The 135,517-nt window shown below is 38.3% G+C and overlaps 2 protein-coding genes across 2 annotated transcripts; both read right to left on the minus strand.

The window, feature by feature from the left end:
- Nucleotides 1–13,115: 13,115 nt before the first annotated feature.
- On the minus strand, nt 13,116–45,932 carry PPP2CB (protein phosphatase 2 catalytic subunit beta). The gene is made up of 7 exons (XM_059909257.1): nt 45,800–45,932; nt 25,901–26,110; nt 23,122–23,295; nt 21,286–21,375; nt 21,012–21,173; nt 18,734–18,852; nt 13,116–13,815 (listed from the first exon to the last, which is right to left on the minus strand). Exons 1-7 carry the CDS (start codon nt 45,899–45,901, stop codon nt 13,743–13,745), a joined length of 930 nt encoding a protein of 309 aa, XP_059765240.1. The 5' UTR covers nt 45,902–45,932; the 3' UTR covers nt 13,116–13,742.
- A 13,457-nt stretch (nt 45,933–59,389) lies between these two features.
- TEX15 (testis expressed 15, meiosis and synapsis associated) lies at nt 59,390–108,404 on the minus strand. Its single transcript, XM_059909371.1, is given in 11 exon segments — nt 59,390–59,540; nt 61,864–62,476; nt 62,479–62,820; nt 62,823–63,109; nt 65,585–65,643; nt 67,483–74,858; nt 78,913–79,075; nt 79,941–80,087; nt 82,971–83,208; nt 100,179–100,344; nt 108,261–108,404. Coding segments are annotated over 10 exon segments (9,528 nt in total). The 5' UTR covers nt 108,400–108,404; the 3' UTR covers nt 59,390–59,540; nt 61,864–61,865.
- Between the last annotated feature and the right edge of the window lie 27,113 nt (nt 108,405–135,517).

Genomic DNA, 135,517 nt, shown 5'->3' on the forward strand with positions numbered 1-135,517 from the left:
ATGATCCCTGCCCCCTGGCTGCCACATCTTAGTGTGGTCTTCTCCCTCATTGTACCAGGGTTGGTCTGTGCAGCCAATTAAAGTGAACAGAAATGGTGTGTGTCACTCTGAGATTAGGTTATACAAGACTGTGGCTTCTGTCTTGGTGTCTGTCCGGTCACTCACATGGGGGAAGAAGTCATGTTGCGGGCAGCCTCATGGAGAAGGCCTGTGTGGCACGGAACTGAAGCTTGCCAACAGCAACGGGGCTTGTGCAGTTATGTGGGAAGTGGAAAATGGAGCTAACGAATTAAGGGATCTAGCTAAATATATTCCCAACCAGATTATTGAAAATACCAGTGGTTTCTTCTTGCTGCTTATAGTAAAATGTGAGAGCAAAGAGAGAAGTTAAAGAAGGGACTTAAAGAGGAACCAGGCCCACTGGTTTGCAAGATGCCAAATAACGCAAAATGCCTTCAGAGTGAAGGTTAAGTCAAGAGCACTCTTAGGAAAGCACGGTCTAAAGATGAAGCCAAGAGTGTAAATGTAAAATCCTTTGTTAAGATCTGAGACAGATCAAAGGTGATGCCTCAGAGTAAGACTCACAGATGATTCAAAGTTTAAAAAAATATATCAGCAGTAACCTGGTCAGCTTGGACTGACAGAAGTGAAAATGAAGAGAGGCCTTTGGACCCCCCAAATTCTACTGCTGGGAAGCAAGCTGATGAGAAAACGGCTTGGCTCTGTTGTAAACCTGTCAAGTAAAAGAATGACTCAGAAGGTGAGGCCAAGGCCTCCGAAGGCCAAGTCAAGAGCCGTTGGAAAGTCATTTCCTGGCAGGAGGATTGAATTCTAGTCAAGGAATTTCTAACGCCCAGCTGGATTTCAGAACGGCTCACCAACCGGTAACTTCTGTGTGCCGTTCATTTTCTGTCTTTCTGAGCAGGAATCATGCTGTCTGATCAGCATTTATACTGGGCAAGGGGAGGGGGAATCACGTTTCTATTCACAGGCCTACAGATCTGGAGGAACTGCCTGAGAGCTGCGCTTACGAGCTACATATACTCCTGTAGTCCCATCGTCGCCTGGACCTGATTTAGGTAAGAGTCTGGACTTGGAGCTGGTGCCGTAGTGGGTTGAGACTTTTGTGTCCCTTGGGAGGGGGTGGGCTGCGGAGTCAGCCTCCGAGATGGCCCCAATGATCCCTCTGTCCTGGTATTCACGCTGTTGTTCCTGCTGTTCCCTCGTGCGATGTACCAGGGTTGATCATAGGAGCAACAGAATTAATCGGAAATAATGATATGTCCTTTCTTAGATTAGATTACAAAGGACAGCTGCTTCTCCCGTGGTTCTCTCTGTCTCTGTCTCATCAGTTACTCTGACGGAATCATGCTGTTCGCAGCCCGGTGGAGAGGACCCCATGTCAAGCAATGGGAGCCTCCTGCCAACAGCTCTGCAAGTGAGCTTGGAGAGGATCCGCCAGCCCCAGTCATATCCAGAGGCTGCAGGCCTGGGTGACACCTTGACTGCATGCAGCCTAATGAGAGACCTAAGCTGCTCCTGGATTCCGGACCCTCAGAAATTGTGGGAGAGGTAATACGCGTTGTGTAAAGCTACACGGTTTTGGGGAAATTTGTTATGTGGCCATAAATAACTAGTACAAGAAATATTCAGGGCATTTCCCCCAACAATATGAAGACGTCCTTAGGAATGACTTTTACTTTTCTGGATAGATTCTTTGGTTCCTCTAGGTGTTGATATCTCTTTATCAGGGTTCCTTTCAAAGACTTCTTTGAAATAGACTCAAATGCAAATAGAAATGCAAAAGAAAAAAATCCAAACATTTCCGTATTTACCTGTTCTGATTACAGGCTCTATTTTCAGTTGTCCATCCACATCCATTTCCAAGGGTATTGACTACAGGAAAGAATTATTGCCATTTTTTAAAGATCTCTGTTATCTTTTAAAAAGCTAAAATTTCAGTCATTAACAAATAGGTCCTAAAATTTGTGGAATAAAGGTTCCTCCAGCCCCCCACTCCCCAATTTCTAACACAAAAACATTAGGGCCATTTCTTTGCCTGGCAATATGTTTTTCTTTAACACAAAGAAAAAACACTATCAGTCATGTGTACAGGTAAAGGGCTAAAAATAGATGGTTAATTGTTTCCTTGGTGACAAAAGCTAATTCTTGCTCTGAATTTAGGGAAACTACAGGTGCCTTAAATCTTTAGATTCTTGGTTAATAATACTATTCTTTTATACTGTAGTCCTCGTGCAATGAGTTGGAAAAATTAGAAACATGATTAAGGAATTATTTTTTACAGGTGTGATAATGGTATTGTGGTTGGGTAAGAGAGAGGACAGTATGTGGGGATATAGATGAATAACTATTAAAGCTAAGTAAAAGGTACATTGAGGTAACTTATACTCTTATTTCTGCTTTTGTATAATTTTCCACGATAAGATGTTTAAAGATATCAACAGCTTAAGATAAAAAAGGGGACAGACTTGTAATTTGTCAAGTGATATATGAGAGAGGTGTGACTTAAAATAGCTTTAGATTTTTTAAAAGAATAGCCCCAGGGAAAAGTAACTTGAATCCTATTTCAGCTTAGCCTGTTTATTATTGTTTTTAATAATATCCTTCAGTGAAGGAGTAATACTGAAAAATTTAGAAGACCTACATCTTAAGTATACTAAAGAATATTCCGAGTGTCGACTGAAAAAAAAAAAAAGCACAACGTTTGAGAGTTGTGAGTTAAGTTTTATTGGGGGCAAAATGCGGACTGTCGCCCAGGAGGGAGAGACAGCATTTCAGGGAGCTCTGAGAAACTGTAATGGCAGAGGGGCGGGCGGAGGTCGGTGTTGTACGTGCCTTTAGTGACGGGGTGTGCACAGTGAAGCACGCGTTTTGGCAGAAGCTTGTCACGAGGAGCAGACGTCACCATGAGGGATTTCAGTGCTTTTCTAGATACGAGGAGACGCAAGAATTGGGCTCATAAACTCGTCTCCTAAAAATATCGAACTCTGAAGACCTGTTCTGCCAGTTTTTCCCAGAGCGCAGAGGGCCTCATTCCTCCTCTCCACCCTGAACTCCTTTCAGGGGGTGTTGAAGGTCAGCCGCTGCAGCAGCTCCTGATTTCATCCTTGTCGAGGTGGATGGCGAGTGCCGATTTGTAGTTGGCACGGGTATTTAAAAATAGTGTGCAGTCAACATGATCAGGAGTGCACTCTATAACCTGTTTATCTCTAGCACACAAGCCACATACCCTTATTTAGAGAATTTCCCCTACTTTTATTACTCTTCCTCTCTGTTCCTGCCTCACTTCGTAACTTTCTCCCTCACTGTCATGGACTGATGTGGGAGATCAATTGAGTAATTGGGTTTAATGATACAATGGATGCCTGTTATCGAAACAACCTATAAATGTCATTTCAGGCTGTTCTACTATTGACAGTGACACTAAGGTGTATTTTGTAGTGGGGAGAAAAGAAAGTAAAAAGCATAAAGCCATCTTTTTTTGAAGGAAATTTTAAAAGAAATGTGACATTCCTCTTTAAAGGGGCGGGGAGTGGGGTGTAGGGGAAGAGACTAGCCTTAATGAGTTCATCGCTCTGCTAGCTGAAATTGAGATCCTGAAAATGGCAAGTTCTAAACCATACAGCAGTTTTGGACTTCCACTTAGGATCTGAAGAAATCCGCTTAGAAAGCTGCAAAAAATGTTTCTCCCACCCTGACAAGAAACGGCTGGATGACAGACAAAAGCGTAACATTTTTGAGCCCTCAGGTGACTGAGGCTGCGACGTAGACACAGAAACTGAATTCCAAAGAGGGAAAACCCACTGAGAGGAGAGACGGGGCACACAGACTCTCTCCTGTCTCACATCAATGGGAGAAAAGGTAGCTGCTATATAAGCAGGTAAGAAAAATTTAGCTAAGATTTTAACATTTGTAAAAGCCGAGCGTGGGCTGTTGTATCACTTTGGAACAGGACTGGCTACTTAATTTGTGGGTCTTAGTGCAAAATGAAAATACGAGAACCCTTGCTCAGAAATGAAGAATTCAGGATGGTGACAGCAGAGCGTGAAACCAGACGCAAGGACCTTCTAAGCGTGGGCTGTTTGTGAGCGCACAGGTCGTGTGCCTCGAAGCCAGTGCTCAGACGCAAAGGCGGTTCCCACTCACCTGAAAGCTGTTCGCCTTCATCAGGTGTCCGCGAGAAGGAGAGAGAGCACTGCCGGCCTCCGTACAAACGAGGAGGTGATTGGTGTCTGTGCAGGAGCAAGCTCAAAGCCCCACTAGCTTCCCGGGCTCCTTCTCCCCTGCAGAGCCCGAGTCTTAAGGTGCTGGGGGTGGTACGCCAGGTACTATGGCCACAGGACACTGGCAGAGATTTACTGTTTCTAGAGAAACAGTAAAAGCAAAACCCACCCTCCTCTTCCAGGACGCAGGCGAAGACTTGTTGCTGCTGGGGGAGGGGTGGAAGCAAAAAGTCCCTGCTGCTGGGGGAGGGGCAGATACAGGTACCAGATGATGGCTGGCCTGCTGCGGGTGGTGCAAAGAACCACCACCCCAGACCCACCGCAGTTGCCAGCCCGGGTTTGGAGGCCACAGGTAGGAGGGACGGGAGTGCCAAGAAATCCTCACCCCTGAAGCCAAAGTACAAAGAGCCTGCCTGAGATTTGAGGCCGAACTGGGACAAACAGCGTCTCACCTGCTCCTACCACGAGTTTAGCACCAGCCACGAGCAACAGCTGTCTACACCGGGGACGGGGTCAGAGCCTGGAGGAGGACCCGCTGTCTGATACAGGTATGTGGGGGCCATGGAAAGCCGAGGGGGGCACGGGGACACAAGGAAGCCTGGCACCCAGCCCACCGTTAGTGGGATGTGAGGCCTCCATAGGCCTGAGGCTCTGACACTGTGAGTGATGCTGAATTCTGTACCTAGTGAAGGTATCTTTCAGAAAATGAATCATGAGGGAATGCCCTGGCGGTCCAGTGGTTAGCACCCGGCGCTCTCACTGCCGTGGGCCCGGGTTCAATCCCTGGATGGGGAGCTAAGAGCCCACAAGCCGTGTGGCGTGGCCAAAAAAAAAAATCATGAAGTTTTTTTTTTTTGGCAGAACAAAAAGAAGAAAAAAAATCAGATTTCAGTTGCCAGGTGCAGTATTGGACATCCAAAAAGGCTATCAGGCAGGAGAAATATTTTTTAAGACATACAAAAGCTGAAGGAATTCATCACCAGCAGACTTGCACTACAAGTAAGTCTTTAAGGCAGAAGAATAATTATACCAGAGTGAAATATGAATCTAAACAAAGGCATGAGGAGCCCTGGAAATAGTCTATATTTAAATGACTAAATACATAAAAGTCTTAAAGATTTTTATTATTTATATCCCTTTAAATAATAATCTACTGTTTAAACAAAAGCAGTGATTTTTCTTTCTCATTAAAAAAATGTTTCTTGTCTCTCTTCCCCCCATTCCCCACCCCCAGCACCACGCAGCACTGCACCACATGTGAGGTCTTAGTTCCCCGACCAGGGATCAAACCTGTGCCCCCTGCATTGGAAGCGTGGAGTCTTAACCACTGGACCGCCAGGGAAAGTCCCTGTGATTTTTAATATGTGCAAAAGCAACAAGTATGACAATAGCACAAAGTTGGGGCAGGGATAAACAGAAATATTATAAGGTTCTTATACGGTATGTGGCATGGTATAATATTACTTGAAGATAGACTGTATTACGTTAAAGGTATACCACAAATCCTAAAGCTACCACTTAGAGTAACAAAACGGTAAGCTAATAAGCCACTAAAAAGATAAATGGAATACAAAATATTTAATCTAGAAGAGTTAAGAAAAAAAGAATGTATGGGACAAATAGAAAACGAAGAGCAAGATGATAGACTTAAACCTAACCGTACTGATAATCACATTAATTGTAAATAGTCTAAGTACCCCCAGGTAAAGACAGAGTGTTAAATTGGATTTATTTTTTAAAATATTTATTTATTTATTTATTTAGGCTGCCCCGGGTCTTAGTTGAGGCATGCGGGATCTTTAGTTGAGGCATGCGAACTCTTAGTTGCGGCATGCATGTGGAATCTAGTTCCCTGACCAGGGATTGAACCCGGGCCCCCTGCATTGGGAACGTGGAGTCTTACCCACTGGACCACCAGGGAAGTCCCTAAATTGGATTTAAAGAATAGCACTCAACTGTATGTTGCCTTAAAAAAACAGTGGTAATGGATAAACACCTCCAAAGAAAAACTACAGCTAATATGAAATATTGGTTGTCTTAGCTAATACATGTAAGAAAAGTCACAAAGATTAGGAAGGAAGAAAAGAGCTTTGTATTCACAGACAACATGATTTTGTAATTTAAAAAAATTCTAAGTATAAGAATTAAGTGTCTTTAATATGGCTACTGGATACAAGCACGATACTTTAAAAATCACTTATTTTTATTTATCATCAGTAAACAATTAGAAATTAAAATAGAATGGTATCATGTTTTACAACAGCATTTTAAAATCAAATAGGAGAGATAGGCAGAGAAACATTTCTGATACAGTGAATCCCGGAAACAGCAGAGAACATGTTAATCTCAGGAAGGGGTGGAGGGACTGGGGAGGGATCCCAGAGGAGATATTCTTGAAGCTGAGTCTTAAAAGCCCCCTGCGAGGAGAAAGAGTGGGGCTTGGGGGAGGAGCCGTGGGCTACGTGCCCTGAGTCCGGGGTGAGACTGGACAAGTACACAGGACTGAGCTAGATAGAGTTTGGGCACACAGGAGTTTGGGCACAAAGATTTTGAGAACTTTTCCATGTTTCTGTTGACTTGGTCTAGGGACCACCTGCTCTGCCAACCCCGCCTGCCTCGTTCCTCCCAGGTGCTCCCCACCTGGAGTCAAGGTACCAGGTGTCTAAGCCAGAAACGTGGGAGTCACTCTTGACCCCTCCCTCGTCCTCACCTCCATCCAGTTAATTATCAGGGCCTGCCCTGTCTTCCTCCTAAACCCTCCCCAGGTTCACTGTCTGCTCTCCATCCCCACGGCCACTCCCCTCCTCCAGACAACCCTCTTCACTCCTGAATCCAGTGGCTGGCAGTGACTGGGTCTCACCACCTCCGAACTTTCACATTAGAGAACTCCTTCTAAAGCACATCTGACCACATTCCCCCTCTGATTGAAAACCCTTTTCATCCATCCATTTAACATATACTGAGCAAGCGTTTGTTACATGTCGAATACTGTGGACACAGCGAAGAGTAAAACAGAGAATTTAAAGCCGATTGGGGTGGCAGACATCAATCCAGTGATCCTCCACCACCAAAACAATATATAATTACAAACTGGGATGTGTGTCATAGGAGGGCCTGACCTAGTGAGGGAGGTCCTCGAATGCTCCCCAAGGTATCCATCTGAAGTTTGAATAGCAGTCATCCAGATCAAAGAGTCAAGGATGGGGCAAGAGCTGATACAAAAGCCTTAGAGGTGCCTCTCTGAGCCTCAGTTTCCTCATCTGTATAATGGGGATATTTAGAGTTGTGAGGATGAACTGAGTTACTATGTATAAAGTCCTTAGAACAGGTCCTAGGACGTAATAAATTTTCAGTAAGTGTTAACTATAATAATAATAACTTAATTTTTTTTAAAGTAGAGCTGTTGGAAGCCTATCAGCAAAGGAGTTAAATGAGAAAGTAGCATTTTTTTAAAGGTCATTCTGGCTTCAGGGAGCATGGATTGGAACAAGGAAAGAACAGATTTGGGGGGCTTAATGAGGATTCTTTTGCAGGGGTCCACTGAGAGCCATGGGACATTTAAACTTAAGGAAGCAGAGGGGACTTGGAGAGATTTTGTGATTTAGGCAGAAGAAACTACTAACCTTGATGTCTGATTGGCTGTGGGATGCCATAAGAGGTGGCAAGGGGCCTCCCGAAACTGTGGCCCTGGCAGCAGGGGGTGGTGGTGATGTTCTTCATGCAGGTCAGGGGAGCCTGGAGGAGGACCAGGTCGGGAGGTGCTGAGCCCAGTTCTGGACATATTCAGATTCAGGTACCAGGGGGCTTCCAGGGTGAGGGGCTGCAGAAGCAGCGAACTAGGTCTGGAGTTCAGAGGAGAAATGGTGGCTGGAGACGTAAGATTGAAATTGTTGGCAAATACGTGAAAATTGGACCACAATCAACCCTTCTGGAAAAGGTGGGAGGAAGGCAATAGCTACATGATTTTTAAGGTTTCTCCTGGTTCCAACATGTGTAGGATTCCAAGTGTTGAGGTTGGTAGGACCCCAGAGACAAAAACCCCGCAAAAATAAATAAATAAATAAATAAATAAATAAATAAATAAATAAATAAATAAAATGAAATATGGTTAGATGGCAAGATTTATACACCAAATATAATACCCCAAATAGTATAATACAATGTTGAGAGAAATTAAGGAAGACTTAAAGGAGGTATATGCCATCTCCATGGAGTGGAAGACTCCATGTGAAAACATCTATTCTCCCCAAAGTGATAGATACTACAATCCTGGTCAAAAGCCCAGCAGGTTTTTGGTTGTTTTTTCTCCTATGTGTGTGACTATAACAAGCTAATTCTAAAAAGAAAAAAAAAATTTTTATTGTGGTAAAATATACAGAATTTACCATTTTAACCATTTTAAAGTGTATAATTCAGTGGCATTAAGTACATTCACAATGGTGTGCAACCATCATCACCAACGATTTCCAGAACTTTTTCATCATCCCAAACATACTACACATTAAATAGTAACTCCCCCTTCCCTCCTTCCCCAGCCCCTGGTAATCTCTATTCTACTTTCTGTATCTGTGAATTTGCCTATTCTAGGTACCTCATGTAAGTGGAATTAAACAATATTTGTCTTTTTGTGCCTGGTTTGTTGCACTTAGCATGTCTTTGAGGGTCATCCATGTTGTAGCATATATCAGAATCTTTCCTTTTTATGGTTGAATAATATTCCATTGTACGTATATACCATATTTTCTTTATCTACTTGCCGGCTGATGGACATCTGGGTTGTTTCCACCTTTTGGCTATTGTGAATAACACTACTATGACCACTGGTACCTAGTGTATTCTTTGTGAGATTTAAATGAGTGATTCAATTTCTTTAACAGTAACAGTAGTTAGACCCCATTTTTTTTTCCTTTTCCATTATCGTTTTTTTTTTTTAAACATCTTTATTGAAGTATAATTGCTTTACAATGGTGTGTTAGTTTCTGCTTTATAACAAAGTGAATCAGTTATACATATACATATGTTCCCATATCTCTTCCCTCTTGCATCTCCCTCCCTCCCACCCTCCCTATCCATTATCGTTTATTACAGGATGTTGCATATGCAATAGGACGTTGTTGTTTATCCATTCTATATATAATAGTTTGCATCTGCTAGTCCCAAACTCGCCATCCATCCCTCCCCTCCCCCCCACCCGTTGGCAACCACAGGTCTGTTCTCTATGTCTGTGTAGACTCCATTTATTCTTGAGTCAGTTTGATAAGGTCAAAATACCCTAGTAATTTGCTCAGTACTTCTTTTTTGCTCAGTTTTCAAATTTATTGGCAAATATTATTCATAGTACCCTCTAGACTTTTAAATCACTTCTCTTTTATTCTGCAAATTCATGCTTTTGTTTGTGCCCCTGAATGTTTTCCTTCATTTTATTAATCTTTTCAAGTACCAACTTTGGTTCTGTTGATATTTTCTTTTGAATCTTTTCTTTCTTTTGATATTTGCTCTTAACCTGTTAACTTTTATGGAATAGTAAACATTTACCTCAGTTAATTTTCAGCTTTTCCTCTGTTACAATACAAGCATTTAGATATAAATTTCCCTGTAAAGCCTGGTTTGGTTGCACTGCACAAGTTTTGTTTCTGTAAACAGCTTCATTGAGGTATATTTTACATATGAAATATTCCCATTTCAAGGGTACAGTAAAGATTTTTGGTAAATTTACCAAAAGGCGCAATCATGACCATAAACCAGTCTTAGAACATTTTCATCATTCTAACAAGAACCCTCATGCCCATTTACAGTTAATTCCCATTCCCATTGGCCAGGCAACGACATTCATTCATTCATTCATTCATTCAGCTAGCTGCACCAGGTCTTTAGTTGCCGCATGCAGGATCTTTTAGTTGTGGCATTTGGGATCTAGTTCCTTGACCAGGGATCGGACCTGGGCCCCCTACGTTGGGAGCGTGGAGTCTAAACCACGGGACCACCAGGGAAGTCCCAGGACTAATCTTCTGTCTCCATAAATTTGCCTTTTCTGGGCATCTCATAGAAATGGAATATGTGTAGTTTCTCATGTCTGGCTTCTTTCATTAGCATGTTTTGAAGTTCATCCATGTTGTATTATGTTTCAGTTCACTCCTTTTTATTAATGCTGGTTTACTATTGTATAACATTTTTGTCTATCCACTGAACAGTTGACGGACATTTAGAATGTTTCCAGCTTCCAGCTATTATAATTAATGTTGCTGTGAACATTTGCGTGCATGTCTTTGTGTGAACATGTATTTTAACCATCTACGTGGGTAGCTATGAACGAGTGGAATTGCTGGGTCATAGTTACTTTACGTTTAAGAAGCTGTCAAGTTTCCCAAAGTGGCTGCACCATTTTACATTTATCAATAGCAATGTGTGAGGGCTCCAACTTTTCCACATTCTCACCAATATTTGTTATTTGTTCATAAATAAGAAAGGCTTATTTATTATACCCTTTCTGATGGGTGTGAAGTGATATCTCAATTGTGCTTTTAGTTTACATTTCCCTAATGACTAATGATGTTGATCTTTTCATGTATTTATTAGCTATTTGCATATCTTCTTTGGTGAAATGTCTTTTCACATCTTCTGCCCATGTTCTGATTGTCTTATTGAGTGGTAAGAATTCTTTAAAAATCTGGATACAAGTCTTTTATCAGATGTGTGATGCAAAAATTTTCTTTCAGTGTATGTCTTTTAATTCTGTCCTTTGAAGCACAGAAGTTTTGAATTATTTCATGGTCCAGTTTATCAACTTAAAAATTTTGTGTACCATTCTTTTGGTGTTATTTAAGAAATCTTTGTTTAACCCACGTTGTCAAAGGGGTTCTGTGTTTTCTTGTTAAAGTTTGATCCATTTTTAGTGAATTTTTGTGTATGATGGGAGGTAAGCATCTAAGTTCATCCTTTTGCATTTGCATATAACAATTTTCCAACACCATTTGTTGAACAGACAATCCTTCCCTTAATGAACTGCCTAGCTATTTTTGCTGAAAATTATTTGACTATAAATGTAAGGATTTATTTCTGGACTTTCAATTCTGTTCATTGATCTGTATGTCCATCCTTACATCCTATACGACACTTCTTTTTTTAAGGGATTTTAATTAATTAATTAATTAATTTTTGACTGCGTTGGGTCTTTGTTGCTGCGTGCGGGCTTTCTCTAGTTGCGGTGAGCAGGGGCTACTCTTCATTGCAGTGCACGGGCTTCTCACTGCAGTGGCTTCAAAATTGTTCTGGCTATTCTATTTTATCCACGTAATTTTATATATTTTCATAACCAGTTTTTCTAAATTCTGTTTTATGGAAGTTTAAATTTCCTTTACTTCCTCTTTGACCCTTATTTTTGAAGTTTCAAAATATATAGGTATTTCTATAAATAATATTTTTGCTATTAACCTCTAAGTTAATTGCACCATAGAGAATGTCAATGTTTTGAAAGTTTTTGAGACTTGCTTTATGGCCTAATAATTGCCAATTATTATAAACGTTCCATATAAACTTGACAAGAATGTGTATTCTGTTAGGATACAGAGATGTATATATGTTTATTATATCAATCTTATTCAAATGTGTTGTTCAAACCTTCCACAGTTTTTGTATTTTACTTTATAATAACAGAGAAGAGTTGAAATCTGCCACTGTAATGAAAACTTGTCAAGCTTTCTCTGCATTTGTAAGGCTTTTTGTTTTTAACATATTTGAGGCTATTTTGGTATAAGCATTCAGGTTTAGAATTATGAGATAACTATTTGTATTGATCCTATGCTCTTAAATTTTGTTTCAAAGTCTTTTTTAATATTTATATAGATACTCCAGTTTTCCTTTGTTTAGTATCTTTTCTTGGTCTATCCCATCTTCTAATTTCAACCTATCCAAGTCACTTTGCATCCGGTGTGTGTCTTTTTTTTAAAAATTAATTATTTATATATTTTTTGGCTGTGTTGGGTCTTCGTTTCTGTGCGAGGGCTTTCTCTAGTTGCGGCGAGCAGGGGCCACTCTTCATTGCAGTGCGTGGGCCTCTCACTGTCGCGGCCTCTCTTGTTGTGGAGCACAGGCTCCAGACGCGCAGGCTCAGTAATTGTGTCTCATGGGCCTAGTTGCTCCGCGGCATGTGGGATCTTCTCAGACCAGGGCTTGAACCCATGTCCCCTGCATTGGCAGGCAGACTCTCAACCACTGCGCCACCACGGAAGCCCCCGGTGTGTGTCTTGTAATCAGGTATATAGCTGGATTTTCTAAAACACCAACTCTTACCCTTTGTCTTTTAACTAGAGAATACAGTTCATTTACGTTGATTATAATTTTGAGATGTTTATACCTATTTTTACCATCTTGTTTTCTTATATAAAGACAAAAGACTTTAGTTTTCCTCTGTGTCTTCCATCTCCACCCCGCAGACTTGGCATGTTCCCTTCTACCATCTGGAATTCATGCTGTACATTTAAACAGCACTACTACTTGTACTAAAAACTTTATCTGGAGATTAATTTATTCTCATTTCTAGATCAAAAGGTAAAGATAAAATAACATTTTGGTTTTTAAAATATTCTACCCAGCCATATGATATCCTACAGTTTTTAGCATATCATCCATAGTTTAAAATGTGAATAATACAAATTACCTAATGAAATGATGTTTAGAAATAAGAATGTCTTTTATGGCCTAAAAGTCATCAGGTACTCTTAAAAATTTTTTTCTTCTGAAAATAAGTCCTAAACAAAGAACACTACATTTAAAGTACCTCAACACAACTGTTTATTACAGGTCAAGAGATCTCATATGAAGTTACAAAAGAGTAAAACTTTCATTTAAAGTGTACCACAGTAAATCAACATGTTTTTGTTTAAAATGGAAAGTTTATTTGCTCAGTACACCAAATAGAATGCAAGCACTGTCATGACAAATATACAGAAATATGCAGATCAACATAAAATAGTAATTTAGTTTAAAGGAAGGGAAATCTCTTTAAATGTTATGACAACGTACTCCCAAGAATCTTTTTTTCAGTTAATTATACATTTCAATAAAATACACGGTAATGAATTAAGTGGAAGTTAGCTTGTGAATTTTTCTTAAAAATAAAAATCCAACCCTATTAATCCATGCCAGTTAAACATTCTAACTAAAATTTCCAAGTAAGTGCAAAAGGAGATGGAGTTAGTTACCTTTTTTGCTTGAACAGTCCCAAGGAAAATGGTTAACTACAAACACAGCAGGCAAACTGTTAAGACCGACTGATCTAGAACATAGCGTTGAACTAATTTCAGTCTCAAGTTGTGCTAAATGCTCATCATTAGTATGGCACAGTTTGGTCCATGATATGGTTTAATGCCAAGACAGATCCCAATTTGTTACAGAAACACAGAGATTACTGTTGCTTTTTTTTGTTTTGTTTCTAAATATATATATTTTTAAAAGCCAGGTATACTTCCACATACAAAGGCAGGTTTTCCCAGGACGAATTTACAGAAAGTAGTCTGGGGTGCGCCGGGTCACATGAGGCTCTCCACGACGAGGTGCTGGGTCAAACTGAAGGCTATAAATGGCAAAAAAGAAAGCAAATGGTTAAAGGATTTGACGCTGCAGGCAAACGAATCAATAAAGAACAAGACACCGAGGTAGAAAGAGCAGTCCTCGTCTCCCACCTTTTCTGTGTTGTTTATGGCTGGAATGACCCTGGGTAGGTCAGTGCAGGTGTTCTCTTTCATAGAACTATCTCACAGAGCTACGGTGAAGATTCAGGCAGACAAGATGTCTGGTTCATGTCTGGCATAAATGGTTTGTAGTATTACTATCAGTTGAATAGAAGTAAAGAGAGCAGACATGCTTGTTTTAGATTTTAGAGGAAAAGCCTTCAGTCTTTCACTATTAAGAATGATGTAATTAGCTGTGGGGTTTCTGTAGATGACATTTATCAGGATGAGAAAGTTCCCTTCTTTGACTAGTTGAGTACAGCTGACCCTTGAACGACACGGGGTCGGGGTCCCGACCCTCTGCAGTTAAAAATCCGAGTATAACTTATAGCCAAGCCCTCCGTATACGCGGTTCCTCCCTACCTGTGGTTCCAAAGCCCCTGTAGTGCTGTAGTGTTTAGAGTACTAAAAAAAAATCCACATACAAGTGGACTCACGCAGTTCAAACCCATGTTGTTCAAGGGTCAACTGTACTTTTATTGTGAAAGGGTGCTGGATTCTGACAAATACTTTTTCTGGCCTTAATGAGATCATGTGGTTTTTGTCCTTTATTAATATGGTTTATTACAAGAACTGATTTTCATATTTTGAACCAACTTCGCATTCCTAGGCGAAATCCCACTTGGTCCGTGTATAATTCTTTTTATATACTGCTGGATTTGGTTAATATTTTGTTGCAGATTTTTGCGTCTATATACATAAAGAGTATTGATCTGTAGTTTTCTTAAAATGTCTTTGATTTTGGTATTAGGGTAATATAATCTTTAAAGAATTGGTTGGGAAGTAATCCCTCCTCTTCTGTTTTTTTGTAGGTCTTTGTGAAGGACTGGTGTTAATTCCTTTTTAAACATTTGGTCAATTCACCAGCGAAGCCAACTGGGCCTGGGCTTTTCTTTGTAGGAAGTTTTAAAATTATTAATTTAATTTCTTCATTTGTTACAGGTTTATTCAGATTTTCTATTTCTAACTGAGTCAGTTTTGGTAGTTTTTCTTTTTGTCCTTCTAGGAATTTGTCCAGTTTATCCAAGTTACCTAATTTTTTTTTTTTTTTTTTAATTGTTTTTAATTTAACAATGTCAGGTAATACAGAAAACACATCTATGGAGTGACTTCAGAGTTTGGAAAGAGGTCCATTTACCTATAAATTATTATATGGGGGCTTCCCTGGTGGCACAGTGGTTGAGTCTGCTTGCCAATGCAGGTGACACGGGTTCGAGCCCTGGCCTGGGAAGATCCCACGTGCCGCGGAGCAACCGGGCCCGTGAGCCACAACTACTGAGCCTGCGCGCCCGGAGCCCGCGCTCCACAACAAGAGAGGCTGTGATAGTGAGAGGCCCGTGCACCGCGCAAGTTACCTAATTTGCTGCCATATAGTTATTGTATTCTCTTATAATTCTTCTTCTTTCAGTAAGGCTGAAGTAAGTCGGGATTTTGGTAATGTGAGTCTTCACTCTTTTTTTTCCTTGGCCAGTCTAGTTAAGGCTTTTCAGTTTTGTCAAAAAGAGACAACTTTTGGTTCCGTTGGTTTTCTCTAATATTTTTCTACTATTTCATTTTATTTCCACTGCTAATTTTATTTCCTTCCCTATGCTTGCACTGAGTTTAGTTTGCTCTTCTTTTTCTAGGTCCTTAAGGTGTACAGTTAGGTTATGGAGGCTGGAAGTTGGAGACCAGGGTGCCAGCATGGGTGAGTACTGGTGCGAGCCCTCTTCTGGGTTACAGATTGTCAACTTCTAATTCTATCTGATTTTTAATACAGGCATTTACAGCTATAAATTTCCCTGCAAACACTGCTTTCACTGTATCCCACAGGTTTTGGTACACTGTGTTTTCATTTTCACTCATCTCGAAGTATTTTCTCATTTCCCTGGTGATTTCTTCTTTGACCCCCCCCCCCCCAAAGGTTATTTAGGAGTGTCTTAATTTGTACCTATTTATACATTTTCCAGTTTTTCTTTTGTTATTGATTTCTGATTTCATCCCACAGTGTCTGGAGAATATACTTTGCATGACTCCAATCTTCTTAAATTTTCTAAGGCTTGGGGTTTATATCCAAGCACATGGTCAGTGTTGGAGAATGTTCCATGTGCGATTGAGAAGACTCTGTGCCCTGCTGTTGCCGAGTGGAGTGTTCTGCAGATGTCGGGTAAAGTTGTAGTGTTTTTCAAGCCTTCTATTTCCTTGCTGATCTTCTGTCTAGTTCTGTTATTGCAAGTGGCATAATAAAGTCTCCAACTATTTTTGTTTGTCCGTTTCTTCCTTCAATTCTGTTCATTTCTGCTCCATATATTCTAGGGCTCCACTGTTAAGTGCATATGTTTATGACATATTTTCCTAATAGTCTGACTCTTTATCATTGTGAAGTGTTCTTCTTTATTTCTAGTTACAGTTTTTGTTTTGATATCTGTTTGGTCTGGTATTAGTATATCCAGTCCAGCACTATTATGGTTACTATTTGCATGATGTATCTTTTCTCACCATTTTTAACCTATTTGTGTTTTTGAATCTAAATTATGTTTCCTGTAGACATTATAAAGCTAGCTATTTAAAAACAAAAACACCAACTTGATAATTTCTGCCCTTTGATTGCATTGTGTTGATGACTCATTCAGTGTTATTGATATGACTGGATTTATACCTGCCATTTTCTTTTTTTTTAAATATGCCTTTCTTTGTTTATTGGTTCCTGCTTTAACTGCTTTCTTTTTAGTAAAATATTATTTTCTAACATAGTATTTAAATTCCTTTAATAACTTTACAATTATTTTTCTTTTTTAGTGGTTGCTCTGGAACTTAGAATACACAACTTATGAAATTCTACTTCAGATTTATAAATTCTGGTGATTTAAGAGGTATTTACTCCTAGATAGCATATAGCTCCTTTCCATTTCCATTCCCCGTTTTTGGTATTGATGTTATACACAGTATATGTTACAAACCCCCAAAATTATTATATAATACTTTTTAATATAATTACTATTTTATATACTCTTATGACCCTAAAGAAGCTGAGAGAGAAGGAGAGTGAGTGTATATTTATAGATTTTTGTTAAATAACCTTCTCATTTTTATTTTCTTCATATTCTTCCTTTAATTCAAATTACCATCTGGTGTCACTTCCTTGCTTTAGTACAGCTTTGTTCCCACCCACCTCCTCTGTGCTGTTACTATCAAATCTACGACTGCATTTCTATATATTGTTTCTTTTAAGTTCAATTATACTACAAATATATCCTTATTGTGTCATGCAACTGGTTTTTAAATCACTTAAGAAGGTGCAATTCTACCATCTTCTACTATTACTACCTTGTGTGTGCAGTTGACTTACTGTCTGGTATCATCTGCTTTCAGCCTGAAGTGCTCCCTCTAGTATATCTTGTACGGCAGGTCTGCCAGCACTGAATTCCCTCAGTTTTTGTTTATCTGGCTATGCCCTTCTTTTGCGTTCATTCTGAAGTTGTGCTGGATATGACCTTGATTTTTTATTTTCAGCACTTTGAGTATGTTTCATTGCCTTTCTGAGGAAATGTCAGCTGATTATTCAATGAGGTTCCCTTTTGTAAGTCATTTTTCTCTTACTGCCTTCAAGATTATTTCTTTTAGACTCTCAACATTTTGACCATGATGTGTCTGACTGCTCCTGTGTGGGTACAGCCTAATATACATGCACAGCCGTCTTGTCTCCCAGAGTTGACTGTGATGATCTCAGGAAAGCTCTTCTTCACTATCTCTTTCCCTGGTTTTACCTGTTAAAAGTTCTCCTTGCTCTCCTCTTTTGCTTGTTGCTACTAGTATCATGGGAGCTATGAGAGCCTTCTTCATTGGTCTCCACCATAATACCCACTGTCTTCAACAAAATACTTAGGCTTGCAATTCTCGACCCTCTGTTCTAAGTAAGGTCAGCCCCCTCAGGCAGAGGTAAGGAACTTTTTGTTCTGCATCTCTCTCTGAACAGAACTTCTATGCCACTGTTCCAGAGTTGCAGGCAGGTATGATGGCCCACTTCTTAGTGACCACCCCTGTTCTAGAGTAGGCACTGAGGCAAGAACTGGGGATACAGCACTCCCTGCCTGCCACACATGACTGGAACAGAGCCTCCACCCTAGGAGCCAGGGAGGGGAGGGAGTCTCAGCCTGACCGACTGCACCCACTGGGAGCAGAGCTTCTGTAACCCTGAACGGGGACAGGTGAGACACGCTGGCACCTGCCCCCCCAGGGGGAGAGACCACAGCCCTGGACGGGGACAGGTGAGATACGCTGGCACCTGCCCCCCAGGGGGAGAGACCACAGCCCTGGATGGGGACAGGTGAGATACGCTGGCACCTGCCCCCCCAGGGGGAGAGACCACAGCCCTGGACTGGAGACTGGGGACTGGGGGAGGGGAGAAGCCCCATCTTCTTGACCATACCCACCCAGGACAGAATGACTGCAGTGTCGTTTCTGTACAGGGGACCTGGAAACAGGAAGGAACACTTGTGACTCAAATTCCACAGACTCTGGTGTTATACTGAGAGTTAGCAGATCCAGAATAAGTGTTTCTGTATTTGCTGTATACATTTAGGACAAATTCCAAACACTTGAAACAATTATTTAAAGTAACGTTTTCCAGTCCAGTGTTTGTTCCTACTGGGGAGAGGGTTTGCCATGTTCCTCACTCCGCTATTCCAGAAGCAAAACTCCTCTACCTCTAACTTTAATAATCCACATTGCAATTTTCCTTCTGAAAGTGATTACATACAATTAAAATTTAAAGCTACTTACAAGGAATACTTCAAAGTGTCATCTAATTCCATGATAGCAGCCTGGTTCCCACAACGGTAACAGTAATTCGGTGCACTGAAAATGGTAACCACATTCCGATCGTGACACCAATTGTATCCCTGCAGCATTTAAAAAAAAAAAAAATCAGTATTTCACCATAAAATCATAATGTTGACATAGCCAAGTTTAGAAAACTAAACTCAAAAGTTACGAGTATTCTCTGTGGAAATGCAGTCTTCTGTGTTACCTTATGTGGTGTCCATCTTTAATATGTACATCTGCACTGAGATTCAGCTATGGAGCTCAGTAACTGTTTTTCTGCTTAAGATCGTGGCTAGGATGTATATTCAGATTTCTCCCACAATGATGGAAGATGTCTCAATTCTTCCTCATAAATTATGTCAATTTTTGCTTTATGTACTTTGACTCTATTACTAGGTAAATAAAAATTTAGAATTATTCTCTCCTATATAACTGGGCCACTTTTCATCAGCAAAGACCTCTTTTTATTTCTAAATATACTACTGTCTTACAGCCTTTTCTGACTCATATTATTAACTATATTTTGGATAATTATCTAATTGATATACTAATACACCATTTTCCATCCCTCTATTTCTAGTCTGGGGTATCATTATGTTTTAGATAAATCCAAAATAATGGGTGAATTTTTTGATTATTTATCCAATGTGAGACTCTCAGTATTTTAGGGAAGTAAAAATTTTTATCCATTCACATTCCTTATGATTATAATGAGGTTTATCTTTACTGTACAAATCTATGTTCTTTATTACCATGCTGTTACCCCTTCTGCCTCTGTTGGGTTAGTGAAATTTTCTCTAACATCTTGAAGCTACTCCCTACTGGTTTGGAAGGATTATATTCTATTTATATTCCTTTAATGTTTAAAAAATAGTAACATCATGGTAGAGAAATGTGGCAGGCACCACCTTAACTAAGTGATCCAAATTAGTTAATAGCACTAGCACTGGGAAAGATCTCATGACCTGATACGATGTGCTGAGAAGGACACATCATCATACTGTGATATGCCCGCCAAAAGTGCATATCCTGAATCATAAGGAAACATCAGCCAAACCACAAATGAAGGCTATTTCTACAAAATAAAATTGCTTGTAGTCTTCAAAAATGCCAAGATTATGCAAAACAAAGGAAATCTGAGGAATTTCCACATCCAGGGGGACTGAATACAGCATGATACTGGATGAGATTATAGGTGCACACACAATTAAATTTTGCTCTAAAAAAAATTTTGCTATAAAGGACATTGGTGAGATAATAAAAATTTGACAAAAGCGTTTATAGACTTAAAATTTTTTTTTATTATTTTATTTTTTTGGCCGTGCTGCGAGGCTTGTGGGATCTTAGTTCCCTGACCAGGGATCAAACTTGTGCCCCCTGCAGTGGAAGCGCGGAGTCTTAACCACTGGACCGCCAGGGAAGTCCCTGAATAAAGCACTTAGATAATGGTACTATATCAATGAAGATTTCCTGACCCTGATAACTATACTATGGTTATTTAGGAGAAAGTCCTTATTTTTATAAAACACACATGGAAATTTGGATGTAAAGGAGGATCTCACCTGCAACTGACATTCAAACAGTTAAAGAAAAAAAGTAATGTGTGAGGGGAAAGGGGAATAGGAAGGGAGAAAGAATGGTAAAGCAAATATTAAAATATTTATATTTGAGGAATCTGAGTGTAGGACAGAAAGGAATTTTTTGTTACCATTTTTTTGCAATTTTTCTTGAAGTCTAAATTAATTTCAAAAGAGATATAGGGCTTCCCTGGTGGCGCAGTGGTTGAGAATCCGCCTGCCAGTGCAGGGGACATGGGTTCGAGCCCTGGTCTGGGAGGATCCCACATGCCGCGGAGCAACTAAGCCCGTGAGCCACAATTACTGAGCCTGCGCGTCTGGAGCCTGTGCTGCGCAACAGGAGAGGCCGCGATAGTGAGAGGCCCGCACACCACGATGAAGAGTGGCCCCCACTTGCCACAACTGGAGAAGGCCCTCGCACAGAAATGAAGACCCAACACAGACATAAATAAAATAATTAATTAATTAAAAAAAAAAAAGTGAGATATAATTTTGCCCTGGCCAACTAGTACTTTCCCTACTTGCTAAAATCAGCCAAGTTTTTTCTCCTTTCATTTAGTTAATGGGGAGGAATGTTTCTGACATTCTAAGTCATGAAGCTTTATTAGAGAGACATTTATTTGAAACAGAGATCATTATCCTATAGGAAGAGGACATACCTCCATTACAAGTTGGTGAGCACGAGAAACCAGTGTGAGACCATTGGCATGGTTAAATGTTTCAGAAATATCTTGTCCAAATGTGTAGCCAGCGCCGCGTGGTGAAATACCCCACCCACCACGATCATCTGGATCTGACCATAACAGATCACACATTGGGCCCTGGCAAAGAAAATGAAGTATGCGATGTCAGTTATGAGTGCTCATATTTAACTAATCTAGGGTTACCACAATGTGGTTATATTTCTTTCTTTTTCATTAAAACTAAGTTTACCTCATGTGGGACTTCTTGTAAGCGATCCAGGGCTCTTATATGATCCAGTGTGTCTATGGATGGGGAGAGGCCACCATGGAGGCAGAATATCTGTTGATGAATTTAAAAAGAAAATGGATTTGTTTTATTAAATGCTAAAAGTTAATGTAGAGTAAATAATGGTTACCAATGTCAATCCTAGTCGCTTTTCTTTTCAAAATAGCATTTAATAATAGTCACAGTGGAAAATGTATAATACACAATGGAAAAAAACAAAAAATGCACGACCAGAGAGCTGTTAACATTTAAATATACTACTTCTTTTTTCTTTATAATCCTAGGTATTTTATATAGTGTATTTCCACTTTCCCTAGAATGCGATTTCCGTGCTTGTGACCCACGATTAACTTTTTCTGTTGGTTACTGCTGACAATATAAAAATTTAAAATTTCTCTTACTGCAAAGACCCTACTGATTCCTGTTATTGGTTGTAATAGTTTTTCAGTTTTCTAAGAGTTTTCTGCGTACATAATCATGTTGTTTGCAAAAATATTTTTGTTATTTTGTTCTCAATGTTTATACCTTTTAATTATTTTTATTGCTCAGTGCACTGGCTAGGACTTCCAAAAACAAAATTGAATAATAAGATTTCTTTGGGGGAGGAGGGGAGGGGAGAGATACTACTCCCAGGTCCATTCTCCAGGGATTCTAAGTCAGAGATAATAAAGTTTTAGAGGGCATTTTTCTCCTGATTTTGAGGAGAAGGTTTCTGATGTTTTGCTGATAAGTATAGTCAGTGTAAGTTTCTTCATCCAATTAGTGTCATTTTACTCCTTAATTGAGTTTTAAATAAAGATACAGGACTTTGTTCAAATGGTTTTGGTCTGATTTCATTCTACTGTGCTTGCCATGTCTGGTTTGGCATTGGGGTTATACTGGCCTTACAGAGTGAGTTTTGAAGCTCTCCACCTCTTCCTAAGCTTTCAAACTCAGAAATGTTATGTTCCTTAAAGGTTTGGTAGAATTCTCTATAAAATACCTAGACCTGATTACTCTCCAATTTCTTCTTAGTCTGATGGTCTGTATTTACATTGGTCTGATTTCTTCACAACAATTTAATAATTAATATTCTGCTATAATAAATTTCATCTATGTTTTCAAGTTTATTGGAATAAAGCTGTAACTGTTTTTGTGATTTGTTAAGTACCTCCATACTTAAGAGTAATGCCTTATTTCTCATTCCCAGTGTTTTATGTGACCTCCCTCTCTTTTTCTAGATCAGTTTTGACTATTATATTTCTTTAATAGACTTCTCAAAAACTGCTTTGGGCCATATTGATCAACTATGTATTTTTGGTATCTATTTCTGGTTTTATTTTTAATTAACCCAAGTTTATTTTACTGTTTCATTCTTTGAATTAAATGTAATTTATAAATAAATGCATTTCCTTGCATTTCATCCCTTACTTACATCTAAAAGTTTTGGTTTACACTATACTTCCACTTGGTCATTTAGAAATGACTTCTATTTTATGAGTGTTAGCAGAAGACTGTGAAAGTTCCCAAGGAGGTAGATTTGTCCTACTACTCAGAATCAGAAACTGTCACTTAACACATGGTGTATAAATAGATGTATCAATAGATGGAAAGGGAAGCAGGAAGATGGAGAGGATGAAAGGAAGAACTTGCCGATCTCAACGTGTATAAAACTTACCCAGTTCCCTGTTCTGAAACTTTAAGTATAAGGGAAAGAGGCAGAAAAGGCCAAGGAGATGCAGAAAGAATGTCATGTCAATCTAGACCCTAAATTACTAATAGAAAATCTTTTCCTACTTTTATCTGTCCCCACATACATACCTGTCCATCTACTAAAGCTGTAAGTGGCAGATAGTCAAACAGATCTGTAAAGTATTTCCAAACGTTGGCATTCCCATACTTTCGCAGACATTCATCATAAAAGCCATATACTTGGGTAATTTGTCGGCTTTCGTGGTTTCCTCTCAATATTGTAATACGTTCTGGATAACGCACCTGAAGGAAAAGGAAAAGGAAAAGAAACCCATGGAAGTATTTTTACTAGTGTTATGCTAAGCACATTAACCTCTGACCCATTTCTTTAAATGGGCCTCAGTCTGCTAGTACATTAAATGTAAATTCTTTTTCAGAATAAAAAATTTTCTCATTCATCACCAGGTCCTCTTGATTAACCTTTGAAATATTTTCTTATGGCCATCCTTCTTCTTACTATGTATCCATACTTCCCTCACTGGAATCCTTCTTAACTGGTAACTATTTTATTATAATAAAATCATATCTGACTCTTTGTCTCTAATATCTTTTTCATACTCAAATTATCACTAGTCTTCTTAGTCTTTATAGAACACTATGACTTTTTAATGCTCCACGGACCCAGAAGAGATCTGGACCCAAGACAAACTCTCTACAGACTAACTTCTCCCTCCCTTTTATTTCCCACAGAAGAATGTATTTGTAAACAGAACACAAAAACAGGTCCTGCCTGGCTAGAGGTGAAGATGGTGAGGTGTAGGAAGGGAATGAATAACTTTTTTTTATATATCTTTGTTATGCTTTAGTTCACTTCCTAGAACCTGTATATTTTACAGTATTATGTTGAAAACCAACTTTTTATGATGTACATGTATTGTTAAAAATTCATAAATAATTAAATATTTGACAATTTTGGGGAAAACAAGAAATTTTAGACATGTCAAAAAAAAAAAAAAAAAAAAACCAGGCCCTGCCAAATGTGGGCAAGATTTCAAATGTATTTATATAGTTTCCTTTCCATAACAGAACATAGAGACATACTTTATGGCATACTTTTTGGTTAGCAATGTGTCTGATAAGTATAAAAAAGCATCAGACTCTGCAAACCAAAAAGCTGCAAATGCATACTTCACACGTATTCACTAAGCATCCATTATGTGTCCAGCACTAAGCACAGCGTTCAAATCTAGTACCAGGTCCACACAAATATAATACATGAATTCTGCTGGTTAGGGACTAACTTCACTTAAGGAAGTATGAGAAACAAGGCAATAAACCACTATGTAACATAAATAAGGGATGGGAGAATACATTTTATGATAATTTAGAGTAGAAGGAGTAAAGCTAAGGTGATTGAAGGCTTCATGGAAGAAGTAGGACTTGAGCTGAGTCTTGGCAGAAGGGGTAAGAAATCAGAGACAGAGTAATCGTTTGGGGAAATCAGGTAAATATTTGGAGATAGCCAGAGCACTGAAATACTCTGATTTGAGGCAAAGAGTTTATGCTACCAACTACTAGCAGCAGATTCAGGCTAGACAGTAGAGGACCAGCCAAGGAGTGTGAGCTCGATTCTGCAGGTAACACAGAATCATTGAAGAGTTGGGAACAGTGAAGTAACAAGATGAATGTTAAAAAGAGAGATTTAATCTGGCAGCATATGCCAGGTAGATCTGGAGGGGTCAGATCCTGGAGGCAGAAATATTAGCTACCACACTACTGCACTAATTAAAGTGTGAAGTGATTAAGATATGCATTGTATGATAGTAAAAATAAAAAGACAGGGCTTCCCTGATGGCGCAGTGGTTGAGAATCTGCCTGCCAATGCAGGGGACACGGGTTCGAGCCCTGGTCTGGGAAGATCCCACATGCCACGGAGCAGCTGGGCCCGTGAGCCACAACTACTGAGCCTGCGCGTCTGGAGCCTGTGCCCCGCAACGGGAGGGGCCGCTATAGTGAAAGGCCCGCGCACCGCGATGAAGAGTGGCCCCCACTTGCCGCAACTAGAGAAAGCCCTCGCACGAACCGAAGACCCAACACAGCCAAAAATAAATAATAAATTAATAAATAAAGTAGCTATAAAATTAAAAAAAAAAAAAAAAAAAAAGATCAAGGTGACCAGCTAGCTGTGTGACCTTGGCCACAACACTTTAAAAAAATAAAAAATAAAAAAAATAAAAAATGGGCTTCCCTGGCGGCGCAGTGGTTGAGAATCTGCCTGCCAATGCAGGGGACACGGGTTCGAGCCCTGGTCTGGGAAGATCCCACATGCCACGGAGCAACTGGGCCCGTGAGCCACAATTACTGAGCCTGCGCGTCTGGAGCCTGTGCTCCACAACAAGAGAGGCTGCGATGGTGAGAGGCCCGCGCACCGCGATGAAGAGTGGTCCCCACTTGCCGCAACTAGAGAAAGCCCTCGCACAGAAACGAAGACTCAACACAGTCATAAATAAATAAATAAATAAATAAAAGAACGTGAATTTCTAAAAAAAAAAAAAAATAAAATAAAATAAAAAATAAAAAATAAAAAGACACAGGAATAACAGATTTTGCAAGGCAAGAATTTTTTAAAAACTTACTAGTTGACTATACATGAGGGATAAGTTGACTAAAAATGATTCCAAGACTTCAGCTATGGATTACCTACAACAATAATTTACCAGAAGTAGGCAGGAGAGGTTTAACGTATCGTGTTCGTGTCTCTCTCTCAAAAGATGTAAAATGAACTATTATTTTAAGGGGCTATAAAGTGAATGGATCATAAACTAGAACATCTGATATGCAATGCCGCCACTCTTGCCTTTTGCTGATCAAAGCTTGAAAAAAAAAAAAAAAACTTCATTAACCATACCTTTAATGCCACAAGAAGAGTCACAGTCTCCACAGAATAATAACCTCTGTCTACATAGTCACCCATGAATAGATAGTTTGTATCTGGTGATTTCCCACCGATTCTAAAGAGTTCCATAAGATCATGGAATTGACCATGCACATCTCCACAGACGGTAACAGGACAGCGGACCTCTTGCACATTTGATTCTTTTGTTAAAATTTCCTTAGCCTGTTAAAAAAAATGAAATCAACAATTAAAAAAAATTCTATCACAAATTTGAAGGCATCGTTTCTTGTCCATTAAAACAAAATCTGCAGGAAAAAACCACCTGAAATGTGTATTATAAAATCATAAAACTAAAACCACAACAAGATACCACTTTACACCTACTAGGATGGCTAAATAAAAAAGAATTACAAGTGCTTTTGAGGATGTAGAGAAACTGGAACTTTCACACAGTGTTGGTGAAAATCTAAAATGGTACAACTGCTGTGGAAAACAGTCTGACAGTTCCTCAAGGTGTTAAACATAGAATTACCATGTGATTCAGCAATTCCATCCCTAGATATATACTTAAGAGAAATGAAAACTTAAGTTTACACATGTTCATGGCAGCATTACAATAGCCAAAAAGTGGAAACCACCTAAATGTCCATTAACTAATGAACAGACAAATATGGTATTATTCAATGGACTATTATTTAATAATAAAAAGAAAAAAATGACGTACTGACACATGCTATAACTTTGAAAACATATTAAGTGAAAGAAGACAGTCACAAATGGTCATATATTGTATGACTCCATTTACGTGAATTGTTTAGAACAGACAAATCTACAGAGACAGAAGATTAGAGTTGCCTAGGGCCGAGGGGTAATAACTAAGGGGCATGGGATTTCTATGCCTATTCTCATACCCTATAGGCAGGAATGCACATCTTTGGAAAGCTAACAAAATGTAAACTGATCTGAGGCAAAGACTGCCTAACCTCAATATCCACTATCCCTTTCCTTCTCAATAATTAAACTAATTGTATTCAATCAGATAGCCATGCTCTGAGCTGAAAAACTACATTTCCCAGCTGTCTTAGTTCAGGCTGCCGTAACAAATAACAGACTAGGTGGCTTAAACAACAGAAATTTATTCCTCACAGTTCTGAAGATTGAGAAGCCCAAGATCAAGGTGCCGGTTGATTTGACTCCTGGTGAGGACCCTCATCCTGGTTTGCAGAGGGACACCTTCTTGCTGTGGACGCCTTCTTCACATGGTATTGAGAGAGAGAGGTCATCTCTCTAGCGTCTCTTCTGATAAAGGGCACTAATACCATTCATGAGGGCTCTACCCTCATGACCTAATTACCTACCAAAGGCCCCACCTCCAAGTACCATCACACTGGGGATCAGGCATCACCTATGAATTTTGAGAAGATACAAATATTCAGTCCATAGCGCCAGACTCTCATGCAACTACAAATGGCTGTAAGACTAAGTTCCGGTCAGTGTGATGTAAGGAGTGTTATGTGGGAACCAGAAAGTTTCCTTAAAGAGGGGGTGTGCCCTTCATCACTCTCCATCCTGTTTCCTAGAATGTATATGTGATGGCTGGACTCCAGCAGCCACCTCTACCATGAAGAGGGGCTGCTCCCTAGTACGAGCAAGCCGAGTGTTGGAAGACGTGGCAGGCTGACAAAGCACACTGCAAAGGGATACGCCCTTCCTGATCACCAGAACCTGTGTATATTACCTCGTATGAAAAAGATGTGATTAAGCATCTTGGGGGAGGCACTTATCCTAGATTATCCCAATAGGCCCTAAATGTAATTACATATACCCTTGTTAGAGAGGGAGAGGGAGTTTTGAGACAGACACACAGACAGAGAAGTCCATGTGAAGAGAGAGGCAGATTGAAGTGATGTGGCCAAGGAATGCCAGCAGTCACCAGACGCTGGAAGAGGCAAGGAACGGATTCTCTCTTAGAGCCTCCAGAGGGTCTGTGGCCCTGCTGACACCTAGGTTTTGGACTTCCAGCCCCCAGAGCTGTGAGGGATAAATGTCTGTTGTTTTAAGCTGCCCAGTTAGTGGTAATTTGTTACGGCAGACCCAGGAAACTAACACAGCAAGATGTCTGGTTTCCTGATACCTCAGTGGACTTATCACCCCTGGACTGCTTATCTCCAGATTTTCCTGTACATGGAGAAATACGAACTGCAACCTTGGTTAAGCCTTTATTATTTTGGATTTTCTGTTACACAAACCAAACCTAACACTAACTGCTACATGGCTACACTACTGGACCAAGCAACTCCACTTCTAGGCATCTACACTATGAATAAAATCAGCTAAATATGTACGGATATAAGTAAAGGAATGTTTGCTTTTAAGAAAAAAAACCGAAACTATAAATGTACACTAGATAGTTAAGAAAACAAATATGAAACATCCATAGAATGGAATACTAAGTAGACATTAAGAATGTTATAGAAGTATATTTGATATAATGAGTATTTGGTATATAAATGAAAAAGGCAAGTCACAAAACTACAAGATCACCTGTTTAACAAGAAAAACTGTCTAGGAGTTCCACACCAAGAAAACTGCTCTAACAATTTTTAGGTATGATCATGTTAGGTTCTTCAAATAGCTGGTTCAGATCACAGGACCAAACTTTCACAGCAGAGTCATTCAAGTCAAGCCCAAAGCATTAATGCACTGGGGTTAAAGACAAAAAGTCCTTAATATAAGAACCAATTTATAGGGACTTCCCTGGCAGTCCAGTGGTTAAAGACTTCGCCTTCCAATGCAGGGGGTGCGGGTTCAATCCCTGGTTGGGGAGCTAGGATCCCACGTGCCTTGTGGCCAAAACACCATAAAAAACATAAAACAGAAGCAATACTGTAACAAATTCAATAAAGACTTTAGAAATGGTCCACATTAAAAAAAGAAAAAAATCTTTAAATAAAAAACAAACCAATTTATAGAAGCCAAATCCCAAAGTTAAAAGGATCCTAGTATAACGGCTGAAGATTGAGAAAACAAGTAGCAGAGGTCTTTCAAGAGCAACAATACCTCCTGCAATAGAACTAACAACTGGAAAAAAGTCATGACAACAAGCTTAAAGTGAGTAAAATCATTATGTCATCTGCTTAGCAAGCATCAAGTAATTTGTTTTTCAAGTCAAATGGGAGCAAATAACCAACATTTTCCAGAAATATTTAAAACAGAATCCTCTAGTCATGTAACATTAAGAATTTTTAACAAGCTAACCCTACTTAAAGAACCTACTAAAGGAAGTATTACCAAAAACAGAGGAAAGATTACTTAATATATAGTTCCCACACAGGACAAGTTAGGAGGCTGATAAACCATTCACTCTGATGTACACCATCCACCGCAATCACATGACATATCAAAATATTCCTGAAGAGTAAGGTTCATGTATCCATGTCACATCTGTCAAGTGTCTGTTATAGGCCAGGCACCAGAGAGAAAAAGAGGAACAGGTAAACTCTCCACCTCAAACACGCTGGCTTTGATGAGCTCAAACCAAACAAAATAAAAACTTCTGTATACAGAAAGAGATAAAAGAAAAAGCCTGAGGAAATATTTACAGCACACAGGATAACAGAATAATACTGACATCTGTAGTATAAAGGTATTTGTAGAATAAGTTACAATATGCCTCAAAAATAATTGATTCAGTCAATCCTAATTAAGAGGTCACATTTTTGAGAGGCCCAAGAAAACTATTTATATGAAAGCATTTGAGAATATAAAGCTCTGAATTAGCCTTCAGTGTTTAAAGTGTTAAACAGAAGAAGGTTTTAAACTATTTTTATAACAGTTGACTTAAAATTTAAAGTTATATTTTCTGTATTTTAAATCAAAAAGTTAATTTTTAAGTCTAGGTAGGGAGATTTTCTACATTGATGGCTTTATTAGTTCCCAAACTTGTAATAGTGACACTATGAAGTTTTGTTGAAAAACTTTTATTCACTTACTATACTGATCTCAAGTTTTAAGAGTAAAAAGGGGTCATGAGACTAAAAAGCTTGGAAATCATTATATTAATGCATCTGTTCTGTGGACTTACATGTAAGATGAAAGATAAGGGTAAGTCGGCTCACATTACTACAAAGACATGTATCATTCACCTCAACTTGCTTTCTGTGACTATTTCGTCCTATGACACCAATCCAAAACACTGATGTTAGAATACATAAAACAAAATCCCAACGAAAGTCTGTATACCCACTGTTAGAATCACAAAGAAAGTCAGTCTACCTCCAGGTTCATCTATGCCAACTGGATGCACCTAGCCCAGACTTTTAATCTGAAGTGACTCTAAGCAGTGGGGACAATGGCAAGTTCTACTCCCACACAGGTGTTCTCTCCAGCGTTCTAAATCGTTGCTATGGTATGATTTTGACTGTGGCTCCAATCTCTCTTTAATTTCTGCAAAACTTCCAAGCTTGGTTCTCCAGCTTGCCTTCTGATTCTAGGCTACTAAACATTCTTCTGGCAAATGACATTTCTGCTTAAGTTAGCCTGGTAAACTTCCCAAGAGTTATGAACAGTGCAGTCCATATTTTTCTTCTCTTTGCCTATAGTTAGTTAGAATGAGATTATACATGCAGAAATCTTCCAGAAAAATGAGTTCTCCACCCATTTGAAATCTAATTGTGTAACCCTAAGACCTATATACCCTTCAGTTTCTTCACTGAGACTAGTCTGTATCTCTCTAAAATGTGAAGTCTTACCTTCCACGTGTGTAATGTGGAAATAGCTATGCTTTTCCAAATTCAAATTATCTAAGGGTTGATTCTTAGCTGTGTGGCAAAATACAATATTCTATTATCATCATGTTACTGAAGTATCTTTTTTTCAGGGGGAAGAGAAGACCTAAACTGTGGGTTTATTTTTCTCATGTAACAAGAAGCCTGGACGTAGGCAGCGCTGGGTTGGTGCAGCTTCTCAAGGGCCATTGGGGCAGCAGACCCTTTCCCTTCACCTTCTCTGCCATCCTTAGTAAACGGAATCACCATCTCATGGTCATAAAATGATGATGCATCTGTAGGCACTGCATCTGATATCTTACTCAGCAAGAAGGGGCAAAAGGCCAAAGGGCACATGCCAATCTAGTCTATCCATCTCACAAAGCTTTCCCAGAATTTTTACTGGCCAGCTGGGACACATGCTCCCTGCTGCCCAATCAGTCACTGGGATGGGGCGAGAATGAGGGCAGAGGTATTACAAGGTGTAATTCCAATTAGAACTGAAGGAAATTTTAGAGATTATCAAGCATCTCCTTAAAGGTCTGGCAAACGGCCAGAAATGTCTGAGATCACAAATGAAACAGCATTTTTACCAAGTTTATTCATAAAACAGCTTCCCAATTTTGTTCAGAAAAAAAATCAAACTGAAGAGCATAAGTCATTAGAGAGTTCAACTGGACCCGATGTCTATTTTTGTGATTATTAATTAAAAAAAAAAAACTCAGCCAATGGTTCCAACTCTAAAAAGGAAACCTGCTTCATATATGAACATTATCATTACTGTCTCACTTTAAATATAGAAATAAAAAGCCCCAAAATGTAAATATTATCCAATTCAATTAAAAAAAAAGATTTATTTAATTTTGGCTGTGTTGGGTCTTCGTTGCTGCAGGCGGGCTCTCTCTAGTTGCGGCGATGGGGGGCTACTCTTCGTTGCTGTGCGCGGGCTTCAGTAGTTGTGGCACGTGGGCTCGGCAGTTGTGGCTCACAGGCTGTAGAGCACAAGCTCAGTAGTTGTGGCGCACGGGCTTAGTTGCTCCGCGGCATGTGGGACCTTCCCGGACCAGGGCTCGAACCCGTGTCCCCTGCATTGACAGGTGGATTCTTAACCACTGTGCCATGAGGGAAGTCCCTCAATTGTTCTTTTAAGGACATACGGTTATCTTAACCCAGCACAGGTTTTATAAAACTATGAGGATGGGTTAAGATACGTGATTTACAGTGTGTGTGTGTGTTTGCTTTACCATAAGACTTCCTGACCTTTTATCTACATAACACTGAAGTACTTTGTCAGGCCAGAGCCAGCCCCCCTCCAATATTTTTATCTTTACTGTACAGATTCCTGATGTTTTTAAACACTTGATTTTATAGCTCACACCCTTTATTGTAAAGTGGTCTTACTGTGAGATCACTCTGGCTTGCCTTCAAGGAAAGAATGTGCTGGACTGGCAGAAGTAAGTATACAGTTCACCTGATACTTGGAATTCTCAGTGTAAAAACCCTTGTGTGTCAGGGGTCCCCAAGACCAGCCCCAGGTTTGGTGGTGATTCACAAAAGAAGGTCCACACAACTCAGCACGTAGTTGTACTCATGGCTATGATTTATTACAGCAAAAGGATAGAAAGCAAAATCAGCAAAAAAAGGCGCATGGGGCACAGCCCTGAGTAAATCAAGCGCAAGCTTCAAGAGTCCTCTCCCAGTGGAGCCGCAGAGAGTGCGCCTAACACCTGCAGCAACAAGCTGAAACGACACGTGTGAAATCTGTCAGTCACGGGGAAGCTCACTAGAGGCTCTGGGCCCAGGATCTGTAACAGGGAGCTGGTCACGTGGATACCCACTGCCTAGCATGTACCAAAATTCCAGACTTCAAAAGAAAAGCACGTGTTCCACATAAATCACATTGTTTGCATAAACAGTTTAGGCACAGTGAGCCACGCTTAACAGGGAATGGTGGGAAGCCTCCCCAAATCCAAGTTTCCAGACACCAAAGACAACCTTGAAATGAGGCCTTTCTACATACAGTGGTCTTAGGACCGCTACACTAACTCTTTTCTGTACACTGCGTAATTCTATATATAATTCTCACGAGTGCTTTTTAATGTGACTTAGCACCCAAAGTTTAATTATCTCTAAGACTCTGACAAGACCAAGTTTAAACTGTGAAGTGAAGGTCTGTGGTGATGGTAAATGCCACCCGGCACAGGCACATCCAGGCATAAAACTTAACAGTTATACCAGCAAGTTTAACGCATCGCTGTATACCTATCTATTCAAACTTGCTTCCTTTCTCACCCATTTAAAACATATTCTTTCTTGTTGCTATAAAGTCAAATCTATCTTAGGAAGAGAACTGTGAAAAATAAAACTTTGGGAATGACATTCACATATAATACTTTATTTTTCCTCTACCCACATTTTAAGAATGCAGAATATGAAAATGTCAAGTCTCCCCAGCTTCTCAACAGGTGACATTCTATTTTTATTTTTGTGTTGGTGCCCACTGCCAGAGCCATAATCCCAAAAGGCTACCGTATTTGGTTCTGGCAGAGCCAGTACACAAATTCTTTTCTTTCCCCTCTATTTACACATAAATAATCTGCTATAAACCGTCAGAGGCTACCTCTTACTCCTATAGGCAAATTCATCTGAAGAAAGCCACAGAACAGAGTGATCTCCAAAACAGATGAGATTAAATGAAGCTCCAAATCCCACAGGGCTAGATTAATATAAGTAGGGTGGCCTGTGCTCCTACCGTTACAAGGTTCTTCCATAAATGAGAATTGACCTCTTTTTTTTTTTTTTTTTTCAATACAAAGAAACAAACCTTTTCTTTCAGTTCAACCACAGTCAAGAGTCTGTATGCCAAGCAATGTCAAGCTTGGAAACACAAGAATGAATCATATAGTCTGTCGACATTCAGAAAGAATGAACTATATGTATGTACACAGGCCAAGACAGATGGTTTGGTTAAAAAAAAAGATTTTAGTATAACTGTGATCCCATTTTAATGAAAACAATACACCACAAACATCCTCCCTAGCCCCCAAAACCCATGTTTTTTGCACACAGAGAACAAGGCCTGGAAAGCTACCTAATGTCTGCCTCTGAGGCAGGATGGTAATGGACAGGGAAGGTGGGTGCGACAGTGGAGAGCGTTTGCTTTTCCCCTACATTTCTGAGATGTTCAAATTTTTAAAAAACAAATATGTATTACTTTTTCAATCTGAAAAAAATAACTTTTTAAACTTCACAACAAATTCCAGATGGCAATAACTTAATTATAAAAACAACCACAGTGCTATATTCATATAAGGGAATTTTATTCAGCCACAAAAAGGAATGAAGTACTGACACATGCTCAGCACGGAAGAATTGCCAGCCAGACACAAAACATTACATATTACATGATTCCATTCATATACAATGTCTAGAACAGGCAAATCCATAGGGACAGAAAGTAAATCAGTGGCTGCCAGTGGATGGGGGGAAGGGAGAATGAGGAGTGACTGCTAGTGGGCAGAGGGTTTCTTTTCTGGGGTGATGAAAATGTTCTGGAATTATATGGTGGAGATGGTGGCAAAACTTTATGAATATACTAAAACCACTGAATTGTACACTTTATAGGGCGACTTTTATAGTATGTGAATTACATCTCAATTTAAGAATATGAGGAGGGACTTCCCTGGTGGTCCAGTGGTTAAGAATCCGGGCTCCCAACGCAGGGGGCCCGAGTTCGAGCCCTGGTCAGGGAACTAGATCCCGCATGCCGCAACTAAAGATCCTGTGTGCTGCAACTAAGACCCAGCGCAGCCAAATAAATAAATAAACATTAAAAATATATATATATATGCGGAAAAACCCCAAAACTAAATGTGAAATGTTGTTGCAGCTCTCACTTAGCCTTCTTTGAAGATGACAGTGATTTTAATGCCATTTTTCTTAGAAAATCTAAGTTCAGAAATATAGTTTACATAGTCTAAAGTGCAGTGATTGTTTTGGCATTAATTTTATCTTCAATTTCTGGTATTTTGGTTTCCTTTCATCAAAGAGGACTTCATTCACCAAGTCCTTCAGAGCATTTGTCCTGAAAAAAACACTGAAGGAAAAATTTCTGCACGATCTTCAAAGTAGAATAAAAGGCATATGTTGCAAATAAAACTACTCCATGTGAAACGTTTATAATGTATCTTCATTTTTTCTATCTACGAACATGATTTTACACATCATATGTAAAGTCGAGAAATGATGAATTGATTTTAAAAGGTCTGTTTTCTAGTCATTAGCAGTAGTTCATGTTAGTCTAGTTTGGTTTAGTTTCTTTACCTGTCTGCTAGGAAAGGTTGGCTTAGATAAGCACGGAAAATGATGATTTGTTCAGTCAGTAAAATTGGGTTTTAACCTCATATTCCACTGTAATCATGTCATTCTTTGTTATAGTAGAAACGAGCTACTTTCTATCTATGTCACTGCATTTTGAACTATATCAATGGCCACTAGAGCTGGCACTAACCCTTGCTCAAGAGAAGTTAAAATGAAAGTAATAGTTAAGCTTTTTGGCTGTTAAGACCACCACTTTTAGCTACGAACTATTAAAGAAAAGTAATCGAGAGGTTTTTCTCGACTCAGAAAAATCATTGATTTTTACTAGGATCTTTTTTCTTTTTTCAGTATTTATTTATTTGACTGTGCCTGGTCTTAGTTACAGCATGTGGTATCTTCGTTGCGGCATGCGGGATGTTTTAGTTGCGGCATTTGAACTCTTAGTTGCAGCATGTGGCATCTAGTTCCCTGACCAGGGATCAAACCCAGGCCCCCTGCATTGGGAGCGCAGAGTCTCACCCACTGGACCACCAGGGAAGTCCCCATTTTTACCAGGATCTATCAATAATTTTCATTAAGATAGTTTTAGGCGTTCAAGAATTTAAGCATGCTATTTCACATTAATGAAGTAAAGTAATATCCTAAAGATATTTGCTTATTTCAACGTTGAGGCCAGGACCCAGGAACATATTCATTAGTCCAATGTAAAATTTACATATATATCTACACAAACCTCAAAATTTTTCTAAGTAGGCACTGTATAATCATCAGCATAAAGATCTGCTAGCACACAATTAGGCTAAATTTCCCTCCCTACTTAGAATATCATCACCAAGGTTCTTCAGTATAAAATAAAGTTTATCAGGTCGAAGAGCCTAAAAAATTTATCTTCCTGAGACTACCAAACAAATGTTAAACATAGTTCTTGTCACAGAATGTCCTCGACAGTGCCAGACTGGCTCTCCAGGCACACCATCTTTCTAAATCACTGTGCATACTGCTATTGCAGAAACAAATGGCAGAAGCAATCTCTCTACACATGTAAGACGGGTCAAATGTACAAGCAGCTCCAAAGCTGGACTGCTAATTTAAGTTCATGTTAAGAGCTAGTCATCTTCTTGGAAGACATGCCTTAACTATTTTATGCAAACAGTTCTTCTCTAGACAGAAATTAACCTTGAAGGCCAGACATACCATATCATTCATACCCATATTTTTGTAGCTGTTCTCCAACTGGCATTAGGATGGGTTTTATTTTTGCCACTACCTCAAAACAGGGCTTTTTCCAGTACCACTTTGGTCTTAATTTCAGCTGACTCCTTCACGTTTTAGGCAATCTGAGTTAGAATAGGAATTTAATTTTGAGGGAGAAATCACCCTCACAATGATGTAACTTTCTATAGAATAATATTTCTAACAGACTCCAAAAAAATCATGTTACTTAAAAAAAAAACCCTAAAATCTAGCCACAAAGAATTAAACAAAAAGATGATATTTACAATTAGGTTTGACTTTTTATTGTCTCTTATATTCTTTCTATATGCCTGCCCCCAATGCAGGGGACACGGGTTCGAGCCCTGGTCCGGGAAGATCTCACATGTCGCATAGCAACTAAGCCCGTGCACCACAACTACTGAGCCTGCGCTCTAGAGCCCTCGAGCCACAACTACTGAGGCCACACGCCACAACTACTGAAGCCCGCGTGCTCTAGGGCCCGTGCTCCGCAACAAGAGAAGCCACGGTAATGAGAAGCCCGTGCACCGCGACAAAGAGTAGCCTCCGCTCACCGCAACTAGAGAAAGCCCGCGCGCAGCAACGAGGACCCAACGCAGCCAAAAAAATAAAAAAATAAAAATAAAATTTAAAAAAGATATAATGAAACTGCATTTTTCAGAGTTCTAGAACCACTATATAGGAAACCTCTTTTGAAGTACATTCTCCACAGAGAAGTCATATCAACACATCTACTTATTTTGCATCTTTTTCCAAAAGAAAATAGGATGACATTTAAAACAAGATAAAATAGCTACTTTTATTTTTAGCTTTTCTTCATGTAATACTCATTGCTAATTTCTGGTCAGGACTTTACACCAGTAGTATCTTAATGCAACCGCCCCAGGAGATCAGCAAGTACTATCATCCCTGTCTTAGATAAGGAGGTGCAGAGACTGGCAGCCATCAAGCTGTGGAGCCAGGGTTTGAACTCAGGCTGCCTACTAGAGTTTGTTATAAACAAACACTGCACTTGGCAGGAAAAAGGCGGGCAGAGGTAGGGAAATAAAATGGAACTTTAGACTAAGGTTAAAAGACAGAAAATACACACCACAAAGGTTCACCACAGCTGCTAGAAGGGGGCTGCCGCACTAAGCACTGCTCAGGGGGTAGCGAGGAAGGACTACCGTCACTCTCCTCCAGCCCATCAGCAACCCCATCAAAGGGGTGGAGGACAAAGATGAATGACAGAGGATTTTCACTTAAAAAAATCATGCTTAATGGAAAAGTACAAGTATACAAAGAAAGAAGTGGGTAAGATACCAGCTTAAATATACCTCAGAGGTCCTGGAGATGGGTAGTCCAATTTATTTAGGAGCTGAAGTTAAAATAATCTCTCTGGGCAAATTCAGAAAGCTTGCTCAAGTGATTAAGGCTCAAGTGTGACTGAGTAGGGGTACAACATTCTTCTCCAGGAAGACATCTCAAAATTATTAGAGAGTCAAAGGTAAAACCAATTGAACTACCAACTTTGCCCATAACTTCAAGTCTACATCTACTGTTCACAGTGAGGTCAACTGACTCAGCTAATTTCAGAACTGGATATTTCACCTGACGCTACAGCCTGAGAGATCAATTTAAAACATATATTCTAAGACATGAAATTATAGTTTATCACACAAGAAAACTGAATGTCGAACTTGAAGCGGTAAGTAAACAATTTGTTTCAGAAACACAAAAATACCCTTTGCTTGGCAGTTCTATTTACAGAACTAAATCCTCTTGAGTCAACATATAGTTATTTACCAGACTCACAGACACAGAAAACAAACTTACGGTTACCAAAGTGGATGGGGGGGGGGATAAATTAGGAGTTTGGGATTAACATATACACACTACTATATATAAAATAGATGAACAACAAGGACCTACTGTACAGCACAGGGAACTATACTCAATATCTTGTAATAACCTTTAATACAAGAGAGAATCTGAAAAAGAACATATATATATATATATATATATATATATATATATATATATATATGTAAAACTGAATCACCTGACCCTGAAACAAGATGGAGGAGTAGAAAGACATGCTCTCACTCCCTCTTGTGAGAACACCAGAATCACAACTAGCTGCTGGACAATCATCGACAGGAAGACACTGGAACTCACCAAAAAAGATACCCCACATCCAAAGACAAAGGAGAAGCCACAATGAGACGGTAGGAGGGGCGTAATCACAGTAGAATCAAATCCCGTAACTGCTGGGTGGGTGACTCACAGACTGGAGAGCACTTATACCACAGAAGTCCACCCACTGGAGTGAAGGTTCTGAGTCCCACGTCAGGCTTCCGAAGCTGGGGGTCCAACAACGGGAGGAGGAATTCCTAGAGAATCAGACTTTGAAGGCTAGCGCGATTTGATTGCAGGACTTTCACGGGACTGGGGGAAACAGAGACTCCACTCTTAGCGGGCACACACAAAGTGGTGTGTGCATCGGGACCCGGGGGAAGGAGCAGTGACCCCAGGGTAGACTGAACCCAGACCCACCTGCTAGTGTTGGAGGGTCTCCTGCAGACACAGGGGGTTGCTGTGGCTGTGAGGACAAGGAAACTGGCAGCAGAGATTCTGGGAAGTGCTCCTTGGCAGGAGCCCTCCCAGAGTCCACCATTAGCCCCACAAAAGAGCCCAGGTAGGCTCCAGTGTTGGGTTGCCTCAGGCCAAACAACCAACAGGGAGGGAACACAGCCCCACCCATCAGCAGTCAAGCGGATTAAAGTTTTACTGAGCTCTGCCCACCAGAGCAACAGCCAGCTCTACCCACCACCAGTCCCTCCCATCAGGAAACTTGCACAAGCCTCTTAGATAGCTTCATCCACCAGAGGGCAGACAGCAGAAGCAAGAAAAACTACAATCCTGCAGCCTCTGGAACAAAAACCACATTCACAGAAAGACAGACAAGATGAAAAGGCAGAGGACTATGTACCAGATGAAAGAACAAGATAAAACCCCAGAAGAACAGCTAAATGAAGGGAGATAAGCAACCTTCCAGAAAAAGAATTCAGAATAATGATAGTGAAGATGATCCAGGACCTTGGAAAAAGAATGGAGGCAAAGATCGAGAAGATGAAAGAAATGTTTAACAAAGACCTAGAAGAATTAAAAAACAAACAAACAGAGATGAACAATACAATAACTGAAATGAAAACTACACTAGAAGGAATCAATAGCAGAATAACTGAGACAGAAGAACGGATAAGTGACCTGGAAGACAGAATGGTGGAATTCACTGCTGCGGAACAGACTAAAGAAAAAAGAATGAAAAGAAATGAAGACAGCCTAAGAGACCACTGGGACAACATTAAACGCAACAACATTCGCATTATAGTGGTTCCAAAAGGAGAAGAGAGAGAGAAAGAACCTGAGAAAATATTTGAAGAGATTACAGTCGAAAACTTCCCTAACATGGGAAAGGAAATAGCCACCCAAGTCCAGGAAGCGCAGAGAGTCCCATACAGGATAAACCCAAGGAGAAACACGCCAAGACACATAGTAATCAAAGTGGCAAAAATTAAAGACAAAGAAAAAGTATTGAAAGCAGCAAGGGAAAAACACGACAAGTAACATACAAGGGAACTCCCATAAGGTTAACAGCTGATTTCTCAGCAGAAACTCTGCAAGCCAGAAGGGAGTGGCATGATATACTTAGAGTGATGAAAGGGAAGAAACTACAACCAAGATTACTCTACCTGGCAAGGATCTCATTCAGGTTTGATGGAAAAATCAAAAGCTTTACAGACAGGCAAAAGCTAAGAGAATTCAGCACCACCAAACCAGCTCTACAACAAATGCTAAAGGAACTTCTCTAAGTGGGAAACACAAGAGAAGAAAAGGACCTACAGAAATAAACCCAAAACAATTAAGAAAATGGTCATAGGAACATGCATATCAATAATTACCTTAAACGTGAATGGATTAAATGCTCCAAAACACACAGGCTTGCTGAATGGATACAAAAACAAGACCCATCTATATGCTGTCTACAAGAGACCCACTTCAGACCTAGGGACACATACAAACTGAAAGTGAGGGGATGGAAAAAGATATTCCATGCAAATGGAAATCAATGGAAAGCTGGAGTAGCAATACTCATATCAGATAAAACAGACTTTAAAATAAAGAATGTTACAGGAGACAAGGAAGGACACCACATAAAGATCAAAGGATCAATCCAAGAAGACGATATAACAATTATAAATATATATACATCCAACATAGAAAGCACCTCAATACAGAAGGCAAATGCTAACAGCCATAAAAGAGGAAATCGACAGTAACACAATAATAGTGGGGGACTTTAACACCTCACTTACACCAATGGACAGATCATCCAAAATGAAAATAAATAAGGAAACAGAAGCTTTAAATCACACAATAGACCAGATAGATTTAATTGATATTTATAGGACATTCCATCCAAAAACAGCAGATTACACTTTCTTCTCAAGTACGCATTGAACATTCTCCAGGATAGATCAAACCTTGGGTCACAAATAAAGCCTCAGTAAATTTAAGAAAATTGAAATCATATCAAGCATCTTTTCTGACCACAACGCTATGAGATTAGAAATGAATTACAGGGAAAAAAACGTAAAAACCACAAACACATGGAGGCTAAACAATACGTTACTAAATAACCAAGAGATCACTGAAGAAATCAAAGAGGAAATCAAAAAATACCTAGAGACAAATGACAATGAAAACACAATGATCCAAAACTTATGGCATGCAGCAAAAGCAGTTCTAAGAGGGAAGTTTATAGCTATACAAGCCTACCTCAAGAAACAAGAAAAATCTCAAGTAAGCAATCTAACCTTACACCTAAAGGAACTAGAGAAAAAAGAACAAACAAAACCCAAAGTTAGGGCTTCCCTGGTGGCACAGTGGTTGAGAATCTGCCTGCCAATGCAGGGGACACGGGTTCCAGCCCTGGTCTGGGAAGATCCCACATGCCGTGGAGCAACTGGGCCTGTGAGCCACAACTACTGAGCCTGCATGTCTGGAGCCTGTGCTCCGCAACAAGAGAGGCCGCGATAGTGAGAGGCCCACGCACCGCGATGAAGAGTGGCCCCCGCTCGTCGCAACTAGAGAAAGCCCTCGCACAGAAACGAAGACCCGACACAGCCATAAATAAATAAATAAATCAATAAACAAAAAAACAAAAAACCCCAAAGTTAGCAGAAGGAAAGAAATCATAAAGATCAGAGTAGAAATAAATGAAATAGAAACAAAGGAAACAATAGCAAAGATCAATAAAACTAAAAGCTGGTTCTTTGAGAAGATAAACAAAATTGATAAACCATTAGCCAGACTCATCAAGAAAAAGAGGGAGAGTACTCAAATCAATAAAATTAGAAATGAAAAAGGAGAAGTTACAACAGACACTGCAGAAATACAAAGCATCCTAAGAGACTACTACAAGCAACTGTATGCCAATAAAATGGACAACCTGGAAGAAATGGACAAATTCTTAGAAAGGTATAATCTTCCAAGACTGAACCAGGAAGAAACAGAAAATATGAACAGACCAATCACAAGTAATGAAATTGACACTGTGGTTAAAAATCTTCCAACAAATAAAAGTCCAGGACTAGATGGCTTCACAGGTGAATTCTATCAAACATTTAGAGAAGAGCTAACACCCATCCTTCTCAAACTCTTCCAAAAAATTGCAGAGGAAGGAACACTCCCAAACTCATTCTATGAGGCCACCCTCACCCTGATACCAAAACCAGACAAAGATACTACAAAAAAAGAAAATTACAGACCAATATCACTGATGAATATAGATGCAAAAATCCTCAACAAAATACCAGCAAACAGAATCCAACAACAGATTAAAAGGATCATACACCATGATCAAGTGGGATTTATCCCAGGGATGCAAGAGTTCTTCAATATACACAAATCAATCAATGTGATACACCATATTAACAAATTAAAGAATAAAAACCATGTGATCATCTCAATAGATGCAGAAAAAGCTTTTGACAAAATTCAACACCCATTTATGATAAAAACTCTCCAGAAAGTGGGCATAGAGGGAACCTACCTCAACATAATAAAAGCCAGATATGACAAACCCACAGCAAACATCATTCTCAATTGTGAAAAACTGAAAGCACTTCCTCTAAGATCAGGAAAAAGCAAGGATGTCCACTATAATCACTATTATTCAACATAGTCTTGGAAGTCCTAGCCACGGCAATCAGAGAAGATAAAGAAATAAAAGGAATCCAAATTGGAAAAGAAGAAGTAAAACTGTCACTGTTTGCAGATGACATGATACTAGAGAATACACAGAGAATCCTAAAGATGCCACCGGAAAACTACTAGAGCTAATCAATGAATTTGGTAAAGGTGCAGGATACAAAATTAATACACAGAAATCTCTTGCATTCCTATACACTAATGATGAAAAATCTGAAAGAGAAATTAAGGAAACACTCCCATTTACCATTGCAACAAAAAGAATAAAACACCTAGGAATAAACCTACCTAGGGAGACAAAACACCTGTAATGCAGAAAACTATAAGACACTGATGAAAGAAATTAAAGATGATACCAACAGATGGAGAGATATACCATGTTCTTGGATTGGAAGGATCAATATTGTTGGTATTTGTCCCAAAGCAATCTACAGATTCAATGCAATCTCTATCAAATTACCAATGGCATTTTTTACAGAACTAGAACAAAAAAATCTTAAAGTTTGTATGGAGACACAAAAGACCCTGAATAGCCAAAGCAGTCGTGAGGGAAAAAAATGGAGCTGGAGGATTCAGACTCCCTGACTTCAGACTATATATACTACAAAGGTACAGTAATCAAGACAATATGGTACTGGCACAAAAACAGAAACATAGATCAATGGAACAAGATAGAAAGACCAGGGATAAACCCACACACCTATGGTCAACTAATCTATGACAAAGGAGGCAAGAATATACAGTGGAGAAAAGACAGTCTCTTCAATAAGTGGTGCCGGGAAAACTGGACAGCTACATGTAAAAGAATGAAGTTAGAACACTCCCTAACACCATACACAAAAATAAACTCAAAATGGATTAGAGACCTAAATGTAAGACCGGACACTATAAAACTCTTAGAGGAAAACATAGGAAGAACACTCTTTGACATAAATCACAGCAAGATCTTTTTTGATCCACCTCCTAGAGTAATGGAAATAAAAACCAAAATAAACAAATGGGACCTAATGAAACTTAAGAGCTTTTGCACAGCAAAGGAAACCATAAACAAGACGAAAAGACAACCCTCAGAATCGGAGAAAATATTTGGAAACGAATCAACAGACAAAGGATTAATCTCCAAAATATATAAACAGCTCATACAGCTCAATGTTAAAAAAATAAACAACCCAATCCAAAAATGGGCAGAAGACCTGAATAAACATTTCTCCAAAGAAGACATACAGATGGCCAAGAAGCACATGAAAAGCTGCTCAACATCACTAATTAGTAGAGAAATGCAAATCAAACTACAGTGAGGTATCACCTCACACCAGTTAGAATGGGCATCATCAGAAAATCTACAAACAACAAATGCTGGAGAGGGTGTGGAGAAAAGGGAACCCTCTTGCACTGTTGGTGGCAATGTAAATTGATACAGCTACTATGGAGAACAATATGGAGGTTCCTTAAAAAAACTAAAAATAGAATTACCATATGACCCAGCACGCCCACTACTGGGCATATACCCAGAGAAAACCATAATTCAAAAAGACACATGCACCCCAATGTTCATTGCAGCACTATTTACAATAGCCAGGTCATGGAAGCAACCTAAATGCCCATCAACAGACGAATGGATAAAGAAGATGTGGTACATATATACAATGGAATATTACTCAGCCATAAAAAGGAACGAAATTGGGTCATTTGTAGAGACGTGGATGCATCCAGAGACTGTCATACAGAGTGAAGTAAGTCAGAAAAACAAATATCGTATATTAACGCATATATGTGGAATCTAGAAAAATGGTACAGATGAACTGGTTTGCAGAGCAGAAATTGAGACACAGATGTAGAGAACAAATGTATGGACACCACGGGCGGAAAGCGGTGGGGGGGGGGGCGGGGGATGGGGGTGGTGGTGTGATGAATTGGGCGATTGGGATTAATATGTATACAGTGATATGTATAAAATGGATGACTAATAAGAACCTGCTGTATAAAAAAATAAAATAAAATTCAAAAATTCAAAAATAAACTGAATCACTTTGCTGTACACTTGAAACTAACACATTGTAAATTAACTATACTTCAAAAAAAGTTATTTAATACATAAAGACCCTAAGCAACATTACACTTAGTTAAAAAACACTATTCTAACTACTTAGTATTAGCTATTACTCCTCCATTCCTAAGATGCTTAATTTTAAGGGTACCCTATAAATAATAATGACAAAATCTTTCTTTCTTTAGTGCTTTTCTGAGGCATCCTGACTTCCAAACACAATCATGAAGAAAGTCTTACGGATTCTGGCTTAAAAAAAACCCCAAAAAACCCCAAAACATTAAAGAATAAATAACTTCGTTACTTCTTCACATGGGACCTTTTTACATAAAAATTTAGTCCAAACTACATAAAAGATGAATGAGAAAAGTAAGATGTAAAGTCCGAAATAATTACAGTGGTTAAAAAAACAATGCACACAGAATTCAGAAAGTTGTCTCAGATCACACAATCAAGAGCAACTGTAAACAGTAAACCACCTGCATATTTTATTACTTTCTAGAAATGAAAAAAACCTTACATATAATAGAAATAACTTTCTGAAAAGCGCTAGCCTGCACGAAAAACACATACCCCATTAATCATTTCAGGCAAGCACTGTTACCAAACTTAAGACTTGCCGTCTTGTTTCTGAAAATCAACAATTTTTTGCTTCCAAAGAGCCTCTCAACGTGAAGACCAGTCACCATCTGTCTCAACTAAAGTCAACTTCTATTTTAAAAATCACAGTCTGTCATCACACCCACCTCTCTACAAACAAATGCTTGACGCATACCAATTTACTGATTCTTGATGGGCCCGAGTCACCTGAGAAAAAGCCTGGGTATATTACCGAGCGCGTTGATAGTCACAACACCCAGGTTCGTTTTCGGTGCATTTTCAATTTCGAGACCGCACGAGATTCATCTGCCGGCCAGCTAAAGCGCCGGGATTGCTAGTCCGCACGGGAAATGCTGAAGTGTCAGCAATCTCCCCAGAAGAGCGTCGGCGACCCCAGTCACACTCAGGGCGTGGATTCCGGGTGCCACAATGCCCCCGCCCACCTACCCGGGACCCCACAGGCCAGGACCGGGAGAGTCCGGTCCGGACCGTGGGCTAGGTCCCCGGGGGTCCTGGAAGGGCCCGACCCGAACCGGGGGAGAATGCCCAAGCCGGAGACGCAGCCCTGCGGGTCCCCGGACCGGCGCGCCGGGCACAGGGGTGGCATCCCGGGAGGGAAGGGGAGGGGGGGAGGGGGAGGAGGAGGAGGAACGGGGTCCCCGCCCGCATCTCGCCCCTTTTCTCTCTTACCTTTTCGCACAGCGTCCGCACCTGGTTCTCGTTCAGTTGTTTACACTCGTTCAGCTGCTCGACCCACTGGTCCAGCTCCTTGGTGAACGCCTTGTCGTCCATAGTGGCCCGAGCCCCTCCCCCGCTGCCTCCCGCCCCCCTCCCCGCCCCCGCGCGCCCCAGCCCCGGGCGCCGCTCCCCTCGCCCGGCGCCGCCGCCGCCGCCAGCTCCCAGCGGGAGGGGAAGGAGCCGGGGAGCGCGACCCCGCGCCCCGCCCAAGCCCCGCGGGCGGCTCCGGGCACACGGTCTCCGGGAGACCCCTGCCCGCCCTGGCCCGTCAGGCCGCGCGCCCCAGGAGTCGGTGAAGGGCGCGGGGAGGTGCGGGGCTTCCTTGGAGCTCCCGCCGGACGATGGGCACCTGCCGCCGCCGCCTCCCGCCCGCCGGCCGCTCCTGGTTCCCTTGCCCCTTCTCTCTAGCTCTTTCTCTCCCCTCCCTCCGGGTGTCCGTCATCGCCCGGGCATTTCCGCCGGGAAAAGTAGAGCAGGCGGCGCCGCCGGGGCCCGGGACGCGGGGAGGGGTGCAGCGCCCCCGTGTGGCTCGGCGGAGAAACGGGCCGAGGGCCCGAGGGTCGCGCCGCTTTCTCGCTCTTCCTTTTTGTATCATCCTTTTCCACTTCGGGTCCGGACCAAGCGCTCCAGGTTCTTCCTTCACATCCTTTTCTCTGGGAATTCTGTCCCCACCTTACTCTCCTGCAGTGCTTTCTCTTTTGTCTCTCTCTCTCTCTCTTTTTTTTTTTTTTAGCGCTCTGAGGAGGGAATTGGTAAGCTTGTGTCTCTCCTCGACCACATAGACCCCAGAGGCTAGCACTCTCCTATAGCAGGCATTCCGTATCTATTAAATAAATAAATAAATAAATAAATTCTTTCCGGTCTTAGCTCTGTCATTAGTTACCTGTGGGGCACTGACATCTCGAATCCTCCCTTTCAGCATCAGAAAGACGAGCCGATTGCTCTGTGGTATCAATGTGTCCCTTCCAACTCCAGCATTCTTCACCGCGTTTATGCAGTGTTTACTGAATTCTGATGATTTGTTCATTCAACGAACATTTATCGGGCAACTGCTAACTGCCAGATCCCCTGGAGCGCAGGTGCTAACCAAGCATACTTCCTCTATCAGGATGTTGCCTGAACCCAAGTGGCAAGCAACGTCCTGTATCAGAAGGCAAGGGCTCCCTCTTGGCATTGCCAGCCTCCTAGCCGTGTCCTTGGACAATCACCGGATCGCCCCCAGCCTCAGATTCCTCATTTGTTAAAAGGGCGCGGTAAGGCCTATCTTTTAAGTTGTGATGATTAAATTCTACAAGTGCTTATCCAATAGTACAGTATGGGAGCCGTGTTCGTTGCCTAATCCTTCCTAGGCAACAGCTACCAAAAGCTTTAGAAAGGTGACATTCGAACTGAATTTTGAACCTTCTCCCCAGGCAAAACCTTGAAGTTGCCTGGAGAAGAGGAAAGAAACTTTTTTTTGGAGGGTGGCAGAGGACAAATGTGTGAAAGACCGTGGTCAGTTTGGAAAGCTATAAATACTCCTAGCAACAGAAATAAGTCATATGGTGGGAAACAAGGTTGGAAGAGCTCCTGTTCTCAAATGACCTGTAAATAGCAGCAAACCAACTGAAGGACAGCACATGAAAAGATGGTGAAACAGTACTGAACAGAAGGGGTATGTGCATGATTGCAACAGATTTGCAGTCTCTGAGGAGGTTAGTCTGTAAATGTTGAAAGGAGGCTGCATCTCAGCTAAACCTGGAAAGCTCAGAATGAGAATGAGAGGATGAATGGTATTTCTGGAGTTCCTACAGAGGATGGACTGAGAACAGAAAGTATACCTTGAGGAGAAATAGGAACTACGAATAGTGTTTAGGGAGGGAGGTCCTTGACATAGAAGCAAATGTGTTTGGGATTAATGTGCAAGAACGCTCTTAGAGCTGGGAGTAGAGACGTGAGTTTGCGAGAATAGGGCTTCTGAAATGTTTAGTCAGGTTATGCTGTAGAGCAAATAAGAATGCTCTTTTGAGTGCTTCTTAGCTGCTAAGTGTTTCGAATGTATTTAGTACTTCAATAATCCTATGATCCAGGGGCTGTTGTTACCCTCCATTTTACAGATGAGGAAACAGAAACGTAGAGGTTTAAAAATGCGTTCGCGTCACACAGATAGTAACTGGTGGACTAAGGATTAATGCCCAAGTCTGTCTGACTTCCACTCTTGTCATTTGTGTTATGTGACCTCTGCAGTCTGGACGGCAGTAAGGAAAGCTGGAGGTTTCTTGGTGATTATAATACCAGTTTTCACTATTTTGGTTATGAAGCCATCTTAATTAAAAATAAAAACTATAATTCTTAAAATCTTTCTTTCTTCACTCTTTGCTTCTGTTGTGTATGTATGTATATGTGGTGTGTTTTCTCCTGTGGAACATAACCATTATTCTCCAATCCCTGCTAATCGCCTGTCATGCAACGCTGCATTTAATCTTAGGTTTGCAGACCAGATCTAAATTTCTTTGTTTTCAAAGAAACAACCAGAAGTGTTTGTATTTTTGTTTTGTTTACCTCTTCCCTTCTGGTCACAGAATTCTTAAATCATTAATTCCAGCAAACCCTTTGCCTTAAAATTACATTTTAGATTTTGTTCCTACAAAATTGTCTGGGTTATTTTAAAATATGTAAACACTGAGGGACTTCCCTGGTGGCGCAGTGGTTAAGAATCCGCCTGCCAATGCAGGGGACACGGGTTTGAGCCCTGGTCTGGGAAGTTCTCACATGCCGCGGAGCAACTAAGCCCGTGCACCACAACTACTGAGCCTGTGCTCTAGAGCCCACGAGCCACAACTACTGAGCCCACGTGCCACAACTACTGAAGCCCACGCGCCTAGAGCCCTTGCTCCCCAACAAGAGAAGCCACTGCAATGAGAAGCCCATGCACCACAACGAAGAGTAGCCCCCGCTCGCCACAACTAGAGAAAGCCTGCACACAGCAACGAAGACCCAACGCAGCCAGAAATAAATAAATAAATTTATTTTTTTAAAAAAGCGCCTATTTACCTAAAAAAAAAAAAAGAAAAAAAAAAGAAATTGATATATGGAACTCTACATCAGAACCTCAATCAATAATGATGAGATTTAAAAAGACAAAGTCAATTTGGAAATGCTTTCTTTGAATTTAAAAACTACAAATCACTGTTAATAAAAAGATCATAGTAGGTGTTCTCACCCTACTGCTCAAGAAACGTGGTTCTAAAAAAACCTTTTCAAAAGTATCAAAAAAAACATTTTTTTTTTTTTTCTTTTGGCTGCACCGAGCGGCTTGCAGGATTTTAGTTCCAGACCAGAGATTGAACCCGGGCCCCGGCAGTGAGAGCAAGGAGTCCTAACCACTGGACCGCCAGGGAATTCCGAGATGGAATTATCTGAAGATAAAGGAATCAGTGCAGATGTGATGTTCAATATTTTGTCCTTTTTTGTGGTTGCCCTCAAGAGGCTTGGTTCAAATTCCCTAGCACAGTGGAGTTCTTTATCTTTACACGTTTTATACCTGGCTATTTTTTTTTTTAATTAAGGTATAATTAGCATAGAACATTATATTGTTTCAGGTGTACAACATGATTTGATACTTGTATATATTGTGGAATGATCACTACAAGTCTGTTACCTAACCAAATTTGGGTCCTCTCACCCATACGCTATAAAGCCAACCTACCGACACCGGGTTGTGGTAAAGGAAGGTGTGTGCAGTGTTTACTGCAGGGCCAAGCAAGGAGTCCAGGCAGCTAGTGCTCAGAACACGTAAACTCTCTGATCGGTTTCAGGGAGGCTTTTTTTTTTTTTTTTTTTTTGCCATGTGGGATCTTAGTTCCTGACCAGGGATCAAACCCATGCCCCTTGCAGTGGAAGCACAGAGTCCTAACCACTGGACCACCAGGGAATTCGCCAGGGCGGCATTTTTTAAAGGCCAGGTGAGGGAGGGGAGTTGCAGGGTACGTGATCAGCTCGTGCACAGTACTCTGGTTGATGGTGAGGTAACAGGGTGGTCTCACAGGGGTTAAGATTATCAATCAATACTCAGACTCCAATAGGTTTGGGGCTATGTTCTCATGGTCATCAAGTAGTTAACTTCTTCCATGTGGTGGGGTTTTAGCATCTGTAAAACAACTTGGGAAATGTGCATCAGATACTGCTATCCAGGTACTTCAGAGAGGAGGTAAAGCAGAAGACAAGGGGGAGGGGTCTGTCCCAGGAAGGCCCCAGAGGGTCCTGCTTGATTACAAGTCTAGTTAACATCTATCACCACATGAAGCTACAAATTTTTTTTCTTGTAACGATAACTTTCAAGAACTACCCTTAGCAACTTTCAAATACGCAGTATAGTGTAAGTAACTATAGTCACTATGCTATATATTATATCCCCAGGATTTAATTATTTTATAACTGGAAGTTTGTATCTTTTGACCCTCTTCACCCCTTTCGTTCACCCAATACCTAGCTATTCTATATTGCGTGTCTGACAACGCCAACACTGCCAATTCTTAAGTGACTAAAGATGTTTCTCTTGCTTCTGCTGACCTTACTCATAGTGGCTTGAACAGATTTGGTGGAAGTACCGTTTGCCTTCCTTGGGAGGCTTTCCTCTAGAAAGTTTGCTTCTATATCTCTGGTAGCCTTAACCCAGTACCACTTCAGCAAGAGTTTTGGCTCAGAATGAGAGTGTCAGTTCCCCCACCTCACTGCTGTTTCAAGGTTCAGAGTCCCTCTAGCAGCATGTCTTTAGGAATCCAGCCTCAGCCAGCTCACTCATCTGGCAGCCATCCTGTTCAGTCAGGCTCCCTGCTGGTTCACCTCAGGCCTTGGCTCTTGGCCTCGTGGCCTCAGTTTCCAGCTGTTTTGTCCTTAGCATCCAGTTCTTCTCAAACCTTCAGATGGCTCAAGCCCCAGATTCTTTCCACTCTGGCCCCAGGTTTTCTCATTCTGGACTAAATTCACACTAGTTTATTTTTTTGGAAATCTATGGAGACCTATCCTACTTTTGCAAGACCATTGAAGCCTCAGAAAAATGTGTACTGTCCTGGGTCTGGTTCTTTTGGAGCAGAAGTTCCCTTAGACATTTATAAAACTGGAACTGAAAGACCTGTTTTATCTTTTTTTTAAAATAAATTAATTAATTTTTGGCTGTGTTGGGTCTTCGTTGCTGTCGTGGGCTTTCTCTAGTTGCAGCGAGTGGGGGCTACTCTTCATTGTGGTGCACGGGCTTCTCACCGCGGTGGCTTCTCTTGTTTTGGAGCACAGGCTCTAGGTGCACAGGCTTCAGTAGTTGCAGCACACGGGCTCAGTAGTTGCAGCATGTGGGCCCTACCTAGGGCATGCAGGCTTCAGTAGGTGTGGCGCAGGCTTAGTTGCTCCACAGCATGTGGGATCTTCCTGGACCAGGGCTCGAACTCACGTCCCCTGCATTGGCAGGCAGATCCTTAACCACTGCGCCACCAGGGAAGCCCTGAAAGACCTGTTTTTGTTTATTTTTGGCTGCGTTGGGTCTTCGTTGCTGCGTGCAGGCTTTCTCTAGTTGTGGCAAGCAGGGGCTACTCTTTGTTGCTGTGCGCGGGCTTCTCATTGCGGTGGCTTCTCTTGTTGTGGAGCACAGGCTCTAGGCTCATGGGCTCAGTAGTTGTGGCGCGTGGGTTCAGTAGTTGTGGCACGTGGGCTCTAGAGCGCAGGCTCAGCAGTTGTGGCGCACGGGCTTAGGTGCTCCGCGGCATGTGGGATCTTAGTTCCCCGACAACGGAGCGAACCTGCGTCCCCTGCACTGGAAGGCGGATTCATTACCACTGGACCACCAGGGAAGTCCCTCATATGATTTTTTTTTTAAACAATTAGTGAGATTGAGAAATTTTTCAATTTTTTTTGACATTTATACTGTGTATGTGAATTGTGTTCACCATTTTACTAGCTTTTTCACACCCTTATTATTTACAGGCTGCTTGATATACGTTTCAAATATTTTACAGTGTGTTACATGGATTTTGTATTTGTTTGTAAGAGTCTTTCCATATAGAAGTTTAAATTTTTTTTTCCTAACAAGAGTATTTACTGTCAGGCAGTATTCTAAGTACTTACATTATTGCCTCGATTATTCGCTTCACTACAACCCTATGAAGTAGGTGCTATTATTAGAGTTCCAATTAATTAACTGAGGATACTGAGGTAGAGAAAATAAGTGACTGGCCCAAGTTCATTCATTTGGAGCTGGGAAATGAAGCCAGGTAGTCAGAGCCGATGGTCTCCAACTTCTGTAATACTCTGCCACCCATCCTGTCAATAACTTTGCTTAAGGCTGTTTAAAAAGTCTCCTCTGCCCCAAGATTACATGGATATCTTATTATGTATTTTATAGACATACATAAATGACATATAGAATTTACTGTAAATTTTATACTAATATTCCCTTGCAATACAATTTATTTGGGCAACTTTTATGTTGTGGTAAAATATAATATTTACATTTTAACCATTTTTAAGCATATGATTCAATAGCATTAGGAACATTCACAATGTTGAGCAACCCTCACCGCTACTATTTCCAGGACTTCTTCATCATCCCAAACAGAAACTTGGTACCCATTTAAACAATAATTGCCAGTTCAGTAGTTGTGGCTCGCGGGCTCTAGAGCGCAGGCTCAGTAGCTATGGCGCACGGGCTTAGTTGCTTCGCGGCATGTGGGATCTTCCCCGACCAGGGAATGAACCTGTGTCCCCCACATTGGCAGGCGGATTCTTAACCACCATGCCACCAGGGAAGTCCCTGCTTATTAGTATTATCACCAGTCTTCTTTTCTACAGGGCAACTGGTAAATCTTTGTCCAATATTAGAGTGTAAGATTTATCTTTCCACTTTTATCTTTTATAAGCAACAGTGGTATAATAAAGAATATATCTGGCCTTTGACCCTGGTTTCTGGCACAGAGCTTCCAAAACCCTTGGAATTTCAGAGTGAGAGGAGTTTCTTTGTTATACTGATGAGGTAGGTGACTCAGGATCGGGGCTGGTCACCAGAAAGACCAACCCTGTGACTGGTCAGCCAACTTTGGGCCAGCCTGACCTCAGGGGAGGGGATAGGGCTGGAGATGGAACTCATCCATGTCATCAAGGATTTAATTACACATGCTTCTAACGAAACTCCAGTAAAAACTCTGGTCACCCCAGCTCTGTGGAGCTTCCAAGTTGGTGAACACATTGATGTGGTGGTGGGGTGAGATGCCTGGATCCCACAGGAGAGGGCGTATAACCTCTGCATATTCCTCCACTCCTAAAGAGTATTTCTCAGTTTGGTTGCTCCTGACCTGTATCTTTTATAGTAAAACTGTAATTCTAAGTATAATGTCTCAGTGAATCCTGTGAGTTGTTCAAGCAAATTACTGAACCTGAAAGGGTTGTGGGAACCCCAAATTTATAGCCTAGTTAGGGTACACCTGAGGCTTGTGGCTGGAGCCTCAAGTGGGGACAGTCTTGTGTAGGCCTTTGCACTTCTCTTGTGGGCTCTGTGCTAACTCCACGTAGTGTGAGAATTTAACTGAATTACAAGCACTCAGTGTAGAACAGTGCAACACACTATTTTTTAAAATGTCTTTTGTAATTTAAAAAACTATTAAACAGTTTTTAACACATCTTTTGACAGCTGAACTTATGACATTTACAGTCTTGGTTACAACTATATTTAGCTTATTGTCATCTTAACACTTTAAAAGATAAATTTTAAGTTGCCATAGTTACATGATAATTTTTTAAATGCATGGATATAATTTATATCCTTTCATAGTTTGCTATGGAAATTAACTCTCCACTTTCTTTTGGGTCTCAGATGCACAAGTATAATTAATCCTTTTATTTTATGGCACATTGTGAACATGTCTGTGCAAAAGCTCGTTTTCCCTTCTCATCCCTGATACACAGTTTCATTTCTCTTCCTTAAAACGTATCCTCTAATGTTTCTGGTATATATCCTTAAATTATCCATGTAAAATATATAGTATTATGTACTTAATATGCATATAAATATATTCATATAGTTCTGTACATTTCATTGTTTCTAACTTCTTTCACTAAATGGTGATTACTGTATTTAGTATTTGTACAAATAACAAGCTATCATGTTTGAATCTAAAATGCTTAAAATATAGCGTTCTGTTCACCAAACAATATGGTTTTAAAAAACATTAGCTTTGATTATAGTAGCATCTTCTTGTCTATCATAATCACTGTCTTACTTGCTTTGCTTCTTTCTCCACAATTTTCTTCAACGTGTTCTCATCTGGTATGGGACTCGTAACACACCATGCAAACCAAGGGCTACACGTGAAACCTTAAATGTGGTGAAAAAGCCTTTAGGACAAACATACAATAGTTGAGAAAGGTTCACATTGAGTATTAACTGTGATATCAAGACACCTATCCTGTTTTTGACACTCGGAGCACTTTTAAAAATGTGAGGATTTCCCTGGCGGTCCAGTGGTTAAGACTCTGCACTTCCAATGCAGGGGGCGCAGGGTTCAATCCCTGGTCAGAGAACTAAGATCCCGCATGCTGTGTGGCTCCAAAAAAAAAAAAAAAAAAAGTCTGTGATTGTAATATTCTATGTATTTCGACCAAGACTTTTCCTATACATCATGTTGTTAAAATGTTACATCAAGCTTGGGGGACATAAATATTTTTTCCAATATTAAACTGGCTGAAAATGTATCAAGGAATATATCAAAGCAGGGTCTTGAAAAGGTATTTGTGCACCAATATTCACAACAGCATTATTGACAATAGCCCAAAGGTGGAAGCAACTCAAATGTCCATCATGAATGAATGAATAAAAATGTGGTCTCTACATACAATGGAATATTTTTCAGCCTTAAAAAGGAAGGAAATTCTGACACACGCTACAACATGGATGGGCCTTGAGTCCATCATGAAATAAGTGAGTCACAAAAAGATGAATACTGTACGACTTCATTTATGAGGAGTTTAGAGTAGTCAAAATCATAGAGACACAAAGTAGAATGGTGGTTCCCAGGGACTGGGGGAGAGGGGGAAGGAGGCATTGTTGCTTAATGGGCTTATAGTTTGTTTTGCAAAATGTAAAATACAAGTTCTGGAGACTGGTGGCACAAAAATGTGAATCTACTTAACACTACTGACTGCACTGTTAAAAATGGTTAAGATGGTAAATTTCAAGGCTCAAGAGGGAGGGGATATGGGGATATTTGTATACATACAGCTGATTCACTTTGTGGTATAGCAGAAACTAACACATTATAAAGCAACTATACTCCAATAAAGATGTTAAAAAAAAAAAAAGGTCGGGCTTCCCTGGTGGCGCAGTGGTTGAGAATCTGCCTGCCAGTGCAGGGGACACGGGTTCGAGCCCTGGTCTGGGAGGATCCCACATGCCACGGAGTAACTAGGCCCGTGAGCCACAACTACTGAGCCTGCGCGTCTGGAGCCTGTGCCCCGCAACGGGAGGGGCCGCGATAGTGAGAGGCCCACGCACCGCGATGAAGAGTGGCCCCCACTCGCCGCAACTGGAGGAAGCCCTCGCACAGAAACGAAGACCCAACACAGCCATAAATAAATAAATTAATTAAAAAAAAAAAAAAAAGAAAAAGGTCAATTTCGTTTCACTACAATTAAAAATAAAAAATAAAAAGGGAGCCCTGCCAGGAATACCTTAACCAGGGATACGTTCTGTGGGGTGAGCCTGCACTTCCTTTCACTCCTGTGGCAAACCCAGGGTTGGGTCAAGGGATGAGGCCAAGTCACTGCCCTACACTGGCAGATGCTCAAGAATGTGAAGTCTATCATGTCTCTTTATCAACTTAAATCATTCCACGGGAGGGGGGTGTGATGTGTGTCCCTCTCACTTCCCCATGATACCTACACCCACAAATGCCGTATCAGTAGAATGCTTTATGTTATATTCTCGTATGTGTTTCCTCCATCCAAAGACCTTATTCTCACCTTTCCAGCATGTATAACTCAAACAGATTTTCAAGACTCACCTTAGGGTTGTCTTACTCATAAAAAGTGTTCCTAAATCCAGTAGGATTAATTATATGATTAATTATACGGTAATCCTCTTAAGACCTGTACACCAAGCACTAGCATCTATCACACCTCACTTTATTTTCACGGTTGGTTTCTTGCATGCCTCTCTCACTCTACACAGACCTTTCAAGCGAGAAGTGTCTCATTGATTTTTCAATTCCAAACGTCCAATCATACAGCTAAGCCCAGCAACAACAGAATGTGCTCCATAAACATTTGTTGTTTGTAACTTGGTACTGTATCTACATTGAATGGAATGGATTTTCACTTTTGACTTTATGAAAGTAAACAAACTACTGTCATTCTCACCCTCAAATCTTTCTTTGGGTTTTTTTGACTTTGACTTGTATCCAAAAGAAACACTTATGATGAAATATCATTCATTAACAGATTATTTTTACTTTGTCATTTGATGGATATCAGTAGATGGTTAGAGGAAAAATTTTTTCATTATTGCAGGTTCCTGGGCCAAGAAACCCAGAAGGCAGGGTAAGAAAATTAGTTTTTAGTCTGACTTAATGTTTTGCCCTGAAAAATTGGTGGAAGACCACAAAAGTAACCTAGCTGACTCAGCAGGTTCTCTGCGTGCATTTTTCAATAGATGGCATGTTTGAAACATTTTTTCATGGTTGACCTGTAAGAAAGGTTAAGAGAATCTTCTCATTGGGGAAATGGAAGTACAGCCTTACATTTGGCTAGATTCAGAACTCAAGTTTTAGAGGCACTTTTACATTATGCATATTAACAGAAGGCAGACTGATGTAACTAAAATATATGAATATGAAAGTTAGTTTGATTACCTCATCAAAAAGGCTCCCCTGAACATCTCAGCTTACGGATCATCCAGTAATTCTCTATTACTTTGTTTTGTTTTGTGTATGTCACTTCTCACGATGTGAAATAAACTACTGTACTTAAATATTTATTACTTGCCTCTCTTGACTGGAATGAGAACGGCACGAGGGCAGGGACTTTGGCTTGTCCTATGAAACTCTGGGCAGGAATGAAGTTTGTCAGAGTCAGGGGAAAGGAAGGAATGAGATGAAGGTGGAAGCCGCTGGAGTGGATGGAGTGTCCCAGCAGTTTATTTAATCAAATTCAGTTCTTTGTGGACTCTTTTTCTTATAATGAGTATACGTATAAACAAAAGATTATCCGTATGTTATTTGCTCATTAGTCAAGAAACACAAAAGGAGAAAAAAAAACCCCTGAAACTAGAAGGACTAGAAGGAATTCAGCTTATTCAGATAATTCTTCAAGTTCCAAAACAATAATATTTACAGACAAGCAGGTATTTTTAAAAATAACGTTCACTCAAATTTTAATTTGTTCTTTTTTTTTTATTTTTAGAACCAAGACACATACTTGAGGGGAAAAAACACTCCATTTTCCGACATTCCGTTTCAAAGTGCAGATTTTAAAATGTAACTAAATATTTACAAGGTTTTTTTTTTCATTATCTTTCTTTCAAGAAAATAAAACTCACGAAATAAAAACATCACAAAGACAATATCAACAGAATCTGCAAGTTGTTTAAAGAAAGCATCCTTAATTAGAATATTTAACTTTCGGTTTACCTAATAGAAACATTGTTAATACTAAACCTGTAACATCTTTCCATAACCAAACATAAAACAAACGGCTGAGGCAAAGTCATTCTTTGAATAACAGTTGATATTACTGCTTTAATACCTGTTCAGGAGTTCTGATTTTTACAGAATATTTCCAAATAAAACAACTATCTGTACAAAAAAATGTTATTTTGATATTGCTTTAATTCTGTAGTATTTTTTCTAATTCCTGTTTTGTTCAGTTGCAGTTCTTTGCTTGACTTTCCCCTTTTAAGATCTGTTTGTTAGAGAAGAACTCTCAAGTACTCTGGACTCCATCCTATTTGGTTAATGTGATTAATGAGGCTTATCCTGGGGGATCTTAGTGTTTTTCTAAATTGAAAAATTAGCTACTCTATATAATAAATGCGGCTGAATCACACTCTCTTTGGATGCCTGTACTAGATAACATAAAAAGTTTGCTAACACAAAAAGGCTGCGAAAACACTGAAGCTTTGCTACCTAGCTGTTTAGATTTAGTCAATGCAAAATCTCTTATCACATTTTAGGGCCCACTAGCACTTGAGAATCTATCCAGTTGTGAGGGATCTTTCTGACTTGGATCTTACAGAAACCAGGAATGGTTGCTGGTGGGCAGAGAGGTTGCTGAAGACCACGGTTATACACTACAGCCCTGTTGTTTAATGATGATTATTACTGACACTTCTTACTTTCGTGGAATGTTGAAAAGGAAAAAAAAAATCTATGATCACAGCATTAAAAAACTTGTATTTGTGCTGCATTATTCTTATTATTTTTTTAAATTTTAATTTATTATTTATTTATTTATCTATTCATGGCTGTGTTGGGTCTTCATTTCTGTGCAAGGGCTTTCTCTAGTTGCGGCAAGTGGGGGCCACTCTTCATCGCGGTGCGCGGGCCCCTCACTATCACGGCCTCTCTTGTTGCGGAGCACCGGCTCCAGACGTGCAGGCTCAGCAATTGTGGCTCACGGGCCCAGCCGCTCCGCGGCATGTGGGATCTTCCCAGACCAGGGCTCGAACCCGTGTCCCCTGTATTGGCAGGCAGATTCTCAACCACTGCACCACCAGGGAAGCCCTGCATTATTTAAATTACTGAGATACAACTAAACTAATGGCATAAGCTAAAGACATTATTCCCTATTATTTGCTATAAAATCACTAAAAGAACCGTTTAAATTGTAAAATACAAATATAAAAGAAATAATCTTGTGGAAAGGGCCCTTATGGAAAAAGGTGTTAAAAGTGCTTTAATTTCAATATAATGATCTAAAACTGCTTCAAACATAAATATTTTAAAAATCTCTACTCAAGGACAAACACTGAAAATATGTAAACCTAGTTCTCTATTAAAATATATTTTGCAAGTAAAAATTAGAAAATATTGAAGTTAAAGGAATTTGTCACATTAAACACAGAATGGTAAATTATATAAAGTGTCAGGAATTATAAAATTATTGGTTTAATGATCAATCTAAGTAAAAAAAAAATCCTACTTTAATCTAAGTCAAATGGCACAACACTACCATAAACAATGAATCAAAAAATATCAGAGACAAAAATCTTGTTTTGAAGATTTTACTACTATTGCTTACCCTTAATCATATTAAATGTTACATTTACTCTCCTTATTCCATTAGAATAATCCCAAAGAAAATCTTTATATAACTTTAATAGCTGTGATAGCAACATTTCAAAAAATAAATTTCACAGTATTGTTAATGTTTTTGAAGGCTAGGTAGGTACTGAAAAATAGCCTAGTACAGAGTCGCTAAAATAATCGCATGGAAATTATTTTGGTATTTTAGATGTCAGAAATTGATTTCCTATTGCATTATATGATACACTTTTGCATCTAAACATTTTATCAAGGGCTATAAGGTTTATAATTTACCACATTTACATTTATCTTTAAATGTTAAAATAAAAAAATATGTAAGTAAAAAATACTTGGAAAAACTTGTAAACCTCTTTTCAGTAGACAAAAGAACTATCTTCAATGTCCTGGCTGAAAGGGTTCTTGATACCATGGAACTGAAAGAAAACAAAAAGCACAAAGATTTGAGATGAATTAATGAAGCAGACGGATGGTACGTAATAGGATAGTGGAAAGAACCCAGTTAAGTTAGAGCCAAAGAGATCAGAGTTCAAACTGTACATCTGCTCTTTACTAGCCATGGGATCCCAAGAAACTTAATAGTATTGCAGTATTTAAGGCTCTCCAAAGAGTAGTTTCCTCATCTGTAAAAGAGCAATCACATCCCTGCATCTCTCTCACGTATCTTGTGAGAATTAAACGGAATAAAGGATGTAATGTGGCCCGCACACAGGGCTCTCTCAGCCATTCCTTTAGTTCCATTATGGTGCTGAATACAAGTATCATGAGCACAACAGTAGGAAGTGGGTCACAGGGATTTTCACGTCTTCAGAAGGATGTAGTTCGTTGTAATACAACCAAAGAAATAACAATTAAAATTTTTGAGAATCAAAGCTGGATTTGATTCCAGATAGCTTTCTTAGCATCACAAACAGCTTAATTATTAAGAGCACAAGAAAGCTCAAACCATGAGACCTTTATGAAACAATTTCATTCAAGATTTCCTATTTCAAAAATTAAAATGTCTTTAATTTGTAGGTTTGCCACATCTACTATGCTTGGTGTGTTTATCATTACAGCAGCTACAGCAATTTATTAATCAAAAAGGAAAAAGCAGTCATATACCCTGCCCCCGCTTTCTCTCCTCCTTTATAGTTTTTCTTCAGGCTATGATTTAGCTGAAAATTTTCCAGTCCTGTTTAAACTCATTTAGTGGGGCAGGGAGGGGAGGAAAGGATACATAGATAATTACACCACCACAAAATACTCATATGTGAGAAATGCACACAAAAATACTGTGGAAGTAGAAGAGGCATTCTCACATGAGAGAACAGTAAGAAGTTCAATGTGGCTTGAATACAGAGGTGGAAGTGGTGGGAAATGAGCCTGTCTATGCAGGGCTGTCAAGGGCCCTGTGTTCCAAGCAAAAGTATTTGAATTTTATCCCATAGGTTATAGGGCACCAGTGGCAACTCCAATGTAGAGATGCTGCTGTCAATAGGTTTCTTAATTAGAAATAGAACTATACTAACAGCCTGCTTCTTGTCCAATTCAGACTAAGGAATTAATTAATTCAATTAATTTTTTCTACTTATTAGTTTGTAAGATAACCCAGGACTGAGAAAGAACTTTTTAAAAAATACAATTCAGCACATTTATTGAACTCTCTAAATATTTTAATGAATACAAAACCTTGGTTTTAATAGGTTTTCTTCCTTCTTTTATATTGCAGTTAGCACCAAGTTGAGGCAAAAAGCCAAATCAAAGCTTTAAAAATATTTTTTGGCTGAAATTGCATGTGGTATTTTTCACCTTATATATCTACAGACACACACAACCTACAAAACTGATTTTCCTTGAGAAACAACTTTTCAATTTAAAGAAATTCCTTGCATTTCTCTGTTTAAGACATTAAGAGATGATTAAATTTATACGCAGTACATTTTACCTCTGATGGTAGACTATTTGGGTGCTAATGTAGTTTTTGCAGAATTATTAATAACTGTTTTAAAATTTTGCTTTAACTATGGTAAATATACATGTCAATTAAATTAAAAATTATATTCTAATCATGATATTCTATAAACAGAATTGTTTCAGAGAAAAAATTTCAAGTCCCCGTGGCAAACTACCAAGTTGTTCTACTAACACATTTCAATTAACTCCATTCACTTATGCCAAGATACTATATTAAAATACTGTTATTAGATACTATATTATCTGATTGAAGTTCCTTTTTTCCACATATTTACTCTATTTTTTTCCTTCATTTATCAAAAAATGTATGTTCACAATAGGAAATCTAGAAAATAATGAACAACACTCTCCACAAACTCCAAATTTTATCACTCACAGGGAGACAAGTTAAAATGTTAGTGTACTTTATTTCCGTATCTCTATGCATTTCTTTATTTACGTAAGTAAATTTATACAATATAGTTTTAAAAATTGTCATTAAAAACTTTTATAAACTCTTCAATGGTTGCATATTTCAATAACTATAATTTACTTAACTATTATTCCTTGAAGTTGGGTTTTATTGAAGGACATATTTAGTGATATTACCAATTCTTTTTTTCTCAGTCTTTGACAACTAGTTTTCCACTGACAATGTAATTCAACTCTGCCTGATTTTAAACAATTCTACAAGTCTACACAGAAAAATGTGCCATCTATCACCACTTGTTGTAAATTCCACTAACATAAATGTACAAAGATAAAAGTGAAAACTCTACGAAGTACTAAACTTGTGAAACTCACCGTTAAGTCCAAGGAACTTCTGGAAGCACACCCAAATCAGGAGAGCAAGGGTATGCAGCGACCGGTTGATGGGAAACATACTGTGAAAAAATTGGCTGCTGAAAATTGTAAACAGGCATTTGAGATGGAAAATGTCCACTCACTGGCACAAAGTCATTTGCTTGTCGTTCCCCAGCAAAGTAACCAAAATATTGAGAGTACAACAGATTAGAATGTGTATTTTGAACAGTACTTGTAACTGCAGTCAACATTCCGAAAGGAGGTGGCTGTACTTCATAGGATGTTATTCCCTGGTATGTCTGGGTAATGGAACTCCCATTGCTGCTGCTGTAACGATAAACACACCAAGCAAAGTAAGGATATGAAGTTCCAAATGACTGCTCAGAAGAATTATATACTGGGGCACATGCAGACTGTGGAATTTCATTCCAATATGTGGCAGCATTCTGAGTTAAAACTTTTGAATTCTATTGTTCAGAAAAAGAGTATTCTACTGTTTGATTCACATTAAGGGTCATGTTCTCAGATGCTTCAACAGGTGTAGTATTGGAACTCAATGTACCCTTCCTATATTTTTCTTTTGACACAGTTTTTGCAGGTTGTGTTTTATTTGCAGAACAGGAATTTTGTTCTGGATACGTATGGGTTCTGGAGAACTGGTGCATGTAGAATTTTTAATGGATGAATTTAATATTTCATTATCTTGAGGTTCAAAGTCAGTGTCATTCATTTCTAAATTGGCATCGATATTCCTCACAAAATAGAAAATAGGCTTTGAGAGCACTAATGCATTAGGCAGAAGAGAAGCATCAGTTTCTGGTTTTATGTCTGAGGGACAAGATTTCTCTGCAGGATCTGAGGAATTCTTAAGAAATTTCTGAGAAGGTATCTCCTGGTCTTTTGAAAATGTGCCATCTACGCATTTTTGGTCAAAAATTGCCAAAGGAGAACAATCTTAGCACTTTTTGTTTCAGCAACACTAAAATTTACATTTCTTTCCTTCATGTTATTTAAGTTTCCCTGTTGTCCACTGAAATCTTCTGAAGTAGCAGATGAAATATTAGTTAAATCTATTTTGCCCTTTAACTTTGACATACAAGTGTCTTTTAGGTTCTTTAAAGGTAAAAGTGAGCCAGGTAGTGATCGCTGAATTTCAACTTTTTTTGGAGAGACATGGTTTCTTTTCAGATTGTCAGATGAACTTGGTCCTATATCATTTTCACTTTCGGGATGAGATCTCACAGTCCTATTAAGTGTAACACACATACAAACAACTTTAAATACAGAGAGTCACAAAATTTCAATATAAATATATATTTGAAAATTTTATTTAGGAAAAGAATTCTTAAGATTCACATTTTCCTCTTTGTATTGGCACTATGCAAGAAACATATTTCTCCAGTTTTCCTCCCTTGGTTTGAATTTAGATACTTTTCTTGCTGAAGGTGATATATTCCACATTTCAAATATATTTCCAATACATCTGAAAATACAGAGTGCTGTCAATATTCTAATAAATTATTTTATGCTTTGGACACTTCCTGATTTCAATTTTTTTGCAGTAGTTTCTAATTCATATACCTCCAACCTATTGACAATCTTCTTTACTTGCAAATGGCCATATATAGCTGGTGAAACCACTAGCTGTGATCCCTACCCCCAAAAGACTATCTTGTCACAAAGTACTGAGATATTTTGTCTGTTCAAGGTCGAGAATAGGAAAAGCAGACTTCCAAAATTTCTTGCCAAGGGAATATCCTTGGCATTCCTATCTAAATTTAGACAGTCTCAATCAGGGTGAAGGAAGCATTCATTATTGAAGGTCTAGAGCCAGACAGTTAATACAAGTCTCCAGGGCAATTACATTTTTTTGGTGTCTCATCAAATTCTTCGAATTAAAAGTGGAAAAGAACATGTTGAAAGAAGAAAGTAACCATTCCTCCACAGTTGAGAAAAATTAATCTTTGGCCTGGAATTTGTATATCCCACTCATGAAACTAAAAGCCCCTATTTTACTTAATCCAGCCTCCTTAAAAGGTACTTAAATGACAACCTACATCATCATCCAACCCAATATAATACTTTGACAGTTTACAGAAAGGACAATTTTGACTCTATCACATTTCCAATGATGTTTCAGTGATGTCTCAACCTTATAGATTGACAGCTGCCTGTATGATCTGTCCTTTTACCCACTCTCTTAGAGGATGTTCTTCCATGACCATGGCACCTTATATTAACCTTATATTAGAATTCATTTTCCTGCTAAGTGAGGCACAGTTTGATTCTTTGAGCAGCAAATACTACCTATACTTACAAAACTTAGTTTTGTAAACTAAGTAAAACAAATCATCTTAGTTACAAAACTAAGATGATTACAGAACTGGTTTATGTTATGCCTCTGATAGCCTATTCATCCTTATGCCACTACACAATTATTTAAAGAGTCATCTGTGCCAGGAAAAAGATTCTAGAAATGTAGTAAATTAAAGATCATATTTAATTTTTTAAAAAATTAATTATTTATTTTTGGCTGTGTTGGGTCTTCGTTGCTGCGCACGGGCTTTCTCTAGTTGTGGCAAGCGGGGGCTACTCTTCGTTGTGGTGCGCGGGCTTCTCCCTGTGGTGGCTTCTCTTGTTGCGGAGCATGGGCTCTAGGCGCACGGGCTTCAGTAGTTGTGGCTCGCAGGCTCTAGAGCGCAGGCTTAGTAGTTGTGGCGCACGGGCTTAGTTGCTCTGCGGCATGTGGGATCTTCCCGGACCAGGGCTTCCCGAACCTGTGTCCCCTGCATTGGCAGGTGGATTCTTAACCACTGTGCCACCAGGGAAGCCCTAAAGATTATATTTAGAGAAGCAAAACCAAATAAGACAGAAATGAGAATGCTTATCTTCTTTTAGTTCATATTATTCATTTTCCTTCATAGGATGGAAAAAAGATGGTAAAAAATGAAGCTTGTCATAAACTGAAAATCTTACAGAGTTGAATGAAACAAGAGATGGTCAACAAGTCCAGTGGTGCCACTTCATGTCAAAATGAGAAAAACATAAATAAGGTAGTGGGTTTTTAATAAAAATAACTAATTCAAAAAGAATTTAAAGAACTAGCCTTTATTCTGAAATCATGTCCTTTCTATATTGTGGTGTTAACACATCCTTTCATGAAACAGTAGTATACTTATAATGTGAGTGTGTTTGACTAAGCTCCCACTTAGGAATGTAACTTGTCAATTTTTATCTTGTTAGCCAGTCTTGAAATTTGACAGGTCTATAAAATCCACAAGTTTAAAAAAATCTAATCACTTGCCCCATTCTACACCCTTTTTAGTAATAAGCCAGTCACTAAGCCCCATCAATTCATTAAATAATGTCTGTCAAATATGACTTTCACCTTCTTATTCTGTAAAGCGTCACTCTTTTCTAAGCCCTGGCTGACTTACTACTTTTAACTATACTTAGAATCTCCTTACCCTTTAAATCACTGTGAAAACGCATTTCACGGGATATTACCTTTCAATCCTTACAGAATGAAATTCAAACTCCTTAGGCCTTACCTAAGACACTGCATAATCTGAACCTTCTTCTCCCTCCTTAGCTAACTCTTCTCCCCTAAGTTACATATATAACCCAACAGAGGAAATAAATAAAGGTTTTAGTCTTGTTCCTTAATATGTGCTCAATTTTGTTTAGTTTTTCTTCAGACAGGGCTGATGGCAACTCCTACCTTGGATGCTTGAATGTTGCCTTTTCTCTGTTGATCTTCGTGACATCTTTCATGCTAACCTATGTTTAAAAAATACAGAGAAAACCTACATTGTTGATCGTTTAAAGTATAATATTTATTATTTTACTTTTCAGACATTAGCAATTGCTTGTTCTGTCATCATCTAAAATGCACTGTCTGAAACTATATTCATTAATGATCCTCTCCTTCAAAACTCAGTGACTCTGCTGGACTTCCCATATTTCATAAATGTTTGGAGAAACTTTTTAAAAAAGCAATCTGCAACATTCTTTTTATCCACATTTTACAACACGTCTATTTATGACTGCTTCCTATTTTATGCCCTTTTTAATCAACCAGTCACTCAGCGCCACTGTTAAGTAATGTCTGTCAAGTATGGATTTTCCTTTCCTATTCTGTAAAACAGCACCTTTTTCTAAGACCCAGATGACTTACTACTTCTAACTATACTCAAAATCTCTGCTCTTTAAAATCACTGAAAAAACACAGTTTACAGGACGCTACCCTTCAATACGTACAGAACGAAGTTCACACTCTTCAGGTCTATATTTAGAACATTCTGTTATCTGAAACAATATGCTTCTCCATCTTTAGCTTACTTCTATCCACTAAGTTAAAATGTTTGTTCCAGACTTAATTTTAAACTCATTTCTCAAATAATGTCAATAAGCATTGTGTCTTTGGTCACATTACTTTCCATAGCTTGGATACCCTCTTCATTTTTTTACCTTCATCTGATAACATTTTTTCCTTTAAGGCAAAGCTTTGATCTGTGTCTTTCTATGAAATCAATGAATAAATCTCTATTTTAAAAAAATTTTGCTTTTCTTCTCTACACTTACAACACCTTTTTAGTAACACCCTCATTTTACTCTTGATGTGGAGTACACAACTTGTGTTGTTCTTGTGTTTTGGAAGTATGTTTATAAACTGGTTGTTAATTAAGCATTTTCCCACAAACACAGTGCAATAAATGATTTGTTTCCTAGTCTCTAGAACTAGAGTTTAACTAACGAATACAATTAGAGTAAGCTGAGAAAGAATCCTACTTTCCATTTTGCGTATAGGTCTCTCTTTCTTCACTTCTGAAATGAGAAATTCTCAAAAAATTTTGAGTAGTCTCCGAGGGTGGAGTAGGGGCAATTATTAATATGGGCTCTGGAGCTAGACTGCCTTGTTTTATATCTAGGCGCTTCTGTTTACTAACTTTGTGACCTTAGGAAAGTTATTTAACCTTTCTATGCCTCAGTTTCTGTACTTTTTAATAAGATAATAACAGTGCCTACATCATAAGCATTCTGTGAAGAATAGAAAGAGTTAATGTTTGTACATTCATTAGAATGCTGCCAAGTATTTAATAAATGCTATACAAAATTTGTTAAATATAATGTACTTATGCAGGACTAACTCCTTCACAATCGTCTATTTTAAAATATCTGTACTATTTCTCTGTGTGGATGATAATGGTCAAGAACACAGACTCCACTGTCAATTTTTAATATCCACAACATTAAGTATAGCCTCATTATATAGAAGCTACTCAATCAATACTTGGTCACTCGCTTAACTCACATTCATAATAGGGACTTTTCATTCACACCCTTCCAAGAAGTGTTTTCTAAATAAAATAATTAATTTGCAAGTTTAAAAGTAGACATTCGCAAGGTTATCTCTCACATATACAAATCATTCATATCATTTTATAGATAATATGGATTGTTTAATCCAATAGTTCAGTTAGTAAATTCATTTTGCAAGGCAGTATTTAAAGCATTCTCAATTTTTACAATTCTGCAAACTACATACTTGTTTGCTTAAAGAGTAGACTTGTTCTCAAAAAGAATACCTACATAGGTTTCGCTTAAAACATTTGTTACCTTTTGTTTTTTACAACTGGAAACGGTAGTATATTCCTCTTGCTCCTGAGGGTCTTCACATTTGTCTACAGTGAAAGGCCGTTTTTTAGAGGAATTTGAAACGTTTTTCATTATGCACTCTGAAATTGAGGGCACCTTCACACAAGTACTGGACTTGTTGATATTCTTCCTAGGTTCTACATGAATATTCATTTCTTCCTTTCTCTCCAGGTGGAAAGTCTTCTTTCTGTTATGTCGCATTTGGCACAGGATAAAGGAAATGGTTAATTTAGCATCTTTAGCACATATTATCTTCATATGTTCAATAGTTTTCATGACTTTCGTAATATGGGCCATTTTCCCTAAGTCCTTCCGAGGGACAGCCATTACATTTTTGAGCAGGGTGGAAAACTGATTGTAGTTGTATTCTAACTCTGTCACAGTGCTTCCGTAATTTATGGATGCTATACATGGCACAAAGTCAATGTATGTGGAAACGGAATACTTAGACTTCTTTAGAAGTTTTTTTATTTCTGAAAGTTCTTCAAGTTCTCTTGAGAGCAAATGAAGAGCATAGGAGCAATTAACAGCTTCATTATATTTGTAGATAATATCCAGATCTTTCTTAAGTTCAGAAATAGCAGTCTCTATCACTTTCCAAAGACAATCTGTTGAATCATCTTTAAGAAATGAGAAAGAAGTCATTTTTTCTTGGCACTGAACCAGTTCAGGAAGAAGTGACAAATCAAACCAAAGCATACCTCGAAACCTCTGTTTGTCTAGTTTCTTTGCCATTGAGTTTTTAAGAAAGTGAACTGTTTCTGAGAGCATGACAATTTCAATATAGGTTTCAATGGCCGCAGGTTTTAAAATTACTGCCCCATGGTTGTGGTTTTTCACCATGTCCAAAACATTTTCTTGTGTGATAAAAATATTATCTATGTTATCTTCTTGCAGCAACTGAAAGTATTCTTTTAAAATTTCTAAGTGATCGGTACATCTCAAAGTGAGTTCCTGTAGTTTTTTAAAGTCTGCAAATTCAGCTTGATCCAATATTTCACTAATACAACAGATATCTGGATGTGAAAGCAAAGTACTGTTAAACCTAGAGTTTTCTATGCTAATTGTTGCTTTGTTTACTAGAGCATTTGACTTTCTGGAAGCAATCATAGTATTCTCAAGCCCAGTACTGGAAATGCGTTCACTGCTTAAATCTTTAGACAACGTATCACATATCTTCTGCAACTTAGAAAAAGCATGTTGATTCATTTTGAGTAGTATTTCTTTGCTGTTCTTTCCTGAGTATTTTTTGCAGAAAGACTCTCTCTTTTCTTTCCAAACGAGACTTTTTGCAGCATCAAAAAAGATATGTTCCAGACCATAAAGAGATATTTTAATACTTACTGCCTCATTGCTCTTGATAAAATTAACTTTTGAGGAGATCATTTCTATAATAATCCATAGATGGTCTTGTTTCCCTGGACAGGAATCATTTTGGGGAGAGTCCCCATACATACTGATCAGATTTAATGTACTTTTTCTCAAGGATTCTAGGTCTCCTAAACTATCTCCAAAGTTAACTCCACAGGTAAATGGAACAGAAAGAGAAAAGTCAAAGCAATCAGAACAATGTTTCATTATTGCCTCACACTCATTAATCTGTCGTTTGTATTTTAAGAATGTGTAGTATGAACTGTTTTCCCTTTTGGTTTCTTCAAACACTTCAACCAACTGATCATGATAGTTTTGCAACTCACAGAATGCATGATATTTTAACCTGCCTTGAAAAGCAGGATAGAAACTGGATTGTTGTTGAAACCCACGTGGTCTGCCAAGCAGCTCACTGTACAATGTCTCATCATACCAAAGCAAGCTTCGGAATGTTGGCTCACCTCCTAAGAGCCTTGTTTTGTTTTCAATGAACTGAATAGTTTCCATCATCATTTGGAGTTCTACCAAGGAGTCAACAGCACACGGCTTTAATTTGTGTCTGCAGTTATTCCACAGGTTTTGTTCTACCAACAGGTCTCTTGAAATCAAGATTTGTTTAAATGAACATTCTTGTTTTCTTTCAAAAGCTTCAACAAATAAAGGGAGAATATTTTGACAAACTTTAGTTTCTTCCTGTAGAATCTGCAAAGATGATGCTTCATCTGCCCTCTTCAAAATTTGAGCTATCTTAGCTATAGGAGCCAAATTATTAGTTGAACAATGTTCTTCTTTTAATTCATTCATGTATGATGTAGGCATCTTCGGAGGAGGAGAGACGCTGGAGGTTTCAGAGTGGGCATGTAGAAGAGGCATATGATTCATTCCTGTAATGCCTGGTTTGGAATTACAGGCTCTTCCTGAGTGCATTGTGGAGTCAGACTGAGAGTCATGACTAACTTTTCCCTCCTCTTTCTCTCTTTTGTTAAGCTGATTAGAAGCAGTGTTACTCAAAGAGACTGCCTCAGTAGCATCTTTAACGCTTAAATGAGAATCAATCAAGTTGTTTTTAACTGTTTTCTCACTTAAGTAGGAGGATTCTTCTAATGTTTTATTCTTTTGATTTTTGTACTCAGTCTTAACACTTGATCCTTCAGTCATGTTTTTGTGAAATGAATCTTTTGCTTTCTCTGCTTGTTTATCTTTCCACATTTTTCTGTCCTGAATGTCTTTCTTTGCAATACATTTTGGGGAAGAAGAACCCTTTATGTTATCTTTTAAGAGCAAAAAACTATCATTGGAAAATAGTTTCTTCATCATATTGTCCTTACTTTCTTCAGTTACTGATGTGAAATCCAACTCAGAATTCTCAATAACATTTGTTCCATTCCCGTCTATGTGGAAGCAATTACTTGAAGAGCAATGTTCTGTCTTTAGCAGCTCCTTTCCAGCACATCCTCGTTGACAGTGTGGTACAATGGTAGACACTGTTGAAGAATCTACAGCAAAAATGCTCTGTTTATTCAGGTAAGATTGTGAAGATTCTCCCTCACTGTCTGTCACTAGAGTGGCTGATAACAATTGAGGAATACTGTTACACTTTTTGCTTTTTATCAGAGTTAGATTTAATGGGTCCATAAGGAAGTTTTCTGTTATAATGCCTGGTTTGCAGCTCTCATTAGGAGGTGTCCATTTTTCTATAGGAAAATTTACTTCCAGGTTTCTTGTATAACCAGATAAAATAAGGTTATTTGGCTTGTCGATATCAATGTTAAAAACATGCGTCACACTTGATTCTAAGACTGAAATAACTATATCAGTTTTCACCTTTGTGTGGGCTATACAAGTTGCATCATAATTTTTGTCCACGTTAAAATTTACGTTGCTTTCTTTTATGCAAGTTAAAGATACCGAATTCCTTTTACTTATTACTTCATTAGCTTCAGAATTGTTTTCTTTTGTTGTACCCTTAATATTACCATGTGCTGAATGGTTCTTAAGCTTTTCATATTTACTAACGTTAGATAAAAACTCTGCATCGATTTGATTTTCTTTTTTAGTTAGTTTCTCATCTGGGCAGTCTGGGGAAGAGAGACACCCAGTTTTTCTAGAAAAGGGCTGAAGTTCTGATGATCTGGGATTTCTCAAACTGCTAGTGCTATAAGCTGACTGACTTGCACTTTGGGACGTGGAACAGAGGGCTAACTGCGATTCAAGATACTCTTGATCACAATATCCTCTCACGCGAACAGTGGTGGGACTTCTGGAGACACTGGACACATTTTTCTTAGAAAGGCAATTTGTGACTCTCTCTCCACTTGTTTTATAAGACTTGTGGTTTGATACATGAGTTAATGATTTATCAACTTCAAATCCCAAAGCCCTGTTCTTTCCAGGTTTGTTGTATTTTTTTTTTGACAAAAATTGCTTAGTGGAGTAATATCTTCTTTCAGACACAGAACTATAACCTTGAAGGTCACAACTTTCCCAGAAATTATTGCATATTACTGCATATGCTTTTGGTAAAGGGCCCTTTCTTTTTTCTCCCACTTTAGCTATAAGCTGCAAAGACGTGTGAACTCTTCTATGAGCTTTTTTTAAGTGAAGAACAGCTCTGTCAAGTTTTCTGGAAAGACATCTGCTTTTGCATAAAGATGCTTCGCTAGTTAGAATATCCAGGACACTCCTAATGTGTTTTTCTGACCGTGAAAAGGTTTCAATTCGTCCTTGGGATAATGAAGAAAAACGTTCCGACGGGTCCTGACTGGTTAGCCTCCTCCTCTTCCCACAAATTTCGTGACGTCTTAAATCTTTACGCGGTATATTCTGGTCCCTAAAAGGTGTATGTGGCTTTCTTTTGCTAATTCTTGATTCTGTGTCCTTTTTACTTCTAGTATCATTACAATCGGTTTTTGACTTTGTAAAGGAACGCCTGCTTTCGTTATTTACTGTTGTGACATTAGAAGGTTCAGTAAGCAAAGGTCCCTTGTTTTGCTTTTCAGACACATGATTCACGTGTGTATTATGACTCAAGTCAAAACAAAGTGAGGTTTCAGATTTACTCACTAGTCCTGATCCTTGCCTTACATTACCAAATTCACCTTCAGATGGATGATGTGAATTTTCACCAGAACACTGGGAATGAATTTCAAATCGTGGAACTTCTTCCTCCTCCTCCTTTATTTCTGATGTTATGGCTTCAGTTCTGTATTTGCAGAAATTATCTTTCAATGCAAGGGGTTCAACAGCAGGACTGAATCCTTGCATAAATACATTAGTAATCCTAACTTCTAGATCAGGAAGTAAAATTGGGTTGAAGAGCTCTGCTTTGTTTTTTGCTGTAGAGAAATAAAAACTACTTTCCTCAGAGCAATGCTGATCGCTATTCTCCCTCCTTGTGGTGCTTTTCAAAATTTCTGTCTCCCCATTAGTGCTTCCTAACAGACCTTCCCAATCGATGCGAGACTTCAGAGCCTCATATGAGGCCCCGAAGTCTTCATAGAGTACATTTCCATGGCTATGAGCGTCCTGTTGAAATAGAAAAGCATTGTCACTCTGTTCTGATCCTACTTCAATCTCATTATCCAATTTGACGCTTTGAAGAACTGAGTTGTCACTTACTGACTGATGAAATGAGTTGTGTAATTGATTTTTATCCATATCTGTTTCACAATCAGAAACCCTATATTTTACTAACAAACCAAAATCTGGACTCTCAGAAGAACAAGTTTCTTTAAACTGGTATCTTAGGTGATCTTCGAGATTTGTGCCTAACACAGGCACTGGAGCATCAGCTATCTGAACTGCAGCATGTGAGGCTATATGCCCTGAAGAACCTGCAATTTTGGGAAATGTTGTGGAAACCAAATGCTCTACAGTCCTTCCAGTATTTTGAATATCTTTTTCTTTTATGGCAGTTACGATATCTTCATTTTCTAATAATGTAGATTCTGTGGACACATATTTTTTTCCCCAAGTCAAATTAAATGTAGTAGAAAATTCTTCAGAACTCAGAATTTCTATGCTATTGTAATCTTTATTCTCCCTCCTTTCATCTACAGTGGTAAAATTTTTGTTTGCATGAAAACTCTGCTTCTCATCTCCATGTATATTCCTTATGTTGTTTTCTGTAGACAAAGCAATGTCTTCCACTTCAGCCTCATTCTGGTTTTCCTTATCATTATCTCTCTGTTCTCTGCAATCAATATTCAGGTGCACATCACTGTTCAACTGTGAATTACAGAACTGAGTGTGATCTTGACCTTTATTGTTAACTTGAGAATTTTCTTTGCAGTCTCTTTCACTGTTCTCTAAGGACACTGGATCATTTCCATTTCTCCTTTTAACACATATATGTTCTCTAGCTATGCTGCAATTTGCATTATGAGCTGTTTTAATGTCATGAGATGAAGTAACAGCCGGCAGTTGTTTGGCCTGGAGAATGTCTTTTGCTTCCTGGAAAGCATCAGTCATAACACTAACACAGTTTTGACCTGGTTTTTCCAATTTCAGTTCCATTAGTTTTTGAGAAATGGTAAAACTTGTATCAATGTTATCTTTGCACTCTAAAGAGTGCTGAGGATGCTTTTGTGGAAGGTTCTCCAGTCTTGGAGTAAGATGATTTTGTATTCCCAATACTAGATGATCTAGCTCATACTTCTCCTCTGTGGTAGGTGAGAAAGATTTTGGCTTTTCTAACCCTTGAGTAATTAATATTTGATCACAATTTTCCACCAAATAATGAAGATTCTCATTCTCTTTGTACTCTTGATGCAAAGAAATATAACTATCTACTGGACTGATTTTTGTTTTATTAGTAAAAGAATTATCAACTTCTTTCCATAAATTTTGCTTTTCTTCATGTTTGGAATTGTCTTCTGGCCCAGTGAAGTTTCTCATCTTTCCAATATCTTGAATGTACTCATGTATGCCTTCTTTGTTTTGGAGTGGAAAAAGTGTAGGCATTTGGTGACCAGTCTGATATACAGTTTTAAAATTAGAAGACTGTGATTCTGGAGAGATGTGACTATTACACCCTTTTGTACAAGTATTCACTGATTCGTAAGAGTCATGTGGCTCACTATTTTGTTCAATTAAAAGTGGAATGTTGCTTCTCTGCTGGGATCTCTGAGCTTTTTCTCCACTGTGTTTTTGGGTTTCAACTTCTGAGACTACATTTGGCACACACATTGGGAAGGAAAAATTATCCTGGCTCTTACACTGTTCTGCCATGGTAATTTTATTGGGAGCTGTACAATCATAGGTCTTAGAGCCCATGTTGTGAGCCTGGGTTTGTGAATCATTCAAAGAAATTTTGAAGCAAGGGGCATCCAAATAATTAGTAAGAACAGTCTGATCACCAGGCATAACTTCAGATGACGAGGCAGGATTAGTTGGCATAGATGATAGGTTTATTTCTGAATTAGCAAAATCTAAACTCTTCTCAAATGGCAAAATCTCATTTAAACCTGTAATAGTATTATGTTTTCCCATGCTTTCTTCTCTCTTCATCAGTCTTGGGTCTTTGATGAGTTTCGAAGTAATAACTGTGCTTGAGCCAATATTGTTATGAAGGGGAAAAGCAGCAGCCAAATCACTTAAAACATCTTTAAGATGTGTCAAATTTAAGAGGTCACCATTATTAACACTTTCTCTGGTATCACTGGGAATAAATGAAAGACCTGAATCATATGCATGTACTTGAGAAGTGTCTCTACATTCTGCTGAATTGTGCTCCATCTGTCCCCTGTATGCTTCAAGCACAGAAATGTTTTCATTTTGCACATTTCCATAGGAGTTAGAAATATTTGAGTTGTAAGGATTTATCTCTGAATTTAGTGCACTGCATGAACAGTTTTCCTGAACAAATGGATCTATAGGTTTCCCGAAACGCTCAAAGGTGACAGCAGCATCTTTTCCTTTTCCAATTCTTTTAGCCACTGTACAGTTTTTCAGAGACCATGTTCTTTCTGTGGAAATAATAAGAAAATAAGGAAAAACAGGAACAAAAAGTGTTTCTTCAGGCAACTCTATTAATGCAAGTAAACTATGTCATGAGCGGTTTTAACTGAAAGTCCATCAAATAACCTAATGATGATTAAAGTATGTTCTCAGTAGAAAAAGCAAGAAGAGAAGAGGATGAGTAACCGACCAATAAAGTATAAATGACGTAGCATGAAATTCTGCCCTATAGACCCATTATAAGTATTTGCCATAAAAAATTTGAATTTTGACAAATACTAAGAAATAGAAAAATTAAATAGGAATAAAACCATGTTGCTCACAGACTAGGTATTTCTTATATTAATTTCCTATATGCAGATATTTAATAATAGAATCTATATATTGTTAGGTAAAATTGTCTCCCTCCAACTACTGTTACCTTGCTTCTTTTTTTTTTTATTTTAATTATATATTTATTTATTTATTTATGGCTGCATTGGGTCTTCGTTGCTGCATGCGGGCTTTCTCTAGTTGCGGCGAGCGGGGGCTATTCTTCATTGTGGTGCACGGGCCTCTCATTGTGGTGGCTTCTCTTGTTGTGAAGCACAGTCTCTAGGTGTGCGGGCTTCAGTAGTTGTGGCACGTGGGCTTCAGTAGTTGTGGCTTGTGGGCTCTAGAGCGCAGGCTTAGTAGTTGTGGCGCACGGGCTTAGTTGCTCCGCGGCATGTGGGATCTTCCCGGACCAGGGCTCAAACCCGCGTCCCCTGTATTGGCAGGCGGATTCTTAACCACTGCGCCACCAGGGAAGTTCCTACCTTGCTTCTTTTCCCTCTACCACAGGAGAACAAAAATGGAAAGGAAAGAGGAATAAGGTAAAGAAACGGCGGGGGAAAGATCAAAAAGGGTGCACAAAATCCTTCCCAGGAGCCAAAGCAAACCACTACCCCTGCTCCATTATGAAATAAATATTCTGGCAAATAACAAATATAAATAAAAACCTGGAAAATAGAAGCAAATTTTCTTTTTATAATTTATAGAGATTTATTCCTAAAATTTCATAAAGCACTTCATGTAATAACAGAGGAACATATAAAAACACATATTTAGCAAGTAAAATGTTCACAAAGCATTCATAGCTAAGTAATACCATGAAAATACCATTGTTAAAACAGATTATTAAGGAGAGGTTGCTCATGAACAATATATGAAGTTATAATCATATCACTGGGAACGTACCATGAAGTTCTTTTTCACAGAATGTTAAAAAATAGCTCTGTTGAAGATTTCTAAATTATATAACTATTGTGATTATCCTTTTAATTACAGTAAGTTATAGAGGAAATATGTTCGAAAATAGAGATGTGGGACTTCCCTGGTGGTGCAGTGGTTGGGAATCTGCCTGCCAATGCAGGGGACACGGGTTCAAGCCCTGGTCCGGAAGATCCCACATGCCACAGAGCAACTAAGCCCATGCACCACAACTACTGAGCCTGCACTCTAGAGCCTGGGAGCCACAACTATTGAGCCCACGTGCCACAACTACTGAAGCCTGCGTGCCTAGAGCCCGTGCTCCGCAACAAGTGAAGCCACCGCAGTGAGAAGCCCATGCACCGCAACGAAGAGTAGCCCCCGCTCGCCTCAACTAGAGAAAGCCCGCGCGCAGCAACGAAGACCCAAGGCAGCCAAAAATAGACAAATAAAAAATAAAATTAAAAAACAAAAAAGAAAATATAGAGATGTAGTGCTTAAGCTGGAGTGGACAGAAAAAAACGGAAGGTGGATCCCTATACCTCCTTATACTGAAATAAAACAAAATTCATTAAAAAATAAAGCCATAAAAATACTGGAAGAAAACATGGAGGGATAGTTTTATAATCCTGGGGGTAGGAAAGCACTTTTTAAGCATGGATGGAAGCCAGAAAACCAAAAATGAAAAATGATGTCAATTACATACAAATTAAATATTTTAATAGGTCAAACCCATGATAAAACTTAGAAAAATAAACTGGTAAAAAGAATATTCTGAATGAGACAAACTTAGTACCTAATTACACATATATTGGAATACATAAAGAATATACAGATATCTTCAAAAGATTAATAAAAAGACTATGCAATAGATAGTTGGGCAAAGTACTTAAACAAGAAAATCACAGGTTAAGTAAAAATTGTCAACAAACACAAAAAGATGTCCAACCCCACTAAATACACAAGAAGATTCATATTAAAAAACCTTTTAGATGGCAAAGATTCTGAAGGATAAGTAATTACCCTTTTCAAGATAAAAACACTCAACAAACTAGGAACAGAAGGGAACTTCCTCAACAGGGTAAAGGACATAAAAAACCCCACAGCTAACATCATATTTACTGGGGAAAGATGAACACTTTCCGCCGAGGTTCAGGAACAAGCTATATACCTAAGAGCAAAGAAAACACATGTCTACACCAAAACTTGTTCAAGAATGTTCTTAGCATAACTATTCATAATTGCCAAAAGGTGGAAGTGACCCACATGGTCAACTGATGAATGGATAAACACAATGTAATGTATCCATGTAACAGAATATTTTTCCATAAAAAGGAATGAGGTACTGATACATGCTGCAACATGCAAGAAGTCTGAAAACACTGTTAAGTGAAAGTCACCAGTCATGAAAGGCTATTATTTATGACTTCACTTAATGAAATGGCCAGGCCAGGATAGGCTAATATATAGAGACAGAAAGCAGATTAGTGACTGTGTAGGAGTAGTGGGGGGCTTAGGGGAAAAGGGACATGAGAGCTTTTAATGGGTAAAGAGTCTCTTTTTTTGAGGTGATAATGGTAACATATCACACTCACTAGGCTGGCAGAAACATTTTTTAAATTTAGTTTTTATTTTATACTATAGTTGATTTACAATATTGTGTTAGTTTCAGGTGTACAGCAAAGTGATTCAGTTATACATATAAATATATCCATTCTTTTTCAGATTCTTTTCCCACATAGGTTATCACAGAATATCAAGTAGAGCTCCCTGTGCTATACAGTAGGTCCTTGTTTATTATCTATTTTATATATAGTAGTCTGTATATGTTAATCCCAAACTCCTAACTTATCCCTCCCCCTTACCTTTCCCCTTTGGTAATCATACATTTGTTTTTGAAGTCTGTGAGTCTGGCAGAAACATTTTTTTTAAAGTATATGGGGGCTTCCCAGGTGGCACAGTGGTTAAGAATCCGCCTGCCAATGCAGGGGACACGGGTTTGAGCCCTGGTCTGGGAAGATCCCACATGCCGCGGAGGAGCTAAGCCCGTGCGCCGCAACTACTGAGCCTGCGCTCTAGAGCCCACGAGCCACAACTACTGAGCCCGTGTGCCACAACTACTGAAGCCCGAGCGCCTAGAGCCCATGCTGTGCAACAAGAGAAACCACCGCAAATGAGAAGCCTGTGCACCGCAATGAAGAGTAGCCCCTGCTCACCGCAACTAGAGAAAGCCCACCTGCAGCAACAAAGACCCAATGCAACCAAAAATAATAAATAAATAAATAAATATATTAAAAAAAAAAAAAAAAGAAGTATATGTACTGGCAATGATGTAGAGTAATTAGGTAACCTGACACAACCACTTTTGAAAACTGTTTGACATTGTCTTTGGATTAAGTTGCACATTCCTGATGTAGATGTATACGCTATAGAAAAACTCTTGCACATATGCACTGAGACACGTACATGAACATTTAAAACAGCAATATTTGGAATATGAAGAAAACTACAAAATGTCAAAACATCCCCAGAGGAATAGTGTATAGTCACAAAATTGAATAATGTGTGTGTGTGTGTGTGTGTGTATACAAATATATGAGTGAAAATGAAGAAACTACAGTTATACATATCAGTGTGGAAGAATCACACAAACATAACACTGAGCAAAAGAAGTAACAAAAATAGCTGCAATGTAATTCTAGATGTATAAAATCGAAAACAGGTAAAGAACAACTATTTTGCTTAGATATTCATAATGTATTAGAAAATCATATTCAGAAGTTGTAAGACCAGCACAAATGTTACTGAAGTAGAAAAATATATGTATCTTACCAGCCCTCTTAGGAACTCCTGTTGAGAGGAATCTCAAAGATGTCATAAGGTGTCCATTATCTACTTTTTGACCAATAGATTTTACTGTTACTATTGCATATGGAAGACACTGCCTAGGTTTATCTACTGGCTTTGAAAGATCATCATATTCATAGAGGTATACCTAAAAGATAAAGAAGGAAGAGAACATTTTTATGCTGATTAATTTTTTCAGACTTGAATAAGCTCCTATTTTAAAAAATCTAGATAACTGCATGTTGTTATTTATTAATCAGCTTCCATACAGCCCCACTCTCCCTGCCTTCTTCAACCCTAGTTTTCCTGAAGAGGAATTTTTTTCCTCACAGCATATTTTTTCCTTGATAGGCTTCCAATATCAGCAGAAACAAACACAATCTGTTTTTAAATAAAAAAGTATTTTTTCATTAAAACTTCAATGTTTTACATATGCTGGGAACCACTATATTTTATTTGGGAGGAAAAGTCAATTAGAAAAATAACAATAGCTTAATATATCTTACATGTGGGAGCATATATATATTTCTAAAATATTTATCCTCATTTAATCATATATATTATATATAGTATGTATTACATAATTTAATCTTCTATAAAAGATTAAAGGTCTACTAAGTGTCTCAGTAACATATGACAGAAAATTACTGTGTAGTAATTAGTCTACCATGTAATGACTAATACATAAGCCTTTTCTCCTTTTGCGAAGATCAATAACATTTCAAAGTAGCCTTGTTTGTTTTGCAAGTTAGGAATTAATCTATGAAACATCTAAATAAAAGCAGCCACTGTACTTAGAACGAAGTTAAATGTAAATCTGGAAGCCTCTTTATTAATGTTCCCAGATCACAAATATTAAAACAACTTTTACTATCTATTTATTTAGGTCATATTATGGTGAATGAAGTAAGAGATTTCCATTTAATATTTTGGGCAGTTGTTTTAAGGCTTGTATCATACAGTGTGAGGCATGTGACTTTCAAGTTGTCAAATGAACCAAAAAGTTAACATACTGCTGAACTGTAGGCTTGTAGTTCAATGGTATCTTTCAAAGAGGGTATACTTCTTGACATATGGCAGTCAAAGTTAGGAGAAGGATCCAAAGAAACTTTGTTTTTATCCATTGAAGGCTGAATTTTCTTCACTTTTCCAAAAAGAACCTGGAAAAAAAAAAGGCAAAAAGAAGGTAAATAAAAATATTCCAAAACGCTTTAAACTCTCATACTAGGAAAGTAAAGCTAGCTTCTTTTTTAAGGAAAGAAATTCGAATGGAGAGATAATCCATGTCCCAGATGAATGGCATGACTTATTGTAATTATGTCAATTCCCCCTTAAATTAAACTCAAAGACTAAAGTAATTCCAATAAAAATTTCAGAAAATCCATTTGTAGAAATGAGTTTTAGTTTAAAAACTTCCCTGAAAGACTAAACAAGAATAACGTATACAATTTTGGAAATAATTTTTTGAAATAAAATTTGGGTCAGAAATAGAGAATGATGGAACAGGAAAGGTGACATACACTTCCAGATATTAAATACTTTTTAAAAGAACGGTACTACCACAAAAAAGGCAGAGAGGGGAAAAAAGCCGCACAAAATAAAAAGCCCAGATAAGTCCAAGCATCTATAAAAATATAGTATGATATTAAAAGCATCATTTGAAATAAATGAAGCAAAACCAGATTATTCAGTAAATGGTGTGGACTTGAAAAAAACTAAATTCCTCTCAACCTATAAACCAAAATAAATACCAAACAAGGTAAACATTTAAGTAATATAAACACTGTAGAAAGAAATACAAGCAAATATTTATCTAACCTCCAACTGAGGATTCTTTTCTAAGCATATTGCCAAAAAACCATGAACTAAAAACAAACTTCACTGTAAAATATTCCAAAGCTTCTGTACATCAAAAACAAATGAGTATAAAAATTAAAAAAACCATGAACTAATTAAGTGATAAAAGGTGGGGAAAAAGTGCAATTAATATGAAAACAACTACAAATTTTACTTAAGTCAGCAATTCTATTACTTTTATTTTTTAATATGCTAATAATTCATTCAAAATTGAAAACAATACCAAATGTAATGTGGTACCCTGTACTTGGATACTGGAAGAGAAAAAAACATTAGTGGAAAAACTGGCAAAAGCTGAATAGTCTGTAGTAAATAGTACTGTACCAATGTTAGTTTCTTTTCATTTTATTTTATTATTATTTTTTAAATTGAGATATAATTGACACACACACTGTTAGTTTCAGTTTCTTAGTTTTAACAGAGGTGCCATAGTTATATGAAATGTTAACATTAGGGGAAGCTGGCTAAATTGTATACAGGACCTTTCTGTACTACCTTCATAATTTTTCTGTAAATTTATTACAAAATAAAATATTTAAAAAAGAAAACAATAAGTGATAAAACATTATACACAGAAAAAAGCCTAGCTCTCAACATTCACTTTAATGAATTGATAATGCTTATGAATCAACTAGAAACAAAGAAAGGAAAATCCAAGAATCTAGCAAAGGATATTAATAGGCAGTTCACTAAATACTGTCAATGAATATACGCAGAATGTTAAGCTCAGCAATAACTATGAAAAAGAATAAAAAACTGAACCAACAATGAGAAACTATCACAAATTAAGACTGGCAAATATTTTTTAAAAAATATAATACACAGAGTTAGTGATGGTGTGAGATAACAGACATCCCCCACAGGCTGTGGAAAGGAATGTCAATTAGTACAACCTTTCTCAGGACAACTGGGCATTACATATCGAAAGCTGTGAAAGTGTACACATACCTCTGACTCCTAATTTGACACATAGGAATTAATCAATTAATTCTTAGCAAATAATCACAGGTGTGTGTAAAATGTACCTACATGAATAATCAAAGTAGTATTTAAAAGTACAAAAATAAGAAAACCAAGTAATTTATATCCCAACATTTAAAAATGTGTTGCACAAATTTATGGTAGAGTTGTACAGTGGAATACTATGTAGTCATTCAAAAGGATATTACAGAAGAATATTTATTTAATGACGTGGAAAATGTTGATTTTATAATCAATGAAAAAAGCAAGTTACATAATATATAAAGAATGTATTTTAATGACCATTATACAATGCATATCCATATATATGAGCAGAAGACTAAGTATAGGTATACAAAAAAAATTGTGTCGTTATTAATGGGCTTTTTGGAGCTTCTTAGTATGTTCCAAATTTTCTAAAATCAGTATGTATTATTTTTTAATATAAAAATAAATCATGCTTTATGAATTTGATAATACCTGAGGTCTAAAAATAATTAAATTATACCAAATGAACTGTTGGTTTTACGTGAATGTACACACATCCTAAGTTACACAACTGAGGATCCTGCCTACTTACTGTGATTTTAGTAGTCCTGGCAAAGCTGCAATTAACAAAAAAGTATATCTTAACCAGTTTGTTGATGCTTACAATTCGACTGTAAGATTTTTTCTTTTTTTTCAATTTTGAGTAATTTTAGACTTTAAGAAAAGTTGCAAGACAGTTCAGAGATCCCATACACCTCTACCCTGTTTTTCCTAATGTTAACATCTTATATAAGCATGGCAAAATTATTAAAACAAAGAAATTAATATTGTATAACACTATTAAGTAAAATAAACAGTAAGAGTGTAGCAACTTTAGCTTAAGTCAGAATTATTAATACCAATGTTTTGAGGAAAGACACTTAGAATACTCTGGTATTAATTATAGTCTGAACAAAAGAGAGAAAGATAAGAGGGTCAAATAGGAGAGAAAAAATATACATTAGGAAAACCAATATGATAAAGGCTGCCTTTGTTTACTTGAAGACTTTTATGCTGCACACCCACTAGAGTCAAAAATAGGGGAAAATTTCAAATGATGATGATGATAGTAATAAATATTATTTATTTTATACAATGCAACTTTAAAACATTAATAATTCATATTGAAAGTAAAATACATTTAGGTCAATTTAAAGCAAACTGAATATAATATTTAGTATTTGTTTTGTGCTACCAACCTTAAAAACTGTAATACTTTCTACAGTAATGCTTCTACTATGAGCAAAATTCAAGGCCACATCAACATGTCTAAATATATAAATTCCAAGAAGAGGGTTGCCTAGTATCTTCAATGTAGATGTTTTGGTACTTATTCCATTCTGATATATCTCAGCCACATCACTCTGAGGAAGTGCTAAAAAGCAGAAATGTTCTTCAAGTTCTCTGCCGTGTCTTCCACTCCCACGCATCTCTGACCTAAAGCAAACAGCGTGTAATTAAATGAGAACATCAACAGAATTTTCAAGGAGAAGATGAATACTTGAGTTAGCTTGCTACAGTTATGGTAACTATCCTATGGTAACAAGTTAGGCTGAAAAATCATCTAAGGAAAGAATTCAGGAAATAGTTCAATAACTACTTGTGTAGGATTATGGTCTACATTCCGTATAGGCCAATGGAAATAAGGGCTAACATTTCCTGAATGCTAATGTCCCCAGCACTGTTAAGACTTAACCGTTACATACCTTTTGTCATTTTGTTCTCAAATCCCCAAGAATTGAACTACTGCTATTATTATTACTTATTATTGTCATTGTTGTTACACACATTTTTAAAATGAGAAATATGAGGTTCAGAGGGTTAAAACTTGCCAAAATAGTAAAGTGACAGAGTCGGAAATATATATGCCAATTCTTGTCCATTAAGTTCTGGAGCTAAAGTTCTTATTTGTGTTACAGAGCGAAGGACATGCATTTCTTAAATATACACAGAGAGAGACACATACACAATACACTTATATATGGTCAATTATTAGGGCCATTCTCTATTCTCCAGGGATCTAGGTCACAGCTGGGAGAAGCAAGCTAGAATTTGATTACAGGTTCCTATCTTGGCACTATGAAAATTATGAATCATTCTCAGAAAAGGTTATAATCTAAAGTACAGACACTATTGAACTTTTACCTACATTCCACGAGAATCACTGCAACATATAAAACACCCATCCTTCTCCTCCAGTTGGTGGACCGGGGAAGGGAGTCCTATGTGGCCTGCTCAGGAGCAGCAGCGGCGGCAGCAACTGCCACAGCAGGTGATAGCGACAGAGAGCTTCAATCACCGTGACAGAAGTGTGATTCCAAAAGACTATCAGCAGTGGAGAAGCTACAGAACCTAGAAAGTAATGTGCATACCACAAAAGGAAAACTGCTCTTGAAAACCACATGCTACCTATATTTGTTATTTCCTGGAACACCACTCAAAAGAATTTGTATAAGTATACTATGCACATTAGTGTATTAATATTTACTTGCAAAAATAATTCACCTTCAACAGTAGACAGGCCCCTGGCAACAAAACACACGGCAACAATAACAAGCAAGACTAACCAATGAGATCATGACCATTTCTCTCAGTTCTGGAAATGTCAGCCTTAACTTTCAACTCCACCGTCATCATTTCCTGCTCTTGTTTTTAGCTTGACGTCAGACTCTGTAAACCACTAAGATCTCTATGTTGATTGTTAAGGTTTAATTCTCACAGAAGAATTACAATACTTTTTTCTGTTTTCCTAATTTCTCATGTGGTTTTTCTTAGGATCTGGAAGAACTCCCACAACAATAGCACAAAGCATGAGAGGGAGGGAGAAAATCAAAATATATTGTTGTAAGGTTCTTACAGCACACATGAATCACATTACGTGAAGGTGTGTTGTGATGAAGATGTATACAGGTATACCTTGTTTTATTGTACTTCACTGCATTGGGCTTCACAGATATTGCATTTTTTATGAACTGAAGGTTTGTGGCAACCTTGCGTCAAGCAAGTCTACTGGCACCATTTTTCCAACAGCATTTGTTCACTTTGTGTCCCTGTGTCACATCTGGATAATTCTCGCAGTATTTCAAACTCCTTCATTATTATTATATTTGTTATGGTGATCTGTGATCTGTGATATTTGATGTTACTACTATGATTCACTGAAGGCTCAAATGATGGTTAGTATTTTTTAGCAATAATGCATTTTTAAATTAAGGTGTGTACACTGTTTTTTTAATGCTGTTGCACACTTACACTATAATGTAAACATAACTTTATATGCACTGGGAAGCCAAAAAATTTGTGTGAATCTCTTTATTGTGGTCTGGAACTGAAGCTGTGATACCTCCGAGTTATGCCTGTAATGTAAACCCTAGAGCAGTGGTGCCGTTGACATTCTGGACCAAATAATTCTTTGTGTTACCTAGTCATCTTATTGGCTGAACATTATATCCTGTTAATGGACTGAGTAGAATGAAAAAAATACAACTTAATAAAGATCCGATCCAGGGCTCCAAAAACCTTTATAAATTCAAGTAAAAAATATTCCCTGGAGGTTTCTGTTAGTAATAATACTGTTAAAAACTTTGTACTTTTCAATGTATATTCAGAATTACGCTTGAAAAAAATTTAGGACTAAATATGATTTACATAATCAAAATTACCAATTAAAAATTAGCCTTTAGAACTATTTCTAGGTCTAAAAAGGTTTGTAAAAGGTTGACTTTCAAAGTTATTCAGACACTAGGATCTATGTTAACTCGTTAAATGACAGCAGCTCTGAGTTTCAACAATTCCATTTCAGAGACGATAGGTAAAATGAATCCAAATAGTCTTTTGTCTTTTTTTTTTTTTTTTTTGGCCGTGCCACCGTGCGTGCCTTACAGGATCTTAGTTCCCTGACCAGGGACTGAACCTGCACCCTCGGCAGTGAAAGCACGAAGCCCTAACCACTGGACTGCCCGGGAATTCCCGTACACAGAATATTTTCAATAAATATACAGTTGGCTCTCTGTATCGGTTGGTTCTACATCCATGGATTCAACCAACCATGGACTGCAAACTTAATTTACAATCCATGATGGGTTGAATTTGAGGATGCAGAACTCGTGGATATGGAGAACCAACTATGGGATCTGAGCATCCGCAGATTTTGGTATTTGGGGCAGGTCCTGGAACCAATCTCCCATGGGTACCAAGGGACAACTGTAAATGTAAAAGACTTAGATAAAACTCACATTGATGAGAAGTTATACAAGTTAGCAAAGCACAATGAATGAGTGGTAGAGCTGTGCACTTACACCTGTCACCAACCTAAATTCCTATGTGTGCACCATGGCAAGATCCTGCTGATAACCAAGGCCCTACAGCAGCATGTAGGCCCAGATCCGCCCTGTCTTCTGTCACTGGCCTGCACCACTAGGCTCACCTGCAGCTAGCCCTTCCACAGTGATGGATACCCCTGGCCCCCATCAGGCCTCCAAAGCTACATGTCCATGGCAAGATCCAGCAGTCACAGTAGTGCACACCAACAGCCAGGACCCCCCCAAAGCTGTCAGTGCACCTGCCATTGGCACTTGCCTTGACATCTGCCCTGGCCCCCATTGCTACATGTGTGTTTATTTGATTTTTTTTTAATCATAGAATTCTAAGTATTTAATCACATTTTGAGATAATCGTTTAGTTACAGTAAATACTTTTTGCTTCCATTTTCCTTTCTTTATTTTATTCACTGTAAGTTATCTTATTGTTCCCAAGAGAGTATAACTTTAAAATGAGTTAACATGTTACATTACATTTTCCTTTCTAACATGAAATTTAATTATATTGCATTTAATTCACGTAAGTGTTCATCTAACAAGTGGATTCTTAAATATTTTTTGAGTTACTAAGAAACAGAACTCCTCTTTTTCCTCCGTTTTCTCTTTTCCTTTCCTTTTGCTCCTCTTCTTCCTTATTCCTCTTTTTTCTCAAATAAATTCCTCAGCATTGTCTTCTGCTCGCAGATTCACAAAGCTGAGCCCACTAGAGCTGGAAGAGGCTGTAACGATCCTCCTGTCCATGAGTTCCTGACCTGGGGTTCACTTACACAGGAAAAGTCCCAGGCTGGCTACTGTAGGGAGCCCAAAAACCTTAGAATTCTGTGCAAAGCTCTGTGTTCATGTGCACTTCCCTGGGAAGAGGAGCTATAACTTCATCAAATTCTCAGAGGGGTCCCTGACCCCAAAGGTTAAATAAGTATCACTGGTGAGGAAAACAATGGCCAAGATGTCAAAATAGCTCATCCAGGATCACATAACTATGTAGTGGCAGAACCAGGAGTAGAATTTAGGTCTCTGGCTTCTAGTACAAGGCTTTTTCTGCTACACTAAGAAAGCGGGCCTAGCTTCAATTTTTATGGGGTTGTTGATATACAGTTTATGTCTTCTTTTTTTAAAATTTTCTTTCTTTTTTAAAAAATTTTTAATAGAAACAACCTAAATGTCCATCAGTAGAGGAATGGGGGCTTCCTTGGTGGCGCAGTGGTTGAGAATCTGCCTGCCAATGCAGGGACACGGGTTCGAGCCCTGGTCTGGGAAGATCCCACATGCCACGGAGCAACTAGGCCCGTGAGCCACAATTACTGAGCCTGCGCGTCTGGAGCCTGTGCTCCGCAACAAGAGAGGCCGTGATAATGAGAGGCCTGCGCACCGTGATGAAGAGTGGCCCCCACTTGCCGCAACTAGAGAAAGCCCTCGCACAGAAACAAAGACCCAACACAGCCATAAAAATAAATAAATAAATAAATAAACGCAAAGTTTAAAAAAAAAAAAAAAAGCACAGTATCTTCTGCTTATATTTAAAAAAAAAAAATAGGGGCTTCCCTGGTGGCGCAGTGGTTGGGAGTCTGCCTGCCGGTGCAGGGGACACGGGTTCGAGCCCTGGTCTGGGAGGATCCCGCATGCCGCGGAGCGGCTGGGCCCGTGAGCCACAATTGCTGAGCCTGCGCGTCTGGAGCCTGTGCTCCGCAGCAGGGGAGGCCTCGATGGTGAGAGGCCCACGCACTGCAATGGGGAGTGGCCCCCACTCGCCGCGACTAGAGAAAGCCCTCGCACAGAAACGAAGACCCAACACAGCCAAAAATAAATAAATAAATAAATAATTAATTAATTAAAAAAAAAAAATAGAGGAATGGATAAAGAAGATGTGGGACATATACACATGGAATATCACTCAGCCATAAAAAGGAATGAAACTGGGTCATTTGTAGAGACATGGATGGACCTAGAGATTGTCATACAGAGTGAAGGGAGTCAGAAAGAGAAAAACAAGTATCGTATATTTGTAGAATATACGATAATGCATATATGTGGAATCTGAAAATATTCATATAGACGACCTTATTTACAAAGCAGAAATAGAGACACAGATGTAGCGAACAAACATATGGATACCGAGGGGGAAAGGAGGGGTGGGATGAATTGGGAGATTGGGATTGACATATATACACTATTGACACTATGCATAAAATAGATAACTAATGAGGACCTACTGTATAGCACAGGCAACTCTACTCAATGCTCTGTGGTGACCTAAATGGGAAGGAAATCCAAAAAAGAGGGGATATATGTACACATATAGCTGATTCACTCTGCTGTACAGGAGAAACTAACACAACATTGTAAAGCAACTATACATGTGTGTTTATAACCAGCCCTGTCACAACTCAGGCACCTGCAACTGGCCCGCACAGCCGAGTGTGTGCATACAAACCAGCTTGGGCCACTACTGCTGCTTACTCTGGTCCTCTCCCTAGTTTATGGACCTGGAGGTGCTGCTGAGAACCCCAACAGCCATTGTAACCTCTGCAGACCCCTGGCAGTGTTTGCCAAAGACCACACAAATTGTCGATGTCGTGGATCCCAATGGCCTGATCTACTGAGTTACACCACAATCCCCAAGACATGGAGCCACCACATGCCCCTCCACGTGGCACCCTGCAGCACTAACCCAGGGTCACAGCACTCTCTGGCATGTCCCCACCCCAGGTGAAGGTCTTTTCTTAGCAAAGTTAGTCCATAAAGTCTCGTCTTTAAATGTGCAGACACCTATGCAAGGCTAAAGGACCATGAAGAATCAGGGAAATGTGACTCCACCAAAGAAATACAGTAAACCTCCAGTAAATGGCCCCCCAAAAATGGAGATACAGGATTTGCTCTACAAAGAATTCAAAATTGTTCTAAAGATGCTCAGGGAGCTATAAGAAAACACAGATAAATACTTTAACAATATCAGGAAAAGAATATAAGAACAAAATGAGGAAAGAAAGAGAAAGAGAACATAAAAAAGAACCAAAGAGGAATTTTGAAGGTAAAGAATACAATGACTGAACTGAAGAATTCAACAGAGAGCTTCAACAGCAGACTAGACCAAGCAGAAGAAAAAAAATCAGTGAGCTCAAAGACAGATTGTTTAAAAGTATCCAGTCAGAAGAGCAAAAAGAAAAATGAAAAGACTGAAGAAAGCCTACAGATCTTATGGGACACCATTAATAAAACAATCTATACGTTGTTGGATTCCCATAAGAAGGACAGAAGGAGAAAAGTGAAGAAAGCTTATTTAAAGAAATAATGGCTGAGAACTTCCCAAACCTCAGGAGATATCCAAGTTCATGAAGCTAACAGGTCACCCCAAAATTTCAATCTAAAAATGATCTTCTCTAAGACACTATAATTTTATTTTAAAATTTTTAAATAAAAATTTTATTAAAATTAAAATTTTTATTAGACAGTTTTATTAAAAACTGTCTAAAATCAGAGACAAAGAGAAGATTTTAAAAGCAAGAGAAATTTTTTTCTCTCATTCAAGGGAACCCCCAATAAAGCTATAATCAGATTTCTCAGCAGAGATCTTGCAGACCAGAAGAGAAGGGAATGATATACTCAAAGTACTGAAAGAAAGAAAGTGCCAACCAAGAATACTTAACCCAGTCAAGCTGTCTTTCAGAAATGAAGGCAAAATAAAAAGTTTCCCAAACAAAAGCTGAGGGAGTTTATCACCACTAGACCTGCCTTATGAGAAACGCAAAACGGACTTACTCAAGGTGAAATGAAAGGGCTGTAACTGGTAACATAAAATGTATGAAAATAAACAATACACTAGTAAGGGTAGATATATAGTAAGATTCAGAATACTTTAATACTGTAATATGGTGGTGTTAACTCTAGATAAAAGGTGAAGTACAAAAGTATTAAAGATAGCTATAGCTATGATAATTTGTTAATGGATACACAATATAAAAAGATGTAAAGTGTGACGTCAAAAACATAAAATGGGGGAAATAAAAAGGTAGAGTTTTTGCATGCAATTAAAGTTAAACTGTCATAAGCTTAAGATAGACTACTATACCTATTCAATGTTTCAAGTAAGCCTCAGGGTAAACACAAGCAAAAACCTACAGCAGATACACACAAGATAGAGAAGAAGGAATCAAAGTGTACCACTACAGAAAATCATCAATTCACAAAGGAATATAGCAAGAGAGGAAGAAAGGAACAAGAGAACTACAAAACAGCCAGAAAACAACAAGATGGCAATAGTTGGTTTTTACCTATCAATAATTACTTTAAATGTACATGGTCAAAAAGCACAGAGTGGGTAAAAGGATAAAAAAACAAGACACAACTATATGCTACTTATAAGAGACTCACTTCCAGGACACAAATAGACTCAAAGTGAAGAGATGAGAAAACATCCCATGCAAACGGAAACCAAAAGATAGCAGGGGTAGCTACACCTATAAGCAGACAAAACAGACTTTAAATCTAAAACATTAACAAGCAACAAGGTCATTATAAATGATAAAGGGGTCAATTCACCAAAAGGACATAACAACTGTAAATAAATATGCACACAATATCAGAGCACCTAAATATATTAAGCAAACACTAATAGAGCTGAAGGGAGCAATAGAGAACAATACAATAATAGTGGGGGATTTTCAAACCCAAGTTTCAACAATGCATAGATCATCCAGACAGAAAATCAATAAGGGAACATTGGACTTGAACTATATTTTATACCAAGTGGATCTGACATATACAGAACATTCCATCCAACAGCAGCAGAGTACACATTCTTCTCAAGGGCACATGGAACATTTTTCAGGACAGATCGTATGTTAGGCCACAAAACAAGTCTCAGCGAACTTTAAATCACTGAAATTATCACACCAACGATCTTTTCTAATCACAATAGTATGAAAGCAGAAATCAGTAACAGGATGAAAACTGAAAAATTCACAAATATGAGAATATTGTACAATACGTACCTGAACAACTGATGGGTCAAAGATGAAATCAAAAGGGAAATAAAACATACTGAAATAAAGGAAAATGGAAACACCACATGCCAAACCTTAAGACATGCAACAAAAGCAGTACTAAGAGGTAATTTTACAGTGATAAATTCCTACATTTGGAAAAAAGAAAGACCTCAAATAAACAACCTAACTTTATACCTCAAGGAACTAGAAAAAGAACTAAGCCCAAAGTTAGCAGAAGGAAGGCAGATAACAAAGAGCAGAAACAAATGAAATAGAGAATAGAAAAACAATAGGAAAGGTCAATGAAACAAAGAGTTGTTTTTTGAAAAGACAAGCAAAATTGACTTTACCTAAACTTACCAAGAAAAAAAGAGAGAGGACTCAAATAATTGAAATTATAAGTGAAACAGCTGACATTACAACTGATATCACAGAAATACAAAGGATCATAAGAGACTATTATGAACAATTATATGCCAACAAATTGGATAACCTAGAAGAAATGGATAAATTCCTAGAAAAAACAACATACCAAGTCTGAATCATAAAGAAAAAATCTGAACACACCAATAACAAGTAAGGACATTGAAACAGTAATCAAATATCTTCCAACAAAGAAAAGCCCAGGACCAGATGGGTTCATGGGTGAATTCTACCAAACATTTAAAGAAGAATTAATGCCAATTCTTCTCAAACTCTTCCAAGAAACTGATGAGGAGGGAACACTCCCAAACTCATTTTATGAGGCCAGCATTACCTTGATATCAGGGCCAGGTAAGGATACTATAAGAAAACTAAAGCCCAATATCTCTGATGAATATAGATGCAAAAATTATTAACAAAATACTAGTAAACCAAACTCAACAACACACTAAAAGGATCATACACCAAAATCAAGTGGGAATTATTCCTGGAATGCAAGGATGGATCAACATATGCAAATCAAGAAATGTGATACACATTCATAGAATGAAACATAAAAATCAAATGATCATCTCAAAAGACACACAAAAAAAGCATTTGACAAAATTCCACATCATTTCATGATAAAAACTGTCAATAAATTGAGTATAGGAGGAACATACCTCAACATAATAAAGGTCATTTTGACAGACTGACAACTAATGTCATACTCAGTGGTGAAAAATTGAAAGCTTTTCCCCTAAGATCAGGAATGAGACAAGAATGCCCACTATCACCACTTTTATTCAACAGAGTACTGAAAGTCCTAGCCAGAGTAAGAAGGCAAGCAAAAGAAATAGAAGGCATCCAAATCAGAAAGGAAGAAGTAAAATGGTCTCTGTTTGCAGATGACAGGATCTTATATATAGAAAGTCCTAAAGTCTCTACCAAAAAAACTATTAGACCTAACAAACCAATTCAGTGATCTTTCAGGATACAAATCAACATAAAAAAATCACTGCGTTTCTACACACCAACAATGAATTATCTGAAAAAGATGTAAAGAAAACAATTCCATTTACAATAACATCAAAAACAAAATACTTAGGAATAAATTTAAGCAAGGAAGGGAAAGAGCTATACACCTAAAACTATAAGACAATAATTAAAGAAACTGAAGAAGACACAAAAAATAGAATGATATCCTTTGTTCATGGATTGGAAGAGTTAACATTGTTAAAATGTCAATACTACCCAAAGCCATCTACAGATTCAATGCAATTTCTATCAAAATTCCAATGGCATTTTTCACAGAAACAGGAAAAATGATCCTAAAATTTAAATGGAACCACAAAAGACCCCGAGAGCCAAAACAATCTTGAGAAAGAAGAACAAAGCTGGGGCATCACACTTCCTGATTTCAAAGTATATCCCAAACCTACAGAAATCAAAACAGTATGGTACTGGCATAAAAAACCATATAGACCAATGGAACAGAATATCAAGAGCCCAGAAATAAACCCACGCATATATGGTCAAATAATATTTAACAAGGGGGCAAAGAAAACTCAATGAGGAAAGGACAGTCTCTTTAACAAATGCTGGGAAAAATGGATATTCACATGCAAAAAAGTGAAACTGGACTCCTATCTTACACCACTCACAAAAACTTAACTCAAAATGGATTAAGGACTTAGAGGTAACACCTGAAGCAATAAAACTCCTGTAAGAAAACATAGGGAAAAAGTCCTCCTTGACAGTGGTCTTGGCAATGATTTTTTTGGATATGACATCAAAAGCACAAGCAATAAAGAAAAACCAACAATGAGATGACCTCAAACTAAAATGCTCCTGCATGGCAAAAAGAAAGAGTCAAGAAAAGGAAAAGAGAACCTACAGAATGGGAGAAAGTATTTGCAAACTATACAGCTGGTAAAGGGTTAATATTCAAAATACAGAAGGAATTCATAAACTCAACAGCAAAAACAATCTGATTAAAAAATGGGAAGAAGACTTGAAGAAACATTTTTCCAAAGAAAATGTACAAATGGCCAAGTACTTAATAAGGTGCTACACATCATTAATCATCAGGGAAATGCAATTCAAAATCACAATAAGATATCATCTCACATGTGTTAGACTGGCTATTCTCAAAAGACAAGATAAAAAGTGCTGGTGAGGACATGGAGAAAAGGGAACCTGGTGCATTCTTGGTGGCAATGTAAACTGGTACAGCCACTATGGAGAACAGTATGGAGATCCCTCAAAAAATTGAAAATAGAGCCACCATATGACCCAGCACTCCCACTCCTGGGTGATGTCTGAAGGAGACGAAGTCACTGTGTCTCAGAGATGCCAGCACCCCCACACCCACTGCAGTGCCATGCACAACTGCCAAGACGTGGACGCAACTAAGTTCAACAGATGAATGGATAAATGTGGCATATATACACAATGGGATACTATTCAGCCACAAAAAGAAGGAAATCCTTCCATTTGCAACAACACAGATTAATCTAGAGGACATTATGCTACGTGAAGTAAGTCAGAGAGAGAAATACCAGATGATCTCGCTTACATGTGGAATCTAAAAACAACAAGCTGATAGAAACAGAGCAGAATGGTGGTTTCCAGGGTCTGGGGAGTGCGGGAAATGGGGAGGTGGTGGTCAAAGGGTACAAACTTTCAGTTATAAGATAAGTAAGTTCCAGAGATCTAAGGTACAGAGTGGTGACTATAGTTTATAATACTGTACCGTATGCTTGCAAGGTGCTGTAAGAGTAGAGTTTTAATGTTCTCACTGTAACAATGACAACATGGTAATTGTGTGAGGTGAAGGATGTGTTAACTAACCTTACTATGGTAAACATTTCCCTATATATGTGTATCAAATAATCACGTTGTACATCTTAAACATACACAGTGCTATATGTCAATCATATTTTAACAAAACTGGAGGGAAAAAAAGATATTTTCTAACTCACACAAAAGTCCAGAGAGAAGGCAGTATATAGCTGCTCTAAGAAATTACCGCACACTTAGTGGATTAAAACAAATCAAGTTTATTATCTTACAGTTATGTAGGTCATAAGTCTGACATGGGTCTCATGGGGCTAAAATCAAGGTGTCATCTAGACCGCGTTTCTTTCTTAGGCTCTAGGGGAGGATCTCTTTCCTTGTTGGCAGAATTCAATCACCTGCAGTTGGAGGACTGAGATCCCACTTCCTTGCTGGCTGTTAGCCAAAAGCGATCCCCAAATTCCAGACAATACCTGCGTTCATAACACCTTTCCTGCATCTTTAAAGCTAGCAAAGGCAAGCTGAATCCCTCTCATACTTTTCTTTCTTCCTTCAGTCTCTCACTCTTCTGTCTTCCTCTTAAATTTTTAAGATTAAGAGCTCATATCATTAAATTGGGCCCACCCAGATTACCCAGAATAATCACCCAAACTCAAGGTCTGTGACCTCAATCACATTTGCAAAGTCCTTTTTGTTAGGTAAAGGTTGTGGGGATCGGAGTGTGGGTATCTTTGGGGGAGCATTATGCTGGCTACCACAGGAAGAATCTAAACTTATTTAGTCCCTCAACAATATTAGGAACTCAAGTTTCTTTTCCTTGACTCTCTACACTGCTGTCCATAGCTTTATCTTTATCTCTGCCTGGCTCCTCTTGTGGTCATAAGAGAGCTGCCAGCAGCAACTAGGCCTACCTGCTCCCTTGCCCACAGACACCAATAGAGACACTGACTTCACCTTCCCAGGATTTCCAAGAAAGCCTCATACTGTGTTATACTGAACCATATTGACTATGCTTGTACATCAGTAAACCAACAAAGGCAAGGGGAATGGGACAAAGCATAGTTTAGACTAATTATATGAGACAATCTAGAACTATTAGGGAGACTGCAGTCTACTCGTTTGGTTCCCCTTTAGACACACCCTTCTTCCAACACTTATACTTTCAAAAATGCTCATGCTCACACCGAGCAAGGTCAATCCACCTCACAAAAAGGGAACAATCCAGTCTCATCGAGTTACTGCATCTAACTTCAGACCAATGATGTGAGTAATACGCTTTCCCTTAAAGTGGGTCTGGACGTAGACTCATATAGTCAACATCCATTTAGGCAGCATATGGTTACAAGGTTAAGTTACCTACACGAAAAATAAATTGGTGAAGAAAACGTAGGGTAACCACAATTAAATTTAGAGAAGTGAAGAATGACACAATGGTCAGTGTTAACTGGCCCTTAGCACAAAGTATATCCTTCTAGAAAGAAATAGCTAGGATTCTTGGCCCTCAAAATTCCAAAGGCTAGGAACCATAGCATGATCTTGTTTAGACAATGCTTGCTATTAGGAATTTCAGTCTCCTGGCAACAAGCCTCTGAGACCCTCCCATTTCCCAAGGCCCTGAATTTAGAATGGTCTTTACCCACTGCATTACAATTTGAAACTATCCATTTCTTTCCACAGACTGCATTTAAAATATATCTTTATTGCATAAAGTTGAGTAGTTCCATTTGCCAGGTAGAAAATGCTTAAAAGGAGGTATGTGGGAAAGGTTGAAGGCAACAGATTTGTGCTTCATACTTACTTCAGATTTGCCTCATACTTATCTCTTGTTAAATCTTTCTTTTAAACCCATATTCACACTAACTTTGGAAAAGATGAATTCTTTACTTCACATTAATCTTGCAAAGCTGATCTGTGAAACTAGGCCATAAGTACAAAGGATTTTTTTTTTACCAAATCTGAATTTTAAAGGCCTCTTGGATCTAAGCAGGAAATGGGCAGGGCACTTCAATATCCTGAATTTTTTTTTGTACAAGTTCCCCCCAAACCACAGCCTCATAAAATGTATAGTCTGTGCCCCCACGTATCACCAACTTCCCATTTAGGAACAGTGAGGGGTCCTTTATTGCCCTCGTTCCAAGTTAAATCCATATCTTAGAATCTTCCACTAGCAAGTGGAAGTACCAAGTTCAACACCAGTACCAAGTTCCTAGTACCAAGTTCAATACCAGTTTAAAGGCTATCGACTTCAAGTATGGAAAACCATTCAAACTGGCTTAAAATTGAGTTAACTTCTTCTTTTTTTTTTATAAATTTATTTATTTATTTACTTATTTTTGGCTGCGTTGGGTCTTCGTCGCTGCGCGCGGGCTTTCTCTAGTTGCGGCGAGCGGGGGCTACTCTTCGTTGCGGTGCGCGGGCTTCTCATTGTGGTGGCTCCTCTTGTTGTGGAGCACGGGCTCTAGGCTCATGGGCTTCAGCAGCTGTGGCACGCAGGCTCAGTAGCTGTGGTGCACGGGCTTAGTTGCTCCGTGGCATGTGGGATCTTTCCAGACCAGGGCTCAAACCCATGTCCCCTGCATTGGCAGGCAGATTCTTAACCACTGCGCCACCAGGGAAGTCCTGAGTTAACTTCTTATGACAAGAAATTCAGAAATCAGGCAGCCTTTATCAGTTGACCTATTCCACAGCTCCAGATGTTTTCAAGGATTCAGGTTTTTTCCACCTCTCTGTTTTGCTGTCATCACCTCGAGGGTCATCCAACTGGTGTTGTCATTATTCCAAGAGTGCTGCCATCAACAGGTTGAGCAACATGTTTTCTTGTTCACAGCAGATTGGCTTCTCTTTTCCAGAGACTCCCCCCTGCCCAGAAGCCAATCTGTCCTCAGTGTGTCACTGGCCCAAACTGATTTAGTTCTGCACCCTCTCCCCGAACCAATCATTGATAAAAGTAGATGAAATTAAGCATGGATGACTCAGTCTACTCATATGGGGTAGAATGTAAACTGAGATGCCAAGTACAAATTTAACCACAGTGTCAAGATAGATACTGACAATTTTTAAATTTCACATAAATTTGAAATGTTTAAAGGTAAGTTATCTTAAAACAAAACAAAAAAGGGTCAAACTGATACAAATAGCACAATATACTTAAGAAGAAGTGAATTCAGTTCTCTTTTACCCATTAAGACCAGCTCAAGTTCTTAACTCTTCAGAACATCTCTCAAGACTCTTACGAAGAATACTCAATCCCTCATCTATGCACCTACCTCTTACTATAACATTTTATATTTAGCTGTATGTCTTCTCCACTGGAATGTAAACTCTTTAAGGCTGAGGAGAAAACATTCATTTTTCTCTGAGGGTATCAAATACAACATCTGACACAGTAGGCACTCAAATGCTCAATGAATGACTTAATACACAGATGTTTAGATGATTAATGTGTTTTTGCTGATTTCACACTTAAGCAGTGGTAGATGCAATGTGGATAAAAAGTGGAGACTGGGGAGTTCACTGGTGGCCTAGTGGTTAGGATTCTGGGCTCTCACTGTGTGGCCCGGGTTCAGTCCCTGGTTGGGGAACTGAGATCCCGCAAGCTGTGCAGCATGGCCAACACAACAACAAAGAAGTGGAGATTGGTATCTTTTTGGAGCTACTTTCTTTTGCTGAGATCACAGATTTATAAACTCCTCTAAGGGGAACAATAAAAAGAAAAGCTAGAGGCAGTCAATGTTATTAATACTTTCTCTTTTCATCTCTCCATCCTATTTTTCTCTTCTGCTAACCAATTCTGATATTTCCTTTTATTTTTTTTTACCTGTGCCTTAAGGCTACTTAAGGGTACTTTCTACCTTCATTGATTTAAAACAATGAAATAAAAATGTAACTTAATTTAACAGTTAAGTGCCCACTGTGTTGCCAGACTCGGTTCCATACTATGGACACAAAAAACAAATAAGATAAAACTCATAATGTAGTAAGGGAATCAGACAAAACCAACATAGTGTGGTAAGTCGTGTAAAATGAGTATAAAGTACTATGGGAGATAAATGAGTTTGTCTAATTGGGCAAATACCTAAGAAACCAATAAATCCTATACACATTAGTCATTCAGAATGTTCTATCAAGTCTTGTATTGTTGGGTAGTTGTTCTAACTTTTCTGTAATGTTAACAGGGAGAAATAAATGCGTGAAACTTAGGTGTCAGGGGGCATTATGAAAAAGGACACAACTTAAAAATGCCTAATATAACCAAAATCAAGGAACAATGCAGGAATTCATTTTTGATCAAACTACTATTTCAATCTGGAAGGGGCAGTGTATAGCCAGTCCATTCTACTTTTGCTCAAAACCGTGATTTTTAGATGAAAAAATATGCCATCAACTAATTCTGTCATTCTCACCAATTCTCCCCAACAGACAACAAGTGGGGTAGCATGTCTGAGTCAAGAGGAATTGATTCGAAAACAAAAAAAAAAGAGACCAAAAACATTCCAAAATGAGTTCTAAGTGTGGGTCCATCAAACTATAGTTATGTTCTAAGTTAAAAATGCAAAATGGTGAAGGAGGCAAGTTCAGAAAATGAAAATGCTAAAACTGTGTTCACACAAGATCCAAACGTATTAAATACAAAATGTTTACAATGAGAACTCTGCATGTGCTCTTATTTTTTCTTACTAAGATAACATAATGGGGCTTCCCTGGTGGCACAGTGGTTAAGTATCTGCCTCCCAATGCAGGGGACATGGGTTCGAGCCCTGGTCCGGGAAGATCCCACATGCCGCGGAGCAACTAAGCCCGTGAGCCACAACTACTGAGCCTGCGCTCTAGAGCCCGCAAGCCACAATTACTGAGCTCGCATGCCACAACTACTGAAGCTCACGTGCCTAGAGCCTGTGCTCCACAACAAGAGAAGCCACCACAATGAGGAGCCTGTGCACCACAACGAAGAGTAGCCCCCGCTCGCCGCAACTAGAGAAAGCCTGCACGCAGCATCGAAGACCCAACACAGCCAAAAATAATTCATAAATTAATTAATTAATTAATTAACATAATGGAATGTGCCTTCCCAAAAACCAGAAGGGGTACTTTTTAAAAGTTAAGTGTCAGAAATTGTGGCTCTAGTGGAGTAGTTGGAAATAGCCAGATACAACTCCGCCAAATTAAAACATCAACTCAGTCTCTGAAGGATTGAGTCAAGAAAAAAAATTCCGTTCTAGGGGCTTTCCTGGTGGCGCAGTGGTTGAGAATCTGCCTGCCAATGCAGGGGACACGGGTTCGAGCCCTGGTCTGGGAAGATCCCACATGCCGCGGAGCAACTGGGCCCGTGAGCCACAATTGCTGAGCCTGCTGCGTCTGGAGCCTGTGCTCCGCAACAAGAGAGGCCGTGATGGTGAGAGGCCCGCGCATCGCGATGAAGAGTGGCCCCCGCTTGCCACAACTAGAGAAAGCCCTCGCACAGAAACGAAGACCCAACACAGCCATAAAATTAAAAAAATTTAAAAATTTAAAAAAAAAATAAAAAAAGAATTAAAAAAAAATTCCGTTCTAAATACTTTAAGTGCTATTTTATATTATGCAGGAGGCACAAGGATCTACAAAATGGCTCCTTAATAAATGTGCTGATGTATGCTTCTGAAAAACTTACAAAGATTAAAAAAATTAGAAGGGAGTGTCTGAAGTCTGGCTACATTAATGTGCAGGACTTACTAACCAAATCTCACACTTAGCTTTTTACTATTACAAAAGGCTATAAGATGGCAACAAAATAAGAAATAAAACACCTCTGTACTTATTTTCTTAGTAATACTTATCAAATCTCAAATGGCAGAAATAACAGATTCGTATAAAACCTCAGAGCAAAAACAAACAAAATCTCAAACTTCCTTAGGTCATGGTAACTTACCTCTTAGAAGTAAAATTTTTTTCCAGCTCCTCATTGTGAATCAGTTTTGTATCTCCAAACTGCCATGAAGACTGTAGATCACAGCTTACATCAAGCCGGCACTGATTAAGAGTATCGTGTATGAAACTATACTCTCTAGTATTGGTGCAACAAGGTGACAAGTAAACTAAAAATAAAGAAAAGGGCAAGTGGTTATTTGTGTTTAAAATGACATCATTGGGAATTCCCTGGTGGCGCAGTGGTTCAGAATCTGCCTGCCAATGCAGGCAACACCGGTTCGAGCCCTGGTCCTGGAAGATCCCACATGCCACAGAGCTACTGAGCCCGTGCGCCACAACTACTGCAGGCTGCGTGCCTAGAGCCTGTGCTCTGCAACAAAGAGAAGCCACCGTAATGAGAAGCCTGCTCACCGCAACTAGAGAAAGCCTGTGCACAGCAACGAAGACCCAACGCAGCCAAATAAATAAAAATAATAAAATAAAATGACGTTATTGTACATCTGCACAATGACAACTGTGTATCAATATAAGACACAAATAAACAAATATTTGGAATTTTCTTTAACCATCTGGAGGCATTTATATTTAAGATTCTATAACAGTAATACAAACTTCCTATACCTGGTATAAATGAAAATATGAACCTTGTTTTTCTCCACATACCTATTGGGAGTTCTTAAAAGTTGACGCAGATATACTAGGTAGTACTAGAATTCAGGTGACTTGTTTTCAACTTAAGATGTACAGACTCTATAACATACAGTGCTACACAAACCTGGTAGCTACTGTTAGTGCATGAATATTTCTTGAATTTTTCCCAAATAAGGCAACCTATATACTAGTAAACTGGTTATTTTGACTTGCAAAAATACCAGAACATCTCTGTAAACTCTTGGCTGACATGGTGGCATGACTAAGAGGCACACTTTGAGAAGACAATAAGCAGTGTTTTAAGCACTGCGATATTAAGTAGATGCATAAAAGAATAAAACCCTCAAGGAAGAGGACTCGGAGGAAACTGGGGAATACAGTTGATTCTTATTTGTGGAAGGTATAGTCTATTAAAGTTGCTGCCAAGAGTGAATTAGTGAATACTGAACTATTAATCTTAGGAGAAATACACAGTTAGGTTCCTGTCAGCCTCTGGTCACATTTTTGACAACTGGAATGCCACCTGCAGTAAGTTTGTTTGCCAACATCCCGGTAGAACAAGCCAGTCTCATTAGGGATGGAAACTTGCCACATAACCTTTTCCTGTATAACACTTACCAGGTGTCTTTAAAATTCTCCTCCAGCCTCCTGTTCTGCAGAACCTGCCTACCTGCATCCCTTACCACCTTTTGAAATGTGTGAGTCAGCCAGCACTAGCCAAGAGGGACCTAACATTTTCCTGACCCTGGGGACCATGACTGTAAGTCTCTTTGGCTTTTTGCCTCACAACAGTGCTGCCCAGAAGTTTCTGTTTTTTTAAAAAAATTAATTAATTAATCCATTTATTTATTTATTTATTTATGGCTGTGTTGGGTCTTCGTTTCTGTGCGAGGGCTTTCTCTAGTTGCGGCGAGCGGGGGCCACTCTTCATCGCAGTGCGCGGGCCTCTCACCATCGCGGCCTCTCTTGTTGCGGAGCACAGGCTCCAGACGCGCAGGCTCAGTAGTTGTGGCTCACGGGCCTAGCTGCTCCGCGGCATGTGGGATCTTCCCAGACCAGGGCTCGAACCCGTGTCCCCTGCATTGGCAGGCAGATTCTCAACCCCTGCGCCACCAGAGAAGCCCGTCACAAGCTTTTTATTGGTGGTCATCTCATGAATCTACAAATGTAGATTCCATCCTTTCCACAGGAAAGGAACCACAGATGTTCCTTTAACACTTTCTGGAGAGGCTTGATGTACAACCTGGCAAATTTCCTCTTCCTTTTCCTGAAGGTTCCATACTGTTGGTCAACAGCACTATAACTTACCTTACAGTGTAGCTTATGTGACACATATTTTCTCTGTAAGGCACATCATAGACTACTTGAGCTTAGGAACACTAGACAGCATTTCAGCATGATATGGTGGAGACCATTTTAAACGGAGACATCACGGACAAAAATGCAAACAACACAGCCCTAAGTAGATGACGAAATGGACACTTATTTATAATGAGAGCTGGAACAAGATGCAGAGCTCCGTCTCATCTGGCCTCATCTGGGAACGTGTGCATCAAGTGACTCAAATTTTTCACCACTCGCACGTGTCTGCAAATGACTGTGAAAGCACTGTTGCTGAGTACTGACGCTGGGGTTACAAGCAAATTTTAGCAAGTAGGAGAATTTGCAAATATGGAATCTGTGAATAATGAGGATCAATGATATATATAATTTAAGCCAATTTCCATGTATATGAATCTAATTAACATAAACAATAGTCCTTTGTATTTAACAATCAACAGAGTAAGTTACAACAATGGCAAAACTAATACAAAATATTACAATCCTGTTTATCAAAAAAACCTCATTCTTCATCCCCTTCCCATCTTAAATTCTATTATTAAATTAAAATAAAATTAATCCAAGTAAAACTAATTTTCGCTTTAATATTTGTAACAATTTAATTGTTACAAAGTTTGATCATTTCATAAGATATGAGATACGATTTTGTGCATGTGTGCCTGTGTTTAACTTCTTATTTTGAAGTGAATATAGATCACACAACATTCTTATAGAGGCCCTGTATACCCTTAACCCAAACTCCCCAGTGGAAACATTTCACATAATTATAATAAAATATCAAAACCAGAAAAATGACACTGGTATAATCCATAGACCTCATTAACATTGTACCAGTTTTATGCGCAGTTATGTGTGTGTGGGTAGTTCCATGCAATTTTATCACATGTGTAGATTCATCTAACAACTACTATAATCAAGATACACAACTATTCCACCTCTCATGCTACTCCTTTACATACAGTCATACTGGTAACCCCATACCTCTTCTCTTCCTCTCAATCCTGGAAACTACCAATCTGTTCTCCATCTCTATACCTTTATCATTTCAAAAATGTTTTGTAAATGGAATTTTGTACTTGCAACCTGTGGAGACTGGCTTTTTTCATTCAGCATATTCCCTCTGAGATCCAACCAAGCTATTGTTGTTCCAGTAACTCATTTTTTAAAACTGCTGATAAGTATCCCATGGTATGGATGCATCATACTTTAACCACTCACTCACTGGAAATCAGGGTGATTACCAATTTCTGGCCATTACAAATAAAGGTGCTATAAACATTTTTGTTTGGGTTTTTGTGTGGACTTAAGTTTTCATTTCTCCGGGATAAATGTCCAAAAGTGCAATTGCTGGGTCATATGGTAGTTGCATGTTTAGTCTTTTATGAAACTATCAAACTGTTTTTCAAAAAATGGCTGAGCTATCTTACCTGACCATCGGTTGCATGACTGATTTGGCTTCTCCATATTCTTCCTAGTTTTTGGCATTGCTATTCTTATTTTAGCTGTTTTAACAAGCATGAAGTGACACCTCGCTGTGGTTCTGATTAGCATTTCCTTAATGGCTATGATGTTGAGCATCTTTTTGTGTGCTTATTTGCCATCCATACCTCCTCTTTAGTGAAATGGCTGTTCATGTCTTTTTCCTGTTTTCTGCTTGGATATAACACTCTCTTTTCTCATACTATTGAGTTTTGAAGGTGCTTTATATGTTCTAGATGAGAGTCCTTGGTTACATTTATGATTTGTAAATGTTTCCCCCCACTCGTAGCTTGTCTTTTCACCTTCCTAACAGAGTCTTTCACAGAATAAAAGTTTTAAATTTTGATGGAGTCCAATTTACATTTTTTTTTTTTGGATTGTGCTTGTGGCATCATGCTAAGGACTCTTCATCTAACCGTAGATCCTGGAGATGTTTTCTTCTAAAGTCTTACAGTTTCACATTTTCCATTTAAACCCAGGATTCATTTTGAATTAATTTTTGTGTGAAGTTAGGGTGAAATTCTATTTTTTTTTTGCCTATGGATAGCTTTCAGTTGCTCCAGTGACATCTGATGAAAAGACTACCTTTCCTCCACTCAATATACCCTTGTTAAAAATCAACTGAAAGGAAACCAACTGAGCATATTTGTGTAGGTCTATTTCTGGAATCTCCATTCTGTCCCACTGATTTAAGTGTCTATCCCTTTGTCAATGCCACAGTGTCTTGATTACTGTAGCTACACAGTAAGCCTTAGTATTGGCTACAGTAATTCTAAACACTTCTATTTCAAAATTGTTTTCGCTATTCTAGTTTCTTTGTCTTCTCATGTAAATTTTTTAAATTTATTTATTTATTTATTTATTTTTGGTTGCGTTGGGTCTTCGTTGCTGCATGTGGGCTTTCTCTAGTTGCAGTGAGCGGGGGCTACTCTTCCTTGTGGTGCACGGGCTTCTCATTGCAGTGGCTTCTCTTGTTGCAGAGCACAGGCTCTAGGCACGCAGGCTTCAGTAGTTGTGGCTCGCGGGCTCAGTAGTTGTGGCTCGTGGGTTCTAGAGCACAGGCTCAGTAGTTGTGGCACAGGGGCTTAGTTGCTCCGCAGCATGTGGGAATCTTCCCAGACCAGGGCTTAAACCTGTGTCCCCTGCATTGGCAGGAGAATTCTTAACCACTGGGCCACCAGGGAAGCCCCTTCTCATGTAAATTTGAGAACAAGCTTATATATTTACAAAAGGTCTTGCTGGGATTTTGATAGAAACTGCAATAAATCTACAGATAAATTTGTGGAGGACTGACATCTTCATTATGTTGAGTCTTCTAATCAATAAGCACAGTATACCTTTCCGATAACTTAGAATTTCTTTGATTTCTTTCATCAGCACTTTGTGCTGTAAAGCATAAAAACCCTGTATATATTTTATTAGTTTTATACATAAGTATTTCATGTTTCGAGCTATTAGAAATGGTATTATCATTTTGATTTTCATGGGTTCTTTGCTAGTATATAGAAATTCAATTTATTTTTGTATTTTGATTTTGTATTCAGTGACCCTGCTGAACTTGTTAGTTCCAGGGTTTTCTTCTTTTTCTTTTTTTGTAGGTCCCTTGGGATTTTCTATGTAGACCATTGTGTAACCTTCAAATAGGAACAGTCTTATTTCTTCCTTTCTAATTTCTATGCTCTATGCTTTTTATTTCATTTCCCTGACTTTTTGTGCGGGTTAGAATTTCCAGTACTATGTTGATAATAAGAGTGGTGAAAGAGAACATTCTTGCCTTCTTTCCCTACAGAGAAAACATTCAGTTGTTCATCATTAAGCATGATGTTAGCCATGGATATTTTTTATATACTTTTTATCAAGCTGAGGAAGTTCTCTATTCCTAGTTTGCTGAGTCTTTATCATGAATGATTTTTGTCAAATGCTTTTTCTGCAAAAATTGATATGATCATGTGATTACTATTATTTATCCTGTGAATACAGACTGACTTTCAAATACCAAACCAGCCTTGCATTCCTTGAGTAAAACTCTCTTGGTTATAGTATATAATTGATTTTATACATTGCTAAATACAATTTCCTTATATTTTGTATAGGATTTCTGTGTCAAGGTTCATGATGTATATCGGTCTGTAGTTTTTTTTTTTTATATTACATTTATTTAGCTTTGGTACCAGGGTAATACTGTCCTGATAAAATTATTCTCTCCTCTGCTATTTTGTGGAAGAAATTGTAAAGAATTTGTATTAGCTCTTTTCTTTAATGTTGAGTAGAATTTTCCACAGAAACCATCTGGGCCTGGAGATTTCTTTTCCAACAGTTCCTGTGGGTTACTTGAACATTTTTTAAATGGCATTTTGATTTATTTATCGTGCTTTTATAAAAAAACTTTTAATTCTGAGATAACTGCAGATTCAATATGAAGTTGAATATGAACTTTACAATATGAAGTTGTGATGTATAATAGAGAGAGATCCTATATCCTATTCTCCCAGTTCCCTTCAATGGTAACATCTCACTTTATAATTGCCTTAAATACCTCCTCTACATATACCGAGAATCACATTGAAGAATGTCATAATTTTTGTTCCAACTGTCAAACATAATTAAAAAACTCAAGAGGAGGACTGTCTATTATATTTCCCTATATTTTTACTCTGCTTTGTTCTTCCTTCATTACAAATGTTCCCAGCTTCTTTCTTTTGTCATTTTCTATTTGGAGAACTTTGTTTAGCCATTCTAAACTAAGATCTACCAATAAAAAATTCTTAGTTTTACTTCATCTGAGAATGTCTACTTCAGTTCTATTCCTGAAGAATATTTTTTCTGGGGACAGTTCTTTTCTTTCTGCACTTAAAAAATGTTGTGCCACTTCCTCTGTGCTCCATGGTTTCTAATGCGCAATCTCCTGTAGTTCAATTTTTTCCCCTATAAATAACATTTAGTTGCTTTCAAGATTTTTTCTGTTCTTAGTTTTCAGAAGTCTGATTATGATGTGCCTTGTCATGGACTTCTCTGGGCTTATCGTGTTTAGGGTTTATTCAACCTTTTGATTGTACAGGTTTATGTCTTTTGCCAAGTTTGGGGAATTTTCAGCCAGTATTTATTCAAATACTCTTTCAGCTCTATGCTCTCTTCTACTTCTGGGGCTCTGAGGACAAAGACATTAGGTCTTCTATTATTATTCCACAGGTTCCTGAGGCTCTGTTAATTTGATGTGTTCTCTGTTGTTAAGGCTGGGTAATTTCTGTTATTATATCTTCAAATTCACTGCTTCTTTCCAAAGTCTTCTTGATTCTTCTCTGGAACCCATCCAATCAATTTTTTATTTCAATTATTGTATTTTTCAGTTCCAAAACTTCTACTTAATTCTTTATTACATTTTCCATTTCTTTGCTGAGATTTTCCATTTTTTCATTTGTTTCAAGAGTGTTTGTAATTGCTTGTTGAAACATCATTAAGATGGCTGTTTTAAAAGCCTTGTCAGATAATTCCAACATCTGTTTTATCGTGATGTTGGCATCTGTTGATTCATCTTTTCTCATTTGAGTTGGGATTTTACTGGTTGTTGGTATGATGAGTGATTTTTTTAATATCTTGGTCATTTGGGGTATTGTTAAGAGACTCTAGATCATATTCAATCTTGTGGTTTAACAAGCCTCTACTAAAACTAAGCCAGCAAGGGACTGTGCCAGTAGGGAAAGGCTGGGGGTGGGGAAGACTCTGACTCTTTACCACGAGGACGTCCTGGCTCTCCACAAGGTCTCCACAGACATCCTGGGTGGGGGGGGCTGTCTTGTTACCATGAGAAAGGGGTACAAGTCCATGCTCCTGACTCAGCCTCCACTGACACTGTGGGAGGGGGACAGATGCCTTGTTACTGGTGTGTGTGACAGGGTCTAGGCTCCCCACTTGGCCTTCACTGACTCTACTCCCACTGAGAAGGGGCAACTCATCACCACAGGGCAAGAGTGGAAACCCACTGACACTGAAGGGGCACGGGATAGCAGAGAAGGGAATGTATGAAGTGGAAGGGGAGAGGCAGAGGTGGAAGTCTAGGCCCTCCACTTAGCCTCTGCTGACAAAGGTGTAGGGCCTATTTCTTTTTTTCCCCCCTAGTGTTTTGCAGGAATAGCATGTTCACTGTCAAATAGGTTTCTGTCATTCTAGGGTACCCCATTCCCAGTCTCTGGCAAGACAGAACAGACTTTTCTTAGGGCTTTTTGTGTCTGTAAAAGTTCGCATTCCTGGGTTGTGGTCACCCAATCTGAGACATGGAGGAAACAAACAGAAAATCCAGAGAACTTAATGCTACATCACTCCTTAACTCCCAGGGTCCCACACTGATCCATCTTCTTCTCTCCACCTTTCAAAGTCTTCTTATGTTTGTTTTATGTATGATGTCCAGTGTTTTTAGGTGTACTTAGTGGGAGGGATAGGAGACATGTGCCTATTTTATTTTGTGTGGAACCAAAAGTACATGTGTATTTAAGGAATTAAAAGCCTGACTTAACCTAATTTTATGTAGAGTCAAAATAGAAGATGAGCATAAACTAAGAATCAGAGGAATGTAGTAACAGTTATGAAATAATCCCATCTTCCATAGAAATATTACCTTTCCCAGCTGTCCTCCTGATCTTGGGAATGGTGAATTTTTTCAAAGGATTGACATCTATACCAGTAACAAATAAAGGTTCAGTAGCTGAGTTCATTTTCCATAGCGTCTTATATTTAGCAATCTCTTTCATTTCCATTTTGCTGGTGGCCTAAAATCAACCCAAAGTTATTAAACAAAAGGTCAATAAATACATAAGAGGCAATGGCAGTAAAACTATTTAAAAGTTCTTACGTGAAATTGAATAAAGATATATTTTTGGTCACACTCACAACAGATTTCAATCTCAATTTGCCAGGTTACCCAAAAGAGAAAATGAATTAACAATTTTGGGTTTTATATAATATAAAAATATTTATTTTGTAGTTTCTAATATACATTTTCCTTGCAATTTAAAGCCTGTGTGTTTCCGAAAAGCTTAACAACATCCAAATAACAATTTCTGTTAACATTTGGTTAAGCTCTTGCCAAGTATCTATGTTTTAAAGTGTTTTTCCTATACACTTCTGTGAATTGAATGATATTCTCTAATTTAGAACCTTTGGCTTTGGGAGAAACTTATGATAGTTTTAAACCAACTATTGCATGGCCATCCCTACAACTGATAGCCTAAAACAGTCACTATCACTCACTGGCTATTGTTCCACAGTATTACTACCAATAGATTAAGACATCATATATTGTTATAATACTAGTAACATATTCCTTTTCCTTCCTCCTCCTTTCAACCCTTTTCCCCAAACATACACACACATTGATTAACCTTTCAAGTAGAACTCATACTGGATATCAAAGGAAAGCTATGGTGCCCACACACAGAGAAATATATGCAAAGATATATTTTTCATATCATTTCATAATATGTTTCCTGGGCCTCCTCATACCTATCAACTTTTTAGTTCAAGCATTAGATCACAATCCAAATTAAGAGGTGCCAAAATTCTACAGAAGGGTCACAAAGGAAAAGATTCTAGCGAAGGTTCACAAAGGATTATTCCCCACAATCCCCACTCCTTCACCCTTTATGAAAGGTGATCTTGCAATCAAACATGGATCAGAACAGGGAACGGACCAAGACCTCTAGAAAGAGAAGAAAATCAGCCTTTCTCTCATCCAGTCACGTGCACAGACACTACTGGTGTAGCCTACTAACAAGAATACCCTTAACATATACTAGCTCCAGAGATATTTGTCAAGACTGCCATGTTCACGTGGAAGTTTAATAAGGTGGAAAAGGGAGAATAATTTACTTAGAATAACTTTTATTACAAAAAACTCTTCAATTCATCATGTTCTATACCTACTGCACGCAAAGGTATACAGCCATCAGTTAAATATACTTTATACTTTTAGAGTCTCGTGCTGTGACAATCAGTATTTTCTTTAACTACAGTAAGATGGGTGATATTTCAGCTATATGGTTCCTTAAAAAATGTTTCTCTAGTAGAATTTACTAATAAAGACTTCTGAAATTGACTCATTTTGTTCCTCAGTGCTCAGGATAATACTTAGCCACAAAGTAGCTATGTTAAAAATCGTCTGATGAAAGATGAATATTCAGGGAACAATGTATACAACGTCCTTCATTAAGTAAGCTGTACCCAGCAAGTTTTCAAGTATAATCTTTCAAGTAGGAAATAATACCCCTTTTACTTCAGTCCAAACAAATCAGCCACATTAAAGTGGTAACAAATGTATATATTTCTTCACGCTTATAGATCACAGTCCCAGAACCACTTATTTATATTATTTATTTTTATATACATGTGCAAAAATATATCATGTTATATACTGCAAAATATATACAATAGTCCTATAACCGTTATCTATGTATTTATATATATTATTTATTTTTCTATGTATAAAAATGAAATCACAAAGTTTGAATCCAGGGAGTTCATGCTATGGCTGTGCTATGGGGTCCTGGATTATTCTAGGTGAGAGTAAAGAGAAAAATCAATACTAAAAGCTTCAAGAATAGTTAATGCACAAGACACTGAACTTGGTAGGTCCTTAACAGATACTAAAATATTTTAGGATGAATGAACTAAAGATCAAACAAAGAAACCAAAAACAGAAAGTTTCCCCAACAACTAAAACATCTATTCATATAGGTCCTAAGAGTACGTATATTATGAACAACTATAAGTCAATACATTTAAAGAGTACACCAAATAATAAATTCCAGGAAAAAATTTACTGAAGTTGATTCAAGAAGAAATTAAAATAATGCATCATCCTATTACTACTAAAAGGAAGTTAAATTAGTTACAAATTGATTCTAAAAATAAAAACCATGATATTACTATATCATAAATAAGCCAAGTACATCCCAGATATGCAAGAGAGATTTAATAACAGGAAATGGGTATATTTCATTTACTACATAAACCTATTAAAGGAGAAAAGAATCAAGTGATTATCTCAACAGATGAAGAGAAAGCACCGAATCAAATTCCAAATTCACTTATGATTAAAAATATAGTCTTAGCAAAGGAAACATTCATAACTTGATGACAGGTATCTGCCGAAAATTTATAGCAAACTGGTAAATGTCTGATGCGCTACCTTTTAAATTTAGAATAAAACAAGGATACCACTAACTCTGCTTCCTTTTAACAGTGTCCTGGAGGTACTCACAAGGGCAGAAGACAAGAAGTAAAAGGTATAAAGGAACTAAAAAACTAAAGGGGAAAGGAAAAGGGCTTGGGAATGAGTCTAAGCTTGTAAGAGAAAGCTTAGACCCAAATAACAGATGAAGAATGAATTTTACTTAGGTAAAAAATCACAATGATTCAAATTTTGGTTCTACTATTAATTAACTATGCTGTTAGGCAAAATATCTAACTTCTCTGAGACTAACAGTATCCATACCTCACATGATTGCAGAAGCCGGTAAAAAATAACTGCACATTATGAACTGTTAGTGATATCCTGAAGCCTATAATGTGGACCCAACTTACAGAGTTTGTCAAGAAGCAGTATTGTAAAGATAACTAGGTTATAAGTCAAGTGATATTGGTTCTAATTCTCGATCTGCAATTAACCAATTAACCTTAGTTAATCAACATGCCACTAACTTCCTTTGCAGTGCATTACTCTGCTTGCATTATGAATGCTAATACATTCTTCAGAGGCAAGTTAGCAGCAAAGGAATAAATCCCTTTTATGTCAAATAGCCAGTCTAAAGACTTAAGCCTCTTAAAGTTTATCTTAAAAGAATATATGTACTGAGTTTCCTAAAACTATCATTAAAAATTAAGGACCTGAATGCCTGAGACCACTGGTTATGGATTAGAGATTACTAAATAAACCTGCAAAACCTTTTACCCGCTTACTATCAAAATATCTTTAATAACAGAACTTGGTGTTTCAACTGAACAACTTAGAGAGCCCTAGAGTTTCTTTAATAAGACTCAACTGCTATCAGTTATGAAAAGGTTTCCTAGTATAAGGCAACTCAAGATGACTGTAGCTACGTGAAGCATCAGTGAGAAAGTTTTTTTTCAGTTCTCTTTCAAACTTCCACATTAATCAGCTTGTTGTTAACTTACCTTTAACATCTCTAAAAGTTTGCTAATCTCTTTTTAACGAAAACAATGACTCAGTTTCAGGATTTTCTGGCAAATGACACTGTTCTATTTTTACAATTACCTTTGATTTGTTCCAAATAATACCGATTTTCTACTTATTTTCCATCCCAAAATATACTTAAGTTAAAAATAAGTCTATTATAAAATATTAAAGACACTATTCTAACGGTGATCTGCAAAGATCATCCCTCTTCCAGTAATCTCAGGAAAGAGTTCCTAATGAATAAATAAATGACGAATAAATAATGTTCTTGAAACCTGAGTCACAAACACATAAATTCTAAGTTTTCAGCAGAGTTCTAAATGGTTAAGAGTAAGAATTACTTCTGATAAAAGGTTAAATCATATCATACATATGATAAACTACATACACATTTAATGAGATTAAGTCAAGAATCTCCCAGTTAATAAAAATAGAACTACCATATGACCCAGCAATCCCACTGCTGGGCATATACCCTGAGAAAACCATAATTCAAAAAGAGTCATGTACCACAATGTTCACTGCAGCTCTATTTACAGTAGCCAGGACATGGAAGCAACCTCAGTGCCCATCGACAGATGAATGGATAAAGAAGATGTGGCACATATATATAATGGAATATTACTCATCCATAAAAAGAAACGAAATTGAGTTATTTGTAGTGAGGTGGATGGAGCTAGAGTCTGTCATACAGAGTGAAGTAAGTCAGAAAGAGAAAAACAAATACTGTATGCTAACACATATATATGGAATCTAAAAAAAAAAAAAGGTTCTTATGAACCTAGGGGCAGGACAGGAATAAAGACGCAGACGTAGAGAATGGACTTGAGGACATGGGGAGGGGGAAGGGTAAGCTGGGACGAAGTGAGAGAGTAACACTGACATATATATGCTACCAAATGTAAAATAGATAGCTAGTGGGAAGCAGCTGCACAGCACAGGGAGATCAACTCAGTACTTTGTGACCACCTAGAGGGGTGGGATAGGGAGGGTGGGAGGGAGACACAAGAGGGAGGGGATATGGGGATATACATATGAATATAGCTGATTCACTTTGTTATACAGCAGAAACTAACACAACATTGTAAAGCAATTATACTCCAATAAAGATGTTAAAAAAAAAGGCAAAATTAAAAAAAAAAAAAAGAATCCCCCAATTAAGACAATATGATGTCAAAATGAAATGTATTTTTTTTTTAAAATAAATTTATTTATTTATTTGGCTGTGTTGGGTCTTCGTTTCTGTGCGCGGGCCCTCTCTAGTTGCGGCAAGTGGGGGCCACTCTTCATCGCGGTGCGCGGGCCTCCCACTATCGTGGCCTCTCTTGTTGCGGAGCACAGGCTCCAGACGCGTAGGCTCAGTAGATGTGGCTCACGGGCCCAGTTGCTCCGCGGCATGTGGGATCCTCCCAGGCCAGGGCTCGAACCCATGTCCCCTGCACTGGCAGGAGGATTCTTAACCACTGCGCCACCAGGGAAGCCCCTGAAATGTATTTTAGTCCAACTTTTCACTTCACAGATCAGGGGTTGGCAAACTATAGCCTGTGGGTCAAATCCAGCCCAGTACTGGTTTTTGTAGGGCCCACAACTAAATGACTTTAAAAAAAAAAAGGAATAATATTTCATGTCACTTGAAAAATTATATGAAATTCAAATTTAAGGGTCTGTAGTAAGTTTTACTAGACTATAGCCACACTCATTCATTTACCTATTGTCTATGGCTGCTTTCCTATTAGAATAGCATAGTTGAGTAAATATGACAGAGACCCTATGGCGTACAAAGACTGAAATATTTACCATCTAGCCCTTTACAGAAAAAGTTTGCCAACCCCTGTTATAGATGAAACAACTAAGTATCAAAGAATTGGAACAATAAAAACTAGGTCTGATGATTTCCACTTTGGGGCTTTTTCTTCTATACTCCCATTGTCTCAATTATCTCTCCACCTTTTTCTGAATTTCATTCCTACCCACTTTGCTTCTCTGTATCCAGCCCTACAGCATTTAAACAGACTCACACCTGATCAAGTAAAAAGCAAAACAGACAAAACCTGCCAGGGTCAGACAGATTTGCCCTTATCTACATCACCTCCTACTTCCTCCTCAATCTATTTTGATTTCCACCTTCATTACTCTACCTAAACAGCAATCTTCGTCACCAATGATTTCCACGTGAGTCTCTCATCCACATAGTACGTTTCTGGCTCATAACTTACTTGGCCTCTCTACCTTTGAAACTTGTGACCAATCTCTTCCTGAAATACTACACTGACTTGAAATAATGCCCTGACTTCTGTGACGTCATAATCCTGATTTTACAGCTACTTCTCAGGTGGTGTTCTCTTAGTCTCTTAGCAACCCATCTGTTTTAACCTGACCTTTATTATTGTTTTAATTAATTTTCATTTTTATAAGATAAATTTAAAAATATCCTCTTAAATTTTCTTTTAGTATTTTGTCAAACTAATCTGTGTAAATAAAAATAAAACTTTGTGTTTTTAATTTGCATTTCTTTCATTATTAGAGAGATTGAGTCATCCTGTTTATTTTTTCTGTGAATCACTTGTTCCAATCTTTTTCTCTTGTTTTTTATAGGTAAAATGGTCTTCAGTTAATGATTTATAAGGACTCTATATACACAAAAATTAGTTTTTGCCTGTTGCAACATTTCTGTCTTTTTTGTTGATGCAATTTTCCTCCCATAGCAAAACTTTAATTTTGGTGTAGTCTACTTTCTGATTCTTTTAGTATACTGGATTTTTATACTATCACCGGGAGTATATATACCCTCACTGACACTTGATATTTGCAAACTTTAATTTTTGTCAATCTGATGCAAATCTCTCACTGTGGTTAGTTTGCACTTATCTGGTTTTTTATGAGACTGATCTTCTACTGGGTATATTTATTGGTCATTTGTGTTTTCACCTTTGTGAAATGCCTGATTAACTTTTTTCCCACTTTTTAAAAAAAATTTCCTTCCTTTTATTTATCTATTTAGGCTGTGTCAGGTCTTAGTTGCGGCACGTGGGCTCTTTTGTTGCAGCGCGTGGGCTTCTCTCTAGCTGTGGCATGTGGGCTCCAGAGCACGTGGGCTCAACAGTTGTGGTGCACAGGCTTTCTAGTTGTGGCACGCGGGCTCCACAGCACATGTGCTCTGTAGTTGTGGCATGCGGGCTCAGTAGTTGCAGTGCATGGGCTTAGTTGCTCCGCACCCGCGGCATGTGGGATCTTAGTTCCCCGACCAGGAATCACACACGACTCCTCTGCATTGGAAGGTGGATTCTTAACCACTGGACCACCAGGGAGTCCCCCACTTTTCTATAAAGCTGTTTATTCTATTTAATGTATCTGTGAGAAATCTTTTTGAGATACTAACTCTTCACCAATTATACTTGTTGCAAATAATTTCCCCTACGTTTTTTAAACTTGCCTTCTCACTTTTTGAAGAGAAAAAGTTAATTTTAATGTAGTCAAAATTATGAATTTTTCCTTTATATTCGGTGCTTTCTTTTTCACTTTTGATCAACTTTGAGAAATAATTATCAAAACTGGCCAAGATGGTGGAGTAAAAAGACCCTGAGCTCACCTCCTCTCATGAGCACACCAAAATCACAACTATCTGCAGAACAACCATCGATAAAAAAGACTGGAAACTACCAGGAAAGATCTTCTACAGCTGAAGACATAAAGAAGGAACCACATCAAGACCACTAACATCAGGGACTTCCCCAGTGTTCCCGTGATTAAGAATCTGTGCTTCTACTGCAGGGGGCGCAGGTTTGGCCACACAGCATGGCCAAAAACAGAACAAAACAAAGACCACTAACATGATACTCAACGGTGAAAAGCTGAAAGCACTCCCTCTAAGATCAGGAACAAGACAAGGATGCCCACTCTTGCCACTTTTATTCAACACAGTTTTGGAAGTCCTAGCCACAGCAATTGGAAGAAAAGGAAATAAAAGGAATCCAAATTGGAAAGGCAGAAGTAAAACTGTCACTGCTTGCAAATGACATGCTACTATGTGGGAAGCATGCAGTCTTAGCCGGAGGTAACTCCTGGAGGAGACAGTATGTTTCTCACAGAAAGCAAAGCCCTTACCCTTGACTTGGAATGCACTCTTTTTCCCAGGCCTGAGGAATGTAAAAGAGATTAGCAAAGCTATCTCAAGCCAGGAGACCTCAGGGAGCTGAGAGTCCTGGTTGTTCCTTATGGCTGGGGGCTGTGTGTGTGCCTGGTTAGGGGAAGATAATGTTCAAGGATAGTTGTTGTAAACTTGTTGACATCCATGGTGGTGACTGAACTGAGACGATAAGCAATTCTATGAGTTCATTGTCTAATAATGAGTTCCTCTTCTGTCTATATTAGATTCAGTAAATTCTAAATAAAGTGCCTTGCAACCATCAGTTGTCTTGGTCCTTCTGACCCCATACTCACGGTGCTATTCAGTCCCTTACCCCTCTCCGTCAGGACCTGGAAGACACCCTGCAGTGGCTGGACCGTCGCACTACTATACATAGAAAACCCTAGAGCTCATCAATGAATTCGGTAAAGTTTCAGGATACAAAATTAATATACAGAAATCTGCTGTAATTCTATACACTATGAATGAAATATCAGAAAGAGAAATTAAGGAAACAATTCCATTTACCACTGCATCGAAAAGAATAAAACACCTAGGAATAAACCTACCTAAGGAGGCAAAAAATCTGTACTCCGAAAACTATAAGATGCTGATGAAGGAAACTGTAAGACCATACAAACAGTTGGAAAGATATACCATGTTTTTGGATTAGAAGACTCAATGTTGTTAAAATGACCATACTACCCAAGGCAATCTACAGATTCAACACAATCCCTATCAAATTAACAATGGCATTTTTCACAGAACTGGAACAAAAAAAAGTTTAATTTGTATGGAAACACAAAAGACCCCGAACAGCCAAAACAATCTTGAGAAGGAAGAATGGAGCTGGAGACTGTTCCCCAACTTCAGACTCTACGACAAGGCTACAGTAATCAAAACGGTATGGTACTGGCACAAAAATAGACACAAAGATCAATGGAACAGTATAGAAAGCCCAGAAATAAACCCATGCACCTGTGGTCCATTAATCTACGATAAAGGAGGCAAGAATATACAATGGAGAAAAGATGGTGTCTTCAATAAGTGGTGCTGGGAAAACTAAACAACTACACTTAAAAGAATGAAATTAAAACATTCTTTAACACCATTTACAAAAATAAACTCAAAATGGATTAAAGACCTAAATTTAAGACCAGATACTATAAAACTCCTAGAGGAAAAAAACATAGGCAAGACACTCTTTGACATAAAATCGCAGCAATATTTTTATGGATCCATCTCCTAGAGTAATGGAAACAAAAATAAACAAATGGGAACTAATTAAACTTAAAAGCTTTCGCACAGCAGAGGAAACCATAAACAAAAAGACAAGACAACCTACTGAATGGGAGAAAATATTTGCAAATGATGTGACCGACAAGGGGTTAATTTCCAAAATATACAAACAATTCATACAGCTCATTATCAAAAAACAAACAAACAACCCAATCAAAAAATGGGCAGAAGACCCTAACAGACATTTCTCCAAGGAAGACACACAGATGACTAACAGGCTCATGAAAAGATGTTCAACATCGCTAATTATTAGAGAAATGCAAATCAAAACCATAATGAGGTATCACATCACCCTGGTCAGAATGGCCATCATCAAAAAGTCTACAAACAATAAGTGCTGGAGAGGGTGTGGAGAAAAGGGAACCGTCCTACACTGTTGGTGGGAATGTAAATTGGTGGTCATTATGGAGAACAGTATGGAAGCTCCTTAAAAAACTAAAAATAGGGTTACCATATGATCCAGCAATCCCATCACTGGGCATATATCTGGAGAAAACTCTAACTCGAAAAGGTACATGTACCCCAATGTTCATAGCAGCACTATTTACAATAGCCAAGACATGGAAGCAACCTAAATGTACACTGACAGATGAATGGATAAAGAAGATGTGGTATAAATATATACCATAATAGAATACTACTCATAAAAAAGTCATAAAAAAGAATGAAGTAAATGCCATTTGCAGCAACACGGATGGACCCAGAGATTATCATATTAAGTGAAGTCAGAGAGAGAAAGACAAATATCGTATAATATCACTTATATGTGGAAACTTAAAAAATGATACAAATGAACTTATTTACAAAACAGAAATAGACTCACAGGTGTAGAAAACAAACTTATGGTTACTAAAGGGGAAAAGGGGGGTAAGGATAAATTTGGAATCTGGGATTAACAGATACAGACTACTATATATAAAATAAACAAAAAGTACCTACTGTATGTAGCACAGGGAACTACATTCAGTATTTTGTAATAACCTATAATGGAAAAGAATCTGAAAAGGAACAGATATATATGTATAACTGAATCACTTTGCTGCACACCTGAAATACTGTAAATCAACTATATGTCAATAAAAAAATAAAAATTAAAAAAAATAAATAATTATCCCTAAGGTCATTAAGATAATCTCCTATATTCTCTTCTAAAAGTTTTATAGTTTTGCCTTAAAGTCTTTAATCTGACTGAAATTCATTTTTGTCTAAGGTAAGAAAGTAGGGCTCAGTTTTTCTTATGACTATCAAACTGTACTAGCATTGATTAGAACAATCTTTCCTTTCCCTATTTATCTATAATGCCATCTCTGAGAAAAATCAACTTTCTACATACACAGGAATTCTATGGTCTCTGTTCTGTTCTACTCCATTCTGTTCTACTGGTTGGTGCATCCTGCACCAACACCATACCATAAAAAATCTTGATATATGTTGGGGCATGGCCAAAAGAAAAAAAACAAATCTTGTTCTTCTGAAGCATTTTTGCTCTTAAAAACACATTTTAAAATGAGCTTGTCTAATAAGGAACCTTGTTTAGGTTTTAACTGGAACTTCATTGAACCTACTGATGATCAATTTTAGGAGGAATGACGTTGTTATATTAGTCTTCCTATCTGTGAACATGATATCTCTCCACTTATTCATCACTAATATCTTTCAACAAAGTTTTACAATTTTTTCCATGAGGGTTTTACACATGTTTTAAAGAATTTATTCCAAGATACTTTATAATTTTTAAATTACTACAGTATATATACCATGTCATGTATTTTTCAGATTTACATTTTATTCACTGCTAATATGTTTTAAATGGTGTTGATGATAATGATAATAACAAAGGATAACATTTATCTATAATACTAACTAGCTACCAGTTATCTAAGTGCTTTAGATATTGACTGATCCATGTAATCCTCATTATATCCCTATGAGATACCCTTATTTTTAAATTAGAAAAACAAGTACAGGGAAGTTAAATAATGTGCCCCAGGACACAAAGTTAGAACGTGTTGAATCTGGAATTCAAAGCCAGGCAGTTTGGCATCAGATTGAATGCATTCAACAATGAGGCAAACTGACTTTCAGTGAAACTGATTCCTGCATATGAAATATCCAGCAACCTTGTTAAGTGCCTACTAATTCTAATAATTTGTCTCCATTAACAACTATATCCTCCATGAATAATGAAGGACAATATAATAATGACTTACAGTTGTGTTTCTTCCTTTCCATTTCTTATACCATTTAGTTCTTGTGCTTGCCTTATCTTGCTGGCTAGGAATTCTAACATATGTCAAATATGTGATAATGGAAGGCATCATTGTTTTTTCCCTTGATTTAAAATTTTTTAAGGGAATGTTTTAAATCTTCTGCAATTGAGTGATAAATGTTTTTTGGTAGACATGCTTACAGCATGTTACAACAGGTTAAACAGGTTAAATTTTCCTGGGTATAAAATTCTAGGCTGCCTGCTATTTTCTCTCAATACTCTGAAAACATTATCCCACTACTTACTGTCCTTCACTGCTCTTGTCAATGAAACTGCCTGTCATTCACTTATGTGCAATCTTTTTGCATTTTCATAATGATGTTTTAGTCTAACTATTTGATGGACTTTTTGTATCCAAGGTTTCGTATCTTTGACAGTTATATGAAATTCTCAGCAACTTTACCTTTGACTATTGCTGTGGCATTGTTCTGTTTCCTTAGAATAGGACTTTTAGTTAACTATGTTCAAACTTCTACCTTTATTCTTCATGTATCTTAACTCCTAATTCATAACGTTCATGTTTTCTCCTTAGGCTGCATTCTCAGTAAGTTGATTTAAAATAAATGAAGTTGGTTTAATACACACCCACAGGAAACAAAGGTGGAGATAATATGGTATCTGAATTTGCTTAAAACATATATAGTTTATAACTGCTGAAGCTTGAAAACAGGCACATTGCAGTATTTTATTCTCAGGTATGTTTGCATTTTCCATAATAAAAATAGAAATATAAGAGTGCTTGATTAAATGTGCATAAATTATCCAAAAGAAATAGTCGCCTGTGGAGAAAGGAACATTAGATGATTTAGAAACGGGGAGGAGGGAGATTTATCAGTTTCTGTCTTTATTACCTTTTAATTTTTATCTTTGTAAATGTATATCCTCTTAAAAATTGAAAAGACTTCCTTCACTATCAGTGAAGACTCCCTTCACTCCCTCCCCATAGCAACAAAAAATATAACATACCTAAGAATAAACTTAAAAATGGACTGGGCTGACATGAAGACTTGTAAAAAAAAAAAAAAAACTCTGAGGGTTATAAAAGTTTTGCTTAAAAGGAGAATATGCACTTTATTTTCAAGCAGAAGTACGTATTATATTGAATATGCAAAAATCTTCCCCTATTAAGCCTTTAAAGTTGATTCAATCTCGAAGTTGACAAAAATAATATTAAAGGTCATATGGAAGAAAAAACCAGAATGAAATTCTGAGAAATAATTGGAGGAGGAAAACTGGCACTATTAAATATTAAAATTTATTTAATAGTTACAGCAATTATAATTAGCTAGGTACACTACCACTCAATTAAATCCAGGTTCTATTAATAAGAAAGAAGGGATCGTGAATAATAGGCAACTTGAAACTGTGCAACTGACTCAATAATAAACAATGGAACACCGTGGTCAGAAAAAGATCAGAAAACCCCATGATTTTTAAGATGCTATTATTGGTATTCCAAATCAATAGGAAATCTATGGTATTGATCAAGTTAGGGTGGAGACAGCAGATTCTAACCAAAATCTCTAAGAACCACTGCCCTAGAGATGCTCTTGCACATGTATACCTAAAGGCAAGTAATCTTCCAAGCAGCACTGTCACTGAACAACTAACTGAAATGTCTATCACCAACCAGCAGATAAATAAGCTGTAGTATATATACCAGGAAATACCTCACATGAGTGAAAATGAATGAACCCCAGCCATATGAAACAGAATGTCAAATCAAGTTGCAAAAGATTAAAATATGATTCCATTTATATAAACTTTAAAAAAACATGCAAAACTGAATTAATTTGTAAGAGTGGAAATATGACAGCAGGCAAAGCATTAGCTCAGGTGTGTTAACAACCTTGTAGAGTCTCAATAGAAAATTTTCAATCCTACAACAGGTGAACAACTGAGGCTAGAAAAAAGTACATACAGAAGGGTTTAGACAAACTTGTGCTTAACCGATCTATAGTAATATCCTTCCTCCTCGTCACCATTCATTCATGGTGATCCATTATGTAGGCATGATTGATGACTGATAAAACTAATGTATTATTTTTATTCCAGGAAACATTTTTTCAAATTCCCATGCTTTTCAATCATTTATTAAAGTCAATATGAATTGGAATGTAGTATTTTTATCTTCCCCACCAAAAGATCACTATTAGGTTAATAGTCGATATTATGTCAAATGGCTATCTATAACAGAAAAAATATGACAGACACGTTACACAACTGAGTGGTAGCTGAATGCTGACAAAAAAAAAAAATCTAACCACTAAAAATGTACTATTTTTCAATAATCCCAATTCCCTTTACCATTCCACACTGTACCTATTATACTTTATACATTTCTTCAAGTATTATACTAGCCTTCACCCTGACCAGCCCATTACTGACAGCAAACAGAGGCATAAATGTTCCAGGAGGAACTGTGTACAACCAGAATTATGTTAGTATATTAAAAACTTACCTTTTAATGATTTAAGTGAGTTTTACATTTTCAGATTTTTACATCAATCTTAATTCTTAAGTTTGTTAAAGAAGTAATCATAACCCTAAAAATAGTTATAATTACGCTGTGTTCATCCTAATTGGAACCATTTCAATGTTCTAAAATTCACTGATCTTGTGACATGTAGAGAAGGTAAGATCAAATCTCTAATATGACCACTGATATCATATACTGAATTATATAATAATCTTATCAATAGACAAAGGATACTTACTTTGATCAAAGACGTATTATATTGAATATGCAAAAATCTTCTTCTAATATGTCTTTGATAGTTTTAGCTATAATCACCACTGAATATGAAATTAGTATAAAAAGAGACATGGATTGTGCAACCAGAAAGCAGCTGGTCTTATTGGTAGGACTAAAGTTTCACAAGTCCAATAACATTAGAAAAAAGAGGGCTGGGGTGAAAAGAGACAGCATACTAAAGTTATGGAATCCTTAGCTCTTTTGCCCTTCCTGGCTCACAGAATGTCAGTACTACAGAGAATGCCCTTTGTAGGTATGGAAGGGCTAAAATACATATATATTTAACATGTACTCTTTTGTAGAAAGCCACCATAAGATGTGCTTTGGGGGGGGAGAAAGAAAAGAGAATGAATCTAAAATGAAGATGACATGGGATAAACAAAAATGAAAGGTTCCAAACAGGGTAGTAATCCTAGGATGGATGAGAGTGGCACGTAACTTCTAGGAAGCCATCGGTCTAGACTAAAGCAGAAAAATGGAGGCTCTAAGAGACAATTCTCCTGGTCAAAAAGAAAAAGGAACTTATATGTCTTAGCCAATAAAAACATGACTGACAAGTTATGGGTACATTTGCAGAAAAAAATTATTAGACTTAGAAAAGCAGGCTAAAAAAAGCAATGATTATCCTACGGAAAACAGACAGCCACAGTTGTAGTAAACAATATCTGGATCATAACAATGTGAGCATTGACCTCTAACAAAAAATTTTATGTTGGAAGAATGGGGGAAGGTAGTGGAGTGGTGGTGGCTGGATGGAAGAGCTTTGTTCTCACTGACCATAAAGACAAAAATCAGTGGATAATTTCTATAATTGATAAATCAAGAAATACTATTAAAACCATATTATGTCTAAGTGTGGAGGGGAATACCCAGGAGAGTAACTGTAAGAGCTGAAGGTGGCTGCCCCTAGGAAGTAGAACCAGGAGCAGAAGAGAGTGGGACAGTGGACCGCTGTTTTCCACTATACGTCTCTAGTACTACGACTTTCTAAATAGTTCCATGTATTAGTGTGATTAAAAGCAAAAGTTAAAAAGTAACAGTTCTTTATGTCATATTTCCATAAAAATAATACAAATGAATATATATACAAAACAGAAACAGACTCACAGATACAGAAAAAAACTTGTGGTTACCGAAGGGGAGAGGGAAAGGGGGAGGGAAGGGAGAAGGGAAAAATTAGGGGTATGGAATTAACAGATACAAACTACTATATATAAAATAGATAAGCAACAAGGATATACTGTATAGCACAGGGAATTATACCCATTAACTTGTAATAACCTATAATGGAATATAATCTGCAAAAATACTGAATCACTATGCTGTACATCTGTGTACTATTGCTGTACACAATACTGTAGATCAACAATACTTCAATTAAAAAAATAAAGATATTAGGCTATGCTATTACATGTGGCAGCAACTTTGATAGGAATCAGAATATCTAGGAAGAACAGTGTAACATCTTTCAGAAAGAGGCAGAGTATTCACTTTGATGGAAAAATATGAACTTTGGTACCAGATGCTGAAGAGTTCTCACAGATCCAGGTAACATCCCAAGGACTATGGGGAAAGCTTGCTTTTGCTGTGGGAGTGGTTGTTATTGTTATATAAATGTTCCAAGTCCTTTTCCAACTCTTAATGCTATTTGGCTATTTGTATCATTTAGTTTTTGTAACACACTTGACATTTTTCTAAGCGATGTTTGTCTCTTGATTTGGAATTGTCTAGTTCACTGAATGCTAAATAGAAAGTAGCGATATTTTGTATATGAAAGAAAATTAAGGCTAAAAGCATAGCAACTATAAACTAGGATGTAAAAGAAAAATGTTCAGAGGTAAGTGCTTTTATTCAAGTAACAAAATCTTGAAGATACAGGGATTAGATGATAAAAGAATCAACAAAGTTTAAAAAAATCCTTTCTCACTAGAAATGTGCCTGGAAAGGAATGGTTCTTGGCATCCCTACCTGTCCACAATAAGAACTATGCACAGTAACAGCTTTTTTATGTAAATATGTAACTTCAAACTCAGTTTGGGTTGTCACACAACTCTTCACTAAAAAGAATGCATGAGGAGACAGTCTGAGACACTTTAATCAGGAAGAAGAACTGGCTTGTTTCTACTGGAAGGAAATACCATGCGTCACAAAGTAAATTCAGCAAGGAAAAAAAACCGTGGCAGATAACATAACAAAAGTTAAACAATAATTATGGCTTGGGTTATTGGTAATTTCTTTTTTACTTTCTACTTTTATATTTTCTAATATATTAAGTTCAGAGGGTTAGAGTGAAGACTGTTCTAACACCCTATATTACATAGCAGGATAAATATACTGATTAACTTTAGACCTAAGTTACATATGCATGTTTTAATTTCTAGGCTAATAAGATTGAGGAATAATTGGTTTGGTGAAGAGTCTCACTCATTGATTTGTAAACAACGACATTTAGTTTTTCAATAACTGCTACCTCTCCCAATCTGCTGAGTTGCATGTTCTCTTACAGAGTTCATAACTTTTTTTTAGCAGTGAAATCACGGAGTCCTAACCACTGGACCACCAGGGAATTCCCCAGAGTTCATAACTTTTAACTCACTCTTTATTATTAAGTCTCATTTAATTAAGAGAAAGAAAACAAACTTATAATAGAGAAAAAGAACAAAAGACAAAAATTGTTTTTTTGTAAAAGCCAAACAAACCTTTAAAATACTTCTGCTAAGACTGATCAAGAAGGAAAAAGACAAATATTTAAGACAATTCCTTCATGAATCCTAATAAGATTTTTTTTTTTTGCAGTTAGAAAAAAAAAAAAAAGATTTAAAAATGCATGCAAGGGGCTTCCCTGGTGGCACAGTGGTTAAGAATCCACCTGCCAATGCAGGGGACAGTTCGAGCCCTGGTCCGGGAAGATCCCACATGCCGCGGAGCAACTAAGCCCGTGTGTCACAACTACTGAGCCTGCGCTCTAGAGCCCACAAGCCACAACTACTGAGCCCAGGTGCCACAACCACTGAAGCCCTGGTACAGGAGGATCCCACGTGCCGCGGAGCAACTGGGTCCATGTGCCGCAACGACTGAGCCTAGGCTCTAGGGCCCTTGAGCCACAACTACTGGGCTCATGAGCCACAACTACTGGGCTCATGTGCCACAACTGCTGAGCCCACGTGCCTGGGGCCTGTGCTCCGTGACGGGAGAGGCCACCCCAATGAGAAGCCACCGTAATGGGGCATGGCCCCTGCTCGCTGCAACTAGAAAGCCGGTGTGCAGCAACAGAGACCAAACGCAGCCAATCAATCAATCAATCAATCAATAAAATACGGCCATTAAAAAAAATGCATGCAGAAAAGTAACTGCCTGAGAATAGCCAATATCCTTAACTGTTATTAAAATTTATTATAATGTTACTATAATCAAAATGATGAAGTATTGGCTCAGGACATACACAGACAACAGGACCAGAAGAGAGTCCAGAAATAAATCTAAGTATCTGTGAAAAATTCATACATAATAAAGGTATCAAATTGTTAGGAAAGAGATGGCTTATTTATTAAATGGTGCCAACATAAATGGTTATTTTTAAGGAAACAAGACTAGATCCCTAATTGAGAACATAATATAAAAAAAGTCAAGTTGGATACAGTAGAATTAATCATGATACTCTCTCGCACTGCTAGGCATTTCAGGGGAAAGGAAATCTAGAATGTTAGGAAAATTATTAATGAAACGGAATGAGTGACCATGGGCAAATCCAGCTTCAATAATGATACAAAGTATGCCAAGAGGCTGATAAAAAATACAACGGTGAAAGGGGCAGAGATTATAGTGAAGATAAAAAAGCAGCAGGGGAGAGATGAAATGGGAGGCATGGAAAAAAGAGATTGTGGTCAAAAAGGTTGAGAGTGTCTGCAGTCCCAGAAGAGTGGCAGTTTCTGGTAATGCGTTTCCAAGCAGAAATGAAGCACTACACTGAGGAGGCCAAGAGCAAAAAGATCCAGGCCCATGGAAAGGAACTGGATGATGACAGAAAACTGGAAGGAGAAATCCCTTCTGATGTCACAATAAACAAACAGAACACTAAGAGGGAAAACATGAACACTGGTTCTCCCAGAGCAGAGGGAGGGACAGGCAAGAGCACCGGGCCCGCCTGAGCTCCACGGTAAGCTCTGAAGGGGGTCTGGGAAGCCGGAGCCAGGCCCGGGAGGGGCACAGAGAGAGAGCAGGGGGACGTGGGGTCCACACCGAGCTGAGGCCGGTGGGAGGGGCTACCTGGAGCAGCAGGTGCCCCGGTCCCAGCCCCTTCACTCCCCACAGCAGCAACCAGGGACTGCGGAGGAAGGCCCAGGTCCCAGTGCCTCGAGGGGCCCAGGCCCCCAGGGACCCCCAGCCCGGGTAGGGCTGTGCTTGGCTCACGCCCCTCCCAACCACACTGGCTCCAAGGCCAGGTCGGGCTGCGTCTCAGCTCCGCCCCAGCAGTCGCGTGGCACAGAGCGCTAACCTGGCACCCCTCCCAAGAGGGGGTGCCCAGCGTACACGGCAGGGGCACCGCCCACACACCCCGCGCACACCCCGCGCACACCCCGCGCACACGCACACAGTGCATTCTAGGTCATGTTGCAAAACGAATTTCTTACTCTGGGTCATGATCACAACTGGACAAAAGACTGTTCTGGAAGAGACAGCGGCTGTCTCTGGCCCTCCGGTCCATATGGGGCACAGGGCCTGGGCGAGCCCGCCTGCTGAGGTGCCTGCCGGAGGGTCCTTCCTACACACCCACAGAAGCACACGTTACACAGTTTGGAAACAACTGAAACATCTCTGCTTGAGAGTCTGGTCCAGGTCCAGGAAAGTGCTGCAGGTACCAGGGTGTGCGACAGTGCTGAGGAGACAGACCGCTGTAAGAAAAGCAGAACTGGGCCTGAAAACAGAGCCAATGGAAAATGCCCTCCAACAGGGTTTTTAGAAGATCTCCCACTGGTCAGGTTGAACTGATCATTAGAGAGTAAAGGATTATGATCTGTATGATGAGAAGGAAAAAGGCTCAGACAAAAAACAAGTGTAGCTTAATGACTCAAAGGTTAACACCTAACTTCATACAAACAGATTTTCAATAAATGTCTCTTGAATTGAGGTGGGGGGAGTTAGAGAGGTAAAGTCAAACTGTTTGTCTGTTTGTCACTGTTTGTCATGGGCTGGGAAACTTGAAACCAAATTTTGTTGAAGGGGCAGAGAATGCCCCTAAACTGCTATCAGTAAAAAACCATCTGTTAAATAACTGCCTTCTTTCACTTAAAGAATGTTATGGACCTTTATTTGTCCATTAATTTGGGCAGGAGCAACTGGCTGAGCATCAGACCATTTGTTCTTATTGATTTCAGATTCAACATCCATGAAACCATTATTGTGTCACATATCGCATTAGATATAGTTAGAGATTATTCAAAAGGTTTAATGTCAACACTTTGTGAACATACACATTTAAAGAAAGCTCGACTTCATTGTAGTAACTTAGAAAGTTCTATTCTTAGTTCTCTCTCAAGTTCTTTAACTTGAGGTTTAGCTATGGGTGACTTGGAGCTCTGGAGGAGAGAGGGACATCTGGAATGCCTAAATGCAGAACAATGATAATCATAAAGTTGCTGTGTTTTTTTAAACTGCCCCTCAGTCTTATACACAGAAGGTAGAAGTTATTAAATAAAAAATGTTTCTGGATCATCTCCACCCTCTTCACATAAAGTTAACAGAAAACTAGAAATAAAATAGCAAAGGAGGTTCAAGAATAGTTTTATTTTGCTTCTAATTTTATTAAAAATGGCCATTAGGACGATCTTATCATTTCTTTTCCACTCATCATGTTTACTTTGCCACTGCCAAATCTCAGAATCTTTTAGAAAGAGCACCATGTGGAGGTTATCAAACCCTTCTGGAGAAGATGAGCCATCTGTTGAGTCCTAGTTCCCTGGAGGTCATTATTCTACATCAAGACAAGGGCTTTTAGCAGCTACACAGTAATTCTAGTAGGTACCTGGACTCACTACAGAAAAAAAACAAGGAAGATTAAAAAAAAAAAAAAAGAAAGAAAAGACAAAGCAACAACCCCCAAGAGAACAGCTCTGCTCTTCTCATACTTGTTTTACTTAGGTTTAAAAGATTTTAGACAAGCAGAACTGTGTGCTTCTGAAATCAGCGCCCGTATCAACCACTTCCCCAGAAGGATACACAAAAGAAAATACCATACGTTAGAATGCACTATACCTTTAAACTCCTAGAAATTTATAGTAAAACGTTACTAACTTGAACTATTCAGGGAGAATAAAATCTTACTACCTTGGGGTGATCTTAATAAATATATTATGGAATGTTACCAAGTAAAAATCCGAGAGAAGCTCTCAGATTTGTTTTGAAGAGTTTACTAAGATTGAAAAAGCAATTTTTCCCCAAATGCAAAAAAGTCTAGAACTAATCACAGTGACCAGTTAAAATATAAGGGAAAAAAATCTAAATTGTCAGCCCCAGTTACAAATAGCTGAGGGTAACCTGGCTAGAGAGCTCACTGTCCTGTGACTTAATCCAACTTCTCACTTTCCTTCTAAATTTTATGGAACTGGTTTGAAAAAGAATTTTTTCACCAGTATTTATGATATAGTATACAAGGTATCAGTAGACATGGGTTTCCTGTCCTGATTCTACACCTCACTAAATGTCTGCTCCTAAGCTTTACTCTTCTCATCAGTGTTTCAGTAAGGCTTAAGGCTATATTGTAAACTGTACCTACCCTTCTCTCTACCACTTTCAGGCTCTATTTACTTACATTTTCTCTGTAGTTCCATGTATATGCAAGAAATTGTATACTGTATGCAAGCTGACGCCATTAAACTTTGACAGCTTCATAAGTTAAACAGCCCTGATTCCTCCTCTAGCTTGCAAGTGACAAAGAAAATGTATTTGCCTAGAGTACTTCTGTCTATGACTATGGCACTTTTGTTTTTTTAAATGTCAACAGTTGGTTCAATTTCCATCCTCTGAGATGTTTTGTTTTTAGAATCAACTAAATATCATTTAAAACCCATCTGATTAGTATGGGTGACCAAATGCGGCAATACCACTCTTGATTAAAAATACATAAAAATGAAAAAATCTGGATACCAAATAACTGTTTCTCATTCTGCGTATGTACTGGTTCAAAAGACAATTCCAAACTTTGATTACCACAAATGTTCTAAGCAATATTTGCATACTGGCCTGACTTGCCAACTGATTCAAAAATTCAATACTTATGCCAAATTAAGGTCAGTTTTGTATGGGCCAGTCTTCTCCACTGGACTATATTACCCATTTTTCTATCTCCAGCACCAACTATAGTTCCTTATAAAGTAAGTGAAAAAATACACAGATTCTTCAGGTATTGTTTTATTGCCAATTACTTATGTCAATCATAAAGTAGAAGAGCTTACCCCAGGTGGGTTAAAAAAAGTAAATACTATAAGTAATAGCAGTAGTGAAGCCATTACTTGAAATACTTACCACTCTTCAATGGAATGTACCATCATATGGTTATGATCAGGACTCAGTCCATACATGAAAAATGACACAGGAATATCTACAAAAAAACAAAAAGGCAGAAATATGTAGAGAATTACGGTCAGAAGCTCCTTCCAGAATCACCTCTTCATTGTCCTCTTCATTCACTTTTTTCTTCCTGATTTCTGCTGGCCTTTCAATCCTGTTTCATTTGGGGGGAAGGAGGGGTTGATTTTCTGCATGTCTCAGTGCCTTCTCTCTTACACCCTTGCATTCTCTTCTCCTCTCTCATTCCTCTTTTCTCATTTAAGTCTTTCTCTTTCCCTTCAGTACATTCTCATCTGCTATTCAGAATCAGCTCGCCACTAGCCACCTCGTAGGGAAAACAACACTGTGACACAGCAGGTGAGCAGGCTCTTGGATTTCACATACAGCACAAAACACTAAACAACACTGCTAGTTTTATACCAAAATTTTAGTTAACAGTCACTGTAAACAGTTGTGATACATGCCATGTTCTGTGTACTTCATATACAGTATCTCATTTAATTTTCACTGATTGTAGTATTATTCCATTTTCCTGATGAGAAAACAGAGACTCAGAAAGTTTAAAACACTTGCCTAAGGTTTCCCAACTGTGAAGTTGGTTTTCAAGTCCAGGCATGATGTCTGGATTCTAAACCACTACGCTATCCCAACCAGTTCTTAAGCTTCTTTCTAGAGGCATTTAAACCTTAACTCTGATTATATGCACCATTATGATTAGTCCAAATCTTGGTACCTTGTTATAATTAGCTTCACGTTTATACGTTGATTTCAGGATACTACTACTTATGCCCTCATTTCAGGATATTACTGAAATATTACTTATGTTTTGACTTCAGGATAATACTATTGATTACATGGTAGTATCTAGATGTTACTAAGCCATACATTAAAATGTGACACATTTTTTAAGATAAGGTACTTTTTATTAGTGAAAACATCCAGCAAAATTTTGGACTGACCACAAATTCTAGAGTTTTTCTTTTCTCCAAGTTAAACATTCAAGAATATAAAAAAGTATTTAAAATAGACATTGTAGATACATTTTTGAAAATACCATTACTACACATTTTAAAACTCAGTGTATAAACAAAAGAAAATCTTATCCTTTACTAATTTGCCTATGTTTTACTTAATGAAGTGTCACTGCCCAAGAGACCCAATAAATAAAAGGAGACAATATAAAAAAACAATCGGGGGTAAGCGTAGTCATGTAGTATCAAGGTAATAAGGATGAGAGGCTGGTGTATAAAAATGAAATGCCAAATAATTTAGGAAGTAGAAATTCTGAGCAATTTGATAGTGATGGTTCATCCTATAATGTGAGCTGGCAGTCACATAAGAATATCAAAACTGGGACTTCCCTGGTGGCATAGTGTTTAAGAATCCACCTGCCAATGCAGGGGACACGGGTTCGAGACCTGGTCCGGGAAGATCTCACATGCTGCGGAGCAACTAAGCCCATGTGTCACAACTACTGAGCCTGTGTGCCACAACTACTGAAGCCCGTGTGCCTAGAGCCCATGCTCGACAACAAGAGAAGCCACCGCAATGAGAAGCCTGTGCACCGCAACCAAAGAGTAGCCCCCGCTCACCGCAACTAGAGAAAGCCCGCGCGCAGCAACGAAGACCCAACGCAGCCAAAAATAAATAAATAAATAAATTTATTTTTTTTTAAAAATCAAAAATGGTATGAAATATTTAGTAATACTTATATGGATAATATGTACATCTGGAAGTTAATGATTAGTGGCATCTGTATATCTACTATAATTACAGTAAGTTAAAATATAATTTTTAAGTCAATACATCAGTAAGAATCTGAAGCAGACTTGTAAGTTAATTTGACTGGAGTGTCTAAAAAACAAGTATGTATGAGAATATAAACATTTCCAATTTTCTTTTAATTTGATCATGAAACTTGCTCAAGGAAGGATGTTAACATAAAGACACCTGCACAGAGCTGATGCAGGCTTCCTGGAATAGCAAAACAGTGGCAAACAAAACCCCTGGAATAGGGGAAAAAAACTGGTATGGGGACAGTGAAATTACAGAGCAACACCAACCACAGGTTGTAACAAAGAAGGTACTGATCTGGTAAGCCTTGCCACAAATTCACAGGAGATACTCTATTAAGAGAAAAACTAGATGCGTCTTCAAGACTTTTTTCCTCTACTAGAACCTATCTAGTATAGAAACTCTGACTTGCATCTGCAGAGGATGTATGCATTTGATCTGTGTGGGTATGGCTGAAACATTCAATTAAAGTTTCTATTAAACTTAAGAATTCTGGGGAATTCCCTGGCAGTACAGTGGTTAGGACTCTGCACTCTCACTGCCAAGGGCCTGGGTTCAATCCCTGGTTGGGGAGCTAAGATCCCACGTACAAGCTGCATGGCGTGGCCAAAAAAACCAAAAACCAACCAAACAAAAAAAAAAACCCAACAACAATAAACTTAAGAATTCTGTATTCGTTGATCTATTTCAGATTTTCTTCTTTAGAACAATTTAGCAAGAAAAAATGGCTTATAAAAGAGTTGGGGGGGGGGGCTTCCCTGGTGGCGCAGTGGTTGAGAGTCTGCCTGCCAATGCAGGGGACACGGGTTCAAGCCCTGGTCTGGGAAGATCCCACATGCCGCGGAGCAACTAGGCCCATGAGCCACAATTACTGAGCCTGCGCGTCTGGAGCCTGTGCTCCGCAACAAGAGAGGCTGCGATAATGAGAGGCCCGCGCACCGCGATGAAGAGTGGCCCCTGCTTGCCACAACTAGAGAGAGCCCTCGCACAGAAACGAAGACCCAACACAGCCATAAATAAATAAATAAATAAATAAAAATTAAAAAAAAAAAAAAGAGTTGGGGGAAAAAAGCCTGAGTTCCATTTCGTTTTAATCTGTTTCAGGAGATGCTAAGAACATGTTGTGTAAGAATTCAAGTGACAAGGAGTCAAGTCTAGAAAACTGTGTTTAGCTGTGAGAAAAAAATCCGAAAGAAATATCAACTTTCCCATTCTTTAGGAAGTTGTATTAGAGAACAGAAAATAGAGGAACAAACATCAACTCCAGAAGATAAACAAGCAACACATGTTTGGGTATAAAATTACTTTGGAAAACTAAGTAAGCTTGTTATGAATTTGTCAAATTAACACTTATTATGTGGAGCACAGGGTGCCGGGTGGTAAGCCAAGGTTCAACAACAGATCACAAGAGAAAATGAAATAAAGAAGTTTATTATTCACAGGTCCTAAAGGAAGTACTTGATACACCTCAAGAAACCACATGGTGAGGTCAAGGCAGAGTGCAGACAGAAAGAGGCAGGACCTGAGGCACACACCTTTATTAGGGTCGGTGTGTGAAGTGCTTTGGGGTTCCTGGGCTAAGCCTGCATTGATCAACTCAAACCAAAAGAGCAGGGTTTTGGTAAGCCACACGGGCACAAAAGGGGAGGGCAATGGGGACAGGTGACTGTCGGGGCAGTTCTATCAGAAACCTGCAGGTGCTTGTGACTCTGAGGGCTACTATTTAGGGTATGTACTTGCATGAGGGGGCTAGTGTCAGTTTAAGGTCACTTGCAGGCTGCTTGGCCAAACAAAATGAATGCCGAGGCAGCAATACCATGCAGTAGCTTAGCTAAACTCTTGACAAATCGTGAGATGAAAAGCAGAGAAACGAAGTGATCAGCATGGCAAGATTTGGGTAAAGAATCTATTCCACTCAATTAAATTCAATTATTTAAGCAGGTGAGTTTTAAATCAGTCTTTAAAGAAGTCTGAAAAAAAAGTCTCGTGTTGAGAAAGAAGACCTAAACAGACACCTCTGGAAAAAAAATATTTTTCAGTAAGTTTGCTATCCAAGTATATATACTTTTCAATTACAGATTACAGATCATTGGTATGCAAGCACCAGGAACTAACGTTCACATTCATGAAATTACCTGTATTTCTGGTCTTGGTGAGCCAAGGGCAGTGGTTCTCAAATTACAGTCCCGAGACCAGCAGCATCAGTATCGCCTGGAAACTTACAGGCAATGAAAATCTTCTGGCCAGATCCTAGACCTACTGAATCAGAAACTCTTGGAGTTGGGACCAGCAATCCGTGATTGGACAAGTTCTCCCGGTGATGCTGATGTAAGCTAAGTTTGAGATCTACTGGTAGATAACGCTGAGGAAAGCATCCAATCAGCTACATTAACAACCATTCCCTTCTTTCACTTTTCCTTTTTTTCTTTTTAGTATTAGCAATCTCTTTCAACCAGTGTCACTATTAGGAGAAAGAAATGCTCTTAACTGGGAACCTCACTTTCAGACTTAATGCTCCTGCAGAGAAAGAAGCCAAAAGAAATTTTAAAAGAATGTGGTTTTGCTTTCTGGGAAGGGAAGGGAGGCAGTTATTCATTTAACAAGTATATAACAAGCAGCTACCTTGTTCCAGGCACTCAGCAGGAAGAAAAGACAAGGAAATAAAAAAGAACTCTGAAAGCCACCAACAATTTTATTTTGGGTACCATTCAATGTAATACTAACAACACAAACTGCCTATTCTTGGAGTACACATAGGCAGTAATACCCACGTGAGTAATTGGTATTTATATTGAAGCAATGGACTAACAAAGCAAAAAAACCATGTATTCCCTGATGATCTAGGATTAGTGGTTCTCCAGCTTTTAACATATATCAGAATCACCCGGTCAGCTTATTAAAACAGATTCCTAGGTCCCATCTCCAGAGTTTCCAATTCATTATGTCTGAGCTGAGGCCCCCAAATTTCTATTTCTAATAAATTCCCAGGTGATGCTGATGGTCCAGGAACCACATTTTGAGAACCCCCAATCTAGATGGTCAGGCACAAAAAAATTTGGGCACTCCACAAAGGGAAAGTCTAAGGATTACCAGCACATTTCTCAAGACTTACTCATTTATATTTATTGCTCGGATTTAGTCTGTCGCCCTCAGGGCAAATAGAACAGGCAAGAGAGAGATTACTTTTTAAACTATGTGTCGTTTAACAATTTTATCACGATAACCCAGGATCAGTTATGTTGGGTCAATGAAACTCCAATATGAAGGATTTCCTAAACTAGAAGCAAAAACTAGTCCTCAAACATTTCCATGATTTTGTTCTGACTCAGAAATCCGAATCTTGTTTTAATATTCTGTCCCATATGGATGGACTTCTCTAAAAATTTGGGGCAGGCTCTCCCTCTGGGCCCAAGGAAAAACCTGTATCTACCTAATTATACATAGTCAAATGACAGTGAAGTTAAAAGTAATTTACATGCTTTACAGACTATCCCAAGAGCCTAGGCTATGGGAAAGAGTACTTCCAGTCCAGCTGCTTTTCAACAGGGGGATAATTAAAGTTAAGGGGCCCCCAAGGCTTCAGAGTCCCCTGGTTCCTTTCCCTTTAGAGTCTAGAAGCTTTGAGAAAAATAGATCAGGTTCCACAAAGAGGTCAAGGTCATTCTGGCTACAAAGGTGAGAAGACAGATCAACTCTTCACTAACTCAATCCTCCAGTCTTTAGTTCTTCCTTCAACCTTCTCAAATGCCCAAATTCTGACTGGACTGACCTAAATAGAATCACTCAACCATGGAGTAAATTAGCAAATGATAACTTGCAAGCTATTCCATAACAAGGAAGATTACGTAACTGGATTATCTACCCTTATTCTC

Source organism: Balaenoptera ricei, chromosome 21 (assembly GCF_028023285.1).
Source record: "Balaenoptera ricei isolate mBalRic1 chromosome 21, mBalRic1.hap2, whole genome shotgun sequence".
In the NCBI taxonomy this organism is placed as follows: domain Eukaryota; kingdom Metazoa; phylum Chordata; class Mammalia; order Artiodactyla; family Balaenopteridae; genus Balaenoptera; species Balaenoptera ricei.

Excerpts from the sequence above, each read along its gene's own strand:
- PPP2CB (XM_059909257.1), bottom strand. The coding sequence starts at position 45,901 with ATGGACGACAAGGCGTTCACCAAGGAGCTGGACCAGTGGGTCGAGCAG. Across the intron at positions 23,296-25,900 it reads CTCTTCTTGTGGCATTAAAG|GTGCGTTATCCAGAACGTAT; the intron begins GTATGGTTAATG and ends CTTTTCCTTCAG. Across the intron at positions 13,816-18,733 it reads GACACTTTGAAGTATTCCTT|CCTTCAGTTTGACCCAGCAC; the intron begins GTAAGTAGCTTT and ends TGCCATTTATAG.